This window comes from Alosa sapidissima, chromosome 10 (assembly GCF_018492685.1).
Source record: "Alosa sapidissima isolate fAloSap1 chromosome 10, fAloSap1.pri, whole genome shotgun sequence".
Taxonomy (NCBI): domain Eukaryota; kingdom Metazoa; phylum Chordata; class Actinopteri; order Clupeiformes; family Clupeidae; genus Alosa; species Alosa sapidissima.
The window spans coordinates 33,360,061-33,477,318 of NC_055966.1; the positions used below are offsets into that span (position 1 = coordinate 33,360,061).

The 117,258-nt window shown below is 41.7% G+C and overlaps 8 protein-coding genes and 1 long non-coding RNA gene across 16 annotated transcripts; 4 read left to right on the forward strand and 5 right to left on the reverse strand.

The window, feature by feature from the left end:
* Positions 1 to 6,716: 6,716 nt before the first annotated feature.
* trim35-28 (tripartite motif containing 35-28) lies at positions 6,717 to 12,927 on the forward strand. The gene is made up of 6 exons (XM_042106180.1): positions 6,717 to 7,376; positions 7,753 to 7,848; positions 8,087 to 8,317; positions 8,487 to 8,509; positions 8,929 to 9,047; positions 11,452 to 12,927. Exons 1-6 carry the CDS (start codon positions 6,969 to 6,971, stop codon positions 11,985 to 11,987), a joined length of 1,413 nt encoding a protein of 470 aa, XP_041962114.1. The 5' UTR covers positions 6,717 to 6,968; the 3' UTR covers positions 11,988 to 12,927.
* Positions 12,928 to 42,356: 29,429 nt separating this feature from the next.
* On the forward strand, positions 42,357 to 46,242 carry cxcr3.1 (chemokine (C-X-C motif) receptor 3, tandem duplicate 1). The gene is made up of 3 exons (XM_042106204.1): positions 42,357 to 42,472; positions 44,330 to 44,692; positions 44,840 to 46,242. Exons 1-3 carry the CDS (start codon positions 42,458 to 42,460, stop codon positions 45,563 to 45,565), a joined length of 1,104 nt encoding a protein of 367 aa, XP_041962138.1. The 5' UTR covers positions 42,357 to 42,457; the 3' UTR covers positions 45,566 to 46,242.
* LOC121720230 (C-X-C chemokine receptor type 3-like) lies at positions 42,422 to 61,577 on the forward strand. The gene is made up of 3 exons (XM_042106214.1): positions 42,422 to 42,472; positions 59,268 to 59,631; positions 60,836 to 61,577. The coding sequence occupies exons 1-3, from the start codon at positions 42,468 to 42,470 to the stop codon at positions 61,487 to 61,489; spliced, it is 1,023 nt and encodes a 340-aa protein (XP_041962148.1). The 5' UTR covers positions 42,422 to 42,467; the 3' UTR covers positions 61,490 to 61,577.
* Positions 61,578 to 66,811: 5,234 nt separating this feature from the next.
* On the reverse strand, positions 66,812 to 67,875 carry LOC121720302. 3 transcript variants are annotated; one of them, XR_006034492.1, is made up of 3 exons: positions 67,816 to 67,875; positions 67,555 to 67,628; positions 66,812 to 66,910 (listed from the first exon to the last, which is right to left on the reverse strand). It is a non-coding gene; the product is annotated as an uncharacterized LOC121720302 (long non-coding RNA). The 3 variants fall into 3 exon arrangements; XR_006034490.1 differs by lacking the exon at positions 67,816 to 67,875 and having other exon boundaries at positions 67,555 to 67,808; XR_006034491.1 differs by lacking the exon at positions 67,816 to 67,875 and having other exon boundaries at positions 67,245 to 67,808.
* A 1,187-nt stretch (positions 67,876 to 69,062) lies between these two features.
* LOC121720229 (C-X-C chemokine receptor type 3-like) lies at positions 69,063 to 73,475 on the reverse strand. Of its 2 annotated transcripts, XM_042106212.1 has the most exons (3): positions 72,989 to 73,475; positions 71,965 to 72,296; positions 69,063 to 71,778 (listed from the first exon to the last, which is right to left on the reverse strand). In XM_042106212.1, exons 2-3 carry the CDS (start codon positions 72,286 to 72,288, stop codon positions 71,077 to 71,079), a joined length of 1,026 nt encoding a protein of 341 aa, XP_041962146.1. In that variant the 5' UTR covers positions 72,289 to 72,296; positions 72,989 to 73,475; the 3' UTR covers positions 69,063 to 71,076. The 2 variants fall into 2 exon arrangements, with proteins under 2 accessions (XP_041962146.1, XP_041962147.1); XM_042106213.1 differs by lacking the exon at positions 72,989 to 73,475 and having other exon boundaries at positions 71,965 to 72,454.
* A 5,180-nt stretch (positions 73,476 to 78,655) lies between these two features.
* Positions 78,656 to 83,629, reverse strand: LOC121720043 (C-X-C chemokine receptor type 3-2-like). Its single transcript, XM_042105876.1, has 2 exons — positions 83,585 to 83,629; positions 78,656 to 80,998 (listed from the first exon to the last, which is right to left on the reverse strand). The coding sequence occupies exons 1-2, from the start codon at positions 83,627 to 83,629 to the stop codon at positions 79,910 to 79,912; spliced, it is 1,134 nt and encodes a 377-aa protein (XP_041961810.1). The 3' UTR covers positions 78,656 to 79,909.
* Positions 83,630 to 87,822: 4,193 nt separating this feature from the next.
* Positions 87,823 to 94,496, reverse strand: LOC121720044 (C-X-C chemokine receptor type 3-2-like). Its single transcript, XM_042105877.1, has 3 exons — positions 94,446 to 94,496; positions 94,147 to 94,287; positions 87,823 to 88,881 (listed from the first exon to the last, which is right to left on the reverse strand). Exons 1-3 carry the CDS (start codon positions 94,494 to 94,496, stop codon positions 87,823 to 87,825), a joined length of 1,251 nt encoding a protein of 416 aa, XP_041961811.1.
* A 6,161-nt stretch (positions 94,497 to 100,657) lies between these two features.
* On the reverse strand, positions 100,658 to 104,236 carry cxcr3.2 (chemokine (C-X-C motif) receptor 3, tandem duplicate 2). Of its 2 annotated transcripts, none has more exons than XM_042106203.1 (3): positions 104,147 to 104,236; positions 103,303 to 103,364; positions 100,658 to 103,069 (listed from the first exon to the last, which is right to left on the reverse strand). In XM_042106203.1, the coding sequence occupies exons 2-3, from the start codon at positions 103,321 to 103,323 to the stop codon at positions 101,987 to 101,989; spliced, it is 1,104 nt and encodes a 367-aa protein (XP_041962137.1). In that variant the 5' UTR covers positions 103,324 to 103,364; positions 104,147 to 104,236; the 3' UTR covers positions 100,658 to 101,986. The 2 variants fall into 2 exon arrangements, with proteins under 2 accessions (XP_041962137.1, XP_041962136.1); XM_042106202.1 differs by lacking the exon at positions 104,147 to 104,236 and adding an exon at positions 104,130 to 104,146.
* Positions 104,237 to 107,393: 3,157 nt separating this feature from the next.
* cnfn (cornifelin) lies at positions 107,394 to 112,201 on the forward strand. Of its 4 annotated transcripts, none has more exons than XM_042106280.1 (4): positions 107,394 to 107,575; positions 108,436 to 108,561; positions 109,537 to 109,673; positions 111,722 to 112,201. In XM_042106280.1, the coding sequence occupies exons 2-4, from the start codon at positions 108,438 to 108,440 to the stop codon at positions 111,809 to 111,811; spliced, it is 351 nt and encodes a 116-aa protein (XP_041962214.1). In that variant the 5' UTR covers positions 107,394 to 107,575; positions 108,436 to 108,437; the 3' UTR covers positions 111,812 to 112,201. The 4 variants fall into 4 exon arrangements, with proteins under 4 accessions (XP_041962214.1, XP_041962212.1, XP_041962211.1 ...); XM_042106278.1 differs by having other exon boundaries at positions 107,394 to 107,566; positions 108,434 to 108,561; XM_042106277.1 differs by having other exon boundaries at positions 107,396 to 107,571.
* Positions 112,202 to 117,258: the final 5,057 nt, after the last annotated feature.

A 117,258-nucleotide genomic window follows, 5' to 3' on the forward strand; every position in this document is an offset into this window, starting at 1 on the left:
AGGGCATGTGTTTTGTAATCTGAGTGGAATACATTTTAAAAGTAACCTTGCCAATACTGTACATAGCCTACCTGGAACTATGTCCTCGTTCAGGCAAAGCACTACTTCTGCAATCCTGAATAAGAATGCCTGAATGTAGCCTAGTTCCAAGTCCTGTCGAATGATTTTCTGGTGATAGCCTTGTTGTCAGTAGCCTGGCCCCGCCCATCCTAGATCTAATGCACTCCGTTTGCAAACTGCCAAAAAAACAACCAGAGCCCGTCTACGGAGAGCCTCCCCACTCTCTATTAATCCCATACAAACCGAATTTGGCTGCAGTTCACCAGAGTTCACCTAGATGGCGATCGCGGGCGAGTCCAAAATACATGGGGTCCTATGGAGCTACATGGCTACATTTATTGTTTTCACCTATTTAACAACTGAAACCCTCAGATTTTATTTTATTTTTCGCAAAATGGATATGGATTATCAATCAAAAGTGAAATAATTCGGGAGTCATGTCCTTTCGTTTTCTTACAGGTTGGGTCGTTGTTGCCCATAACACGCTAGCATTGATGCTATGCTATGATCATGCTAATGAATGACGTCATTGATACGTTTGAAAGGCTTTTTAGAACAATTAAGTGACTTTAAAAAATATAATACTCAACCAAGTGTATTGTCTTTCGAATACAATATTCAAATTACTTGAAAAAAAAATTATATCCCGAGAAAAGTGGATTTTGAGGGGTACAGCTCCATAGACCCAGAGCCCGTCTACGGAGAGCCTTGCCACTCCGTATTAAGTCCCATTGTACTGAATTTTGGATGCAGTTCCACCAGAGTTCCACTGGGGGCGATCGCCATGAGTGCAGAATGAATGGGAGTCAGTGGAGCTAGACAGCTAAATTGGTCTCTTTCACCTGATTGTCGTTGACAAATCTCAGATTTGATTGTAGTTTGTATAACTTCAACATGGGTTATAGGTCAAAAGTTGAATGAACGAGTACTTATGTCCTTTTGATTTCTTACAGGTTGGGTCGTTGTTGCACATAACACGCTAGCATTGTGCTAATGAATGACGTCATTGACACATTTGAAAGGCTTTTTAGAGCAATTAAGTGACTTTAAAAAATATAATACTCAACCAAGTGTATTTTCTTTGCCTCTCCTTTCGAATGCAATACTCAAATTACTTGAAAAAAAATTATATCCCAAGAAAAGTGGATTTTGATGGGTACAGCTCCATAGACCTCCATGCATTCTGCACTCGTGGACGAGCGCCCTCATGTGGAACCACAGAAGGAACTGCAACCAGTTCAGAAACCGGAAGTTTTCCGAGAGTGGCAGTTCTCCCCTTATTAGACATTCTCTGATAGACCTCCATTCATTGTGGACCCGCCCGCGAGCGCCCCTAGATGCAGTACCACACCGGAAGAGTTCCGAGAGTGAAGGTTCTCCCCTTATTAGACATTCTCTGAAACAACTCTGAAGAAGAAAGCCAGGCCAGTGAACCCTTCTTCTTTTTCGGTGAGCATTTTTTTGGCAGTTTGCAAACGGAGTGCATTACCACCACCATCTGCTGGACTGAGGTGTAATGGCAAGTGTACCCTTAGCCTCGTTCTGGCTGCCAGGTGAATAAGGCGAATAGATGTAGGCAGAGCCCGTTTACGGAGAGCCGGATCACTCCCTATTAACTCCATTGTACCTGCAATCTGTTGCAGTTCCGCTAGGGGCGATCACGAATAAGTGCAAAAACAATGGGGGTCTATGGAGCTAGACGGCTAAATTTGTCTCTTTCACCTGGTTGTCGTTGAGAAATTGAAGATTTGATTGTGGTTTCTGCAAGCTCAATATGGATTATAGGTCAAAAGTTGAATGAGCGAGTAGTCACGTCCTTTCGATTTCTTACAGGTTGGGTCGTTGTTGCCCACAACACACTAGCTTTCTGCTAATGAATGACGTCATTGACACATTTGAAAGCCTTTTTAGAACAAATAAGTGACTCAAAATATAATACCCAGCGGTTTGTATTTTCTCTGCCCCCTCTTTTGACTGCAACATTCGAATTTCTGGGCAAAAAATGATATCCCGAGAAAATAGATTTGAGGGGTACAGCTCCATAGGCCTCCATTCATTCTGCATATATTCGTGAGCGCCCTCATGTGGAACCAGAAAAGGAACTGCAACCAGTTCAGAAACCGGAAGTTTCCCGAGAGTGGCGGTTCTCCCCTTATTAGACATTCTCTGATGTAGGCTACTGTACTTGCATAGTTTGAGAAACGCCGTGACCCTGGCTGCAAAACTAAAATTGCATTTGCTGTCGCTAGGGTGCACATTCAATCTTTGGTCTAATCAGTGTAAAACCTGACAATACCGACAGGGGGCAAATGATCTCACATGCTCACGTCTGTGAATGAGGAAGTAAGTTCGGATCTGGGACTAGAATAGATGTGGCAAGGGGTACAGAGTCAGCAATAGATCTAACTATTGTCACAAAAACCATTGCAGATAGATGTGACTGGGAGGTAGTGAGGGAAAGCACAGTAGGAAGTGATCATTATCCTATTAGAATTCAGATAGGAGTGGAATTAAGAAATGAACATGACATAAGAGAAGAGAGATGGATTTTAGGAAAAGCAGATTGGGGTAAGTATAGAGAAGTAAGTGATGAATTGTTACTATCTATTGATAAAAATCAGGATATTGAGAAATTGTGTAATGAAATTGGCAGTGGAATAATTGTTGCAGCAGGAGTATCAATCCCAAAAACTAAGACGTTAACTAAAATAGTGCCATGGTGGTCTACAGAATGTAAGGAAGCAATTAAAGGTAGAAATAGAGCGTTTAAAGAGTTAAAAAGAACACATAATTTTCAGAATTTAGTTCAATATAAAAGATCTCAGGCAATAGTTAGGAAAACAATAAGACAAGCTAAAAAAGATCATTGGAAAAAGTTCTGTGACTCTATTGGTCGAACTACTCCAGTGGAGATTGTTTGGAATATGATTAAAAAAATGAAAGGGAATGGAAGGGAATATGGATACCCAGTGTTGGTTGAGGGGCAAAGAACGATCTCCAATAATAAGGAAAAAGCAGAGGTTATGGCTAAAACATTAGCCAAGGTGCACAGCTCAGGGAATTTAAATCAAGAAGAAAAAAGAGGTAGAGAAGTTACAATTGAAAAATATTGCAATGTGTTTGACATTAAGGATAGCGAAGAAGGGGTATTGGATGTGTTATTTACGAAATCTGAACTCAATAAGGCATTAAGTAAATTAGGTAAGTCATCTCCAGGGATGGATAAAATCTGCTATTCCATGTTGGAGAACTTAAGTGATAAGGGGAAGGAAGTTTTGTTAAGTCTATATAATAAAGTATGGATAGATGGCTGTATTCCTAGAACATGGAAGGAGTCTATAATTATTCCTATTAGGAAACCTGGGAAAGATCCTAAAATAGCAATTAACTATAGACCTATTGCATTAACATCCCAGATGGGAAAAACTATGGAAAGGATGATTAATGACAGGCTTACATATTGGGTTGAAACGAAAGGATTAATGAGTCATTATCAAAGTGGATTCAGGAAAGGTAGAGGCACCATGGATCCCATTGTATGCCTTGAAGATACAATAAGGAAGGCTCAAGTGAACAAAGAAAATGTAGTGGCAGTGTTTTTTGACATTGAGAAGGCATATGATATGTTGTGGAAAGAAGGTATACTGATAAAGGTTAAAATATTGGGAATAAAGGGACGGATGTTCCAATGGATTAAAGGGTTTTTGTCTAATAGAACAATTCAAATTAAAATAAATGGAGAATTAAGTGAGCAATACAGTGTGGAAAATGGTGTCCCACAAGGAAGTATTGTTAGTCCACTATTATTTTCAATAATGATTGATGATATTTTTAAAGACATACAAAATTCAGTTGGGGTGGCATTGTTTGCAGATGATGGAGCAATGTGGAAAAAAGGAAGAAATATAGATTTTGTGGTGGGTAAGATGCAACAGGCAGTGAACAGAGTCCAAGAATGGGCCCTTCAATGGGGGTTTAGGATCTCAATAGATAAAACAAAGACTTTATTCTTCTCTAGGAAGAAAATAAATGTAGATGTTAAAATCAAATTATCTGGGGCAGATTTAGAAAGAGTGGAATTCTTCAAATATTTAGGAATGTGGTTTGACAAACGATTAACTTGGACAATGCATATACAAAAAAATATTGAGAAATGCAAGAAAGTGTTGAATGTGATGAGGTGTCTGCGTGGAGTTGAATGGGGAGCAAGTAGACCTGCTTTAAAGGAGAATTCCGGTGTGATATTGACCTAAAGTGTATCGAAACATGATACCGAGTGTGAACGTATGTCTCATAGCCCATCTCGGCTTGTCCCCTGCACTCCAAAATCTGGCGCTAGTTAGCCGATGCTACCAACATCTTTTTCAATAGTGGTGCTTCGGCATCGGGCTAGCCATGCAAATAAATCACTGTTTTACACCCATTTACGAGGCTCAATGTATCTCCACACTTCATTGGTAGACTTCCGAGGGCCCTGACATTTAAAACGAGACATTGAGAACTTTGAAAAAGCACTGGTAGTTTACTTACAAGATGATTTATACAGACAGTATCTTCATGAAGTTTAGCGTTTGCAGCCATCTTGAATTTAGTCACGATAAGTCGAGCAACGAGTAAGAATGAACAGCTATGATAAGGAATCAGATTACAAAAATAATTCAGTGGAAATGCATGGATTCCAGTTTCTTCCAGTAGCAGCAACTGGAATCCATGCATTTCCACTGAATTATTTTTGGAATCTGATCCCTTATCATACCTGTTCATTCTTACTCGTTGCTCGACTTATCTTGACTAAATTCAAGATGGCTGCAAACGTTAAACTTCGTGAAGATACTGTCTGTATAAATCGTCTTGTAAGTAAACTACCAGTGCTTTTTCAAAGTTCTCAATGTCTCGTTTTAAATGTCAGGGCCCTAGGAAGTCTACCAATGAAGTGTGGAGATACATTGAGCCTCGTAAATGGGTGTAAAACAGTGATTTATTTGCATGGCTAGCCCGATGCCGAAGCACCACTACTGAAAAAGTTGTTGATAGCATCGGCTAACTAGCGCCAGATTTTGGAGTGCAGGGGACAAGTCGAGATGGGCTATGAGACATACGTTCACACTCGGTATCATGTTTCAATACACTTTAGGTCAATATCACACCGGAATTCTCCTTTAAAAGCCATTTATACAGGGCTGATGAGATCTGTATTTGACTATGGGTGTGTAGTGTATGGGTCTGCTGCTAAAACATCACTTAAGAAACTAGATGTAATTCAGAACCAAGGTTTGAAGCTATGCTGTGGGGCAATTAAGACCACGCCAGTGGCAGCAGTCCAGGTAGAGATGGGAGAGATGCCTCTCTATCTTAGAAGAGACCAGCTGTCTCTTGTGTATTGGACAAATCTAAGGGGTCAAAGTGAAAAACACATGAGTCAATCAGTCTTATGGCAGTGTCAAGAGAGAGAGAGTTACCTTATTAAAAGTTTTGGTTGGACAATAAAACAAAAGGTAATAAATATGGGAATCAGTGCTCTTAAAATAAGCCCTACAGTGGCATATCCTGTTGTTCCTCCTTGGCTGATGTCAGAGGTTCCAGTAGACTTGGGCTTATTAGAGGAAAAGAAGGATGTTGAAGTGGATCATTGCAGGGTCCAGAGTTACATTGCGAGCAAATATAAAGAAGCAGTCATTTTATATACTGATGCATCTAAGCAGACTGATAAGAAAATGGGAGTTGCTTATGTTATCCCTCAATTAAACATTGAATCTGGAAAGAGAATCAATGATGATTTAGCTGTATACACAGCAGAAATTATAGGAATATGGATGGCCTTATTGTGGGTAGAGAGCAATAGACCTAAGCAAGCTGTGATTGCGTCAGACTCTAGCTCAGCTTTAATAAGCCTTAAACGTTGTCACTCTGAGTCTAGACAGGACATAGTATATGAAGTAATGCAATTAGCCAACAATCTGCTTAAGTCTGGTATTAGTACTACATTTATATGGGTACCAGCTCATATAGGTGTAGGAGGTAATGAATTAGCAGATAAATGTGCAAAGAAAGCAGCAGGGAAGTCTGATATAGAGTTGAATATTAAATACAGCAAAGCTGAAGTCAAAAGTATAATCAAAGCTAAAATAAATGAAAAATGGCAATTTGTATGGGATAACGAACAGTCTGGAAGACACCTGCATAGTATTCAAGGAAAGGTGGGGAGGAGCAGGAATACATGCAGAAGCAAGCAAGAAGAAGATGTGGTGTCCAGAATGAGGCTAGGACATACAGGATTAAACAGAACATTAGTTACCATGAAAAAGCATGTTGATGGAATGTGTGAATATTGTAATAGTCAAGAGACCATAGAGCATGTAATTATGTTTTGTCCTGAGTACCATCAAGCCAGACAAAGATTTATCTCACAACTTGGTGAAATCCAGATGACATTAAATTTGAATGATATACTGCAAAGAGAATCAGGTGAAATTTGTTTTTCCTTTTTGTTTTCTTTTTTGAAGGTAACTGGGTTATTTAAAAGAATTTAGGAAAGTGTAGGATGACCATTTGATCCACACTCCAGTCCAGATGGTGGCGGTAATGCACCAAAAAGCTGGTTGCCAACCGCCATATAAAAAAGAAGAAGAAGAAGAAGGAAGTAAGTTCGCTGGGCTACCTGGAAGAAGGAAGTCAGACGTGAAGAGGCAGATTTTCGATGAACACTTCTAACGATAGGTTATATTGTATAATTTTATGCAAATCTGAATAGGCCAGTACAGGGTGTCTGAGTATTTGTAGGACGAAAACTAGTCGAAAACAGAACTAAAAAAAGTGGTTAGACTCGATCTAGTGAAAGCGAAAGTAAACTGGAGTGGATCACGTTACTGTCGAGACAAGTAGAATAAAAGTAGGCTACATTTATAACCATGGCTGATCCAGATGACATTACCGATAGACCGTCTGCGCTGGAAGAAGATTTGACCTGCCCTATATGTAGAAGTCTGTTCCAGAACCCAGTACTGTTGTCCTGTACGCATAGTTTCTGTAAAGACTGTTTGGACCAGGCCTGGAAGGGTAAAACGAGGAAGGAGTGTCCGGTATGTAGGACCAACTGTATTGCGGAGCCCATCATTAACCGCGCTTTGAAGGCTGCCTGCGAGAGCTTCCAGAAAGGATGTCGTGTGCCGGGGCTTGGGAAGCTGGTGTGTGGTATGCACAATCGCGAGTTTGTGCTCTTTTGCGTAAAAGACGAAGCACCTGTGTGCGTAGAGTGTCTAAACCTTCACCCGGGGCACGACCTTCTTCCGCTGGACCAGGGTGTCCCTGTTTGTAAGGTGAGGCAGTTGCAGCGAAAGTTGTTTACAATTTGCTTTATGTTTGTGTGTGTAGCTGTGTGGTGTGATTAGTGGCCATTCTTAGACGTGCATATACTTAGTTTCATAGTTCTAAAACTGAAATAATGGCTGCGTTGTCACGCATGCTTACTCGATATCTTCACTCGTTCTGAACTCTGAACCCAAATCTGTGCTTGGCTCAGCAAGCTGTTAACAATCTTTGCTGTTACATGTAGTGACATACACAGCAACGAATATACACACACACACACACACACACATGCATTGTTTAATTACATTTGATGCATATTATGTTTTTTTTTGTGGTCAAAGGCTAATAAGATCTTTGTCCTGTTCTAACTCCTTAATTCCTCAGGGCGAGTTGAACGTAAAAGTTAGCATCTTGGAGGAAAAGGTGGAATCTTTCAAAAGGATGAAAAAGCGATATTTGGATACAATTGCATTCATACAGGTAATATAAGTAGCCTACCTCAAGTTAATCTCATAAAAGGTGATTTACATAAGATAAACTAATTTACTTCAATGACACAGGCTGTTCACTGCAAGACCAATATGCAGAGGTCTAACAAAATTAATGCAAACAACTGAAAAATAAGCCCAATGCAAAGACTGCATTAGAAGGTATGATGATCTCTCACTATCAGCGTGTTCCACTCATAGCCTTTGACCTGTTTTCTCTGCCCTCTCAGAACCAATCAGAGACTGCTGAGAAGCTGATCAGGCAGGAGGTTGAGCGCCTTCGTGAGGTCCTGAAGAAGGACGAGGAGGCAAGAGTCCTGGCCCTGAAGAAGGAGGAGGAACAGAAGAAGCAAGCCATCAAAGAGAAGGTGGCGATCCTGGACAAAGACCTCAAGGACCTCAAGGACCTTATTGATGACACCAGAAAGGAAATGGGAGGAGAGGACCTGGACTTGCTCCTGGTAAGACAGACACACAAGACTACGAGTGACCAATTCTCTGTGACTTTCATGTCAGCAGACCAGGGGAGAGCTGTATATTCAACTTAATCTCTGTTTGTTCAGTGTTATTTAAAGTCTCAATCTTGAAATTGACACATTTTTATTAAATGGTTCTTCTGTTCATTTCCAGAACTTCAACAAACTGAAGCATAGGTATGTACCATCATATTTATACTGGCATACTGGTTTATGTAATAGCTTGAGTGATTTGTTCCAAATGAGGTTTAGCCAATTCAGGTCATCGCTAACCTGTCCTATCTAGTAAACCCTGTGAGACATGCTGCAAACAGTGAGTACTCCCTTATAAAAAGTAACTGCACTACTTCAAAACTGCAGTTTTGGAGGAATTATTTGCAACTCATGAAATGCAATATTTTCAGCATGGAAAATAGCATTGCACGATATACAGTAGTACTGCACTTAACTGCAGAAGTGCAATATTTTGGACACAAATATAATTGTGCTGTATTGTACTTCAGAAAAACTGCAGTATAACAATAACTTTTTGTCCCCCATAACTGTAGTTATTTTTGGTAAGGGCAGTGATTATATGCTCTAATTGTACGTCACAGTGCAAAATGGACAGACGAGGGCCCACAAAGGGACCAGGCTGAGCTCATTCACGTGGCCAAGCACACCGGATCTGTGGGCTACAAGATCTGGGAGAAGATGCTGTCCCAAGTGGAGTGCTGTGAGTAGCCCTGAGCGGTAGTGTTGGAGTAGACATAGAGTGTGTTTGTTGCTGCCATGCTATCTTAGGCTACGTTTATACGGTGACGATGAAAAGAGAAGACGCAGAAGTGGCGTCTCGTCTTCATTTTTTTTATTCGCGTTTAGACGAGCATTCTCAGGGGGAAATCTTTGTTTATATGAAGACGCAAGAGTATGTGATATTCGATTGGATATGCATTCCAGACCACTGGGTGGTGGTGTGATAGAACCCCGGTACGTCACGCGCAGACATTCTAATTTGACAGTTTAGCCAGAGAGGTAATCAAGGATCTTTGGTTTAGCCGTTTAGACGGAGACGCAACCCGGGTCGTCTTCAAAACTCCACACTCTGGAAGGAGTCTTCAGATTTTTGCGTCTTCAAGCCCCGATGGCGGGGTCGCCGTGTAAACGAAAGGCACTTATGATAAAATATTTTGTCGTCTTCCTTCGCAATCGTTCTCGTATAAACGGCCCCTTAGGTTAGTGAGCTCAGAGGGGTATTCCAAGTACATAGTTTACTGACAAACCTGGGTAAGTTAACTCCGAGTAAGTGGTAAACCTCCTAATAGAAGAGCTGCATGGCTTCATTCTCCAAACAAAACAATGCCATAGGGCTCTTGTTGTAAGAGGTTTACCACTTACTCTGGCTATTTAGCAGAAAGCAGTGGCATTACATTCATGATCTTACAAATGCCATATCATGGAAAAGTTAATTTTCCCCGTAATTTATTTAAAGTCACACTATGCAAGATTTTCACCTTTATGAAGCCAATTTGATGGTAAACAAACTTGTAATAGGCAAATCGTTCACCTAGCATAGCTATACAGCATAGACGCCCCTACCGAGAAAACCAGCCATACATCTTCCAAGAGTAGCGCCCCGCCAAAACTCGTGAGAATCTGAAACATTACCTTGTCAGTAGATATAACTATTCGGAGATAGTTTTTGCTTGTTGTTAATCCTTCACCTCCACAACAAAAGCATTTGCATTGTGTACAGGGGGGATAAGTCGCGAGAAGTTTGCTATTTACAATAGCAGAGTAACATATAAGTACATCGCGACTCTAAACAAGCTCTAAAGTCACCAAAAATCCCTAAACCTGCATAGTATACCTTTAAAACAGTAAAATCTTGATGATTACAGTTTACCGCTCAATGGAAATCAGAAATTCAAAATATTAGAATATAGAATTTATAATGCAGAAATGAGATGAGCTCTAATCAGCCAACTAAAGGTATACTTTGCAGGTTCAAGTATATTTGGTGATTGTAGATAGGGATGTAACTGTATAAAAATTTTGGTCACTATAAGAGTGAGGTTAAATTATCACGGATTTCGGTATCATCACGGTATAAAAAGACGCAGAGTGGCTAATTGACGGTAATTGTTATCGTCAACATTTTTATCGCAGTTTACCATTATACCGGTAATCGTTACATTTCCAATTGTAGATATCTCCCTAGAGTCGCCATATATTTATATTTTACTCTGCCGTTGTAAATAGCCTACTTTTCGTGGCTTGTTCCCCCTGTACACAATGAAAATGCTTTTGTTGTGAGGGATTAATAACAGGCAAAAAATATCTCCAAAATGCTTTATCTACTGACGAGGTAATGTTTCATGATTCTCGCAAAATGTATTCGAGCCACTGTTCTTGAAGTTGCATGGCTGGTTCTCTGGTTAGTGACTCGCTACATCTATGCAGTATGACTATGCTAGGTGAACGATTGCCCTATTACAAGTTTGTTGACCATCAAATTGGCTTCGTAAAGGTAATATTAAGTTGAAAATCTTGCATAGTGTACCTTTAAATCAAAAACACCGAAAATGGTTTCCTAAGAAGAAGAAACATTTGTCTAAAATGAAACCATTTTAGTTTGGGAACGTGCGCACATCCAAATTAGGGTGCAGGAGCCAAAAGTCCAGTGTAACAAGATCCAATGTAACAGAGATTGGTATTGTGGTATCGTAATTTCCCGCCTATTAGCTGAGGTTTATACATTGACTTTGCAAAATGTCTTCAGCTATGAGGTTCATAGAAAGTGCTGCGCTATATATGGGAATGCATTTCTTGTCTTCATTTCTCTTTTTGATTAAAGCACAATCTGATTGTGATTCATTGGGTGATTGGGCACTGGTTAATATAGGGATGCAATCAATACATGGTTTTGTCATTTTTTATTTGCAAAAGACACTGTCGTGAGGTTTATACAATACATTACTGTACTTTGCTCATTGCTTTCTCGAATGATGGTAAATAAGCAATGACCTGTCCTTCCATCTGGGTGTACTTTTGTTTCATTGTTATGTCCACTCTGCCTGTTACAAAACCATCACTAAATGTCATGTGTGTTTGATTGTTCATGTGTGGTTCACCATCAGTGCCCGTGATCATGGACCCTAACACCATCTCGCCCTGGCTGAGCATCACCCCTGAGTTCAACAGCGTGAAGGAGAACAAGGAGCGACAGGCCTTCCCGGACAACCTGGAGCGCTTCGACCCATGCGTGTTCGTGCTGGGCTCGGAGGGCTTTGGCGCCGGACGCCACCGCTGGGACGTGTACGTGGGCGACAACCCCAAGTGGATCCTGGGCGTCTGCAAGGAGTCGGTGGCACGCAAGCGCAAGTTCACCGTCACCACCAACAGCGGCGTGTGGACCATCGGCCTGAGTAAGGGCGTCTACAGCGCCCTGACCACGCCACGCACCGAGCTGAAGGTGGACCGCCGCCCCGAGACCATCCGGGTCAAGCTCAACATGGATAAGGGCCAGGTGTCCTTCTGGGATGCGGACAACGGCTGCCACCTCCTCACCTACACCGACAAGTTCCCCAACCGTGTATACCCTCTGTTCGGGCCCGGCTTGCACAGCACACCCATGGCCATCAAGCCCTCCAAGGTCACCATTCACCAGCAGTAGCCCATCGCTTCTGCAGCAGAAGCAGACCAACACACGATTGTCAATGATGAGTAAATGGAAATGTGTCTCTGGGTGGCTAATGAAACTGCTTTGTGCCTTAAATCACTTTCTTTGATATTTTAGTATTTTCATAGTTCATCTTGTCTTTTTTTTGGAGAAGGGTTTTTGTCTTAAAAAGCTGAAGGAATGGAGTGTTATTGCTGAAGATGGCACTCCAGTTCCTCTGGGCTGGATTGTACGTGCTTTACTGTTGATAATCTGTAAATTAGCCACTGGGGGTCAGAGTGGCTGCGCTGATATGAGCTAGTCACAGCATCTTTCTGTTTTAAACATTCATTTACAGAGAAATCACCTTTTTTTTTGTTGCTGATATGTGTCAGGCTGTCATTAAAGACTTGCACAGTGTCTCATAATGTGGCATACAGGCTTGTGATGGATATTACTGTGGAAGCATGGTATGCTATTGCAGAATTCATCATCAGCATCACCTTAAAAAAGTGAACAATGAATAAATATGAACGAATATTAATCAGAAAAATGATTATTGTAACAAGTTATTGCAGTACATGCAAGATGAAAGTGAGTTATTGTTATTATGTTATAGATTATTACAAATTCTAGATATTACCTTTTAGAATGTTTTGAAAGCATCTATTATATTAATGAATAATATTGATCATACATATGCTGTTTTAGCCTTATAAAAGCAAGGTAAACAAAAATCTATTTTGAGTATAGTAACCATGGTTTGTGCTACTCTAGGAAATTCCAAATAAGAAATGCGCTGCTGTGTGGCGGGTTGTTATGTCATATTGGGCTCGGTTGAGGTTGAAATTGAGTCATGTTCAGTAGATGTGTGAAACCCTGTAAATCTCGGGTTGCAGAAATGTAATGCTTGTGTTTGAAGTATATAGATAAGTTTATAAATAAGCTTTTGTTATTTTGTAAGCCTCATTAATCTATTGTAAGACAGGGACAATAACAGGGTGATGTATGTGGGATTGATGATGTACTAATATCATACTCCTGATGTAGTTATTTGACAGTTTTTTTTTTTTTTTACCAAATCACTTAATGTACACTGAGTAAATACAAACATAATAATCAGTCAAACGCGAAATCATCAGCTTTTATGTTCCATTATGATTCTGGCAAAGTCTTTAGTTAACAGCAGAAATTTCGCAAGCAATTGTAAGCTCCTTATACAAGGATACAAGGAAGTTTATTGCCACATGCATATAGTTACTGGAAGTAAGAAATGCAGTGAAATTATGTCTGGTGTCAGCCTATTTGTGCATTAATGGGGGGGGGGTAAAAAGTGCAGTAGAAGAGGGGTTTAGTAGATGGGGGAGGATTGGGATTGGGTGGGGGGCACCAACAAGGAGCACCCAAGAGCAACAGGGGCAAGGAAAAACTCCCTTACCAAGGAAGAAACCTTGGGCAGATCCACGGCTCAAGGGGCTAACCCAACTGCCAGGGGTCTTGGTGTGTGTGTTGGGGGGATGACCGGGGAGATGGGATAGTGTGCTGTGTATGTGGGGAGAGGGCAGTGTGCAATATGTGTGTTGGGGAAGCTTCCTCATGAGACAATGTGCTGTGTATTGGGGGGGGGGGGGGGGGCAGTGTGCTGTAAGTATGTTGGGGATGTGTGTTGGAGAAGCTTCCTGATGAAATAATGTGCTGTGTATGTATGGGGGGGGGGGGGGGATGTATGATGTATGTGAGTGATGACAGTGAAGATGTGTGTGTGTCCTTATGAACATCAATTAAAATGGCAGACATGTTAAGATTTTAAAGGGACACCAGGCAAGCCTGATGCTTTTTCTCTACGAAACTCCCCCTCGCTCGGTCTGAAGCTCTTTTCCTTTTCTTTGCATCTTCCGTCAAGGGTTTTCGCTGCTTCTTCGCCGGCTCTGCCATTATACACACGTTTGCAACAATCTCTAGCGTTTCGTTAGCCTCCCTCTGTGCTGTGGATGCAGGATGGAAACTGAAACTGCTTCGGTCGCCGGGTACGATACACTGAACTTGCAAGCGGGATATTCTTTCTACAGGCAGTAGGGGCGGGCGAGAGAGTCTTCATTCGCCCTGTAATGAGTCATTTAACCATATACCGACTTACGAAGATGAGTAATTAACACGAAAACGTTGCCTGGTCTCCCTTTAAGGAAGTAGCCATACATTCTGACACTGAGTCAAAAACTGGGGTGCGTTTGGGCTATGTGTGAAGTTTTGACTGTGTGACTAAACCCTGCACTTGCCTGGGCTCAATCCTTCTAATTTGCCCCCTAGAGGCTGGCATGCTAGCAAGGAGGCTAAAACCCTTGGATGCTAGCGTCTGTCAAGTCTCTTAAAAAACATATGCTGCCTTTTGGGAAATTAGCTATTTTGTCTTCTATCCTAGAGTTAGATAAATTAGTACATAACCCAGTCCAACACATCCTACTGTTAGTCTAATTCAATTGAGGTGGGTGGGGCCAATTAGCATATGCTAAAGGTTCTTTTAAGGCTTATAGTGATTGTTTGAAAAGGTCTATTTTGTTTTATTGTAGTTTAATATTTTGCATCCTATAAAATGATTATGCCTGTCAATGAAGCTAATTTAAATATGTAATACCTTATGAGTTTAGCTCTCTCCTGACACATTATGGCTCATGCTAGTCAGTGATCCAGCACTTTTAGGACACTGGCTCAGCTCCAAGTCTGGTGGAAACACCAAAAGCTGAAGACAGGTAAAGTTGAGTATCGTCCACATAGCAGTGATAATCAAATTGATGGGAGCGAATGGTCTCACCCAAGGAAGTGTGTAAATACAGAAAAGTAGGGGCCCTAATACTGATCCCTGAGGCACACATGTGGTGAGGTCATGTGCCCTTTAAGGTAGGATTTAAACCAGTCAAGGGCTTTCCTAGACATTCCAGTTCAGATAGCGTAGAAATGAGAATGTCATGGTTAACAGTATCTAAGGCTGCAGATAAGTCTAGTAGAATGAATACTAATGACTTAGCTACTGTCAATGCTTCGGTCACAGACAGAAAAGCAGTTTCAGTAGAATGACTCTTGAAAACAGACTGCATAGGGTCTAGCAGGTTGTTCTGATATAGTAAGTCCAAGACTTGCTTGAATACCATTTTCTCCAAAAACTTTGACAAGAAAGGAAGAAGGGAGATAGGTCTGTAAAAACAGGAATGTTAGAGGTGGTGGCAAATGATACATTTTCCATCTTTATCCTCCTTGACTGATTTTTCACTAGTTTCACATTTGGCTAGGGTCTGTGTCACTACTGGTAGCATAAGCCAGTACCTGGAGCCTACAAACGTTGCACAGGTAGTCCAACTCCTCCAGAATGGCACACCAATACGTTCCATTGCCAGAAGGATTGCTGTGTCTCCCAGCGCAGTCCCAAGAGTACTGTATGTAGGAGATTCCAGTAGACAGTTGCTCAAGGAGAGCTGGGCAGGATGGTAGAGGGTCCTTAACCCAGCAGCAGGACCAGTATCTGCTCCTTTGTGCAACAACAAACAGTAGGAGCCCTGCCAGAGCCCTACAAAATGACCTCCTCCAGGCCGCTGGTGTGAATGTCTCTGACCACACTGTCAGACTTCATGAAGGTGGCCTGAGGGCCCGATGGCCTCTGGAAGGACCTATGCTCACTGCCCAGCACTGTGCAGCTCAATTGGCATTTGCCATAGATTACAAAATTGGCAGGTTCGCCATTGACGCCCTGTGCTTTTCACAAATGAGACCAGGTTCACCCTGAGCTCATGTGACGTTTAAAGATGTCTTGGAGAATGTAATGCTGCCTGCAACATCATTCAGCATGACTGGTTTGGTGGTGGGCCAGTGATGGTCTGGGGAGGGATATCCTTGGAAGGACGCACACACCTCTACGGGCAAGACAACTGCACCCTCACTACTCTTAGGCATCAGGATGAAAACTTCAGACCCATTGTCTGACCCTGTATTGGTGCAGTGGGCCCTGGGTTCCTCCTGGTGCACAACAATGGCTGGACACATGTAGCGAGAATGTGCAGGCAGTTCCTTGAGGGTGAAGGCATTGATACCATTGACTGTCCCCCCCCACACTCCCCTGACTTAAATCCGATTGAACACCTCTGGGACATTATATTTTGGTCCATCCAACACCGCCAGGTTGCACCACCGACTGTCAAGGAGCTAAGTAATTCCCCAGGACACCATCCGCCATTTCATTAGGAGCATGCCCCGATGCCATCAAGCATGTCGGGGCCATACAAACTACTGAGTACCATCATGAGTTGCTGCGCTGAAATTCAAGCAAAATGGACTAGCTTGCCATGTCATTTTTTCCACTTAGATTTTCAGGGGGTCTTTTAATTCAGTCCTCTGTGGATTGATCATTTTCATTCCCAAATAACGAAGTCGCATCCTTTTGTTCCTAACATATTACCCAGTCCATATCAGTTTGAATCCTACCTCACAGGATGCTCGTTTAACGTATCATGGCTTGGGCAGCTGTCCGCACCTCACCATCCCACCACAGGGGTCCCCCAGGGCTCAGTACTGGGCCCCCTTCTCTTTGCTATCCACAACACTTCTTTGGGACAGATTATACATTCGCACAGCTTCTCATACCACTGCTATGCAGATGACACATAGCTTTATCTGTTCTTTCCACCTGATGACCCCTTGGTCTCGACACAGACCACGGATTGCCTCTCAGACATATCTTCATGGATGAAGGCACACCACCTCCAGCTAAACCTCTCAAAAAACAAACTGCTGGTCCTCCCAGCTAAACCTACTGCTCCAACCTACTCGAATGCCCTCATACAGGCATTATATGCTATCCCCCAACCGTTGCGCTCTTCAGACAAACATTGTCTAGCTCTGCCACCGGTACGCTCAGGTCAATCCAAACTTTTTTCATCTGTTGTTCCTCATTGGTAGAACGCGCTACCAGTTCCTACTAGAGCAGGGACACCCCTCTCCATCTTCAAAAAACTCCTGAAGACCCAGCTCTTCAGAGAATATCTTCTCTCGTAGCACTACTTACAACTAGCTAATTCTAGAACTTACCACCTGACTTGACTGTATAGAAACAGTACTCACTTATGCACTCTTCCCTATTGTACTCTACCTTTTTGAATTGTTTTAAATTGTTCTAGAATTGTTGAGAGAATTGTTTTAAAAGCATTAAACTGTTTACCCGGCGCTTTGGCTAAAAATGCGTCAGCCTAATGTAATGTAGATATCCAGCATGATGTTTCTTCCCCATTGAAATCTGATGTGTTTTATTTTTTAAAGTGTATATTTTTTTGAGCAGTGTATAGTAAGTAAGAGTTAAGGTTTGCTCAGAAAGAGAAGAAGGTAGAATAAGAATGTATTGATGATGTAGGTAGTTACTTCAATTAACCAAGATATATAATAATTGGCTTATTTTCTTACACATAGTGGCCATATTGGAATCTTACCAGATTATACTTGATGCCTTGTATATTATTGAGGTTGTCATGTGATAAAATGACTGTTCAAACTTTTAAATGGTTTTTGAATTATATTTCTATCATGAATAACAATAGAGATGGTCTATATTTTCACATTTGGTATCCTCCATATTGGATTTCAAAATGGCCAACATCAAGTTTGTTTGGAAATCCTGTCAAATAGCTTCCTTGACCCTAACAATTGAGTGTTAGAACTTAAAATACTTTTTTATCTTGTTTAATTTTGAAGTTGTATCAACAATTCTATAAAGAATGGTAGCCATATTTGAATTCAAGATGGCGGCCACTAGGGGGCGCTATGTGTTGGGGTCCATTTCAATTTTTGATCACTAGGGGTAGTAGTATAACTGTGCCAAGTTTCATGCTTTCTGCAAAAACTGAATGATTCCGGTGCTTAGCCGCTGTACTATTATGAATATGTGGTATCGTAATTTCCCGCCTATTAGGCGAGGTTTATACATTGACTTTGCAAAATGTCTTCAGCTATGAGGTTCATAGAAAGGGATGCGCTATATATGGGAATGCATTTCTTGTCTTTGAATGAAACTGCTTTGTGCCTTAAATATTTTAGGCTTTTGTGCCTTTGATATTTTAGCATTTTCATAGTTCTTCTTGTCTTTGTTTTGAAGAAAGGTGTTTGCCTTAAAAAGCTGAAGGCTGAAGGAATGGAGTGTTATTGCTGAGGACGGCACTCCAGTTCCTCTGGGCTGGATTGTATGTGCTTCGCTGTTAATTTGCCACTGGGGGGCAGAGTGGCTGCGCTGATATGAGCTAAAGTCACAGCATCGCCATTTCTGTTTTAAACATTCATTTACACAGAAATCACCCATTTTTTGTTGCTGATATGTGTCAGGCTGTCAGTCATTGAAGACTTGCACAGTGTCTCTCATAATGTGGCATACAGGCTTGTGATGGACATTTCTGTGGAACCATATGCTATTTCAGAATTATTTAAAAAAACGTGAACACTGAATAGATGTGAAAGAATATTAATCAGAAAAAGGATTCTTGTAACAAGTTATTGTGCAAGGTGAATGTGAATTATTATTATTATTATTATTAATATTATGTTATGGGTTATTACACATTCCAGATATTATCTTTTAGAATGTGTTTGATGATGCATCTGTGTTTTGAAAGCTGTTGTATGTATCTATCATATTAATGAATAATATTGATCATACATATATGCTGTTTTAGCCTCATAAAAGCAATGTAAACAAAAATCTATTTTGAGTATAGTAACCATGGTGCACAGCCTTAAACAGGAAGCATATTTTGTCATGGTTTGTGCTATTCTAGGGAATTCCAAATAAGAAATGAGCTACTGTGGGTTTTTATGTTGAGGCTGGGTTGAGGTTGAAATTGAGTCATGTTGAATAGATGTGTGAACCCCTGTAAATCTTGGGTAGCAGAAATATAATGCTTGCGTTTGAAGTAGATAAGCTTATAAATAAGCTTTCATTATTTTGTAAGCCTCATTAATCTATTGTAGGCTAAGACAGGGGCAATAACGGGGTGAGAGTATGTGGGGTTGATGATGTACTAATATCATACTCCTGATGTAGTTATTTGACAGTGTTTTTTTTCTTTCTACCAAATCACTTTATGTACACTGATTATTATGTTTGTATTTACTCAGTCAAATGCAAAATCATCAGCTTTATGTTCCATTTATGATTCTCACAAAGTCTTTAGTTGTTAACAGCAGAAATTTCGCAAGCCATTGTAAGCTCCCTATGATCATTTGCCTATTTTTTTTTAAATGAAAACATATGAATGCATAAGAACGAGAATAATACAGAAAAACTTTTTAATGAAGACCCTGTACGGATCACTGCCAAATCTAACGCCGCCATCTATAGGGATGCCACCATGAAACACGCTTGCTGCCTGAGCGCACATACAGTAGGCAGGTAACACAGGAAAACCACAAAACTGCACCGTACAAAGATAGGGTTTAAAAACAGACAAACACACACTTCTGCAAACGAAAAGGTCTTTATCCACAGGCACACAAGCACACACTCTGTTGAGGTTGGGTTAGGACACAAACGATGACCTATGTCTCACTCTCAAATGTTTCCATACACAGAGAAAGTTTTTTCATTTAATAGATAAACACACAGACGTGTATCCAGAGTGTGCGGCGCTTCTCTACCCTCTCCGAGTGATTCACCAGTGGGCAGCACATAGATAGATAGATAGATAGATAGATAGATAGATAGATAGATAGATACTTTATTGATCCCCAGGGGAAATTCAAGGCCTCAGCAGCATACATACAACACAAACACATTCTTTAACAGCAGAAGAGTAATTAAAGTATATAATATAAAAACACAACTAAGCAGTAGGGACAGTAGAAGATAAAGAATATGCTAAATATACTAAAATAATAAGGGGGGGGGGGGGGTTATGCATATGTGCTAATATAGCACGCAAACAGTGAGACATAAAGACAGTGGTACAAGTGGCTAGTGGACAGACAGTACCAAACATGGAGGGGATGAAGAGGCAGACAGACTATGCAGAGAAGTCTATCTCTCCTCTTCCCTGAAGTGAGGCATTGAACAGTTCAATGGCCCTGGGGACAAATGACTTTCTCAGTCTGTCAGTTGTGCAAGGCAGTGAGCGAAGTCTCCAGCTGATCAGGCTCTTCTGTTTAACAATAGTGCTGTGGAGTGGGTGACACTCATTGTCCAAGATGTTGATCAGTTTGTTCAGGGTCCTTTTGTCAGATAGTGAAGTGATACACTCCAGTTCAGCTCCCACTACAGAGCCAGCTTTCCTTACCAGCCTGTCAATTCGCCCCACATCCTTCTTCCTTGTGTTTCCACCCCAGCATACTACTGCATAGAAGAGGACGCTGGCAACAACAGACTGGTAGAACATCCTGAGGAGCTTACTGCACACATTGAAGGACCGCAGCCTCCTCAGGAAGTACAGCCTGCTCTGCCCTTTCTTGTAGATCCCGTATCTTGTAGATACATCGCCGCACCTTGCCGTTAGCTTGCCAATGCCTACCTAGACCACCTTGCCATTAACTTGGCCAATGCCATACCTACCTACAGTAGATCTCCTTTCAGACACTAGCCTGGCACACCATTATACCGGTCGTCAGATTATCTGCCCAATCAGCAAGGAGAGGGGATGACACTAGTTTCGAAATCAAAAGAAAACGGTAGTAGCAACACCTGCAAACATAAAAAAACTTGCAGTTGAACGAATGTGTACATTTATTTACAGCAAAGGTAGGCCCACATAGATTGTTTCCTGACTGCCAATACAGTTTAGTGACAGTTTATAAAGTAAAGGTAAGGTATACAAGTATTGTTATGAATCCCTGAATAATGTGATTTCAATGGACCAATGATTTCAAAGTTGCCGCCCGTTACAATGCAAGTGTTGGAAAGGAATCCCAATCGTAAGTGACCAGACTATTCACTTCCTGAATGAGTTTTGTTTACCAGGCTAGTGTCGAGTAGCCTAACAGGAAATTCAGTGTGTGGGTGAGAGAGAGAGCGACGACTGTGTTGCCTGTTTCAGCACTAACCATGACAACAGTTAACAGTACTCATACTGCCTGCCGTAATACAAACATGTCAGACATTCAGTGTGAAAGTCAGAGTTTACAAGGTCAGTTTGAGAAGACTACCCTGGCCCAGTAGGAATCAGAAAGAATCAATGGCCACCAGTGGCTTGTCCTGTTTGTGGGAATCAGCTCTGAAGATCACTAGGCCTTCTATTTGGACATTTTCTTCCATTGTCACAAGAGGCTGGACTTGACTCTTTCCTGTATTTTTATTTTTTTCATGCTCATTCGAAAAATCCTATCTCATCTGAGGTTAAGCTCCCCTTGTCACCATAAGAGGGGTTAATAGTTTTATGACTTCTTGTGTAGGCCTAATGTGCTATGGCTGCAGTTTCCCCTTGCTTAATGAGGGAAGGGGAGAAGTGAGAGGGAACCACAACGAAAGTCTCTTTCTGTGAGGGAGCTTTGAGAGGCCCTCACAGGGTGTCTTTACTGCTCACTGCTCCCCGAGCGCCGCTGTTGTTGCAGGCAGCTCACTGCGCCGGGATTAGTGTGTGCTTCACCTCACTATGTGTTCACTGTGTGCTGAGTGTGTTTCACTAATTCACGGATTGGGATAAATGCAGAGACCAAATTTCCTTCGCGGGATCAAAAGAGTATATGTACTATACTTATACTTTAGTGTGAAGCGTTTAGTTGTCAAAGCTTGAGGCTGAAGTTTTGAAGATGTGATGTTTTATTTTTGGGTCACTGAAACTAGTAGGTATTTCCTGGTGTTTGTAAAAGATCAGAGCAAAAATTGTGGTGTTGTAGCTGCTGCAGTGCAAGTCCTTAGTGACTGGTGTTGCAGTTCGCACAAAATGCTCCAGGAGCCAGAAGCTGCTTTCACAAAAATGTTTCAGACTAGTCTTTAGAGATTGGCAACATTTTGCTTTAAACTTCAAACATAACTTTAAACTTTAAACATAACTTTAGACTGACAAATCTTAAGACCAAAATATCTTTAAAAAGATGAGGATGTACAGACCAACCTGACAGCCAGTGCTACTGAGTGATGTTCCGGTCATGATTGCCAAGCAACATTGTTCAAAACATTGATACCTATTGATACCCAGTATCATCATCTAAAGACATAGTTACCATGGTAATAATTAGCAATACCTCCTCAGCAGTATTACCCAGCAACGTAAAAAGAGGTTGTTAATTCATGTTTTATAACCATTGTTATGGAGAGAGCAATGAGAAGGGAAATAGTTTTCTTGGCTTAATGTTTTTAATCATTATATTTTATCATTATCAAAATATAATCATGACATCATTACACACACACACACACACACACACACAGACACACAAACACACACATTCTCTGCATACATACCCACACAAACGCACAACATCTGCATATTCTCATCTCTTCACCTCAGACTCTCATGTATCTAAAGGGGGAAACTGTGTGTGGGTGTGAGTGTGTGTGAGTGTGAAGGAAATAGTTAAGTTTGGCCTCTGTGCCGAGTATGGGAAGCCTCAATGTTGTCAGTGTGTTAAACTGTAAACCAAACTAAAGAGTTAAAGAGTAACCCATGTCTCACTCTGAACCACATACACAGTCAAGTGAAGGAGGTAGAGCTGGTTTTCACACTGTCATGTGGCCTTCTGTTGCCATAATTTCCTACTTCAGTGTAGGTGCCGACAACAGCATAGAGCTGGTAAGTCCCGCCCTTTCCGCTATCCCCGCTGGACCTCTAGATTGAAAAATCGTTAATGCAAGTAAATGTGAGAAAATAATTATTTTCTGGTCCCGTTTGAATTTTGCCATGAATGTGAACATATGTTGTCTGTGAATTTTTAATATACATTTTCGTGTAAAGATTGCTACAATTGAGCGGGTAGAAGTTTGATGCGGTTAAACTTTGTGTGAGAGCAATTTGTGGACTACAACTTTCCGCTAGACGACAGCGAACTAGTTTCCCATAACAACCATCAGTTGGTCGAGATGTAGAGGGTTATTAAGATCGACTTTGAACACAGTGAACCATACAACTTTACAATCACACTGTATCATAGTGTTAATGTATTGAGTGAAGCTAGACATGTTTCGAATATTTTTGTTACCATGTGTGTTTATTCCTGCCGTTACAAAAACTAGCATCTCAGTTAATGTTAGCGATTAGAGCTAGCTCACGTCACAGGCGACAGGTCTCGTTATGTCTTTTCCACAACTGATAGCCGAAGAATCATATAATATACTGTCAAACTCGTAACATGAAAAATTATATTAAAAATTCACAGACAACATATGTTCACATTCATGGCACAATTCAAACGGGACCAGAAAATAATTATTTTTTCACATTCACTTGCATTGACGATTTTTCAATCTAGAGGTCCACTGGGGGTTTAGCGGATGGGCGGGACTTACCAGCTCTATTTTAACCAAAGATCCTTGATTACTAGCAAGATAGAGCAACGTAATTCGTTACTATGGGAGCAAAACGGGACAGTTCCGGTCTGCAGCGAGGGTTTACTCTGGTCTGCATAAAGGGGGATTTCCCCCCCTCCCCCTTGCAATAATCGAACGTGGAAATTGTCGAACGTTTGCGCCTCTCGCTCCGCTTTAACCCTCTCTGTTTTAACTTGACTGTATCAAAGAAATACACAATAAATGTAATGGGCGACAAAAGCTGACCTATACAGCTCAATTGTTACACTAACATTATAGCAAATGGTCTACTACTGTAGGCCTACACAAGCTACTCAGCCCTTTGGCTTGTAGGCTACTTGGTTCCTGTTTCTTCTAATTTCTCTGTAGACTGATATGTAGCCATGGAAACACTTTCATGAACCAGAAACAAAATAGGAATCATTGGTGTCTCCTGAGGACGAGAGTTGTTGCTCAAACAGGAGTCAGTCAGATGATTGATTCTCTGTTGACTACAGTACTTCTGTAGATGTACACACTCACACAGAATCAAGTGAATCTTCTAACTCTTCTTGTTTTAATTGAATACAATTGTGACACTTCTTACTTAATAACGGATATTTTAAATAAGGTATCAAACGACTCACATTTTGATCATACAACATTTGTCAAATAACTTTGTCACATGATAAGCCTACTATTAGAACTGATTTAAAATTTAATTTGATGTAGTCTTACAGACGTCATGGACTGTCATATTATTCACTTTGGACAAAAGCGTATCCATAACCATAACCATATTACAGTTGATAAGATAAAAAAGGTGAAAAGTATGCTGCTCAACTTAGATATGAGATTGGAGACTGGCAAATCATAACTTGGGAACTTCTGCTTTCTCGTAATACTGAAACTACCACCAGCATACACACACACATAGACCCATGTATGTGTGCACACACACACACACACACACACACACACAAACACACACATGCACACACACAACACACCTGTGTTGCTTCTCTGTCTCATCTGTCTCTAAGCTTTAGCATGTTGTGCTGCCCCACGGTTTCGTCTCCTCTCTGCCTCTTCTAGCAGTGCTTGGAACCCGTCACATTTACCTGACTCTGCCTGACCTCCTACTCACAGGTAACCGCAGTCACAGTGTGCATGTTCTTATAGCACACACGCACACACACGCACACGCACACACATATTCACACAGAGACACAAACACACGCACACACACACACAGACACAGAGACACACACACACACATATTCACACAGACGCAAATGGACACAGACACAAATGGACAGACAGACACACAAACACATGCACACACACACACACACAAACATATACGCACACAGACACAAATGGACACAGACAGATAGACACACAAACACATGCACACACACACGCACACACAAACATATATGCACACAGACACAAATGGACACAGACAGACAGACACACAAACACACACACACACACACACACAAACATATACGCACACAGACACAAATGGACACAGACAGATAGACACACAAACACATGCACACACACACACGCACACACAAACATATACGCACACAGACACAAATGGACACAGACAGACAGACACACAAACACACACACACGCACACACAAACATATACGCACACAGACACAAATGGACAGACAGACAGACACACAAACATATACGCACACAGACACAAATGGACACAGACAGACAGACACACAAACAGACACACAGACACACACACACACACACACACGCACACCCCATGCATATGCACACTTAATCACATTACCTCAGACCACAACTGCACAGGACGTAGAAAGGTGTGAAAAAAACATTCAGACAACAGCAAAACCCGAGAGATGTAGAAGAAGTGAAAAAGTCTGCTACACGATGCCACGTGTTTTTTAGGTTAAAACATTTTATGTCACTTACTGCAAGCATCACCTAACCAACTGCTAGCTGTCTGTGTCCTGAATACACTGTAAAAAAAACATGATCTTTGTGGACAGCCCAGGCTCCAAAAACGGCAACAAAAAAAAACCTGGGCAAACCTAGCACATAAAAACATAACAAACTGTTCCAGCAAATCACAGACGAGATGCGCGTTTAGGAGAGCTTCAATTGCACGGGAGCAGCACAGGAGGAAGGTGTTGGAAGTAGCGAATAATGTAAATATAAACCATAATCATGCTTATCCTGTGGTTTTGGTATTCAAAACAGCTTAAAGAAAACACATGCATCTCTCCCAGTTACACACGTCAAATGACCCTGTATCCCATTTTGGCAGATTGGTTAAGGAATCTCAGTGAAGAGCGAGACAACATGTTCATTCCTGGGTATTTTTGACTTCATAGACTGTCATATGCACCTTTAACCATACATCTTTAACATACAGGAATGCTGTGTTTACAATTACAGCAAGTGTTGTGCTTCGCATTGTATTTTGGAGTGTTGACTTACAGTAACTAGCAGGAGCATTGACGAAAAAAGTACCAGCTTGATATCAAGGTGTTTTGAAGGTGTAAACAGCACTGTGCTGTGTTTACACAGTCCCCTTGTCGTCTGGAGACAAAACCACCTCCATCAAAGTTTATGGCTGATGAAGTCTAATGGACTCTTTTTGGATAATGGCACTCTGACAAGTCAGTGGTAGTTGAGCATACAACATGTACACAACAAATGGTAAAAGCACAGGCAGGCATCTCTTATCCACAGTGTTGATATTGGGGTTGTGTATTAATGCACCTGCAACATCATGCATCAGAGAGCCTGTCTAGGTGATTGATGATGGTGGACTGAAAAAGTGTCGTTTTGCAGTCATTTTACAGCCGAGTCAGTTTTGTATGGCCTTTACTTTAACCACTCAGACCACAGCAGTTTCTCCTTGCACATTCACACTGAAAGCGAAAGTATTAATAAATGCAGACCACCTATATTTAATGTTTTGAGGGGAAAAAATGAAAAGCACATAACCCACATAGACGCACATGATCACAGAGTTATATCTATTTCTCTTTTATAGCTTTTTTTTGACATGGACTGCGCTCAAATGAAATTCTTCAGTTTTTCTTTCTTTGCATTGCAGCAAAATCACACCTTTCTGTTGCAGTTTAACATAGGAAATGCAGACCCCCTGAGACGCAGGAAGTAGGTGCATTCTCACGTTTGCTTCCAAAGGTGTGAAATCAGAAAGCGTGAAGGAAGAGAACAGGTGTTGTAAAGAACAAAATAAAACTCACAAAAAATGTCCATTGTTTCACACAAATATCTATTGCTTCACACAAAGCAAAAAATAGGATAAAGATCACAGAAAATCCTCGAAAAATCTTCAAGACAGTTTTAGTTCAGAGTAGGAAACCACAGTAACAGATTTAGTTGATATGCAGTAGCAATTGTACAATCTTCATCTCTGAAACATCACCTCTCAGTTACAGCACAGTACAACTTCATCACTTTGATCACGTCAGCACTTGTCAGGTTGACAAGAACTAGTTAAGTGGTATCACTGTTATAGGACCTCTTAACTCACTGAACTAGTTAAGTGGTATCACTGTCATAGGACCTCTTAATTCACTGTAGCTTGAGCGTTGTATCTATAGTGTGAGTTGCTTTACATAGAAGATAAGAAAAGTTAAGTTACTCCTTCATTTGTCCCACAGTGGGAAAAATTGCATTGTTACAGCAGCAAAAGAGATACCCTAACTTATGACAAAAACCGAATGTCACTTAATAACAGAAGCATTATGTCATAAACGTTTATGACTTGTTTATGAAACATTTATGACAGTTTCATGTCACTCTCATGTTGATACTGTCAAGTAAAGTGTAACCATACTAGTTACTACAGAAATCTGTAATTAATCGCATGGTTGAAGTGCATTAAAGTGAAGTCAGTAAAACAGAAATCAGTGAATATATAAATGCATGATTAGTTTTTCGGTTCCAAGCATCTTGGCATTTTGGAGAATGTAGCACTGTCATTTGGATCCTAACAGGTTTTCACAAAATTCCCCTGTATCTTTCATATCTCATCTTCGCTACAGTCATACACTGAGAACTACAGAGCTAAAAGTCACAAGGAAACTGATTAAAGTTAATTGCAGTGTTGCTTGGACAATGGTGATGTTAAAGCCTATATTGTCTAGGTGAGCATATTATACTCATAAGAAAAGAATAATGTCCAATTGATTAGTTAGTGTGTCATGAGTGGAACAATCAGAAAGAACAATGAGAAAGCATCGAGAGTATCAAGAGACCATGTGAGATCTCACAAGGGGAATGTGGGCGTTTAAAGCAAGTTATAAGGACTTCTCGGGAAATGATACGTATTCAACAACAAAAAAGTTAAACTAAAGTGACTTCAATGGAGACATCTGAGGCAGGGAAATGAAAACTGTCACATTTTCCTTCACAATACAGGAAATTCAGTCTCAATTGTGCCCTTTTTGCCGCATTAATCACATACATTTTCCATTCAATGTTTTGCATAATTTATATTTTGAATACTTGAATGGCTAGGACCTATTAGGGCCACATTAGGGCCTAGGAGTATTAGGGCCACACATGAAGAAAATAAAAAAATTTGCCATACCGATATTGAACTCAATATTTCAACTTTAAAGAAATATCATGTCAACTTTAATCTCGACATTTCATTATCTCACATGTCCATCAAAACTAATTGTGAGAGAGAGCAACTGCTCCAAAGTAGCTGCCACTGAATCCGGAGTCAGTCAGTCTCAGATTCAATCAGTTGGCAGACGGCTCAACAAAATGCATTGTGTAGCCTATATGATTTGGTGAAATTGTACTTCAGAATCGGGTTTAGCAACAACTACTGCATACTACCTAGTTTTGAATGTCGAGAATAAAGTCGACATGATATTTCAACTTTATTCTCGTCATGGCAAAAATATTTTTTTTTCTTCATATGTGGCTCTAATACTCCATTGTAAAGACCTATACATAAAAATGAGCTTGACAGGCTAAATCTTACATACTCATAATTTTAAAACCACTTTATATGCACTGTCCCAAAAAAAAGAAGAAATAAAAAATAAATATAGCCGCAAGCGGCAATTGCGGGCCCGAGCACCTGCGGGCCGCAACCCGTGACATGTCAGAATCCAACAAAGCACCGACGTGGTACGTTTGTGAAATGTACATATTTGATGCGTGTGCTTTTTTTTGTATTTGTTTTTGTATTTTATTTTCTGCCACATTTACTTGCTTGGCCAGGTGGGGGCGCAATACAAGGCAGGCCCATTGGGTGTCATTATAATCATTATATATATTATACATTTCAGATCATTAATTTTAAGCAAAGCACATTTCTGATAGACTTTTTGGTTGGCCAGATGGTGGCGCTATGTTAGGCATGGAAATTACCCATGTGAATATCATCACAATAATGATATCCAATATTTTAGAAACTTTCAGATCAATCACTTAAGGCATTGTCCATTTCTGGCACATTTCCTGCTTGACCAGGTGGTGGCGCTATGCCAGACAGGCCCATTGGGTGTCTAGATATCATCATAATCATAATATCGATTAACTCATTGAATGCCAAGCTGTTTTCGGAAGCTTTGTCCTAGAGTGCCAGCAATCTAGACCATTGTTGATGATTTTTGTACAGCCACAGCATATTCTGTGTTATAGCTATGAACACATACAATGGCTCGTTTAAAAGGTGAGACTTTAAGCTCTCAGTGGGTGCAAACCGTGTATTTCTACACGCCTCTGTTCCTGAGAAATCCCAAGCTAAACAGTGGTTAGTTTTCATCAAAATCACTGTTTTTTTCTAGAAATGGAGATATATCGTCTTTCGTGAAATATGAAGTGTTGCCTGTAAACTTTCCGGGAAGTGATCAGCGAGACCTGGCGAGACTGCCACCTAGTGACAGACCCACGAAAATGGCCTGGTTTTGAGCTGACGTGGATGCGTCACTGATTCAACCCAAAGCGTCAAACGAGCTATGATAAAATGTCCAGATAAAATGTCCAGATTGTGCGTTTTCATGAGTTTTCGATCGTCATATGTTTCATTTTTATTCATCACAGAGTTCCCAAAATCACATATAAGGTGCGTTAGAGTGTCTAGTTTCGTAATTTAAAAAAAAAGCTAAAAACGTAATATTACGTTTTTGGCACTCAACGCATGGAAAGGAAAAACATAATATTACGTTTTTGGCACTCAATGAGTTAACCTGAGAAGTTTCACACCATTTATTCAAAGCGTAGAGCATTTCTGGCACATTTCCTGCTTGGCCAGATGGTGGCGCTATGCTAGGCATGTGAATTAAGCATGTGAATATCATCACAATAATGATATCCAATATTTAATAAAGTTTCAGATCAATTACTTAAGGCATTGTCCATTTCTGGCACATTTCCTGCTTGGCCAGGTGGTGGCGCTATGCCAGGCAGGCCCATTGGGTGTCTGGATATCATCATAATCATGATATCTTTTAACCTGAGAAGTTTCAGACCATTCATTCAATGCACTGTGATATGACACATTTCCTGTTTATGTGGAGAGATATTAAAATCATATCAAATATATTACAACATATCAAAAATCCCTCCACAATTTAACATCAGCGACATCTTGGCATAATGTTTGCCAAATTTCAAATTAATCTGACAAACCGTCTAGGAGGAGTATGTTCAAATTGATCATGTGACATCAGTATAATTGGCATTCTTTCTGTTTCCAGTTGTGGCGCTATGCCAAACATGCATTATGGGCATGTGAATATTATCATTAACATGGTCTTCAATGACCTGTGAAATGTAAAAAAATTCAAACCATGCATGGTGAATTATGACACATTTATTGTTTATGTGGAAGGATATTAAAATTAATAATTTCACCATTTTGTCAAATTACAACATATCAAAAAAAAGCTTCACAATTTATAATCAGGACCTTCTCGGCGTCATGTATACCAACTTTGACATGAATCTGATCAACCGTCTAGGAGGAGTACGTTAAAATTGATCATGTCCACAACGCACAAAATCTCAATTACCTCACTTCCTGTGGGCGTGGCTAATGGCATGTTAATACAAAAGTTGTTTGTTTTTGGGAGTTACAAATTTGGTGTGTGTATCTAAAACTATATGCCAACCACAAGTCACAGTGACATAAGGGGGCGCTATGGAGTTCCTGGGCAACGCCCGGTGCCAAGCTTTTATCCCTGTCTATTCACTGTACCACTTGATGTGTGTGCCAAATTCCATGCATTTTCACCCATGGGAAGCACCTCTTTTGGCATCATGATTCATCACATATTTCATCACATATTAGTCTGCACAAAATCCCAAATATCCCACTTCCTGTTGGGCGTGGCTAATGCATTGTACATACGACAGTTGTTCATCTTGGGGAGATACAGACACGTACCAAATTTGGTGTGTGTAGCTGAAAGTATATGCCCACCACGGGATCAGTCACCTAAGGTGGCGTAAGGGGGCGCTAGCGAGTCTCTGGGCCATGCCCGGGCCAAGCTTTTTTACCTAGCTGCTTTGTGTGACACCTGATGTGTGTGCCAAATTTCAAGACTTTTCGATTATGTTAACCACCTCAAAATATTTGCCAACCACGGGATCAGTCACCTAAGGGGGCGCTAGCGAGTCACTGGGCCACGCCCGGGGTCAAGCTCTTGTACTTAACTGCGATGCGTGACACCTGACGTGTGTGCCAAATTTCAAGAGTTTTCGACCATGTTAACCACCTCAAAAACAGGAAAGCAAAAAAGTGGAATAACAATAATAGGGCCCCTTCGGTGCTCGGGCCCTAATACGTGGTGCAGTCACACACGCAGCTCACTTGATCACGCAGCAGAATTGATCATGGCAAACTGTGTTGATGATGGACAGAAACTGTGTTCTTTTGCCCTAATAATAAATGTTTTATTTTTTATATTATACAAATAATATAAAAAATGTCAGTTTGGGATTTGGGAATGCACATTTCAATGATAAACTACTGTACAGTACAGAGACTGCCCTTCTACGCATAGTTAACGTCCTCCTCTTGTCTGCTGACTCTGGTTCACTTAACATTCTCATCCTCCTTGACCTTAGTGCTGCTTTCGACACCATCAACCACAATGTTCTAATCTCCCATCTGTCTGCTATTGGTGTTTTTGCGGTTGATGCACATACTTTGGTTCACGCTTTCATTATGTCCTGTCTAGATTACTGCAACTCACTTTTTCTTGGTCTCCCTACCAAAACCCTTCAAAGACTACAATATATTCAAAACTCTGCAGCCAGGCTCCTCACCCATACCAGACAATCAGCACACATCACCCCCATTCTCCATCAACTCCATTGGCTACCAGTTCCGTCCCGGATCAAATACAAAGTACTACTACTCACCTTCAAAGCCCTCCACAACCTTGCTCCCCCCTACATCCGCGACCTCCTGACCCCTTACACTCCTTCCCGCTCACTCAGATCCTCTGACCAAAACCTCTTGGCTATCCCCCGCTCCAGACTCTCCACCCTGGGTGGCAAGTCCTTCAGTGCCTTAGCCCCCAAACTCTGGAACTCCCTCCCCCAACCTCTTCGTGCCTGTCCTTCTCTTCCTTTCTTCAAAGCACATCTCAAGACCTTTCTGTTTAATGATCACTTCCACACCCAATACATAGCTCTATACAGATAACTTGTCTTTGTTGTATTGATTTGTTTGTTTGTTATTGTGTTTCCTTGCCTTCCTACTATGTAAAGCGACCTTGGGTTTGAGAAGGGCGCTATATAAAATAAACATATTATTATTATTATTATTATTATTATTATTAATAATAAAGACAAAACAAAAAAAACAGGATTTCCGGGAATTGAGTTGTCTTTTCCCAGGATCTGATTTTCGGGAAAAATATTAAACCCTAGTGCGTACTGAGCCCTTTACACTGCTGATGCATGACTGCTCTGCCAGTTTTAACAGCAGTCATGTCATTAAGTGCGGACGATACAACTGTTTTCAGCCTTATTACCAACAACAATGATTTGGCATACAGAGAAGAAGAGGAGCAATTGCCAGCGTGGTGCGCAACACACAATCTTGCCCTCAACACCAACAAGGCCAAGGAGATGGTAATAGACTTTAGGAGGTCTGGTCACCCACCCCATCTCCTACTAACACGGCTATGGCTCTGAGGTGGAGAGGGTTTCGCAACACCAAATTTCTGGGGGTCCATTAGACGGTTGAGCTGACCTCCAAAGACAACACCATGGCTGTCGTCTTCAAGAAGGCCCAACAGAGCCTCCACTCTCTCCGTAGACTTAAGAAGGTGGACCTCCCTATCCCAGCTATGACCATGTTCTACAGAGTCACCATTGAGAGCTTTCTCACTTACCGCATCTCATCCTGGTATGGGAACAGCACAGCCGAGGAGAGACACAATCTCAGGATAGTGAGGATACAAACAGGATAGTGAGATCAGCGGAGAAAATCATTGGTGTCTCATTGCCTCATCTGGAACATTTACCCAGAGTGCTGTGTGGAGAGCAGAGGGTATACCAAAGGACTCCACCCATCCTTCTCATGGCCTGTTTACCCTCATGCCATCAGGGAACAGACTCAGATGCATGAGAGCAAGGACTACTTGGCTGCTAAACATCTTTTTCCTCACAGCGATCAAACTGCTGAACCAGAGAGTGTGAATTAAATTGTATGGACTTTTTATTTATCAAACAAACTTATTTATCTTTATAGTCATATTTCGTTTTTAATCAGTCCTAGTCCTGTTTTAACCCAATTCATACACACTTTGGCATAATGATAATTTTGTTTTATGTGAACCATAAGAATGACAAGAATAAACTATCTATCTATCTATCTATCTATATGGTTGAACTTCGACCAAAGAACGTGCAAGAGCGTGCCCCAGCCGTGGCACAACTGGCTGGGGCACCTGCACCATACACCGGTGACCCGGGTTCGATTCCCGCCTCGTGGTCCTTTCCGGATCCCACCCCGACTCTCTCCCACTCGCTTCCTGTCATTCTCCACTGTCCTATCAAATTAAAGGCATAAAAAGCCCCAAAAAATATATATATATAAAAAAAGAACGTGCAAGAGCGGCCGAGCATTATTCATCATACCCCTGGCAAATATTGTTTTAATGTTGATTTTCTCTTGACCAATATGTTTGTTCTGACTGAAAATGACACTGCCACATACCAAAAGGTTGTAAGACCATGTGGTAGAAACATGGTAACCTTCTCAAAGTAATTGGTAACACTAAAACAAGAGGCTACATTAAGATTTTTGAAGGAAAAGATCAAGCAGTCTGCCAAGAGACCTGGACCATTAAACCACACAATGTTCCAAAACATACAGTCAAACAAGGCAATAAATGGTTAACTGAGAACAATATTAACATTTTAGAGTGGCAGAGCCAGAGTCCAGACCTCAATCCGTCAAAAAAGAGCACAAGGCCAGGTGATGTCTAATAATCATTACTGACTCAAAATCCGGATTGCTGTTAAAAAGGGGCGGTCTAGAATCATTGTGGAGACATGAAGAGGCTTGGTAGGTATTATATGAACCATTCTGAGAGCTGTGAATGCAAATAAAGATGTTTTTATTGATTATGTATTTATTTTTTTATTATTGTTATTTTTTTTATTAAGTTTTTCCATAGGTGTTATACAAATATTAACAAAAACCCACAAACCTTACAAAACCCAACTAAGTGTAAAAGACATGAAACATACATTATATAAAGACTTTTTGAAATTATAGAAAGAGCTTGTGATCACAAACAACATGAAACAAAGACAGTATTTGACACTACGCTACAGGGGACAGATTACAATGGAGGTAAAGGAGGTGAGTGTGTGTGTGTGTGTGCATGAATAGACATGTCCGTGTGCGTAAGTGTGTGAGTGATGAATGTTTTTGTATTGAAATCAGCAGGATTGGCACAGTATGAAATGTTGTAAGTCGTAGTACTGTATCAGTTATAAGAGGGAGTGGGTATGAGGTTTTGAGTATGTTGGGTTGGGTCAGGCTCATCAGATTTTTCCTCTGACTGCTCCAGCCCTCATCACGGCCGAGGAGCAAGCTGACCCCGGGGGGAGAGGGCTTCCGGGTAGCCTGGGTGTTCCCATGCTGCCTTGCGCACGATTTGATTCACGCTGCTAAGGCAGCCTGGAGACCATGGAGCAAATTTTCGCCTGAGATAGGGAACCAATCTCAGAACAGGGGGGAAGCAAGACGATGAGGTTCTTCCGGGGGAGCATGCCCCCAGACCCCCCTAGTATTTGCCCCAAATATATTTTCTTTAAAGGAGAATTCCGGTGTGATATTGACCTAAAGTGTATTGAAACATGATACCGAGTGTGAACGTATGTCTCATAGCCCATCTGGACTTGTCCCCTGCACTCCAAAATCTGGCGCTAGTTAGCCGATGCTACCAACAACTTTTTCAGTAGTGGTGCTTCGGCATCGGGCTAGCCATGCAAATAAATCACTGTTTTACACCCATTTACGAGGCTCAATGTATCTCCACACTTCATTGGTAGACTTCCTAGGGCCCTGACATTTAAAACGAGACATTGAGAACTTTGAAAAAGCACTGGTAGTTTACTTACAAGACGATTTATACAGACAGTATCTTCACGAAGTTTAACGTTTGCAGCCATCTTGAATTTAGTCACGATAAGTCGAGCAACGAGTAAGAATGAACAGGTATGATAAGGGATCAGATTCCAAAAATAATTCAGTGGAAATGCATGGATTCCAGTTTCTTCCAGTAGCAGCAACTGGAATCCATGCACACTTATCGTGACTAAATTCAAGATGGCTGCAAACGCTAAACTTCGTGAAGATACTGTCTGTATAAATCGTCTTGTAAGTAAACTACCAGTGCTTTTTCAAAGTTCTCAATGTCTCGTTTTAAATGTCAGGGCCCTCGGAAGTCTACCAATGAAGTGTGGAGATACATTGAGCCTCGTAAATGGGTGTAAAACAGTGATTTATTTGCATGGCTAGCCCGATGCCGAAGCACCACTATTGAAAAAGATGTTGGTAGCATCGGCTAACTAGCGCCAGATTTTGGAGTGCAGGGGACAAGCCGAGATGGGCTATGAGACATACGTTCACACTCGGTATCATGTTTCGATACACTTTAGGTCAATATCACACCGGAATTCTCCTTTAAGGCCCTTTTCTAGTGCCACCCTTGCATAGGATTCGCCTCATGAATTTTATGAAGTGTAGGTGATGTAAATATATACGGTAGCCAACACTATAGTACACTAAAGTACTCGAACCATCGGGGGGGGGGGTCAGGTTTGCTAAGGTTGATAAGTGATTCTCAGGCAGAGGGGGCCAGCGGGGCTATGAATTTCGTGATTTGGAACCAAATGGAGAGGGAGTCTTTTGAGTTATTACCAGAAGGGTTATTTGATATTTCTAGTGAGATGTGATCCAAAAATAGTTTTATTGATTATTTAAAAAGGGTATGAATAATTTTGGACATGTCATTTATTTTAATAAATATTCTTTTTTTGATTGCATGTTTCTCCCACATTGTCTTGCAACCTTTTGGCATGTGACAGTGTCATTTTCAGTCAGAACAAACATATTGGTCAAGAGAAAGTCAACATTAAATTTGCCAGGGGTATGAATCATTTTGTTCTGAACTGTAAGTCATAAGTATCACACTGTTTAATGCTGTTGCCGTTTCTACTAGCACACCCTCCCCTAAACAGAAATTGGGGGTTGTCCTCATTTTGGCCAAGTTTTCCTCACTTTTAGACATAACTTGTCCTCCTTTTCAGAGTCTATATAATTCTTTATTTCAGACCCAGGGGGGATCCATATCACATTAAAAAAAACACACAGGGTAAAAATACAAAGATACAAAGAAGCCTCCCACACTATTCAATGTCTAGCATACAGACATTTTCGCCAATGGTTCCACAGTCTGGAGGAAAATCTGACAGAACTGAGTACAGGATTAGCCAACACAGCAATTAAGTCATTTTCTGACACAGATACCCTACACATAAATCTATACATCAGAATACGTAAAGCAGCAGAGCAGGTAGGTACCCCAACACTGACAAATAACTGGCTTGCACTGGAGCTTGTTGGAGCTCTCAGCAGCAGCTTCATGCTGTCATTACACACCACTGTGAGTTTTCTAATGCTGCCTTGTTTATAATTAAACCATAGGTGGGCAGTATACAAAGGTGTACAGTACGCTCTGAAGAGTGAGATCTTCACAGACACGGAGCACATGCTAAACTTACGACCCAACCTATTTTTTACAGTCTATGGACCCAACATGTTTGCTTGAGCATACAGCTTCCGTCGTTGCCAATAGACATCTTTGTTATCAGACAGGTAATTTGCAATAATATGGCCCACACTGAGTGCAGTGCCAGAGAGATAGAAGTCAGGGAAGGTTGACTGTCTGTTCTTTACTTCTGATAATCATGATCTTACTCTTTTAAGCATTGTATTTTATATCAAAATCAATATCATACTGTGTGCATATTCGCAGTAGCTGTTGTAGACCAGCACTATATGGGCTAAAAATGACCAAATCATCTAGTTGATGGTCACCTCATTTCTGTAATTTTGTAGTATACATGCAGCCTCCACTTCCCCTTTTAAACGCTAATTCTGTATTTATGTATAAACCTCACTCCCAACCTCAGGGTCATGGTACCAATGTAACCTGCTTTTTGTTGAATTGCGCGGCTCAGCCTTGAACTCTCCCGGACTCGAAACTGCAAACAGCAGCACCTTGGATCAGGAGTTGAGCGTGCTAACAATCAAGCTAAAAGCTCAGGCTCCTAGCTCTCTTACCAGCACGACTCTTAAGGCGACGGAAGGGAGCTGCATTCCAGCCAGCTACCGAGAGGGAGTTAAGTCATTTAGACACGAGTGACCGTTGCAGGAAGTGCACCATAACAGAGGGACACCAGACCCTCTTGTAACAGATGTGCTGTGGCTAGACTGCTGGCTCGGAAAGTTATTTAGAAAATAAGTTAGAAAAACTGCTTTTTAAGTTTTCTGTACTGCTTCCTTATGTTGAAATGTGCAAAAATTTTGCCTACAAAAAATCAAAAGGATGTGATTTCTGCAACAGTGGTGCTTAAAACGTGTTGTTAGGCTACTTGTTGATTTTTTGCTGTAGTGTAAACCAATATCACACAGTAACCTATCCTACAGACAGACAAAGCAGTATTTTAATTATATGTATTTTAAATATGTATTTAATTACTTTAGCATATTTTGTAATTTGCATTTTGCAGGATTGGAGCAAATCTAATGTAGTTTGTAACAAAATACTTTGAGGGATTGTATTTAGAGTATTTCAAATACTTAAATACCTCTGTAATTCTTTTCATTTTTTGTCTAATAAGCCAAAATTTCATCACTTAATGAAATATACCTATATCCATGACAACTAGATGTACCGCATAGTGGTACAAAATATGACCGCCGCTCAGTCCTGTACATCCGTTCCGCGATAATAAATCCCACTTTAATTTGTCTCCATCTTTTACTACATCCCCCACTCTTGAAACTTTTGTGTATGCTTGTTTGGCATGCCTGTGTGTGTGTGTGCGGCTGCACAGAAAGTAGCCTACTGGCGCTGAAAAGGTGAATAGACTGTAGAATAGCCAAAGAAGTTGTAGCATTGTTATAAAACCTTTAAAATCTCTAAACAATCACAAGTAGGGCAGTTCATCACAGTTCATCCATTGCAACTGGATTGATGAAAGGTCACTTACACCTGTAGGCTACATTGTATTTGGGAAAAGCAAAAGGTATCAGCATAATGTTATGTTTTTATTTATTTATTTATTTATTAATAAACAAAAACATCACTGTCAGTTCCATGCCGTTTTCAACAGCTATCAAAAACAAAGGTCATTTTTGGATGGATGGATTTTTTGTGAATGTTTCTTCTTCTACATAAGATTTTAGTCATCTTTAGTTCATGTGATACTTTATTGTCAATGCACAAATTAAGTAACAGTAGTCTGAAACGTTATTGTCAATGCACAAATTAAGTAACAGTAGTCTGAAACGAAATGCTGTTTTACATCTATCTAACCAGTGGTGCAAATAACTGACATGTCCAAATGGGCCTTGATGAAATGCGTCGCTAGACTGTTCATACACATTTTAACGGGCCAAAGTTGAAGAGCTGTTGCTCGTTATTGTTCGTGCAAATATAGGCTGATTCATGTTCCCTTGCATTGTGTAACTGAGGTCCATGGCTAGTCTGGCTTTCACCAGACCAAGCTCAATATTTTAAGAAATCAAAAAATAAATAGCGGGCAGATCAGGCTGGGTTCACCCAGCCTAGTCCATAGGTGCCCGATATTGTTTAATTTTCCGATTGAGATATCCACGCTCTGGCTATTCTAAATGCAAAAATGCATCAGGGAGTTGTGACAAAACTGGAACTAACAAACTAGATCCTAATAGAAAGCTGTTAGCTTCCCTAAGCTACAGGTAGGCCTATAAGGTAGGCCTATTTACAACATAAATTGTTAATAGGCTATGCTGGCGACACAAATAAAATCTCCTTTGGAAACCAATGGCTTACGCCTTACAGTATCAAGCGGACTTAAACTGCCATATCGTGGCGAAAAGTTGTAATAAAATTCACGCAGCTCCATGAGTCAAGGAAAGCGTGAATGAAGTAGCCACTTCTAAATGGGACCCACTACACAGTAGCTTAATGTGTGTTGCTAAAGCAGCCATAATGAAATGAAGGTGTCATTGTTTGGATACTTCACACACACGTGCTTTTTAATCTCACAGACTACAACTACCAAGCTGGAATCAAAGCACATCGATTCCCCTCTCACACCCTGCACGCACTTAAAACAAATAAACAGGCGTCTCAGTCTCACGCATGTATAAGCAAAATTGTATCAGACCGGTGTAACGTTGGTAAATCTTCCATTGCACAGAATGATTTTTGTAGCACGTGCAACAAATGACAGTCGAAAGATACAATTACAGTGCTGCTATCAATTTGCTTGGTATAACTGCATAGTTTTCTACAAATGCAATCAATCAAATAGGCCTCCATCACTCAACCAACGCTAACGGTAACATTATTGGACCTAGGTCCTTATTGATATTAATAAGATGAACGTACCTGCAGTAAAAACCAAGCATGTCCGATAAACATTCTCAGATTTATTTCGACTTCAAGAAGAAATGGGAATTACATTTCATGTGAACATCGTCCTATCCTTATTAGACATTCTCTGCGGTAAACTACAGTCCTTGTAGGAAGCGTCCATTGTTTTTCCAACCCACTTTTAACTTCCAACAAAATTACTTCTCACTGCAACGATGCGCCATCTAGTGGACAAACGACTACGTATCGCCAATACTGGAAATGCAGCCATGATGATGATGATGAATATTTGGCTTTCTTTTAATCCTACTGAATTTGTAATTATGTATCGGCCGTTTTAATACCGATAGTATGTGTGTGCCTGTGTGTGTGTGCACCCCCAGAGAATGCCAGGTCAATCATACACATAAAATTTGGTGCAGTTCTGAACATCTTAACTGAAGATAGGGGCGATTAAAGCAGAATGATATTGCATTTTCATTTGTTACCAGGGGGGTGCAAATCACAAATGAGTGATTATGGGCCAGGTTGATGTGGGCCCTTGAGACCAACATACCATAACAGATTCTTCATCCTCAGTGCTTTTGTTGCGGTTCGGGGGGCCCAGCATGGGGGGGGGGGGGGGGCGGAGTGGCCCCCAGGGACGAAACGAAATTTTTCCGTAAACGTCTAGTGGGGCTACATACCCACCAAATTTCATGTGCACCGGTGTTTCGGTGTCCCGGGTATCGTTGACCAAAAATTCAGGAAGCAGATGACGGGAAAAAAAAAAAACTTTGACAATCATTATATGACCGCCTCACTAGCGGCGGTCATAATAAGCTATGCTTATCATAGTATGGGAGCCAAAGGCCAGAATCTTGGTGAACCTGTTTTGTCGGTTAAAGTTTTTTTTTTCTTTGCTGTTTCTTGTTGCTTAGGGGTTATCCATAAGAATAGATGATGTCCCTTGGGCAATTCCCTATATTCAGCTCAAAAGAAAATCAAATGAGGGAGCCAAAATGGTCAACATGGATTGTAAACCCAATTTTTTTGTTTGTGCCGCCAATTTTATGTCACCCTGTAGACAGCTTAAAAGCATTATGTCTGTCTTTTCTGTTTCATCATCTCCTTAGACATTGAAAGTTGAAAAAAACTTCAGGAACTTGAATTGTCAGGTGTGTCAAATGCTACAAGACTAAAATTTGAAAACGATACAGATAAGATACTGAGGGAGAACATTATGACATGGACCCCATAACCCTGAGTACCTAATAGCTGTTCATTCTCACTACAGGACAGTATTAAAACCACTTACTAGATTTGACATGAGGATTTACTGTATGCCAGGGATAACATCCGCCGAGCTATGCAGAAATAATGGAGGAGACGGATGCAAAGACCTCCCAGATGTGAAAAGAGTTTTCTCCACCAAGTTCATTAATTCTGTATATCGGGACAGCTTACAGGATGTTATTCTGTTTGTCCCACATGTTGCCAGTAAGCAATAGGCATGCATTCATAGCACAAAAGGGAAATGCAGTTCAGTTTAAAAACAGACCTGTTAAATTTGTCGTACTTCATTCATTGGTTACGGAAATGATGGTGGGTAGTTATTCCACTGTTGGTATGTTACAGTTGATTCCACTGTTGCGAAGTCTGCTTCTTGTCAGTTCAATCATCTTTTACATTGATATGGGAGTGTGATTTGCTGGAACAGTTATGTTTTTACGGGCTAGGTTTGCCCAGGTTGTTTTTGTTGCCGTTTTGGGAGCCTGGGCTGTCCACAGAGATTGTGTTTTTTTACAATGTACTCAGGACATAGACAGCTAGCGGTTGGTTAGGTGATGTTTGCAGACATAAAATGTTTTAGCCTAAAAAACACGTGACATCGCTTAGAGCACCTTAAACTGCAAACACATAGTAGAGAGTTGATTTAGTAGGCCTAACTATTTAAGTAGGCCTAACTATTTGATCATGTATGTTTGGGTCATAGGCATGATGAACTTTTGTTCATTCATGGCTTCATAAAATATCAACATCCCATGTTGCTTTTAGAGTAGGCTATTCTACCATTGGCCCAAGTAGTGTGAAACACATCTAAAAAAAAAATATATATATATATTGCACATAGCAAAAAGCTGGTCTGAGGGCAGATCTGATGTTGTGCTCATCTCACAGTTTTGACCATTTTTATCAAAAAATATTTTGAAAACAATCAATGAAAAATATGATGGTCGAAAATGGGCCAGAGGTGGCGATTCAATAACTGGAAATCTGATCTCACTATGGGTTTGTGTTCAGTTTTGTCGCCCTCACTTTCAAAATATCTCCTGTGCCCCTGCACAGAAGCACACATATACACAAAAACAACCAAACACTCTACACACACTCAGTTACAAACACACAAAAAAGGAACAAAGTAGGAAATGAACACAATTTGACAAGCGCAACTTATTTTTGTGGAAAAAATGTGCTGGACTGGGTGGCAGTCATATTTTGTACCGCTCTGCGGTACATCTAGTTTTTTGGCACAATAGTTTTGAGCCCAACATTGTTATGGGCCTACTGTACCTGACTTCAAAGGGATAAACAAGACAACATGTTTTTTATACTGATGTCTTGCCAGAAAAATATAACTAAATATATCAATTATGTCATTCTGATATTTTTTCAGAAAGTGTGATAGACAATTGGAAGTCGGTAATGAATTGAATATGTGAATGAGCTGCTGATCTTATCATCTTTCATTTCCTCGATCTCAACAGGACTACTGTTCTGACGTTTTTTTTTTGTCTGCCTCTAAAGCACACTCAAGTTCCACATATACCACAACTACCGCTACCCTCTTTCGTGACACTGACAGTTTTTAAGAAGAACAATGGGGGAATATGCCGTAAGTGCCACTTTTTTAAAACTACTTTTCTGATTGGCTCCATTTCACTGTGTAACACCGATTTCTTTTTTTTTTTTTTTGCTAGTTTGGTTTGCTATTTTTCTTCTCTCTATCATATGCACAGATTATTCCAAGGGTTCATAAGCCTGTACTAAGCCAGATAGAATTGCATTACTATTTAAGTGCATACAACTTACACTTTTCTGCATGTATTTTACATGAGATATAGCCATATAGCCATAGGCACACATTCTAAAAAAACTTTTTATTTTATTATATTTTTTCTTAAAATGGCAAAACTTGATACTGTGCAAAACATACATATCAATTATGTCAATCACTAATCCTATGTAATAGTGTTGAAATCCTATGTAATAGTGTTGTAGTTATGATTTTAGATCATTATGTATCTAGTATATTATAGTGCATGGGTAACTCGTTTCAACGCCAGCATGCTGGTGACTGATAACCTGTCTTATATCAAGTGAAATTGATTCATGAGAGCATAGCCTTAATGGATGATACCATTTACATTTTTCACAAGGATTAAATATTTGACATGCTTGAATGTCTTCGATCTCTCTGTGATGTCTGAACACTGCTGCAGACAGGTGACAATTATCATCACTCCCAGCAATTTTGAATAGATGCATTCCAGAAATAAAATCAAATATTTTGTTCTGTTTTAAATGAAAGATGTCACTCACAGTGTTCGTACATAATTTCGTCACCTAATTTGCAACAACCCCATACATGTTGTATATGAGTGTACATGAGTGTATTTTTTTTTTTGCTGCCTGGAATGTTAGCATTTTGAGAGGCCTGTTAAAGACCATGTGGTTATTTACTGGGCATTTGGAGTGTCTCAAAGTAAGGTTGTGTGCTGTTGTGTGCTGAGCTGACACATTTTCACGAAATGTGGTGGAGTGGTTGAGAAGTTCTACTGTAGGTGCCGCGGAAGTCAGCCCCCACCTGAAATGAGTATCATGGCAGCTGTGGTTTGTAGAATTTTGCAGCTGTTGCTCTAGAGTAGTAGGCTAAATGTCAAAGTCGATTAAGATCTGGAACAAAGAGTTTCCAGGTGTTTTCCCTCAGGTTCAGTGAACTGATAGAGATATCAATTTTACAGTACCTGTGAGACTAATACTCCTGTATTGAGATGGTAATCGGCCAACTAAAAACAAAACATAGGCTTCTATCACTGCCATTTGATTGTGAGACACCACAGGTATAGCCTGGGTGTTCCCATGCTGCCTTGCGCGTGATTTGATTCACGCTGCTAAGGCAGCCTGGAGACCATGAAGCAAATTTTCGCCTGAGATAGGGAACCAATCACAGAACAGGTGGGAAAGCAAGACGACGATGAGCTATGCACAGACACATTTGATAGACATCCGTGGCACCCAATAAACGGATCTGGGCATTTTTTTCAAATACGAGAAAATGAACGTTTGGTTCCCAGACCACGTATTGCACACATGAGCTGATTTCTAAATATAACCAAATTAAAATAAGCCATGGAAATTCTAGAAAGTCATTCTATGGTTGCCGAGTGACATTCGAATGAGCTGATATTCAAAATTAAGAGACCACTGCAAATTTGAATATGGTCTCTTAATGTTTTCCAGAGCTGTAGGATTGAGACAGGTTGAGATCTAAACCTATTGTTCAGTGACCTCTTGTGGCTAAATGACAAAACAGCATCAGCAGTTTAACAGCATTCAGCAACGGTTTTGATACAATTTCACATTAGACAGATTATTTTTGTATGTTTGGTATTTTGGTATTCATGTAGCATTTTGTGACATTAAGATAATTCATGAGACATCGGTACATTCTGAAATTGGTCTTTTTCAGGGCTACGTTTTTACTGGAGATGACCTGTTTGATGACAATTACGACTACAACAGCAGTATTGGTTATGACGAGACCTGCTGCGCTGGCAACGTGTGCGATCAGGACCGCAGCATGGAGTTTGCGGCGGTCTTCATCCCGGTCCTGTACTCGGTGGCGCTGGTTCTGGGGCTGCTGGGAAACGGGCTGGTTCTAGCGGTGCTGTGGAAGAAGAAGCGGACTTGGAGTGTGACGGACACCTTCATCCTGCACCTGGCCCTGGCCGATGTCCTGTTGCTGTTCACACTGCCGTTCTGGGCTGTGGAGGCATCTAGGGGGTGGATATTTGGCACTGCCCTCTGTAAGATCACTGGAGCAGTGTTTAAGGTACATAATAAGACTCAGTATGCTCCATGATATCAGTTCATGTCAGTCCCTTTGTTTTGTCTGTAAGTTACAGATTACAATAATTGTGTACTACAACCAACTTCACTTTTGCTTGTTTCCTCTTACTCTGCTTCCTTGCACAAACAGATCAATTTCTACTGTGGGATATTCCTCCTTGCCTGCATCAGCGTGGACCGCTATGTGTCCATCATCCACGCCGTGCAGATGTACTCTCGCAAGAAGCCCTGGGTAGTTCAGGCCAGTTGCCTGGCCGTGTGGTTTATTTGCTGTCTGCTGTCCATTCCCGACTGGCTGTACCTTAGTCCTTCGTACGATCTTAGACGACATAAGACAGAGTGTGTGCCTCTCTACCCTGTGCCCCAGGGGAACTGGCGTTCAGGTTTCCGTTGGCTCTACCACATTCTAGGATTCCTCCTCCCAGCCGCGGTCATGGTGCTCTGCTACACCCGCATCTTGCTGCGTCTCTGCCGTGGCTCTCAGAACCTGCAGAAGCAGAGGGCCATGCGGGTGATTGTGGCCCTGGTGATTGCCTTCTTCATCAGCTGGACGCCCTACAACCTCACCCTGATGGCAGACACGCTGCAGACCAACAACAGTTCGGCCTCCGGCAACGCCTCTTGCGACACGTTGACCACCCTGGACATCTCCCTGACCATCACCTCCTCGCTGGGCTACCTGCACTGCTGCATCAACCCTGTGCTGTATGCCTTTGTGGGGGTGAAGTTCCGGCAGCAGCTAGTGGAGATGCTGAAGGTGCTGCACTGCCCGCTGAAGAGCAGGATGGCCACATTATCACGCAGGAGCTCCATGTGGTCAGAGACTGGGGACACCACCAACACCTCGGCCTTCTGAGGAGGCCAGATCTGAAGGGCTACTGTAGGACGGAGATATTGAGAGATTAAGAGACGCTGTATAAGTGTATAGGGGTCTCTAGCTGCCCAATACTTCCTCAACATCACTCTTCTAGTGACTTGCATGCATTTTTTACGGAAACTACTGAGCAGTTGTAAAAATCCAGCTTCAGAGAGTAAAAGTCCCTATTTTTGACATTATGTTCAAAGCATTTCTTGACATTCTGTTGCTGTTTATTTTTTTCTTTTCCAGTCATTTTTTTTTTAAATGCATAAAACTAAGAATCTTACAGCACATTTGAAGTATTGCAGATATGTATTTCAAAACAACTTACAAAAAATGTCATAAATGTTTCTAATTAAGTGTAAAATAATGATGGATGGAGCAGGGTTACCATTAGCCACTCGGTTTTTGGCCAGGTAGAGTATTCTTCCATCCTTTTTTCAGTGCTAGGAGACAAGTGGGCAGGATGTAGGAAGTAAAGAGGTATAGTTTTAAGATTTTAGATAAAACTAACAAACTATTTAGCTTCCAGCAACTTGCTAAGTGATGTATATAATATACATTGATGATATATTTTGAGATGTTGTACAATGTTATAAAATATGTTTATGTCCATACAGGTATGTTTAGCAATGCTGCACATGTTAAACATCAACATTGCTATAACATCTCTGTTTTTACATTTTTGTGAGACTATTGTGTATATATACTTTTTATTTTCTCAAACTTTTCTAAAATAGAGATATATTTTTCTATATTTGTCCCTTTTGTACTTTGCATTAAACAAGCAATAAAACACAACACAAACTCCAAACACAAACAAGTGGTCTTTAAATGTTACTTAGACCTCATGTTAATCATGTAAACAAACTGCATTCAGTCTCCCTCATGGAGTCAGCACATTTCAGCGCTATATGATGTGCAGTAAAACCAATAAAACTCAGGTTTTGTGCATCCAGCCTGAGACATTTCAGGTGCTCTCTCTGAAATACTGTATATCTGGGGCAGCCGTGGCCTACTGGTTAGCGCTTCGGACTTATAACCGGAGGTTTGCCGGTTCGAACCCCAACCAGTAGGCACGGCTGAAGTGCCCTTGAGCAAGGCACCTAACCCCTCACTGCTCCCCGGGCGCCGCTGTTGTTGCAGGCAGCTCACTGCACCGGGATTAGTGTGTGCTTCACCTCACTGTGTGTTCATTGTGTGCTAAGTATGTTTCACTAATTCACGGATTGGGATAAATGCAGAGACCAAATTTCCCTCACGGGATCAAAAGAGTATATACTTACACGTATATCTGATCCATATTCCCAGCTACCAGCATTGTGGCCTTGATCAAGGCACTTAAAGAAACCCTATGCAAGTCTGGTTATTCCTTCGCTGTTTCTGGGTTTTCGCCTGATTTGGGCTCGCATTTTTCACGACATAAAGTGACTGCTACGCTAAACCCCCACTAGCTAGCGAGCTAGCCATCAAGAAACCAAGATACAGGGCTCACAATAAAACGGTCGAGCAAACACATTGTTCAAGAGACTATCAAACCACATTACAAAAACTAAGTTCACCCAAGGGTAGTCTATTTACAATTTCAACAGCAACAAAGCCAAGTCGGAGTCCGTTTTGCAGTCTTCTTAGAAACTACAATCTGACTACCAGAGTACCAGAAAGTTGCATATTCGTTTTTTCGTTTGGGGAGATGAAGCACCCACCAAACGACCCAAAAAGTGTTGTAGAACCATCAGAACGACTCTCAAACCTGCATAATTAAGGTAATTTTTGATTAAATTGTTGCATAGGGCTTCTTTAACCCTGAATTGCTGCAGAGACACTGGCCTTGTATCTCTCTCTCAAATGAGCCTGCCCCATGCATGTTTAAAGACAACATTAACAATTGTGCAAAGATTGTTGTTGGCATAGAGGACGACTGGCTAAATTGGGATTTTTGCATCCTGTTAGTAAAACGCTAACCTCCGTAGTTGTACGCACCCCAGATCAGCTTGTAGGCCATTAGCAATCTGTTTATTTTATTTTATGAAGCCTACACAGTAGATCACATGCCACATTCTCACTTTCAATAGACAGATGCAATAGCCATTGATCAAGTACTGAGTATAAAGCAATTAAGATAGTACCCTATACAAAAAGTACTTCATACTATCATAAAAATTTGTTAAAACGAATAGCATTTTGCAACTTAACAAAACACTGGATTAAATATCGTAGGTCACAGGAGAAAACTTGTACATCCATTGGCCCGTGGGGAGATCACATGCCAGTTGCCTCTCCCTTCACTGCTATGACTAGTTCGGCTGTGAGCTTGTTTCGCCAAAAAAAAAACTATTGTAGATATCAATGCGTCTTTGTTCATGGGTTTGGCCTCACAGCAGAGGCTTAGAGACAACTATGACCCACGTTTTGGTTTCGTAATTTGCCCTACTTATTGACTGCAATGTAGTCAATTAACTGCTTGACAGGTTATTTTTATTTTTCTGTACAATAAACAAATACATCTGCTTTATGCCGCAGAATTACGCACTTGGCCAGCCTATAGAACGGGCACATTTTGGAGAGAATAGAGAATGTACGCACGTAAGAATCTGTAGGCTATTTGTGGCTGGTTACCAGCAAACAATGTTTAATGCATTAACTCAAGACGTCAAACATTTTCTAAACAATACAAACAGAAAGGATGCAGCAGGCAGAAAATGTAGAAGAGTCATTTCCAGTGGAAGAACAAAATGCTGAATGAAGCCCAAAGATATGAAGGCATATCTGGCAAGTTGTTATTTTTTGAAGACGTAAATGGTTGGGCTATAGGCCTAGTTTGCAAGTAGACATAAAGCGTGAGCATGCCACACTATCCACAGCTGTGGTAGCGGGGGGTAGGAGGATTACTGTTAGCGCAGGATTTATATAAAATTCTTCAACAGAAGGCCTGCCTCGAATACAGGCTTGCCCAAAAAAAAGGCCTGTGGTTTGTGCAGCCTACAGTAAGGTCTTAGTGAGTTAGGAGTCCTCTAGACTTCTTTTAAACTGTCTCAGAGGTGGAAAGTTGCGTTCGTTGGGGGCAGGGCCGGATTAACAATTCATAGACCCTTGGGAACAAATGTCTGATGGCCCCCCTGCCCCCTAGCCAACATGAATCGGGCGGTCAGTTAATAGGCCTATCGTGAAGATTTGTATTGCCATTTAAGGCACGAGCGCATCTGTGAGGCCAAGCCTCACCAAGTAGCCCGTTTGTTTACAACTAACATTACATTTAATTAAACTGCTTATAGGCTATGCCGAAATAGTTTCAACATTTTGAATATCAGTGTCGGGTGAATTAGGAAATGCCTTATGGCTGAAAGCTGCTTGGGATCCCCCCTGTCAAGCAATAACCATACAAAAAGTTAAAAACAGATGACATGATGCGCGTCACTGACATAATGCGCAAATAATATAGCCTAGATATTCCAATATATTCGAATACATGTGTTTATTTTAGAGGGGATATTCGAACGTCATTTTTGAGCAATTTTGACAGCCCTAGTCCACTGTAGGCTACGCCAATCGTCTATTAACACCTTCCACCTAACCCCGGTGAGTGGGGGTGGCTATAATGCGTGTGAAATAGCACCATTGAATTTCCGGTAAATTTCCGGAAACTTACCATGGGAAGTTAAGTTGGGGAATTTTGGAAATATTCCAAATTGGAAACTTTCATGGAATTAAAGGAAATTATGGGAATTAACTGGGAATTTTGGGTAATTCATACAAACTGTTTCATATACAAACATTAACATTTTGTTTCGTAATAAGCAATATGAATTGTATGTTGGTATTTTCGCTTATCTTAGCATACAAAGCTAGCTAGCATGCTAGTGGGAATCCCATTCTTTGCCTATGGTTTACTAGCGTGCTTATCTTAGCATACAAAGCTAGCTAGCATGCTAGTGGGAATCCCATTCTTTGCCTATGGTTTACTAGCGTGCTAAACTAGCAATACTGAACTGCCCAAGATACACCACACCACTCAACAACAAAATCCGATTGGTTGGAACATTTTTTCCCCATGCATATGAACGCACCATAGGTTTCCTCTATGTCTAGCAGCCTATGCCGATTGCTGTGTGCATATAGATAGATAGATAGATAGATACTTTATTGATCCCCAGGGGAAATTCAAGTTAATATGATTGACATATGTGCAGGGTAGAAATTCGACTGAAATTGTATTAAATCAGGTTGTTTTAACTAATATTAGACTGCAAGATGGGTTTTTGTCCACTACATTTAAGTTCCCTGTTATAGACTAACTTGCCATATTAAAAATTCCCAGTTGATTCCCATTAATTCCCGTTTATTCCTGTTAATTCCCATATATTCCCGTTAATTCCCATGGAAAGTTTCCAACTTTGAAAATTCCCGGAATTTTGCAACCCTATGCGAAATAGCCTTAAAATCGTTACGGTGTTGTGTGCCTTCTGGTTTCTCCACCTACTGGTTTCCTTGCGCGTGCATGCGCTGCAGCAGTTGTCAGACATTCACAAACAAGTTGTTTTAGGCGGTTTGAGGTCGCTTTTCATACGCCATGAGCGCTCGGCTACATTACAGCCACTCGGACAAAAGACATGTAAAAAAATATATGTTTTGAAAACTAGCATTAAACTGGATTCGATCCCGCAAAAGCAACACACGCGTGACTCTCTCCATCCTGATTCCCTACTCTTTGAGCCAACTAATATGTTACGCGAATCAATTAACTATTGTAGGCTACCATTAATTAATAACGTAGGTAACACCCAGGTAACATGTTGTCCAGGCTATAACATGTATCAGGCTATCATCTACAACAACTGGTTACCTTGGGCTGCTACAGTCGTCAGTGCACTGTGCACAGTAGGCCTATGCTACTCTTTGTGGTTGATCAACTAAAAATAAAAGATGTATTTGGTGATGACCTTATTGTAGGCCTAGTAGACCTAAATTCTGAGAAATTAAATGGTACGAGAAACGATCTACATAGTGCACCAGACCGCGATGTCTTCAAGGGTTGAATGAAGGGAGTTTGCAAAAATTAGTGTATTTTTCAAGTCAATAAACATTCTTAATTTTTGAATGTCTTTGTCAGGGAACATCTGACTTTTAAAAACCATAGGCCTGGTAGTCGCTCAGACAAGGAGTTATAAGATAAAGGCAATACCATTTGTGTCACCTAATGCAGTTCAGTGAATTAGCAAGATACCATCAGAAGCCAACAATCATAAAGCACAGTGCGCGCGCACGCTCTCTCCCCTGCACATGAAGCTGTCTGCGTGTTGTAGGCTAGATTTGCGTGAGTTCTTTCTATCTGCTTTACTTTTGTGAGTTGCGACCACCTAGGCTATGTTATAGACGTTCTATGAGGTACCAGTGTTTAGCTGTGTCACAAAACAATAAGCTTTGTCAGACTACTTTTAAAATGATATTCAGGGCTATATACATTTTAAACATTCGGGGCTGAAGACCCGACAAAGCCTTGCGTTAATTCTTCAGGTGGGAAGTGTCAGGAATTTTCATACGAGAGATGCTCTCATTGATCAATTGCTCAAATGAATGTAAATTTAGCCGGGACTGTAACCTGGAACACGTTGGTGCTCGATGTTTTCAGTGGCTGCCCGAGAGACGGAGCACCCACGGTATCGGCGCCTATGACAAGCGTATCTCGCGGTTGCATCCATTACAAACAAACATGCAATGTGAACGTCTGGGATTGGGGAGAGCACTAAATGCTCTTCTGAATAAGCACGAAGTCAAGCCTTTAAATGAAAAACACTCTCCGTGATAACAGGACGTAACAGGAAGGCATTTGGCTGAGCAACGGAGGTTTATATGCTCTATATTTTGTCCAAATGATGTCTGTCTATCATCGTTGCACTCGGAGAAAACCAGAATGTTTAATTTGTCCTGCGTTTCTTCTACGGCTGCAAACGGGATTCACTCGCCGTTAACCAAATATTTCTTTATTAGGGCAGGGCAGGCATATTTCTGGCTATTAAATTATTTCTAAACCAGTCTGCTAAAGTGTGAAGTCTGTGTAGGGTTTTCCAGCTCCATTTCTTTTTACGAGACACCCTGCTCACTTGAGACCTCTGCCGGTTGTTGCAGCGTCACTGGAAAAATACAAATTAAAGTCGCGTGATGCCGCGTGATCCCGCGCGCGGACCGCGAGGGAAGCTGGCCAAGTCGAAGCACTGCCCACTGTAGTTAGACTGATGATGCAAAGTTTGCTAGCAAGTTAGCTATGGCTAAGATGGAGAGTTTGTTTGGGGAATGTGTTGCGTTTGGGCGCATATCGCCATCTAGCGTGGCGGAGTAAAAGATTAATACTTGGGTCTATGACAGTGTTTTTCAAACTTTTTCAGACAAAGGACCACTTAACTAACCCTAGCTAAAAAAAAAAAAAAGATTAGACCTACTTCAACAGTATATTAGTCTACACAATAGGCCTACTCACTGAACCACCTTGCTTATTGTCTTTGCACTTTGCTTACTGTGTCAGAGGATTCATACTGTATGATTTAAACTGGCATATCTTACATAGACAGTGTTGCAGAACTGTTTGGATTTTTATATACAAGTTGGTTCAATATTGCAAACACCTCATTTATATTATATTTTACCACGTCTGCTCGCGGACCACTTGGGATAGCTTGCGGACCACACTTTGAGAAACACTGGTCTATGAATATCATGACAGTGGTCCAGTCAAATCTTTTACTATCTATGGTCAAATCCCAGCCGAGCTACAACTGTAGCTCGACTTTACCTGTGCATGTAAACATACTGACTGACAAAAAATCAGAATGAGTAATCATAACAGACGAGTAGCCCTGTGGACACGCAATATTGTTGGAAAATTGAGATGTGTGAAACACTATTTGACTCAAATGGTAATCAGAAATAATTTGTTATTAAAAAAAAGACTAAAATGTTTTGACTAAAAACTGACTAAGACTAAGATACCTTTAGTTTTCTTTTGACTAAAACTAGACTAAAATGACGAGACTTTTAGTTGACTAAAACTTGACTAACAAAATGATATTTGAATGACTAAATATGACAAAGACTAAAAAGGACATTGTATGTCTGTATGTTCCGGAACAGAATCGTTTATCTAAAATAATGGTAACCGGTTAATACCGTTATTTTTTTTGCGTTCTTTGACACGATTTCTGTGCAATATGACTCGGTGAGATACACTTCCGGCGGTTTACTCATCGGGAGAAATGTACTGTAATAGAGAAGCTTGCCGCCAGCTGTACGGCAGAATCTTTTTTCATTTCCCTCTGGGCCCTGACAAGGTTTTGGGCATTTGTTTATAAGTTTAATATTCACAATGGCAGCTATGTACACACCATTGTGGTTTTGTATTGTCTGATGACATAAGAGAGACAAAAATGCACTGATTGGGCCCTGACCAGGTTTGGCCAATTGATGTTCACAGTGGCAGCTATGTAGCCTACCATATTTTAGTTATTTGCACAGATTTAGCTATGTGAATTGCATAGGCTTTTGGATGAATGGAAGAACTACAGTGACGCTTCTGTAATGCTTTGTGGTTTTGTATTGTTTGATGACATAAGAGAAACAAATGCACTGATTGGGCCCTGACCAGGTTTGGTCAATTGAACTTATATGACATTGACAATTATGTAGCCTGCCCTATTTGTCATTTGCACCAATCGAGTACCGAGCATTAAATATTGGGAACATCGTTGACGATTTTGCACAACGAAAGGCTCGTAAGATGGCCTTCTTCTAATGGCCTAATTCACGCATATTGGGGATTGTATGCATATGAATGATTTTATTTGGTTTCTGGACGGTTAAATAAGTTAGGCTACATTAAGTTTTGTTTCTGCGCAGTGCGAGTTTATAAGCAAGCAATCTACGCTTGCAGTTTCAGCAGAGGTTTGAAGAGGCGCATTGAGTGTTCCCATAATTCCATGCGAGTTGATGTTAATGCAGTAATATTAGATTACCCTGGCCTGCAGGCTGTTAATAAAATAATTTTTTAATGTTTTCACATGTAATGGATATGTAGTCGTGTGTTTTTTATTTGAAATTGTAATCTGTAACTACTAAACTACTTCGGTCCCTCAGGCCCTTTGCATAAACAATTGAAGTCACCCTTAATGTGTATTGCATGTATCAGAGCTAATTCATCCTGGGCCGGTTTGTCGGTATGGGGCCTGCGCAGGGCTCTCGCACCTGGGCCCACCATTGGTTTGTTACGCCACTGATTACGACCTATGTGTACTGTCCTTCAACGCTGCAGCGCTGTCTTCATCAGTTAGCTGGTTCCCCGGAATGCAAGGGGAAAAAGTAACGTGCATCATTGCTCTTTGCCAGAGTGTCTCTGACAACTCTCTCGCGAGAACTCTGGATTACCAGGGTAGTTCAAAACACTACACACTATTATCTGCATTTGGCACAATTTTCATTAAGAAATAACACACAAACACCTCCCTTACATTAATGAGTGACAGGTCTGAGAATGCGTCTGCTACACAAGTTAATGATGGAAGATGATGAATAACTGAATAAAAAGGCCTAGCCTAAATCAATGAAGATTAAGGCGAAACAAATAGCCTATAGTAGCCTAATGAAACATACGGATTGATGCAGTATCTTTGCAACATTATTAAATTAATCTGTCACCATATGCCTATGCCTATACGTTTGCAAAGAATTTGATTCACAATGAGACGTATTTACATGATGAGAATGAGTATTTTTGGTTGTTGGTGGCATTATTGCATCCTTAGTTATGCCTACAATGCAAAATTGTTTCCCCTTGCGATTGGAAGCTCCTGTTTCAAAACATTGCGATACGAAATGCCACCAGAAGCTGTTTGTGAATAGGTCTTAGGGAGTTAGGAGTCCTCTCGACTTCTTTTAAGCTGTCCCAGACTTAGGTGCTACTTTTAGGTCTAACATGCTTTGTGAATTACTTTTAGTGAGAAAAATTAGTGTGACAGTGACATTTTTAGGAGTTGCTCCTAAATTTGCTAGTTTGGAGCAACTTTTAGCCTTAAAATTCTTTGTGAATATGGCCCCAGAGCTTTAGCATAATGCCTTTGATGTGGATGAGGTGCTGTGAAGTGTTTTCCATTGGGGAGGAGATGGTAGAGGTAGTATTTCCTGAAAGCCCTGATGACATTCCGCGGGTTATCAATGCAAAACTGCTGACAGAGCGTCTCAACTTCTCTCTCCCGAACAGTCACCCTTCTGTGGCCAATACTGTGGATAAAGCACTTTCAAATCCTCGATTAGCTTGTTGTATCCTGTTTGGTCTTTCCCCTATTTCTAAAGACTAATAAGAAAGATATTAACATTGAACACTACACACACAGTAATTTATTAATTTTTCGTTTAGGCTTTTTATTTTTTATATTGACGTTAGAGTTGACAGATCCAACGTCGGAGTTGCCGGAACATTTTAGACCTAAAAGTAGCACCTAAGTCTGGGACAGCTTAAAAGAAGTCGAGAGGACTCCTAACTCACTAATACCTATTCACAAACAGCTTTTTGTGGCATTTCACGTTGCAATGTTTTGAAATGCGTCGCCTATGCGGCAACAGGAGCTTATCGCGAGGGAACAATTTTGCATTCATAAAAGGGATGCAATTACGCCACCAACAACAACCAAAACTACTCATTGTTAACATGTAAATTAAATGTAACGTTTCATTGTGAATCAAATTAAAATGTTCTCCTCTTTGCAAACGTAGGCATAGCCTATGGTGACATATTAATTTAATAATGTTGCAAAGATAGCCTACTGCATCAATCCGTTTTGCCTTACTCTTTATTCATTTAGGCTAGGCCTTTTTATTCAGTTATTCATCATCTTCCGTCCTTCCAATAGCCTACTTGTGTAGCGCACGCATTCTCAGACCTGTCACCTGTCACTCATCATCGTAAGGGAGGTGTTTGGAATCATTCCCCCGTTACAATCATCAGCCAAACAAAGTGGTCACTTCAGGCAAGCTTGTGCATGAGTAATGATGATCCATAGCAACGAAGACTCACTCTTAGTTTAGGAGTTGTCATTTTTCCTTACTAAGAGTAGGTCTGAAAGGCTTTGTGAATAACTTTTACGAGAAAACTCCTAGCTAAAATCTTTTAGTGTGATTTAGGAGTACTCCTAGTGGTAAGATAAAAGGCTTTGTGAATACGGCCCCTGATCAATATTTCCAGCTGCCAGCATTGTGCCCCTGATCAAGGCACTTAACCCAGAATTGCTCCAGAAACACGCCCTGTATCAAAATTGGTATTTGTAAATCACTTTACATAAAATTATCTGCCAAATGTATGTTGGTGGTATGGTGGTAGCAGTGGCCACACAAACTGAAGCGTATTGTGTCATCAGCTCTAGTGTGCACTGTTTGCAAAAACCTCTCACAGGCCCGATGCACCTTGGTTCTCATGAAACTTTTTCAGGTGTCTGAGGTGGAAGAGGCGTTGTTCTTTTAGTTGGTGTACACATCCCAGATGGCACTTGTACCAAGACACTTGTAGTTGCAGGCATTCTGGACAGTTGAACTGTTGATGGTGATGGAGGTCCAGCAGCTTCTCTCTCTTTTTTTTTAAAGTATATTTTTGGGCTTTTTTGCCTTTATTCCGACAGGACAGTGAAGATAGACAGGAAGTGAATGGGAGAGAGAGAGATGGGGTGGGATTGGGACATGACCGCAGGAGAGAGAGATGGGGTGGGGTTGGGACATGACCGCAGGAGAGAGAGATGGGGTGGGATTGGGACATGACCGGAGGTCGGATTCGAACCTGGGTCCCCGCGGGCACTAGAACCCGAACATGGTACGGGCGCTGTAGCCTGTTGCGCCACAGCGCCCCCAGCTTCTCGCTTTTTCTCTTGTTGGGATTCAGAGGGGCAGAAGTGTTGGAGCCCATTCCCACCAATTGGTTTCAGGATCCAACTGCATGGGTGGGGATTGGGCCCTTTACAGGGACAGAGCAGAGAGCATCCTGACTGGTGCCATGTTGGTATTGGGGCAGCACTGCCAACAACCACAAAGCACTGCAGAGAGAGAGAGACCGACAGAGGCATACACACACACTCACACACATACACACTCACTTCATCAGACCACAGACAAACAGCTGCTGCTTCAGCACAGCATACTACAGTATTACCTTTATTCAGTACATACAGTCATACCACCTCAGTGACTCACTGACACACTGACTTTCGTGAGCGACAATGGAGGCATATGCTGTGAGTGTGACTTTCATTTTTTTTCTTGTCTATATTTGACTAGGTAGGATATATGGTGGGGTTTGTCCATTATCTGAGAAGTGGTTTCCTCCACTGTTCAATTTCCCATTTTTTAACTTTTTAAGTTTTACTCTCTTTCCCTTCCCTCCGATACATATACATTATGCATGCGTTTGACTGGACCATGGTTGCATTACTATTTAAGTATAGGCCTATATAAAACCACACATGTGGAAATATTGAAGCTTATGTACGGGCAAGGAAGAGGGACAACCTGAAACTTCTTATTGCTATAACTTGGTACACTTAGTTATAATTTAGTTTATTGTATAGTTTATTATACTGCGGATAAATTGTTGCCACACCAAACCCAGTGAGTAGGCCTATTCTGTATAGCTGTATAGCCTTCATCAGAGTGGATGAGGAAATATTTATTTTGTTATGTCTGAGTCTATTGTGATCTCTGAGAACCCAACTAGTATAGCCAGATGATACTCCGAAACTCATAAAATAATAAATTCCCAGCTTTAAAGTTATGCATTCAATAATAGTCAAATGAAATTAAATTGTTTGGTTTTAACTGAAAGACTTCTCACATATTTGATGTGTAGTTCTGTATATTCAAGTGGTAATAAACACCCATTCAGCCTATTCTGGATAATAATAATCCCACACATTGTTTGAGACAAAGTTCATGTTTTGTGCTGTTTTGACATGATACTGGTGGTAAACATTTTAACAAACAGGCAGCACAGGCAGGAGTGAAAAAGGTATCATTTTTAATCACAATCGGAGATCAAAATCATGACTGGGGATATGTTACCAGAAAGGCGCGTAGCAAGCGTGGGGGGTGTGGGTGTTATAACGTACACACTTTTGCTGGAACACGATTCTATCCCCCACACTTTTTGTCAGATTAAAATGAAAGTAAAACCTTAATGCTCAGCCTTCCAGCAGCAAATCCAAAGTTCTCTGGGGCGAGGCCCAATCTTATACAGATTCATCTTAAACAATTACATTGTTTCCAGGCAAAACCATTACATACAGACATATGACAAAAACCATGACCGTCATGCTGTAGTTTCAGCAGAGACACTAGATGACTCAAGATAATACCACATATGCATCTTTCTTGCTGTTGGAAGCCACATCACATGATATTAATTATATGTCAGCACTATACTCTGCAGTAGTATATAGGCAATGCATATCACATAGTCACTTGTCTGCCTCCATTCATGGAGAGAGCAAGTTGGATGTACAGAAATGTATATTGTAACAGTGAGAGACGCAAATACTGAATAACACCAATTCTTCCCAAACTTAATGCACTGTATGTAAACCTTATACATTATTATGGATTATAATGTTAAACACATTAAATTTAGGGACAGTCTAAAAAATTCTTCCACAATACACTGTTTTTTCTCTTTGTGTGGAAGATCCCACAGGGACCTTGGGTTTGACTTTGGAAAAGGCATGGAAATGAGGGTGGGGGTATACTGGTTTAAAATGTGATAATTGTGTTGAACTCATTCAGGCACCATGTTCATCTTCTCCGATTTACAATAAGTGTGCAGCTATGAAGTAAGTTAACAACAAAGAATGTTTTGATCACATGCATGATGCAAACTTCTACCCAGATTAACCACATGGAGAACCTTGCACTTCCCTTTTAAAAGGAAATCCCTGGACTTTTTGACCTGGGTCAAAAAAGCTTCAGAAAGTCAATGTCCGGCTAAGCAGGAGGACAAATGCATTAGAGTGTCTAGCTTCAAACAGACACTTCAGGACCTAAACTTGCAGTTTTGTTTAATAGTACCTGCAAAACACAGTATCGACACAATCTCAGATTGGCCAATAAAAAGACCACAGTCCATAGACAGAGGAACACTGGCTAGACAAATGAAGGTGTTCAGATTACAAAGAAGAACATTTGTGAAATGCAGACCAAATGCTAGAGGTGTGTTTGACTTCATCTGCCAAGCATAATGGAGGGTTGTGTGATGGTCTGGAGGTGCCTTGGTGGTAGTAAAGTTGAATATTTGTGTAAAATGAACCTTGTAGTAAGAAGCCTATCACTCCAGTTTTCGCAAATCCATACCTCTCCCTATGGACAGCGTTCGATTGAACCACATTTCCTCCAAACCGAACAGTGACCCCCCCCCCCAGATTAGGCAAGAACCATGTAGGGAAGAAGCATTAACCTGATAGCATAGCATTTTGTGACATTGAAAGAATTCATAGCGTATTCAGCAATAAACTCTATGTATTTTTTTCGGGGGTTCGTTTTTAGTGGAGATAACCTTGAGTTTGGTGACGATTACAACTACACCATCAACAGTAGTGATTATGACTACTGTATGCAATAGGGCCATTAAAATAATTAATGAGACATCAGTAAATTATCAGTAAATTATAAAATTGGTCTTTTTCAGGGCTACGTTTTTACTGGAGATGACCTGTTGTTTGATGACAATTACGACTACCAGCAGTATTGGTTATGACGAGACCTGCTGCGCTGGCAACGTGTGCGATCAGGACCGCAGCATGGAGTTTGCGGCGGTCTTCATCCCGGTCCTGTACTCGGTGGCGCTGGTTCTGGGGCTGCTGGGAAACGGGCTGGTTCTAGCGGTGCTGTGGAAGAAGAAGCGGACTTGGAGTGTGACGGACACCTTCATCCTGCACCTGGCCCTGGCCGATGTCCTGTTGCTGTTCACACTGCCGTTCTGGGCTGTGGAGGCATCTAGGGGGTGGATATTTGGCACTACCCTCTGTAAGATCACTGGAGCAGTGTTTAAGGTGAGCTACATAATGAGATCAAGTAAACGATAGGCCCATAGATATTAGTGTCTTAGTTTTCTGTCTATTTTTTAATATTGTAATTTCCTGTTTTTTTCCCATTCTATGCTTTTGTTCATGTAAAGCACATTGAATTGCTTCTGCATATGAAAAAGTCAAGTCAAGTTTATTTATATAGCGCATTTCATACACAGAGGTCATTCAATGTGCTTTACATAAACAAAAGCAAACAGTAATAGCAAATTAAAGCATAGAAGGCCAATATCAAAGAAAAGTTTAAAAGGTAAAGATCATAATAAAAAAGAAAACATAACACGCACATGGTAAAATCATTTAAAAATAAAGAATAATTAAAAAGACAAAATAAAAGACACAAGATAGAATAATTTTCAAGGCAGATTCAGAATTTGTAATTCAGTGCAGTTAGCAGAAAGCATCAGAGAACAGTTTGGTCTTAAAGCGTAACTTTCACCAAAATGCATCCTAGGGTGTTTTTGTGAATGTACCCGAGTCAAACTTTCGTTTAAAAAAGCATAATTACATCCGAAGCGCCACTTTTAAGCTTGTCCGTGTTGACGTTTTTGGATCAAATGGCCTTTTGAATGGGAATCGTAGGGGCACTAGTATTTTCATACAAGATCGTGTCAAAATCGCTATTTTTAAAACGCTAAGAAGGCTCGACACAACATGAAACCTTGATCGAAGTATCATCAGTGTCTCTACACATGAACTCTACTGATGACGTTAGAAAATAAAGACTGTCTTGATATTCCAGAGTTATTGTATAGGCCTATGTGCAGAGCATCTCTTTATGGATTTCATAGTGGATCTTGTCTGATCATTTATGATTCTCCGTTTTACCATCATAGATCTGACACATCCTAAGCTATGTAAAAGTAGGCTTATATATTTCCCTGTCAGTCATACATGATATTGAATGTCCATATTGAGTGCATAATGGTCAACATTTGGAAAGAAAAATATAAGAACATTCTACTGAGACAGCACTAAGTTATTATGTAAACAGCATGGACGTAGTAAGGTAGATTGCCTTGCCTTGCCTTTTGTTTCCATTTACACATGGCTTCAAACCCGGGGCAACATTCCTTTACATTTGTATTGAAGTGTAATTCCTTAGAGGTAATTTATCACATCAACTTCTCCTTTGCTTGTTTCCCCTTGCTCTGCTTCTTTGCACAAACAGATGAAGTACTACTGTGGGATCTTCCTCCTAGCCTGCATCAGTGTGGACCGCTATGTGTCCATCAATCACGGTGTACAAATGTACTCCCCCAAGAAGCCCTGGGTAGTTCAGGCCAGTTGCCTGGCCGTGTGGTTTATCTGCTGTCTGCTGTCCATTCCCGACTGGCTGTACCTTAGTCCTTCGTACGATCCTAGACGAGATAAGACAGAGTGTGTGCCTCTCTACCCTGTGCCCCAGGGGAACTGGCGTTCAGGTTTCCGTTGGCTCTACCACATTCTAGGATTCCTCCTCCCAGCCGCGGTCATGGTGCTCTGCTACACCCGCATCTTGCTGCGTCTCTGCTGTGGCTCTCAGAATCTACAGAAGCAGAAAGACATGCGGGTAATTGTGGCCCTGGTGATTGCCTTCTTCATCAGCTGGACGCCCTACAACCTCACCCTGATGGCAGACACGCTGCATGCCAACGACAGTTCGGCCTCCGGCAACGCCTCCTGCGACACGTTCACCACCCTGGACATCTCCCTGACCATCACCTCCTCGCTGGGCTACCTGCACTGCTGCATCAACCCTGTGCTGTATGCCTTCGTGTGGATGAAGTTCCGCCGCCACCTAGTGGAGATGCTGAAAAGAGGCTCTACGCTGCCTGCTGAATAGCAGGATGGCCAGAACATCACACAGGGCTCCATGTGGTCGGACACGGTGGACACCACCAACACCTCTGCCTCCTTGGGGGTGGGGGGTGGGGGACTTGGGAGGGAGGGCAGAAGAGACATCTGAAGAGGCCTTTTTCTTGACATTCTGATGCAGTTTCATTTTTCTGTTCTGGTCATTTTTTAAATGCATGAAACTAAAATATTGATGGATGGAGCAAAGTTTCCATTAGCCACTCGGTTTTTGCTAGGTAGAGTATTCTTCCATCTTTTTTCAGTGCTAGGAGACAAGTGGGCAGGATATAGGAAGTTGAGAGGTATAGTTTTAAGATTTTAGATAAAACTAACAAACTATTTAGCTTCCAGCAACTGTAGGTTTAGTTGAGAGGTAAAGTAAGTAAACTTTGATCTATGGTTTTGATCGACAAACGGTTTTAGTCTAAATAAAAGTATTTTTCAATGCAACTTATGCTAAAATTGAGTTGGAATTGAAATGTAATGTAAAAAAGCAGGCGATAATAAGACAGTGTATTGTGTGTGTGTTTTTTTTTTAATCCACCTTAAGTTGCCGAATGGTGGTCGTATTATTGATAAACCCTGCATCTGTCTGATATTCTTTTCTCAAGACAAGAATTTTATTTTAGGGTCTTATAAACCTAACAAACTATTTAGCCAGCAACTTGCTAACTGAAGTATACTGTATATTAATGTTATATTTTGATATCCAAACAAGTATGTTTGGCAGTCCTGCACATTTAAAACATTACCATCTTTATAAAATCTCTTAAAATGATATGTTTCTTATGTTCTTTTGTTTCTTTTTATTTTTTGTAATACTATGGCTTTTATAAACTTTTTTTGTTTTCTCGAACTGTTCTAAACTTGTAGAGATATATTTTGTATATTTCTCCCTTTTGTACTTTGCATTAAACAAGCAATAAAACACAGTGGTCTTTAAATGCTACTTTGATCTAAAGTTAATCATGTAAACAAACTGCATGAAGTCAGCACATTTTAGCACTATAAGGAGCACAATAAAACCAATAAAACTTTTTTTTTTGGTTTTGTGCATCCAGCCTGAGGCATGTCAGGGGCTCTCTCAGAAATACATCTCATCCCTATTCCCAGCTGCCAGCAGTGTGCCCTTGATCAAGGCACTTAAATAACACCAGAAACACTGGCCCTGTATCTAAATTGATATCAGTAAATCACTTTGGGTAAAAGCGTCAAATGCTTGAATAAAATAAATCAAATCCTTACCAGAGTTGACAGGATGGCTTTGCCTCATGGTTGGTGGATTGCTGTAAACAGGTAAAGCTTCCAGCTCACATGATTTTTTCATATCATTGCACTCACTCACATGGGTTTCGCTTTGTCTATATCACACTCAGCAGTTCCTCTCACCCCAGTCATTTGAAACAGGAGCCAACCACAGGGTGGCAGCAGTGGCCACACAAACTGAAGCGTATTTTGTCATAAGCTCCAGTAAGAAACACTGGTTGCAAAAACCTCTCACAGCCCCGATGGCATGAGAGGGGTAAATTCTACGTAAGGGTAAGTGTTTTATGGATGATCCGTGTGCCTTAGGTCTACACCCCATAGCATTTCATCTGGAGACATTAAGAGTTCTTAGCTGTGAAATAGCCTTGAACTTGTCTAAGCCGAAGTCCAATTAAAGAAAGCAATTCTAATTGATTTACAACGCGTAACACTTTTTTGTAACATACAGCAAACATCTCCTCACGATCTGCTTGCGCTCCCTTCTCTGTGTTCACTGTAAATAAAAACCTGGTCTTCGTACACAGCCCTGGCTCTGTATTCACTGTAAATAAAAACCTGGTCTTCGTACACAGCCCTGGCTCTGTGTTCACGGTAAATAAAAACCTGGTCTTCGTACACAGCCCTGGCTCTGTGAACTGCAAAGAAACAAAGTGAGGACAGCATGTCCCCAACAATAACAAAACACTGACTTGAAGGGAGGGGTGAGCTACCTCTCTGGTGTGTTTTCCTTGGTCTTTGGTTCGAATATATAAAATATGCTTACATAAATTGTTAAGATCATAGAAATATGATGCAATGTTTTTCTTCTCAATCTATTGTTATCTCATTTTATTTCTCTTAAGCGTCTCTTAAAGATGATATCTCATTTTAAATTTTGCTTTCCTAAGTGTTTGTAAACCTGTAGAGATTTTGTCACTTTTTATACTTTTTTGAAATTAAATAAAATTACACAAAAAACTCACTGGTCTTTGAATGCTTGCATGTCGATGTGAGTGCACCAGTTATATGAAAGGGAGTGCCTCTTACTCTAACCATTTCAGAGCAGCTACAACAGCCAACCACAGGGTAGCAGCAGTGGCCACACAAGCCCAGGCCTGTTGCATCATAAGCTCCTGTAAATGCTTGAATGTAAAACAAAAAAACCTTTCTCTTTAGAGAGATAGAATCTTTATGTTTTCAAAGGGATAATCATTTCCACACATCATCATTTCATGTTCCACATTGTATTTTTAATGAGAAAGCTATAAGATAATTATTAAAGCAAAACATATTTGTCCAAAGTGGCTTAGCTATACACTGGAGCCAATAAGGCTTCACTCCAATAGCAGTTCTGCTCCAGGTAAAAACCTGTTCTTGGCACCCTGTTCTACCAGTAGAGCCAGCAGTGGCATCTCAATCTCAAGACCAAAACATTTGAGAAACAAAAGAACACGCCTTTAGTTTATGACACACAGAGAGGCATGTGCTCAGAAGCCACCCAACCATGTGGTTCTTGAGACACTTAAGTGTCCCCGATTGCAGAGCAAAAGCAAGAAATGTTGCAATGTAGGCCTACTGCAGGAGGAGAAGTTCAGTTCCCTCATCACACAGCGCTTCCCCATATTCAGGAAATACTGTAGACCATGATTGTAAGTTTTGGTATTAGCAAGATCATGATTTACTTTGGGTCTTGGGAAAGTACACATAACTCTACTCTGTGGTATGCGAGTCCTCATGGGAACAGAATGGTTCTGCTCTGCCAATAACATTACGAGGTTGAGCAGAGCACAGTCTCGTGTCATGTGAATGGCAAAGAACAAAACACTGGTATGAACCAGAGATAAGAAAACATACAGTACATGGAAATATCAATATGGAACATTAGTCAATATACAGTATGACAACACATCACATCTTATCTTGCCTTTCATGTCTTGTCTTGTTTCTCATGAGACTTAGGTTGAGCTAATAGTTAACCTTTATTAATTCTTGGAAGTTCATTAACGATAGTCCTCATTGAGATTACAATCACAAAAAAACAACAACAAACAAAATAGTATACAATAGTTTAAGTGAAATGTATAAATAAACCAAAAATATAATATAAACAAATAAACAGTAAAAAGACAACAATTCAGAGGGGAAAGGGGAAGAACAAATGAAACGGTTACAAATTGAGTCAGGTTTGTGATAACAGATCTGAATTGACCACAGGAAAGTACAGAGTTCATTTTTAGAATGTGTTAAATATTAAGAGGTGTTATTACAAAAGGCTGATTTTCCTGGCTTGGAATGAGGAACCTTAAGCATCAGTCATTTCATTTGGGGGATATTCCAAGTACGTGGTTTAGTGACAAACCTGGGTAAGTTAACTCAGGGTAAGTGGTAAACCTCCTACAACAAGAGCCCTACATTGTTTTGTTAGGAGAATGAAGCCATATAGCTCTTCTATTAGGAGGTTTACACCTTACAGTACTCTGAGTTAACTTACCCAGGTTGGTCACTAAACCACATACTTGGAGCCTGCCAGCTGCTTCTATCTCCTAGACAAACTAGTATTTGCATATACATTTGCAAAGCTGCCATTTGAATGTCATGTTATCATTGGCTGAAAAGTTGAATCCCTCCCTGAACATTCAAGATGAAAATATGAACTTGAAGTCTTGAAAATGAACGATTTCAAAATTGAGATCAAGTTCACATCCGTTTTCAGTCAAACTATGAATTCCTCCTAAAAGAGATGAGCACAGTTCATGGCCATCCAGTAAGCTGTGGGATGACAATGTGTTAAAATGTGTCGGTCCTTGATCATTTGCTCCCTCCCACGTCAATGCCATAAACAAAAGTAATTTGTCAAAATGCATGGTTGGGACTATGTTTTCATTGAATACAAACCAAGCTCCGCTCTGAATTTACTTTTTGTTTCACACTAGAACAGGGGTCTCAAACACCCGGCCTGCGGGCCAAATCCGGCCCGCGTCCTGCCCAATTCCGGCCCGCGACGTATGACAAAATAATAATGTAATCCGGCCCTTGAGGCTATTAATTGCGACAAACAACGATACTGATTAAAATAGACGATAGATCCAGGTACGATGACATCTCATTTGTAGGCCTACTCTGCTCCACTATGTGCAAGACATCAGAAAACGTTCACGTGTGATTAAGTCTTAGGTAAGCTATGTTATTCACCTATTCTAATTCTGAAGGAGAATATCCTTTTGGAGATTATGATCGATCGTCTATGACAGTGATAGTCACGGTGCGTCTGTGAATGGAGGTGCGTGTATACAACGGTGTCCACTAAGCATACCATGCTTGTTTCGACCCTCTGCCCAACATAGATTGGAGGTTGCAGTGGTAATCGTGATAGTGTCCGTAATGGATGTGGTACAGACAGCAGGGCTAGTAGAAATAGGGCTCTAAAGAACTACAAAGTCACCCGCAATATGATGCGAACTTCTGGGTACTGCAGATTACCCGCGATAGGAACTGTTTGACCAGAATACTTTATTGTAGGCCTATATTGTAGTAATCTATTACTAAACCACAACATCTTAGGTGTTTTCCTGTTAATTTGTTATGTGGGTAATATGAAAAAAGGAAAGTAAACCTGCTTAAATATGTTCATCCAGTATTTACTGAAAGGTGCATAATTTGAGGTGCTTGCCATCCAGTGACAAATTACATGCACTCTAAAAAATAATACACTTACTCAACTTAAAAAAATTGAGGTAACAATTTGCATGGATCTTTTTAAGTAATTTCAACTCAAGCCGTTTTTGAGTAAATATTGTGAGACTTATATAGTTAGAACAACTGAATTATATTATATGATCAAATTAATATAATTAAGTTGGTTCAACTTAATTAAGCTTTTAGAGGACAAATCAGGTTGATTGTGCTAAACTAATTGAGTTCTTCTCACTATAAAAGTCTCACAATATTTACTCAAAAAACAACTTGAGTTGAAATGACTTAAAAAAAATTAAGGTAACAATTTGCATGGATCTTTTTAAGTTATAGTAACTTACTTCACTTCTGTCTGAATAAAAGCACACAGCAATTTAAATTTTCTGAAAGCATTGTTTATTTTTAAAGCAATGGCAACTGGTCCAGTTGTGCAATGAATGAATGTAGAGCTCCGTCTGAATTCGTCATTTATCTGTATAAAAGAAAGGCACAATGTTAGAAAATTTACCTCAAGACAAACAACAAAATGAACAAAATCTACATGGTTTGCAGGGATTGACACATAATATTTCTCAAACTTCAAAAATAAATAAATGTTGGCCTACCTATTAGGCCTATGTTCAGGTTAAGCTAAGAATGTCAAATGGCCCACAAACCTTCATAAATAGTGACAATGTTAGGCTTAACTAGGACGACCAAATATGATCCTCAAACACGTGCAGTGTTAGAACTAGCAATGCTAAAATGTTAAGTGCGGAATACAGCTGCCACGGTGAAATTTGAAGACACCAGACAGCTAAATTTACCTTTACTAACTCCAAATGATCAAAGGGCAGGCTGCAGGTAACTTTGAAGACGCCAGCTACCAAAGTCATCTTTTCAAATGGTTTAATTACCGTGCAAGCAGCAGCTAGCTTGGAAGACACGATAGCTACTGTCTGTAGATAGCTAAAATCCATCTTTTCAAATATTCAAATTAGCAAAAGGGCAAGCTGTAGCGTTAATTTCATTTGACTGTCACGTGACAAAGATTTTGACGCACTGTGTGCCGTTGTTTGATAGCTGTTGCTTTTAAAACAAACACAAAAATAGTAGGCTAGACTACTTTGCACGTACCTGTGATGTTCGATGCAGGCTACAGGATCCTGTGCCATAATTTCTGTTACTTCTCAGGCGTGGTCTGGAAGGTCCTGAACGTTCAATCGTGTTATTAGCTTTATAAGTTTGGTCACGAGATTTACAAGTTTCAGGAACTTAATACTTTCTATTGTTAGGTGAAAGCAAGACTGTGTGTTGAAAATCCATATATGAATAAGTTGAGACAGCTTTCTTTCTTTTTCAGTATTACAAACTCCTTAAAATAAATTGTCAACTCACCTATACATGTACAAGTAGCAAACTTAATTTTTTTATGTCGAAAATGTTCTTCATTTTAAGTTTTATCTACTAACCTCTGAATCATTTTTTAGAGTGTGGGTAAATTTACCCCCTTCATAAACTTTTGTTTTACTCAAAGATTTTTACATTTACAGTAGGACTTTATCTCTGACCACTTTCAAGCCATGGCCTTTTGACATTTTGATATAAAAATCCAATGGTGTTGGCAATGGCTTTCTTAACCCTGATGCCTAGTTTGCCAGGTTTAAAAAAGTTATGAGAGGAAATATTTTTATTTGGTGTGAAACACACACACATACCTGTTTTTATGTTTTTCATTTATTTTATAATTTGTATTAATATTTATTTTATCATTATTTTATTTATAAGCTAAGGTTGCTAGCACAGATGTCTAAAACTAGATAAAAACACTTGCACTTTCTGTTTGCAGTTTTGTGTGGTATTTGAAAAAAAGAACATTGCATTTTCAGAAATAGCCGGCCCTCCAATCAGATGACGTTGGCAGAATTGGCCCCCAGCTCATTTGAGTTTGAGACCCCTGCACTAGAATGACAAATCTTTAGGGTAGACCTGAGTTTCAAAGGTACCTTCCTCCCACAGAGATTGTACATTAAGTGAAGCAATGCCATAGTCAGTAACTTAATGTATCTTATTATTATCTTATTTATATTTTAACTATCTCTTGAGGCATTATATAACATTTAAATGTACAAGGGGACACTTTTGTAACAGTACTGTATAATCTGTCACAAGAAGAAGTGAACCAGTGGAGTTGAACAGGATCAGTGAAACAGTGTCTGTCGTTCCAGAAAAATGTTCATATACTTTCACAAGTAGTCACAATAAGTGGTTTCTTATAAGTCATTTCTTTTAAGCCAAAGTGACCTATGCTGTTTTGAACTTCAGTGGCTTTGAGACAGCAAAAAAAAAAAATCATCCTCAGACCTTGATGCATTTCACATTCACATGTAATGTAAAGGACCCTTGCTTTTGAATTCTTAATGCTAAACAAAACACAAAACAGTCACCTCCATACATCGTTACTCTGCTGTTTCATATAACTGCTATACATCGGGATATGACAACCTTTTAATTTTGAAAGACTTAAACTGTTTCATATATAAGATATAGTGTAAATATATATATATATATATATATATATATATATATAGAAACACTGGATATTCTAGACTGTTTCCTTTGTTCAGTGAAAGGACGTCAGTTTATACAGTACAAATAAAGTACTTTATTGTGATATTGTAAGCCTTTGAATACAATCATATGCTCATGTGAGACTGTAACAGTATTAGGTATGATTGACAGATATGAGGTATAGGAAAACAAATGGGTAAAAAGTATACGCCCACAATGGTTCCAAAAATTTTCTAAATTCCTATACAGTACACGTTACAGTATCGGACACCCTCATATCAGACATCCACAAGTAGTCAATGACCTCTAAATATATGGTGTACAAAAGCTGCTTTAAAAATAAAATGTATAGCTTCAGTGTAGCTTGAGGGTAAAGCCACCTACTCTTTAGCTCACTCTCTAGCTTTGTGTGAACAAACTGGCTTTGAGCCAGCCCTTGGCACAGTATTCAACACACTGATTGTCTCTGACCACCTATTTTGTAACAAGAATGACCACAACAACATGATGAAAGACTCAGAGATCAGGTGCCTGATGAGTCACACATCCTCTCATTCTTTCCCTCCCTCCTCTATTCTCTCCCTCTCAGGGCAACTCCACACAAAGAGGGCTTCAGTGCTCAAGTGACCAAACAAACACAGAGGGAGCATTTATAGCGAGGAATATTGGCAAGGCCTGAGAAGAGGATGCTTGGGAAATGGGAGTAAAGTCCGAGTCCTTCCCTGCACACTGTCTCCTTGGCTCCGGGGAGTCGCCTGCTGCGCTGGAGGTTAAATCATGACACCGCAAGAACAAAGAACAGAGCTGGGGGAGGGGGGCACTCTGCTCCTGTTAATTGACATCACTCAGCTGTCTTTGGTTAAAAAGTCCAGCTGGGATTTTTCCTGCGTGCAATGTCAGGTCCAAGGAGAGAGGAAATTCCAGATTCCAGCTATCTGTGAGATTGACTGGGAGTTTCCAACGGATCACACACTGCAAGTCAGCAGCATGTGATGGAAAGCAACAGGAAATTCACAAGCTCTCCACATTCAGAAAGTGAAACCAGTATTGCAATATACTGGCATCAAATTACAAAGTCATTGAGTTCAAACTTAAGACTTAAAATGTCCAATAAACAAACACAGTGTTGGACAAAGATCTTAAAATACATAACAAGAGGCCCCGGCCGTGACGGCACTGGCTGGGGCACCTGCACCATACGCTGGCGACCCGGGTTCGATTCCCGCCCCGTGGTCCTTTCCGGATCCCACCCCGACTCTCTCTGTCCCACTCACTTCCTGTCATTCAAGGCATAAAAAGGCCAAAAAATATAAAATAAAATAAAAAGATTACTGTCTAATCGAACAATTTCTAAACTGATAGAATCAGAAACACTTCATTTGACACAGAGGCGTAGTGTGTAACATTCAGTGGTGATTATTATATTTATATTTTATATTTATATAGATAAAGCGCTAAACAAGACAAACCAGCTGTGCAGTGTGGACGTCAACATTTCACACCAGCAGCCACTTAGAATAGTCCAGAAGAAAACAATGTGCAGCAACGTTAACTTTACCACAGTATCCACTGACCCATTAACATCAATTGTAACGACAACTGATCCCACTCAGCTTGCCGTAGGCATCTGGGGTGAAAAGCCGCAGTTCAGCAGGGGCATACTACAAGCAGCACAGCAGTGGCAGACCACACAGAACACTGTGCCAGACTTGACATACTTCCTCACATTCCCAGGCTGTGCTACATTTGTTTACACAATAGCTTAAACACGGAAAAGGTCATCTGCCAGAGGGCTGTTCTCAAACATGCAACAAGGAACTAATGGGACAGGATATTTCTACTAATTACCTTTACGCTACCTATTTTAACACTCAGTGGTTTATAAGTACCTTATTTTCCCAAGTGGCAAAATTACCTGCAAGTAATGCAGCTGCATAACGTACCCGGATATAAGTTGATGTTTCAATGCTAATTTTCAGCGACAGTCCTTTGCTAATTTATTTTGCTCTAGTCCTTTTTGAATAATGCACTAGGTGTCCATGTAGACTGGGCTCCGACTACCTTTGTAAAGTGTAAAGGTCCTGGGGTCTAACATTTGCTCTGAGACAATGAGATCTTTGCAGGAGAGTCATCTTCCTCTTCCTCACCAGAGTCCCACACTGAAATCTTGTGATTGCTCTGTGAGTTGGCGGTGATGCACCTCGCCACCTCCAGTGCGCGCGTGCGGAACACACTGGCCAGGCCGAGGTAGAGCAAGGGCTTGAGGAAACACTGCAGGCAGCCAATGGCAGCTGTGGCCATCAGGGTCATCTCTGTGGCCGTCCGGTGGCCCTCGCCGCACTCTTCGGCCCCAGCTCCCACGGGGTCAACCACCAGGGCAATGTTGTAGGGCAACCAAGTGAGGAAGAAGGCTCCCGTCAGGCCCAGGATGAACCGGAGGGCCCTTCGCTTCTTGTGCTCCTCGGGCTTCTTCAGGGGCCGCCGGACGAGGACCACGGAGTAGCCGAGTGCCAGGACAACGGTCGCCACCAGGAAGACAGCACCGCCCACACGACACTGGGACACAGGCACGGGACACCAGTGCCTTTCCAGGTAAGCATGATCCTTGGAGGACTTCAGATTCAACCAGTCCCCGATGGAGAGGAGAACAGAGGCCACCCATGCGGCTAGACAGGTGGCGTGTGGCACCCAGAGCCTCTGGCGAGAGTACACCTGATAGGTGTCCGTCACAAGCAGCAAGTGATGTGAACTGATGCAGGCTAGCACTAACATCCCAAAATAGATGTTCATCTGAAGAAAAAAAGATCAGGACAATTCTGATGATAAATGCTTGTGAAAGCCTGCTCAACCCAAATTTATTCATCAAGCTTAACAATACATTAGTCGTCGAGAATAACTGTAAATGTGAGCAACTGAGACCACATAAACGACTTAATATGTCAACCAAACTTTCGATTTTAATGATGTATCTCTTACCTTAAAGATGGCAGCAACAGTCTTACAAAGGCCAGTGCCAAATGTCCATCCGTTCGCTGCATTCACAGCCCAAAACGGCAGAGTGATCAGCAGCAGAATATCAGCCACGGCGAGATTAAGCACAAAGGTGTCCGTCACACTCCAGCTGCGTCTCTTCAGCCACAGAACCACCAGCACCAACCCGTTTCCAAATAGTCCCAGCACCAAAGCCACGTAAAGCAGGACAGGGATGAAGACCGCTTCATGCGCTGGTAAACAGTTCACACCACTGTAGTCCTCGTAATCATGAGATGAGTTCATTTGGAAGTTGACGTCGATATCCATTCTTGACTCTGAAAAGTAAGTAATTCTCACTGTTGAATGTCGCAGCAGACTGGACAGCTCCTAACTGCAATGCTCCTAACTTAAATGCTTAATCCTGCAGTGTTGATCAGGATTCATGATCAAGTTTACACCCACCAAGTAGCCTAGTCTCATGATTGCGTGAACTGTCATGTGGAAAGTGGTTTCCCTTCATGAGTGGCACACACGCACCCCCACCCCCTCGACAAGTCATGATGACACACCATCAATCCAGCCACATGCTGCGCTGACCAGGCACAATTCCCACGCAAGTAAATGGGAACACTCTTTCAAATTGTGATCCCCGTTATCTTGAAGCCTGACAGCCAATATTAAGATAGTCATGCAATGGGCTTCGGTGTGCAACCAATTTCATGTCTGGACAGCAAACTCGTCTCTCGCGAGCCCACGCTGCAGATTCCTCTGACTCTGAGAATAATATCGCAATAATGTAGGCTACACTTCATAATAAAATAACTCAAATTAATTAAAGTAGACTAACTAATGTAATCATTTACAAGAACAAAGAGGCATAGCCTATTAGTCAGAGCGCCTCAATATTATCGAGTCAAATTTTAGATTGTTCAGGTCAAGCAGTTGGACCGGCTTTTTCTGCTAAGATTAGTTAAATTAAGCGCTGAAAAATAAGACTTAAAGGAGCCATAAGGCAAGCGTTACTTACCAAAACAATGACCGCTACTCTCGGTCCAAGAAAGAAAGTCAGGTTAACTGGTGTAAAGCAAATCAACAAAGTTTGGCTGCATGAGACAAAGGCTACGTGCAGAGCGGAGTTTCACATGGCATGTAAACCGTAGCAGTCCATTTGTGTAGGTTCCTGCATAAATATTATTAAACTAATTTAACAAAACATGATCAGAGATAACGTTTGCGATGTTCGTCCGAACTATCTGCTCTATGGAGCCGTGCCAAACCTCAACCAGCTGCTGCGATCGGTCTGTTGCAGTCTCGTGCTAGCTCAATCTCTTCCTTGTCTTGTGCAGTGACACGACGGCGGTCAGTGACACCCATATATATGTTCTTCCTCTCGATACAAAATAATTTGGCAAGTCGATCATTGAGTCGATCGTAACGAGACACCTAGTGAATAGGATAGCATACTGAAGAAGGAAACATATTGGCACCACTATCCCACGTTCAGTCGTCTTTGTTCCATAAGTAGCCTACTGCACTGTAATGTTGGTAGCCTAGTAGCCTAGTCTTGTTTCAACAAGCTCCATTTGTTTCGCTCTGGCGCTATCTGTCGGCTGATCATGTTAAGCACCTTCTTAGACGCACCATTAGATGTAGACAAGGCCAAGGGCCATTTCAATAGACACCCAATACGGTGTGGACTTCATCTCGCTATGTAATGATATGACACTGTGCATTGGCCAGTATAAAACAGCCTATGTTCCAATTAATTGTCATATTAGCCTTAATTGGTACTCCTAATCTCTTTAAATTAGACATTATTTATTATAGAATGAAATTATTGTATTTGTTAAAACATAAACCTGCAGTTAATCAGCATTGCTTAACAGGAAAACGTGAAAACTAGATTAAGACTTTTTTGACATGCAGAAAACCAGAATGCAACATGTTAGTGGTTACAAAAGGGAAACGCGGCCCCCTGTGTTTGAAAACGAAAATGTCATTGTCAGAAAGATGTTGACCTTAGGACCTTAGGAGTTGTTGCTTGTATACTATACATATAGAAGTGGTTTTGATTGATATTTTGCAATACAAATTTGTGGTACATCTGCTGGTTAATGACAATGACAATTTTATTAATAGGGCAATTCCACTCAAAACTGCCACGTCCATAACGTCAACACAATGTCATGAATGGTATGATGAACATGATGATTACTTGCAATTTGAGCGTTCACTTTTCTTGGTTGTAGAACTTACATGAAAAACTTTTCAAATAATCATTTGCATCATACAAATACCATGGCATTTAGTTGGCGTTATGGACGTGACAGTTCTGCGTAGAATTGCCCAATATCAATTATACACTACTGGTCAAAAGTTTGGGGTCAAATTAGACAGAATACCAGCTGAGATTAGTTGCATTGTTTTTTTTGTTTTTTTTAAATCATGGCAGCAGTTTTCAGATTACATTATGTGCTTACATAATTGCAAAAGGGTTCTCGACTTTTACTGGAATATCTACTTTACCCATTATCAGCAATCATTCATCCAATGTTCCAAAGGCACATTCTGTTTACTAATCGGATATCATTTTGAAAGGCTAACTGAGACAACATTGGAGAACCCTTTTGCAATTAAGCAATAATGTCATCAGAAAACTGCTGCCCTGATTAAATAGCTGATCTAGTATAGCTGATTGTTTGTAAATGGTATGAAATGCATCAATTAGCCACTCAGTAAAACAGCTGTATTGCAAATTTAAAATAAAATAACTATCACACAGGAACTCAAACACTAGCTGGGGAATACCCATACGAACCTTTGGCCAAGAGACCATTGATGCCAAATTTCCAATGTTCCTAAAACTTACAATCACTAATCCTGCATGGGTGTGTATTTTCTTTGAAATTGAGTAAACATCTGCTTTTAAAACCTTTGTTTACGGCATTGCTGCACATCTGAAACGATTTGGTAAGAGTTTAATGTACCAATGTAAGTTTAATTTCACTGCTAGTTATGCCCCTGCTGGAAGTCGTAAGTTAAGGAACCCTTTCCAGACCCACTCTCAATCTTTCCAGACCCACTCCCGATCTTTCCAGACCCACTCTCGATCTTTCCAGACCCACTCTGAATCTTTCCAGACCCACTCTCGATCTTTCCAGACCCACTCTCGATCTTGAAAAGGGTCTGGTGTCCACAAGTCTACTCAAACACAGAAATGTAGAGAAAAAAAAGCATTTCATCTAAAGAAAAATACAATGACCCATTTGAAACTGCTTTGAGAAAAATCAGTTGAAATGTATCACTTTCACTACCAGTGTTGGGAGTAATGCATTAAAAAAGTAATGTAATTACAGTAATGCATTGCTTTTTGCTGTAATGCAGTAATGTAAGGCATTACCAATACAATTTCAGTAATATTTTACTCGGTACAATTCTCAGTAACTGAAGTTACTTTGCTTTTTAATCCAAAATTGAGAAATGCTGCTTTTACAGACAAAGATCGTAGCCATTATTCTCAAACTATTTGCATTAAGTCTACACCACTGTAAGTGCAAGGAAAGGCAACCAGCAATGATGAGAACCATTTAAAGTCAACATACAATTTCAATATGGCTATATTTTACTATATTAAGTTGTGAGTGACCTTTGGCCTTTGGGGCCTACATTGTCCCATGAGCCATAACTGCAACCATTATATTGTTCTTTTATTAGCCTTAAGCCTAGCTCAGTCATTATGCCATACCACATCACCTCCTGCCGTGTAATGAGCTGCATTGAACACATGAAGATCTATTGAGAACACCAAATCCATATTTCCTGTTATTTTGGTGAAAGTAATGTAAACGTAGTGTAATGCCTTACAATTCAAAGACAGTAATATTGTAATGTAACAAATTACTTTGAGATGACAGTAACAAGTAATAAATAATACATTACGTTTTTGAAGTAACTTGCCCAACACTGTTCACTACACTACAGTCCACATTCCACCAAAGCCTTTCTTCCAAACCTCCCCAAAATCCTCCAGCGTCATGGTTTTAAGACAGAGAGTGTATCTACAAGTAAGATCCAAGATTCAAGTCTAATAGTCATTTAATAACAAGGATTACAAATGTTAAAAGATGAGATATAAGACATGTCATACTACTGCGCTGCAATACTGATATTTTTATGTGAGATCAAAACCTTATGTGGTTAGGCGTAAGCCTAAAGAGGTTATATTGGCCACATGAATGTGATATCGTCTTGTAACAGAGGGTGCTATTATGAGAGTATAACAGAGGTATAGGGATAGTTAACAGGTGCTATGGCAGGAGGGGTGAAGCTACCATCTGGACAAAGGCTGCCACCAGTGAGAGGCTACATGGACGACATCACCACCATCCTCCAGACAGCAGCATGCACAGTGAGACTGCTGAAGAGGATTGACGAGCTTGTGACCTGGGCAAGGATGAGAATTAAACCTGCAAAGTCACGCAGCCTGTCCCTTAGGAAAGGGGTCAGGAGCGACCACACCACCTTCATTGCAGGTGGTGAGGAGATTCCGTTGCTGGCTAGTCAAGCCGTCCGTAGCCTCGGTCGGACCTACACGGCAGACCTCTCCGCCATAAGCAGATGGGGGAAGCAGTGAGGAAGCAGCTTGCAGAAGGCTTGGCAAGGATCAGCGAGAGCCAGCTCCCTGGCAAGTACAAAGTATGGACTTACCAATTCATACTGTACCCAAGGGTGATGTGGCCACTGAAAATGTGCGAGGTCCCCTCCTCAGTGGCAGATAAGATGGACAGGTTAGCAAACGGGTTCATCAAGAAGTGGCTGGGACTGCCAAGATGCCTGTCAGATGTGGGGCTATTCGGGAGGAACATTCTCCAACTGCCATTGCAGTCCGTCAGCCAGGGATACAGGCAGGAAAAGGCTCGAATGGTGCTTGAGCTGAGGGAATCCACTGACCAGCTAGTGAGAGCAGCTGGCGCCCAAGTAAGAACAGGGAGGAAGTGGAAAGCCCAGGAGGAGGTTGACATGGCCATCAGCAGGTTAAAACACCAGGAGGTCACTGGAAGAGTCCAGGAGGGTTGAGCAGGGTTGGGGAGGGGCGAGACCCCCCTCTTCTGGTCCAAGGCCTCCAAGGAACAGAGAAGAGCCATGGTGGTGGCAGAAGTGGCAAGGACGGAACAAGACCGTCTACGTGTCAAAGCGGTGTCTCAAAGCCGGCAGGGAGGCTGGATGTCTTGGGAAGGCGTCACAGGCAGGCCCATGTCATGGGCAGATCTGTGGAAGACCCCCCAAGCCAGACTCAGCTTCTTAATCAAGTCCACCTATGACACTCTGCTTTGCCCCCGAAACCTCAACCTATGGTTTGGCGCGGAAGAAAGCTGTCCCCTGTGCAACACCATCAACGCAAGCCTCCAGCACATCCTCTCTGGATGCAAGACGGCACTGTCACAAGGCCGCTACAGGTGGCGGCATGACCTGGTGCTGAAAAAGCTGGCAGAGGTGGCAGAGGCGGCAGAGGCAGGCAGACAACAGGCCAACAGCCAACCTCCTGCCCCAGTGAGACGGCACATCTCCTTTGCTAGAGCTGGGGAAGATCCCAAACCCACCCACCAGACAGCAACACCAAGACTCCTCTCACCCGGTGGCGAGTGGACCATGAGGGTTGACCTGGGGAGACAGCTCCATTTTCCAAGGGAGATGGTGGAAACATCGCTCCGGCCAGATCTGATCTTGTGGTCAGTTCCAGACAAGACCATCCTGATGGTGGAACTTACTGTCCCGTGGGAACAAGGCATGGAGGCTGCCAATGAACGCAAACGTTCCAAGTATGCAGACCTGGCAGCAGAGTGTCAGGAGGCTGGCTGGAAAGCCATTACACGCCCTGTTGAGGTGGGGTGTAGGGGCTTTGTGGGCGCCTCAACAGTTCGCCTGCTGCGAGACATTGGCTGCACAGGAGCAGGGAGCCGGAAAGCCATCAAGGAACTGGCGGAGGAGGCAGAGAGGGGCAGCTTCTGGCTGTGGCTGAGGAGGAGAGATAGAGGGTGGGGGCAGAACACCTAGGGCATCAGCAGGGGGTGGCAGGTAGAGATACCAGCCATCGCTCCGCCACCAAGAGATGTACTGGGGTTAAAGGAGCGAAACATCAGTGACTGGTGGTCCCCAGCTGATGACCCGTTCCTGCCCATAGGTGTATAGGGGAACACACTTGCATAGAGTGCACTGGTGGAGGTGCGTCAGGCAGCAATGCCCAGCAGGTATACCAACAGCCTGTATCTTCAAAGCTATTATGAGAGTAGAGTTACCTTTCCAGCACCATATGAAATCTAATGATATATTGAATTATACTGTAGGCATGTGAAACGCATGTTTATTCTCTCTGACTGAGAGCAAAATAGGAGAAGCATAAGTGTGACTAAGTCTGTGGGAAGCCACTATGATGCAGATGATAAAATCTGTTTAAAATGTGACACGTCTGGTCAGGATTTCATGTCTTGTTTTTCTGCATGCATCTCACAAATGAGCACAATTCTGTGACACACAAGACATAAAGGAAGATACATCATTTTTAAATGTGCAGGTTCACATCTATAAAAATATACATTGGAATTTGCAGTTTGCCCATTCCATTTGTGAACAGTAAAACAAGTGTAATGTGAATTAACAATAAAATAACTGTCACACAGAAACTCAAACACAGGAATAAAGAGTAAAAAACATTTAATGTAAAGAAAAATACAAATGACAAATTTGAAACTGTTTTGAGAAAAATTAGCTGAAATGTATCACTTTCACTGCACCATGGTTCACATTTTGCCAAAGCCTTCCTCCTCCAAACCTCCCCACATTCCTCCAGCACCATGCTTTTGAGACACAGTGTATCTACAAATTAGACTATTTACATGCTTAACTAAGTTTTGACATACAGCACACACTTGACAAATGGACAGTGTCCTGTGGAAGACATACAGCACACACTTGCCAAATGGACAGTGTCCTGTGGAAGACGTCCTAATGCTCTGTAATATCACCTCTAATCTTCAAGATTCAAGGAGGATGAGGTATAAGACATGCCATACTGCTACATAGTGCAATACTGTTGCTCTGCAGTACTGAGCTCGGCTGAATAGGGAACACCACATGTTGAACAGAATATAACGTAGATAAGAGCTTCCATCTCATCACCACTGATAGGTTTCAAGGCTTTGACAAGGCTAAGACAATTATTTTTGTGTAACACCAAAACCTTATGTGGTTAGGCGCAAGCCTATAGGTGTTATGTTGGCCGCATGATTGTGATAATCTTCCTGTAGCAGAGGTGTTATGGATGGTGCTATGATGAGATTATAACAGCAGTGCAGGGACAGTTAACAGGTGCTATTATGAGAATATAACAGAGCAACTTGGCCATGAAATCTAATGAAATGCAAAGTTACGGGCACGTGAAACACATGTTTATTCTGTCTGGCTGAAAGCAAAATAGGAGAAGCATAAGTGTGACTAAGTCTGTGGGAAGCCACTATAATACTGATGATAAAATCTGTTTAAAATGTGACAAGTCTGGTCAGGTTTTCATGTCTTGTTTTTCTGCATATATCTCACAAATGAGCAGAATTCTGGACACACAACAGACATAAAGCAAGATACATCATTTTTAAATGCGCAAGTTCACATCTATAAAAATATACATTGGAATTTGCAATTTGCCCATTCCATTTGTGAACATCGGACACTATGTTCCTTCCTCTTATTTATTTACAGAAATGGTCCTTTGTGGATGCTCTGTCATTTTCCACTCTCATATGTAGAATACAACAGATCGCACGCAAAACATTTAATTTTCTTTCTTACGTCTCACACTTCATCCCACCACTATTTCTCTTTCATCACCTCTCACACACATCCTCTTTTCTCACCACCATCTCTTTTGTTGCTTTTGATCCCTTGGTGTCCAAGGTCAGACCATGACCGAGAAGTAGGACGTGTTCTCGCTCTCGACAGAGCTGAAGGAGCCGGCCGTGCGACGCCTGGACCCTCGCCACCAGCTGCCCAGCTCCTGCCTGCCACCACGGGGGCCCATGGCCGCCTTGAACATCTGGGCCAGCTCGCGGCGGAACTTGATGCCCACGAAGCCGTAGAGGAGTGGATTGAGGGCGCAGTGCGCCAGCCCCATGCTCTCGGCCACCACCGTGCCCATGTCGATGGCGTGCATCACGTCGCAGTCCTTCTCCACGACGTCCAGCATGATCAGGCTGTCGATGAGCCGCAGGCCGCTGTAGGGCGCCCAGGAGACGACGAACACCACCACCAGCGACACGATCAGCCTCATCGACTTGCGCTTCTGCCGGCGAGAGGCGTGGCAGAGGGCGCGGAAGATGCACACGTAGCAGTAGAGCATGACCAGCAGGGGCAGCGCGAACGCCAGCGCCAGGTTCATCAGCTGGAGGCCCACCTGGATCTGCTTGTACGACTCGTGGGCGAACTGCATCTTGCACACTTGCACGTTGGCCACGGGGAGCACCTGGCGGAACTGGACGTCCACGGCGGCCAGTCCGAGACATGCCGCCCAGATGACGGCGCAGGCCACCCGCGCGTGGCAGCCGTTGCGGCGCCAGCCGGCGCTGACCGCGTGCACGATGGCCAGGTAGCGGTCGAAGCTGATGCACGCCAGGAAGAGCACGCCGCAGTAGATGTTGAGCGAGAACATGGCGCCCACCATCTTGCAGGGCACCGTGCCGAAGATCCACGAGTCGGCCGACTGCACGGAGAAGAAGGGCAGCGAGAAGGCCAGCAGGAGGTCGGACACGGCCAGGTGCAGCAGGAAGGTGTCGGTCAGCGAGAAGGAGCTGGGCCCGCGCTGGGCCTGCCGGTAGCGACGCACCACGCACAGCACCAGGACGTTGCCCACCACTGCCAGCACAAACACCAGGCTGTACGCCACAGGCGCGAAACTGCGGATGAACTTCCAGGTCTTGACAACATCGCATGGTGCATACTGACTGAAGTCCTCGTCTGGATAGGATGCATTTTCATCATTATAATCATGCTGGAAGGGAAAAAAAGAAATATAGACTTCAGAGATGAGACCATGGGAGTGTGAGCATCAAGCATAGAAGTACAACCCCAAAACAGAAAAAGTTGGGACGTTTTTGTAAAATGCAAATTAAAAACAGAAAGTGATGATATGTAAGTCTCGTAAACCCATATTTAGCAGCAAAAAAGACATAGACAACATATCAAATGTTGAACGTTATCATATGAAAATGAAAATTTGGACTATTTCATGGAAAATATATGTTAATTTTGAATTTGATGCCAGCAACATGTTTCAAAAAAAGTTGCGACGGGAGCATGTTTACCACTGTGCTGCTTCACCTCTTCATTTAACAAAATTCTGTGAATGTTTAGGAACTGAGGAGACCATTTGCTAGAGTTTTGAGAATGAAATGTTACTTTACTCCTTCATACAGGATTTCAGTTGCTCAGCAGTACGGGGTTTTCTTAGTCATGCTTTTCATTCCGTTATGCACCTAATTTGAGGAAATCTGCACTGTAGACAGGCAGTATATGTTGCTCAAAACCTGTATACATCATTCAGAATTGACTGTGCTTTGCCAAACAATATGCCCATGCTGTAGGCACAAAGCTCCTCCACACCATCGTAGATGTTGGGTTTGGAACTGAGCACTAAAACAAGTTGGAAAGTTTGGATACTTGGATAGGGCCTCTCCTCTTTAGCCCAGATGAGTCCGTGATTTCCAAAAAGAATGGCAAATTTTGATTGGTTTAACCACAGGACCTTTTTCCATGTTATCTCAATCCAATTTAAACAAGCTCAGGCCCAAACAAGACGGTGGTATTTTATGTATCATGTCTTAATAGAATTTTGGCTGTTTTGACTGCAGTTTGAATTGTGTATCAAACTGTGCACACAGACAATGGTTATCAGAGGTTGTCCTGAGCCCATACAATGACAGGTCTGGAAACAGGTCTGGTGTTGATGCAGTGCCATCTGAAGTCCAAAAGACCACAGCCATCCAATTTATTTTCCAACTCTTTCCCTTATTTGCAAAGATTTCTCTGGATTCTCTGAATGCTTTAATGATATTATGTCCTGTAGATGATGAACTCCCCAAATACTTCCCAATTTTATGTTAAGAAGCATTAAAACACATTGTTTCATCATTTGTGCACACAGGTTTACTCAGAGTGATGAACACCCCTACATCTTTACGTCTAAGAGACCCTGCCTCTCTGGGATGCTCTTTTTCATACCTAATAGTGTTGCCAGTTACCCTAATTAGTTGTCGAACATTCCTCCTTTTGTTTTTTTATCATTACACAACTTTTCCAGCATTTTGTTACCCCTGTAAACTATAAAACTATAAAATTCAAAATTAGCATATATTTTCCATGAAATAGTCAACTCAGCCATTTGATATGTTGTCTGTGTCATTTTTGCAACTAAATATGAGATTTGCAGATTATTGCATTCTGTTTTTATTCACATTTTACAAAACGTCCCAACTTTTTCTGTTTTCGGGTTGTAGTAATGGGCGAAGAAGGAAATGGATAAAGCATTATAATTTCAAGGTGACCTTTATATTTTACATCATGATATGATGGAAGAGATGATGATACGACTGGAGAGAACACATCAAACACACCACGCAGAATATGAGGTAAAGTCAAATAAGGTATGACTTTATGATGGTATTACTTACATAGTAGTCTGGTGTTGTCATCTTCTCAGTAGGTAACCAGCACACAGACAAGCTCAACACTCTCTAGCCAAAACGTTTAACAGACAGATAGCAAAAGGAGAAGTTAAGCTTTCAGGAACAGGAGTCAATGTGTTAAAAAAATATCACGAACACTGAATTACAATGAAACCAGATATTTCTTAAGCGCTGCTTAACAAAAACGTGTGAAAAGCTAGAATATGCCTTTTAATTTTTTTCACATGCAGAAGACCATCATGGAACATGTTAGTGGTTGCAAAAAGGGAAACACTGCCCCCTGTGTTTGAAAACGAGCAATTTCATTGTCAGGAAGATGGATCTTAGGGGGACCTTAGAAGTTCTTGTTGTATCCTTTTTAAGCGGGTTTGATTTCTATTTTGATATATAACATCTGCTGGTTATTGTTTATGTAAATGTATGTGCTCTGAAGTGACACATAGGAACTCAATTTACCAAAGAGTTTAATAACAGCCTGATCATTTTATAATATAAATTATACGTATAAACAGGAGCTATACCAGTAAGCATAATCCATTTAGGAAGAAGATTAGCAGAAAATATGATGCAAATAAAAGAGTGTAAAGTAAATCACAAATTGCATGTTCAAATGCTCACCTAGTTATTCTTTGTTTTGGTCTATGACAGTCTACTATTAAGCTGAGTATAGCTGATTTTTTTGTAAAGTTTATGAAATGCATGGATTGTCCACTCAGTAAAACAACTGTAATGTGAATTAACAATAAAATAACTGTCACACAGAAACTCAAACACAGGAATAAAGAGTAAAACATATTTAATGTAAAGAAAAATACAAATGACAAATTTGAAACTGTTTTAAGAAAAATCAGCTGAAATGAATCACTTTCACTGCACCATGGTTCACAGTCTACCAAAGCCTTCCTCCTCCAAACCTCCCCGCATTCCTCCAGCGCCATGCTTTTGAGACACAGTGTATCTACAAATTAGACTATTTACATGCTTAACTAAGTTTTGACATACAGCACACACTTGCCAAATGGACAGTGTCCTGTGGAAGACGTACAGCACACACTTGCCAAATGGACAGTGTCCTGTGGAAGACGTACAGCACACACTTGCCAAATGGACAGTGTCCTGTGGAAGACGTACAGCACACACTTGCCAAATGGACAGTGTCCTGTGGAAGACGTACAGCACACACTTGCCAAATGGACAGTGTCCTGTGGAAGACGTACAGCACACACTTGCCAAATGGACAGTGTCCTGTGGAAGACGTACAGCACACACTTGCCAAATGGACAGTGTCCTGTGGAAGACGTACAGCACACACTTGCCAAATGGACAGTGTCCTGTGGAAGACGTACAGCACACACTTGCCAAATGGACAGTGTCCTGTGGAAGACGTACAGCACACACTTGCCAAATGGACAGTGTCCTGTGGAAGACGTACAGTACACACTTGCCAAATGGACAGTGCTCTGTGGAAGACATACAGCACACACTTGCCAAATGGACAGTGTCCTGTGGAAGACGTCCTAATGCTCTGTAATATCACCTCTAATCTTCAAGATTCAAGGAGAATGAGGTATAAGACATGTCATACTGCTACATACTGCAATACTGTTGCTCTGCAATACTGAGCTCGGCTGAATAGGGAACACCACATGTTGAACAGAATATAACGTAGATAAGAGCTTCCATCTCATCACCACTGATAGGTTTCAAGGCTTTGACAAGGCTAAGACAAATATTTTTGTGTAACATCAAAACCTTATGTGGTTAGGCGCAAGCCTAAAGGTGTTATGTTGGCGGCATGCAGAGGTGGGCAGAAATACATCAAAAACTATTTTGTTACAAATTACAAATACTGACTCATGAAATGTAACAGAATAAAATACAAAATACTGAAGTGAAAAATGTATTTAATGAAAATGCAAGTACTGAATAATTTGGAAATACAAAAATACCCACACAATAATCATGGTATACTAACAAGGCATATTATTGGCAGGGGGCTATTAATTCTGTACATTGGGGCACCTATGAAGTAGATCTGGAAGATGGCTTGTAAAAAATGTAATCACCATCCCATATCAATGTAAACAATGATTGAACTGACAAGCAGGCTTCGCAACAGTGGAATCAACTGTAACAAAGCAAACTACCCACCATCATTTTCCATAAAATGAAAGTAGTACAACATTGAACAGGTTGGCCTCTTTTTAAACTGAACTACATTTCCCTTGTTGCGCTATAAATGCATGCCTACTGGCAACATGAGGGATGAACAGAATAACAACCTATAAGGTGTCCCAATATACGGACTGATTTAACTTGGGAGAGAATTCCACTCCGGGAGGTCTTTGTCTCCGTCTCCTCTGTTATTTCTGCATATCAGGACACCTCAGCGGATGTTACTCCTTTTACATAAATCCTCACTTCAAATCCAAGTTTTAATACTGTCCTGTAGTGAATGCGGATGTTACTCCTTACATAAATCCTCATGCCAAATCCAAGTTTTAATACTGTCCTGTAGTGAATGCGGATGTTACTCCTTTTACATAAATCCTCATGCCAAATCCAAGTTTTAATACTGTCCTGTAGTAAATGCGGATGTTACTCCTTTTACATAAACCCTCACGTCAAATCCAAGTTTTAATACTGTCCTGTAGTAAATGCGGATGTTACTCCTTACATAAATCCTCATGGCAAATCCAAGTTTTAATACTGTCCTGTAGTAAGAATGAACATCAGCTATTAGGTACTCAAGGTCATGGGGTCAAAGGCCGTGGTCCTAATATTTTCCCTCAGTATCTTATCTGTATCATTTTCAAATTGTAGTCTTGTAGCACTTAACACACCTGACAATTCAAGCTCCTAGTTACTTTTTTAATTTCTTTCAACTTCCTGACATGTTCTAAGGGGTTCTAAGGGGTTCTAAGGGGGGCAGCTGTGGCCCACTGGTTAGCACTCTGGACTTGTAACTGGAGGGTTGCCGGTTCGAGCCCCGACCAGTGGGCCGCGGCTGAAGTGGGCAGGCACCTAACCCCTCACTGCTTCCCGAGCGCCGCCGTTGTAGCAGGCAGCTCACTGCGCCGGGATTAGTGTGTGCTTCACCTCACTGTGTGTTCACTGTGTGCTGTTTGTGTTTCACTAATTCACCGATTGGGTTAAATGCAGAGACCAAATTTCCCTCACGGGATCAAAAAAGTATATATACTTATACTTATACTAAGGGGCTTTAAGTTGTCTACAGGGTGACAAAAATTGACATAAACAAACAAATTGGGTTTACACCCCATGTTGTCCTTACAGAAGGGTGATAAAGTTGACCATTTGCTCCCACAATTGACTTTTCTTTTCATTTTTTTTTCAAATTTACACATGTTCAGAGGGGATCGTAATAGAAGAAAGTTGGATCTAACACTTTTAAGTTGCTCACAATGTGGCATACCACAGCAAGAAAAATGAAAAATGGGTAAACATTTCATGCTTTTCTTCCAAAAAGGTAATGAAATGTTTAGGTCAACTTTACAGTTGAATATAGGGAATTGCCCAAAGGATATCTCCAGGCACCCAGCCTATTCTTAAAACCAGATTCACCAAGATTCTGGCCTTTGGTTTTATGATAAGCATTGCCTGTTGTCATGGTTATAGCGGGTAGTATATTTGATTGAGTGATGACATTTTGGCTTATTTGAGAAGTATTGAAGTAGTTGAAATACTCAAATACAATCCCTCAAAGTATTTTGTTACAAACTACTTTTGAGTTTTTCCAATCCAAAATACAAATTACAAAATACACTAAAGTAATGTATTTTAAATACATATAATTGAAATACTGCCCATGTCTGACCGCATGAATGTGATATCTTCCTGTAGCAGAGTTGTTATGGATGGTGCTATGATGAGTATATATACCTTTTTGATCCCGTGAGGGAAATTTGGTCTCTACATTTAACCCAATCGGTGAATTAGTGAAACACAAACAGCACACAGTGTACACACAGTGAGGTGAAGCACACACTAATCCCAGCGCAGTGAGCTGCCTGCTACAACGGCGGCACTCGGGGAGCAGTGAGGGGTTCAGCCGCGGCCCACTGGTCGGGGCTCGAACCGGCAACCCTCCGGTTACAAGTCCAGAGTGCTAACCAGTGGGCCATGGCTTTATAACGAGATTATAACAGCAGTGCAGGAACAGGTAACAGGTGCAATTATGAGAATATAACAGAGCAACTTGGCCATGAAATCTAATGAAATGCAAAGTTACAGGCATGTGAAACACATGTTTATTCTCTCTGGCTGAAAGCAAAATAGGAGAAACATAAGTGTGACTAAGTCTGTGGGAAGCCACTATAATACTGATGGTAAAATTTGTTTAAAATGTGACTGGTCTGGTCAGGTTTTCATGTCTTGTTTTTCTGCATATATCTCACAAATGAGCAGAATTCTGGACACACAACAGACATAAAGGAAGATACATCAGTTTGCAGTTTGCCCATTCCATTTGTGAACATCGGACACTATGTTCCTTCCTCTTATTTATTTACAAAAATGGTCCTTTGTGGAGGCTCTGTCGTTTTTCACTCCCATATGTAGAATACAACAGATTGCACGCAAAACATTTATAGGAACGTCACATATTACCAACCGTCACATATGTCCAACCTCTTACATGTATGTGTCACTTAATATTCACTTCTGTACAAACCAAGACGGCGGATTCCTAAAGAAACGCAAGCACCCACACCATAAGTTTATCTAAATTAGCTATGTACCAACAATTACATTTTATGGTGACTTGAAGAGCTGTAAACAGTGTTGTAAGGCTGCGTGTACAAATCTGCTTGGAGCTCCAGTGGAATTTTGAATTGCTGAAAAAAAAATTCTCGGGATAACCGTTGATGTGCTGTGAGAAAGGTTGGGAATAAGCACCCACCAGTCCAGCACTAAACTCTGAGCTCTGATTTCAGGCAGTAAAAGCCCCGGTAACAACCAAACTATTTTGTTCAAATCTACACACCTATGGCTACTGAAAAATGTAAGGTTCATTTAGCAAATGTTATTTTGAAGTATTAAAAAACATTGTTGTTTTAGAATTTTCGAACAAAATGGTTGTATTTTAGCACATTTTCGATAATTTTATTTCTTACGTCTCGACAGAGCTGAAGGAGCCGGCCGTGCGACGCCTGGACCCTCGCCACCAGCTGCCCAGCTCCTGCCTGCCACCACGGGGGCCCATGGCCGCCTTGAACATCTGGGCCAGCTCGCGGCGGAACTTAATGCCCACGAAGCCGTAGAGGAGTGGATTGAGGGCGCAGTGCGCCAGCCCCATGCTCTCGGCCACCACCGTGCCCATGTCGATGGCGTGCATCACGTCGCAGTCCTTCGCCACGACGTCCAGCATGATCAGGCTGTCGATGAGCCGCAGGCCGTTGTAGGGCGCCCAGGAGACGACGAACACCACCACCAGCGACACGATCAGCCTCAGCGACTTGCGCTTCTGCCGGCGCGAGGCGTGGCAGAGGGCGCGGAAGATGCGCACGTAGCAGTAGAGCATGACCAGCAGGGGCAGCGCGAACGCCAGCGCCAGGTTCATCAGCTGGAGGCCCACCTGGATCTGCTTGTACGACTCGTGGGCGAACTGCATCTTGCACACTTGCACGTTGGCCACGGGGAGCACCTGGCGGAACTGGATGTCCACGGCGGCCAGTCCGAGACACGCCGCCCAGATGACGGCGCAGGCCACCCGCGCGTGGCAGCCGTTGCGGCGCCAGCCGGCGCTGACCGCGTGCACGATGGCCAGGTAGCGGTCGAAGCTGATGCACGCCAGGAAGAGCATGCCGCAGTAGATGTTGAGCGAGAACATGGCGCCCACCATCTTGCAGGGCACCGTGCCGAAGATCCACGAGTCGGCCGACTGCACGGAGAAGAAGGGCAGCGAGAAGGCCAGCAGGAGGTCGGACACGGCCAGGTGCAGGAGGAAGGTGTCGGTCAGCGAGAAGGAGCAGGGACCGCGCTGGGCCTGCCGGTAGCGACGCACCACGCACAGCACCAGGACGTTGCCCACTAGTGCCATCACAAACACCAGGCTGTACGCCACAGGCGCGAAACTGCGGATGAACTTCCAGGTCTCGCCCACGTCGCATGGGGCATACTGACCGAAGTCCTCGTCTAGATAGGATGTGTTTTCATCATTATAATCATACTGGAAGGGAAAAAAAGAAATATAGACTTCAGAGATGAGACCATGGGAGTGTGAGCATCAAGCATCAAGTACAACCCCAAAACAGAAAAAGTTGGGACGTTTTTGTAAAATGCAAATTAAAAACAGAAAGTGATAATATGTAAGTCTCGTAAACCCATATTTAGCAGCAAAAAAGACATAGACAACATATCAAATGTTGATATGTTGTCTATCATATGAAAATGAAAATTTGGACTATTTCATGGAAAATGTTCATTTTGAATTTGATGCCAGCAACATGTTTCAAAAAAAGTTGCGACGGGAACATGTTTACCACTGTGCTGCTTTACCTCTTCATTTAACAAAATTCTGTGAATGTTTAGGAACTGAGGAGACGACTAGAGTTTTGAGAATGAAATGTTGTCCCATTACTTCTTAATCATGTTCCGTTATGCACCTAATTTGAGGAAATTTGGACTGTAGACAGGCCATTTTAGCACCTGGACTCTTCCTCTATGGAGAGATACCATTTAAATATGTGCAGAATTTATTTTTGCCATTGTTTTCCTGACATTTTCAAGGTCTTCCCTAGAATAAACATTGTCTCGATGGCAGTATATGTTGCTCAAAACCTGTATACAGTACATCATTCAGAATTGACTGTGCTTTGCCAAATGTACAATATGCCCATGCTGTAGGCACAAAGCTCTTCCACACCATCGTAGATGTTGGGTTTGGAACTGAGCACTAAAACAAGTTGGATAGATTGGAAACTTGGATAGGCCCTCTCCTCTTTAGCCCAGATGAGTCCGTGATTTCCAAAAAGAATGGCAAATTTTGATTGGTTTAACCACAGGATCTTTATCCATGTTATCTCAATCCAATTTAAACAAGCTCAGGCCCAAACAAGACGGTGGTATTTTATGTATCATGTCTTAATAGAATTTTGGCTGTTTTGACTGCAGTTTGAATTGTGTATCAAACTGTGCACACAGACAATGGTTATCAGAGGTTGTCCTGAGCCCATACAATGACAGGTCTGGAAACAGGTCTGGGGTGGATGCAGTGCCATCTGAAGTCCAAAAGACCACAGCCATCCAATTTATTTTCCAACTCTTTCCCTTATTTGCAAAGATTTCTCTGGATTCTCTGAATGTTTTAATGATATTATGTCCTGTAGATGATGAACTCCCCAAATACATCCCAATTTCGTATTAAGAAGCATTAAAACACATTGTTTCATCATTTGTGCACACAGGTTTACGCAGAGTGATGAATACCCCTACATCTTTACGTCTAAGAGACCCTGCCTCTCTGGGATGCTCTTTTTCATACCTAATAGTGTTGCCAGTTACCCTAATTAGTTGTCGAACATTCCTCCTTTTGTTTTTTTATCATTACACAACTTTTCCAGCATTTTGTTACCCCCGTCCCAACTTTTTTTGCAACTTGTTGCTGGTATAAAATTGAAAATTAGCATATTTTTTCCATGAAATAGTCAACTTTGCCATTTTCAACATTTGATATGTTGTCTGTGTCCTTTTTGCAACTAAATATGAGTTTAAGAGATTTGCAGATTATTGCATTCTGTTTTTATTCACATTTTACAAAACATCCCAACTTTTTCTGTTTTGGGGTTGTAGTAATGGGCGAAGAAGGAAATGGATAAAGCATTATAATTTCAAGGTGACCTTTATATTTGACATCATGATATGATGGAAGAGATGATGACATGACTGGAGAGAACACATCAAACACGCCACACAGAATATCTATGAGGTAAAGTCAAATAAGGTATGACTTTATGATGGTATTACTTATGATGGTATTAATTACTTACATAGTTTGGTGTTGTCATCTTCTCAGTAGGTAACCAGCACACAGACAAGCTCTACACTCTCTAGCCAAAACGTTTAACAGACAGAAAGCAAAAGGAGAAGTTAAGCTTTCAGGAACAGAGTCACTGTGTTAAACCACTTAACCACTGCTCTTAACCACTGCTTAACTAGAACGTGTGAAAAGCTGGAATATGCCTTTCATTTTTTCCCATGCAGAAGACCAGCAGGTAACATGTTAGATAGATAGATAGATAGATAGATAGATAGATAGATACTTTATCGATCCCCAGGGGAAATTCAAGGTCACAGTATACAGACAACACACACACACACATTCACTAACAGCAGAAAGTAAGTATATAGTATAATATACAAAAACACAACTAAGCAATAAGGACAGTAGAAGATAAATATATACTAAATACTAAATATACTAAAATACAAATTATACTAAATAACACTTAATCTAAATCAATTCTAAAAAAACAGTATCCACATAGTGGGTGATTAATCAATCAAGATGCGCTTGCAATGACTGAGGCAGGGACTGAGCCTGTGATTCTCTGTAAGGTAAGGTAAGGTGCTCTGTGTGAATGAGTGTCATGGTGATGGTGCAAATGAGTAAGTCAAATAGTCAAACAGTGCAACAGTGAATAAAGTCTATATATCTATATATAACTATATTAAGGAAGGTATAAGTGTGGTCACAGTTCGGCTGTGGCATAAAGGGAGGGGTTGTGCATATGTGCTAATATAGCACGCATCTTTCTTCTTTATGCTTCCTCCCCAACATACCACTGCATAGAAGAGGACGCTGGCAACAACAGACTGGTAGAACATCCTGAGGAGCTTGCTGCACACATTGAAGGAGCGCAGCCTCCTCAGGAAGTACAGCCTGTTCTGCCCTTTCTTGTAGAGTGCGTCAGTGTTGGCTGACCAGTCCAGTTTATTGTCCAGGTACTTGTAGGTACTTACCACCTCGACATTGACCCCATCAATGGAGACTGGTAGCAGAGTGGGCTTAGACCTGCGGAAATCCACCACCATCTCTTTGGTCTTTGAAGTGTTGAGTTGGAGATGATTGAGTTTGCACCATTGCACAAGGTCCTCCACCAGGCTCCTGTACTCCTCCTCCTGCCCGTTCCGGATACACCCCACAATTGCAGTATTGTCAGAAAACTTCTGCATGTGGCATGACTCAGAAGTCAGATGTGTACAGGGTGAACAGGACTGGAGGGAGCACAGTTCCCTGTGGCGCTCCGGTGCTGCTGATCACAGTGTCAGAGAGACAGTTCTTCAGTCTGACGAACTGTGGTCGCTCAGTCAGGTAATCTGTAATCCAGGTTACCAGGTTGCAAAAGGGAAACACTGCCCCCTGTGTTTGAAAACGAGCAATTTCATTGATAGGAAGATGGTGGACCTTAGGAGGACCTTAGAAGTTCTTGTTGTATCCTTTTTACGTGGGTTTGATTTATATTTTGATATATAACATCTTCTGGCTATTGTATATGTACATATATGTGCTCTGAAGTGACACATATGAACTCAATTTACCAAGAGTTTAATAAAAGCCTGATAATTTTATAATATAAATGATACGTATAATCAGGAGGTATACCAGTAAGCATAATCCATTTAGGAAGAAGATTAGCAGAAAATAACAGAAATCTCAAGAGGAAATAAAAGAATGTAAAGTAAACTAGGCTCACCTAGTTATTCTTTGTTTTGGTCTATGACATAGTCTACTATTAAGTTGAGTAGAGTAAAGTAAATTTTATGTAATGCATGGATTGTCCATTCAGTAAAACAACTGTAATGTGAGTTAACAATAAAATAACCGTCACAACGAAACTCAAACACAGGAATAAAGAGTAAAAAACATTTAATGTAAAGAAAAATACAAATGACAAATTTGAAACTGTTGAGAAAAATCAGCTGAAATGAATCACTTTCACTGCACCATGGTTCACATTCTACCAAAGCCTTCCTCCTGTATCTACACATTAGACTATTTACATGCTTAACTAAGTTTTGACATACAGCACACACTTGACAAATGGACAGTGTCCTGTGGAAGACGTCCTAATATCACCTCTAATCTTCAAGATTCAAGGAGGATGAGATATAAAACATGCAATACTGCTACTCTGCAATACTGTTGCTATTATTACACAACTTTTCCAGCATTTTGGTACCCCCATCCCAACTTTTTTTGCAACTTGTTGCTGGTATAAAATTCAAAATTTTTCCATGAAATAGTCAACTTTGCCATTTTCAACATTTGATGTTTGATGAGATGATAATACGACTGGAGAGAACACATCAAACACACCACGCAGAATATCTATGAGGTAAAGTCAAATGTATGACTTTATGATGGTATTACTTACATAGTAGTCTGGTGTTGTCATCTTCTCAGTAGGTAACCTAGCCTGGCGGGCCATCCTATATCATTGAAATGTATAGTCTGGAATCGAAATATTCACCTCGCTTAATCCAAGGAACGGGCAGAGAATTGTCTTTCAAACTGCCTAGGCATGCAATAGGCCAGCGCTACGACCATATCCGTATCCGGTCGGCAAAACAGCAAATACATCCTTCTTCGAAAGGAATGACTTAAGTGCATTGTGTTGCTCAACTTTCAAAGAAAAGCACAAGTCCAACTCCTCCAAAGTTGACGCCAACGCCGATTCAAACAACTGCTCTTCGTTCGCCATAGCCACCTTCCTTGTTGTGATTGCAGAGCGCTGTGATTGGATGACGTCCACGGCGTCAGCCAATAGAAATCCCTATGGTTTGATACTAGACGTACAGGCTGAGCAAATTAATTTGCCGCCGCTAGGGTGCGACTAGATTTCTAGGCTATAGGTAACCAGCACACAGACAAGTTCTACACTCTCTAGCCTAAACGTTTAACAGACAGAATTATCTCTTTAATGGATAAGGTTAAACAAACTTCCCCTGAATCAGTGCCCCAATCTGACTTGCTGCTGGGTGATCAGTTTGTAGAGCATGTCATCGACTCTGAAGTAGAGAATTAAAGCGGTTGGTACATTAGACTCCAGGGCTGCCCATATTGGAGGTGTGGGCTGCAGTCGGGAGCGTGATGGTACCCAGTGACTTCCCCCGAGGTAGAAGTTATTCAATCCCTTCCCTCTGTGCTATGCAGACCTCTAGAGGCCAGTATATTCCCCCTCCCCCGGTGAACCCAGCTAGTTCAGAAATGGCAGAATTGAGAGCGATGTTGCTGAAACAACAGGAACAGATTAATCTGTTAACTAGCAGTTTGACTGCTTTGCAGGGGCCTGCACGCAATATCCGGTCCAGTCGCCCTTCCCCAGTCATCTGTAGGCGATGTCAAAAACCTGGTCACTATGCAAGGGACTGTGACAATGAGCGAGTGGTTCCAGCACAGCTCTTAGCCCCTCAAACCCATCGTCAGGCTGACTCCGTTCCCACTCAGCTGACGGAAAACTAGCTCCCTCCAATGTGCAGAGCCACACGTTTTGTGGGGGCAGTATGGGCTCTCAGGGTCACAACCCGACACGCCATACTGTGTCGTTTCTTGTTGGACAGTGTCCCAAGGTAGCTGTCAGGGTAGGGGGAGTAATTGTTAACTGTTTATTGGATACAGGGTCCATGGTGTCCACTATGGTGGAAAGATTCTTTGTTGATAATTTTCAAGACCAGCTCCAGCATTGTCATTGGTTGCAGCTTCGTGCTGCAAATGGTCTAGAAATACCCTACACAGGCTATGCAGAGTTCACTGTTGAGTTGTTGGGGAGGGTAATCCCTCATCGTGGCTGGTTAGTAGTCAAAGACCCACCAGGTCAGTCTCTTTCATCTGCAGTGCCTGGTGTGCTGGGAATGAATGTCATTTGAGAATGTTATGATGAACTATTTGGTCAGCATGGCCCCGCCCTGTTTGATCTCCCACCAGTGATTCACGCTTCACTTCCATGGCAGAGAGCCCTGCAGCATTGTCACCAAGCCCAGTTGAACTTCCCTGGAACTAAAACAGGGATAGTTAAAGTTAGGGGTCGGAGGCCCATCCATATACCTGGCGGTACTGTCAAGTTGGTGCCCGCCACCTGCTCTCCCCAGTTCTGTAACGCCTCTGCCGTTCTTATTGAACCAGCTACCAATTCGTTACCTGATGGCCTTCTTGTTTCACCTGCCCTAGTTCACGTAGAGCGAGGTACAGCTTTTATTCCTATTGTTAATGTTGGGTTTACTCGTGCTACACTTTACCCCCGTAGTTCAATAGGTGTGGTGGTCCATGCTACAGTTGAAAGCCTCCCTACAGGGATTACTGAGGTTGTTCAGGGAACTAATACTGTTACGGCCACCTTTAAGGCCCACATTGGACAGGTTAACTGTGTGACGGAGCAGATCCAGGCCATTGGCTTTTCCTTGCTCTCAGAGTCTGAACAAGAACACGTGAGGGCCTTCCTGCTGAAGCATGAGTCAGTTTTCTCAGCTTTTGAGGGTGATCTTGGCTGTACCAACCTGCTGTCACACAACATTCCCCTGTTAGATGACAAGCCTATTAGGCAGAGGTATAGGCGTCTCCCCCCTTCTGACTATGATGCTGTGAAGGCCCACTTACGGCAGCTTTTAGACAGTCAGGTCATCCGGGAAAGTAGTAGCCCCTATGCCTCTCCTATTGTTCTGGTGAGGAAAAAGGATGGCAGCCTTCGCATGTGTGTGGATTACCGACAACTCAATCACAAGACACGGCGGGATGCCTTTCCACTTCCCCGCATTGAGGAGTCCTTAGATGCGTTGTCTGGGGCACAGTGGTTTTCCACGCTAGATCTGACTAGTGGCTATAACCAGGTACCAGTAACGGAGAAAGACCGCCCAAAGACTGCCTTTTGCACGCCCTTTGGGCTATTTGAGTTCAATCGAATGCCCTTTGGGCTGTGCAATGCTCCAGGCACCTTCCAGCGCTTAATGGAGAGGATGTTTGGAGCTCAAAACTGTCAGTCACTCCTGCTGTACCTGGACAACATCATTGTTTTTTCGTCTAGCGTAAATTACCACCTGTCCCGCCTTTATCTGGTGTTGAGCCGACTGTATCTGGGCCATTTAATCTCCCAAAACGGTGTGTCTACGGATCCAGCCAAGGTGTCTGCCATTGCCAACTGGCTTCATCCTACCAATGTCTCAGAGCTGAGGTCTTTCCTTGGATTTGCAAGCTAATATAGGCGGTTTGTTGAGGGGTTCTCAAAACCAGTGGCTCCATTACATCGTCTGGTAGCTGAGCTGGCAGGGACTAAGACGAGGAAGGGCCACGGACCACGGCTAGAGGGAACCTGGACAGACTCCTCCGAGCAGAGTTTCCAGGAGTTGAAGAGGAGGTTAGTGAATGCACCTACCCTGGCTTTTGCTAACTTCACTCTCCCTTTCATCTTTGAGGTGGACGCCAGCCATATCGGACTTGGAGCAGTCCTGTGAGCGACCGGGCGGTCAACCCACGCGTTGGATTGTGAGTTTAGGTGGAAATGGAGAAAAAGGCACTTGCAGGAGAGGTTGGATGTAGCTTCTGTTAACCCTTTAGGCGCCAGAGTTTTTTTTCGAAACGTTCGATTTTGACATCTTCATTTCAAAAGGTTATATCTTAAAAGTGATAAGAGATAGAGACTTTCTGTAAATTAGAGAAATATTAAGGATGACCCAAAGTATATGAAGGGATTAAATGTTTATATCTAATTTGCATATTATGACGTCACATGGTGGCGGCCATCTTGGATTATAGAATATTCATGAAAAGTCGCATGTTTGAATGATAAAATGCACCACTTCTTTCCCCCCAAAATGTCCCTCACCTTCTGTATGCTATATTGCACAATACTGAATGCTCAGGTAAATACTAAGTAGTAAACAAACATTACAACATTAATAAATGGCAGAAACAAACCAAATGCATGTAGCGGTAGGCTGGCCTTTTGCTGTAGAGATTTTCCATTTACTACATACAGTAGGCACTCTGATTCCATGTATGGGGCACATATATATTATTCAGATGACACACAAACACAAGTAGACAAGACCTGTTTAGTTCAAAAGCTCACTTGCCACGGCAAGGCGCGGATCAGGAGTGAGATGACGAGACAAGACAAGAGACAATGTTAGTATTTGTTTTCTTTTTGTTGTTTTTGTTTATGTTTTTTTTTTGTTTTTTTCTTAGCTGACAAAGACACACACATCACAAGGACATGAACACACATAAAAGAATACATAGTGTATGTCCTAAATGGTCAGGGAAATAGATAGCAAATCAACAGTGTAAATCATTACTAATAAATGGCTGACAATTTTTTTTTTATGTAGCAGGCCTTTTGCTGTAGATAATGACTATCCATATCCATATCCTATCCATACAGGGCCGGCGTTCCCATCATCTTGTGATAGACTATGCATGGCCTATTGGCTCTCCTGCCCCGTGTCACCACCTCTGCTCCTGCTGAAAGCAACACAGCCAGATCTGCCTCGCGCTCGCGTCGAGTGGAGAGAATTTGCGCAGCTCGGACTAGGCCTACTGTCATTCTCATTGCGACTCCCCACACTGCCTCTACGTTCCCCCCTAACTGTTCTATGAGCACTTCGACCTCGTCTAACATACCCAGTGGCATTAGACAAAGGCTCCACCACGTTGCTGTTGCCGCGATTGCGGAGAGGTACACGGTCAGAAGACAGAAGCTAGCGCTACATGGACATTAGGCTACCTCCAGCCTCGTTCGCCACACCACTAACAAGTCATTTTCTGAAGGCAGATATTCCCCTTCAGAATCAGGGTCCGCGAATAGAAGACCCAACACTTCATTTCAGGTAAACTTTTTTGATGCCATTAGACGATAATCTAATGCAAATACTCGCTGACGTTGACAATATGGCTCACACGCACACTAGCTCCGGTATTGCACGCACTGATTCAATGCGCTGTAACTCAAAGGTTTTGTTTAAAGGTGCCATGTGTAATGTCCGCCAAAAATCAATTCATACTCCACATTCCATAAAAGATGGGGGCAGTATACCTCCAGAAAGTGAGCTGGTTTACCCTAGAGTAACAACCGAGACTCGTGTATTGCAGTTTGGCTAGCGGTTATGTTGTCCGCACACTGCCTCCCATGGCCGAAACTGGTATTATGACACCTGTCGGGCTGTGGCTAGTAATTTAGCATGCTAATTCAGGTTGATATCTCTGCAGCACTATACCTTGTTATTTTTTTAATGACATCATCGCCCATATTTCTACTCATTCTTTTGATGCGTGTAGCTCATCTTTTGGATATTTTTACCTCAAATCTTACACATGGCACCTTTAAAGCATGCCCTTTTTTGGACTCGGGGATGACGTATGACATGTCTGCCATCTAGTGGAGTGGAGGTCGAACAAAATATGACACCCTATTTGACTAAATCGGCCGTTTTATTCAGTACCGCATCTTGTCGAAAAAAGTCGACCGTGGCGCCTAGAGGGTTAATTCCAATGATTTATTTTTCACCATATTCAAAAATAGCAACACTAATAAACAAAATACTTTTCCCTACCAAAAACAAACGAAAATAGCACAAATAATGCACAGTCCAAAGTATCAGCATACTTCACTTACTCTGCCTCACAACAGGAGAGTCCTTCACCTACTACGCACACTTTGGGAACTGAGCTACCCCCTTAAATAGCCCCAGATATTACTCTCAAATGGCCCGTATGGGAATAATTGAGGCACACCATTGAACTAGGGAAACATCAAAATATGGCTCAATAATACATAGCATAAATCAACATAACAATGATATAGAAAACAACAGAAAAGTATATAATGAACAAAACATATGTCCGTTATAAATACGTACCTAACCACCAGACATAAAGAAACAAAACAACCAAAAGAATATCCTAAACACCCCTGTAGCATAATGCCCTGCTCCCTACCCCTGCAGAATGTTTAAAATAACCTATCCCGGCACGGAGCACGCTTCCGCAATGGGACAGTGACGGAGCGTCAGGAAGTGTGGTGAGTAGATGTATGCGTTAACCAGAATATGGGCACTATACAGACGATATAACATGGCAAATGGAAGACAAGCTAGTGGGTACCACACTATGTAATTGTTATTGACAAGAATGAAGTTGGTAATGACGTTGTAATGAGTGAATGAATGAATGAGCGAAATCGCGGCAAACCAAACAATTGGTTTGCGTGTGTGTGTGTGTGTGCGAACAAATGAGTCTCTTTCTCTCGTGTCTGCGCTTGCAGGGCAACGCGAAAGAAGTAGTGAGAACGATAAAGTTCAGTTTCTCACAAGTCCTCTCACAAGAGCAGGAATGCAAAGTTTGCCCAATTGCCTACGCCAGCCGGAGTCTTAGCCCTGCTGAGAAAAACTACTGTTCCATGAAGCTGGAATTCCTGGGCATGAAATGGGCAATGACTGAGAAGTTCCGGGAGTACTTGTGGGGCCAACAGTGTACAGTCTGGACTGATAACAACCCTCTAAGCCATCTGGATACAGCCAAATTGGGCGCGACCGAGCAGCGATGGGGAGCTGAGTTATCTGCCTACAACTACACCATTAGATACTGTTCTGGTCGATCCAATAAGAATGACTCTCTGTCCAGACAGCCCCCTGCAGAAGGCCCCAACCCTGTTTCAGGGCTATCAGCGGTTGGAACTGCTCTACCTGTGGCCGTGCAACAAGCTGCTCGGCGAGAGGGATGTCTTCAGGTGACCCAGGCGGCTACAAGGGGCAGACCCGACTATCAGTGCCTTCCTCCCATTCTGGCGAGTGCAGAAACCACCTAACGCTACAGCCCGGTAAAGTCTACCTGGACCAACCAAGGTACTGGTCCGCCACTGGGATCGCATGGTGGAAACTGCTGGTCTGCTTTACCGCCGGATTCACCGGCCTGACGGGGGTGAGGAAGTTTATCAACTCCTGCTGCCAGGATGCTTAAAGGGTGAAGTGTTGAAGCAGCTGCACAATGATCACGGCCATCAGGGCATCAAACAGAGCAGAGGTGCTATTGGCGGGAATGAGGGAAGACATCAGACAGTGGTGTCTAGACTGCGTGCGATGTACCCTCGCCAAATCCGCTCACCCTAAGCCCCATGCGCCCATGGGACACTTGCTAGCGTCCTGTCCAAACCGGATCCTTAGTGTGACAGTTTGTTTGTTTGTTTTATTAGTTGTTTGTTTGATTTACTTTGTTACACTTTATATGTGAGTCGTCTGTAATCCTTGTCCGCCCCTTCTGTTTAGGTGCTGAGAGCCGAAAGTGGGAGCAGTTCCTGGTGGTGATGGGTTCCCATCTTTGTGTGCTGTGACATGTGTCTCTCACTGTGTATATCATTGCCGTGTGTGTGTGTGACCAAGCATGTGTGATTGGGGTGCCTCCTTTGGATACTCATTATTAGCCACTGCTCTCCCACCGGTAAGCCTCGGCCCTCTTCCTGTTCTATTTGTATGTGAATTACAGTGTAAAAATAAATATTTTTTTTATGGAACCATGTCTCTGTTAGTTCGACGAACCTGAGTGCCTTACTGGGTTAAGGATACTGATCTCTGAATTATACAATGCAAGTCCCATCATGGCGTAGTCAGCTATTGTATAAAATCTATAACACTTGCCACACAAGAAAGTGTGAGAAGCTTGAATATAATTTCAAGTCCTGTGGAATAAACAGGAGCTATACCAGTAAGCATAATCCATTTAGGAAGAAGATTAGCAGAAAATATGAAGCAAATAAAAGAGTGTAAAGTAAATCACAAATTGCATGTTCAAATGCTCACCTAGTTATTCTTTGTTTTGGTCTATGACAGTCTACTATTAAGCTGAGTATAGCTGATTTTTTTGTAAAGTTTATGAAATGCATGGATTGTCCACTCAGTAAAACAACTGTAATGTGAATTAACAATGAAATAACTGTCACACAGAAACTCAAACACAGGAATAAAGAGTAAAAAACATTTAATGTAAAGAAAAATACAAATGACAAATTTGAAACCGTTTTGAGAAAAATCAGCTGAAATGTATCACTTTCACTGCACCATGGTTCACATTTTACCAAAGCCTTCCTCCTCCAAACCTCCCCGCATTCCTCCAGCGCCATGCTTTTGAGACACAGTGTATCTACAAATTAGACTATTTACATGCTTAACTAAGTTTTGACATACAGCACACACTTGACAAATGGACAGTGTCCTGTGGAAGACATACAGCACACACTTGCCAAATGGACAGTGTCCTGTGGAAGACGTACAGCACACACTTGCCAAATGGACAGTGTCCTGTGGAAGACGTACAGCACACACTTGCCAAATGGACAGTGTCCTGTGGAAGACGTCCTAATGCTCTGTAATATCACCTCTAATCTTCAAGATTCAAGGAGGATGAGGTATAAGACATGCCATACTGCTACATACTGCAATACTGTTGCTCTGCAATACTGAGCTCGGCTGAATAGGGAACACCACATGTTGAACAGAATATAACGTAGGTAAGAGCTTCCATCTCATCACCACTGATAGGTTTCAAGGGGCTTTGACAAGGCTAAGACAATTATTTTTGTGTAACACCAAAACCTTATGTGGTTAGGTGCAAGCCTATAGGTGTTATGTTGGTCGCATGAATGTGATAATCTTCCTGTAGCAGAGGTGTTATGGATGGTGCTATGATGAGATTATAACAGCAGTGCAGGGACAGTTAACAGGTGCTATTATGAGAATATAACAGAGCAACTTGGCCATGAAATCTAATGAAATGCAAAGTTACGGGCACGTGAAACACATGTTTATTCTGTCTGGCTGAAAGCAAAATAGGAGAAGCATAAGTGTGACTAAGTCTGTGGGAAGCCACTATGATACTGATGATAAAATCTGTTTAAAATGTGACAAGTCTGGTCAGGTTTTCATGTCTTGTTTTTCTGCATATATCTCACAAATGAGCAGAATTCTGGACACACAACAGACATAAAGGAAGATACATCATTTTTAAATGAGCAAATTCACATCTATAAAAATATACATTGGAATTTGCCCATTCCATTTGTGAACATCGGACACTATGTTCCTTCCTCTTATTTATTTACAGAAATGGTCCTTTGTGGATGCTCTGTCATTTTCCACTCTCATATGTAGAATACAACAGATCGCACGCAAAACATTTAATTTTCTTTCTTACGTCTCACACTTCATCCCACTTCTCTTTCATCACCTCTCACACACATCTTTTTTTCTCACCACCTTCTCTCTTGTTGCTTTTGATCCCTTGGTGTCCAAGTTCAGACCACGACCGAGAAATAGGACGTGTTCTCACTCTCGACAGAGCTGAAGGAGCCGGCCGTGCGACGCCTGGACCCTCGCCACCAGCTGCCAAGCTCCTGGCAGCCACCACGGGGGCCCATGGCCGCCTTGAACATCTGGGCCAGCTCGCGGCGGAACTTGATGCCCACGAAGCCGTAGAGGAGTGGATTGAGGGCGCAGTGCGCCAGCCCCATGCTCTCGGCCACCACCGTGCCCATGTCGATGGCGTGCATCACGTCGCAGTCCTTCGCCACGACGTCCAGCATGATCAGGCTGTCGATGAGCCGCAGGCCGTTGTAGGGCGCCCAGGAGACGACGAACACCACCACCAGCGAGACGATCAGCCTCAGCGACTTGCGCTTCTGCCGGCGAGAGGCGTGGCAGAGGGCGCGGAAGATGCGCACGTAGCAGTAGAGCATGACCAGCAGGGGCAGCGCGAACGCCAGCACGAGGTTCATCAGCTGGAGGCCCACCTGGATCTGCTTGGACGACTCGTGGGCGAACTGCATCTTGCACACTTGCACGTTGGCCACGGGGAGCACCTGGCGGAACTGTACGTCCACGGCGGCCAGTCCGAGACACGCCGCCCAGATGATGGCGCAGGCCACCTGCGCGTGGCAGCCGTTGCGCCGCCAGCCGGCGCTGACCGCGTGCACGATGGCCAGGTAGCGGTCGAAGCTGATGCACGCCAGGAAGAGCACGCCGCAGTAGATGTTGAGCGAGAACATGGCGCCCACCATCTTGCAGGGCACCGTGCCGAAGATCCACGAGTCGGCCGACTGCACGGAGAAGAAGGGCAGCGAGAAGGCCAGCAGGAGGTCGGACACGGCCAGGTGCAGCAGGAAGGTGTCGGTCAGCGAGAAGGAGCAGGGCCCGCGCTGGGCCTGCCGGTAGCGACGCACCACGCACAGCACCAGGACGTTGCCCACCACTGCCAGCACAAACACCAGGCTGTACGCCACAGGCGCGAAACTGCGGATGAACTTCCAGGTCTCGCCCACGTCGCATGGGGCATACTTACTTAGGTCCTCGTCTGAGTACGATGTATTGTTATAATCATCCTGGAGATAAAAAATAAATTTAGACTTAAGAGATGAAACCATGGGAGTGTGAGCATAGAAGTATTAATGGGCGAAGAAGGAAATGGATAAAACATTACAATTTCAAGGTGACCTTTACATTAATACACACGATTAGATGTTATAATCCCTTGTGCCAAAATGAAACGAGAGAACACATCAAGCATTGTGAGGTAAAGTCAAATAAGGTATGACTTTATGATGGTATTACTTACATAGTAGTCTGTCGTTGTCATCTTCTCAGTGGTCGACCCGCAGACACTACACTCTACACTCACTAGCCAAACAGACAGAAAGGAAAAAGGAGAAGTTATAACTAAGATTTCAGGAACTGAGTACATGGATTAGAAAATATCCTGAACACTGAAATTAAAACTGAACTCGACATCTCTTAAGGGGAGCTCAACATTTAGGCAAAATAATGCTTTATGCCCAACAAAATGCTTGCAAAATGCCCATGCAGTGGAAACTTAATGACATGTGTAACAGCCTAAGCAACATTAGCAAACAAAGGTGATGCTGGCAGAGAGGAGTTAGTGGTCAGGGCAGAGGAAAAACATTGCACAGTTCCACATACAGGAACCGAATGTGCTGAGTACAAAGGGAAGACGGGAATTGCATTTTTGGGGGGTTTCACTTGTTAATGCAGCCAGAATTTATGTGAAATAAAGATAGACACATTTGAATTTCCTGGACCTATACATTTTGTTAGACTAAAAAGATGTATTTAATTATGCTTGTAAAAACATTGTTTTACATTCTGATTTACAGTGAATTCATTGTTTTTCCCCCCACAGATTTACTGACGTGAGAGTAATTTCTAGTCTAGAATTTAATAATAATGTCTTACATTATTTTGTTAGTTGAATTAGCATGCAATTCATTAATGTCAAAAACAAACACTACCACGAATCATTACATTATCCTCATAATTGGTTGTGGTGGTAGTAATATTTTAAAAAAGTGAAGAAAAAAAAATATATATAGCAACTTCAAAGCATCAAAGTAATTTGCCAAATTACAGCCACTCAACATCTCTTACTTTGAAGGTTTTCTTACCAAGTTTTTCTGTCGTTGCAGAGGAAGAATGTAGCTGCTCTCACACACTCATCACTGCTTTCTACAACAGAACAGGAAACAAGACTCATATCAAAGCTTCCTGATTCAAGCTTGCCTTACATTATTCAAAACGAAGTCTCTGACAACCATCCAGATTCATGGATGGACCATGCTGGACTGGAAATGCTCTAACCAGTAGCTCAAATGTCATGGCATCATAGCTGACTTATTTATGCTATGTATGTTTGTCTATTCAAGCAGTTAGGCCTATGTGATTATAGAATTCACAGCAATGTTACATTAACATCTCTCTCTCTCTCTCTCTCTCTCTCTCTCTCTCTCTCTGACATACACACACACACACACACACAAACAGAGAGAGAGGGAAGGGAAAGAGAGAGAGTTGTGAGAATTCACTGATAAGAGACGTTTCTTAGAGCTATATCTCCCACTATCATGTTGCCATGGCGACAGCTCACATTATCTTTTGACAGAGCAGCTGAAAGTATGGTGCAAGTTGTAACAGATCCAAACTCAGGTCTGTTCTCTACATTGAAATGTCAACTTAGCTTTCTATTTCCAAGGTCTCTTATTTAGTGGTGCAAAGTCTTGCACTTTCATTTTGCCATTTTAAAAATAAATTACACCATATGTTGACTAAACCAAACCTGAGTAGCCTACTGAAGATCTGATGGTATTGTCATAAACAAGGCCAATACAACCCAGCTAGACCTCAGCAGCAACTCTGGGCAGCACGTCTTCTCTGTGACGAGTAGTCACAACAACAACTTTGTTATCTGTTGGACACAGCGTCACATTATGTACAGTAAAAACCTGCAATGGAATTACTGTTTGGATTAAGGTTATATGAGAAAGGTTGGTTTAATATAAATAGATGTGTGTAGAAACACTTTTCCTAGCGGAAATTGCCCTCTCTGTGAAGCTGTGAACTGAAGTGTGAGAAACACATTATACATTTCGCAATACAGTGTGGAAGTCCACCGAAATCAATGTGTGAGGAAAAAGATTTATTTATTTTTTTTTAAAGAAAAGAATTTCGAGAAATCAGTATAGATCTGTGTTTCAAGAACTCCATTTCACTCTGAAGGAAGTTCAAATGTTATGGGCAGTCCTCTCTCTTGCAAATGTAGGCTACTGTTGCTCTGTTCATGAACGTGTGGCAGGAGGAAAGTGTGCACATCATTCAGATGTGCTTCTGGCTCAGTAAACCTGATATACTGTATGTGTTCTCTTTTCATGGAAAATACACACTTTCCACTGCTGTATCTAGCAGCAGAATTTTTATACAGAATTATTAACCAGCATGTTAACAAGCCTGAGTCAACTATAGTGGCGGTCTGTCTTTACCTAGGGTGGGCCAGGTTGTGCACTTTAAAAAATTGAATGGGACTCTGCCTTTGTGTATTTATGTGTTTGTGTGAGAGAGAGAGAGAGAGAGTGAGTGTGTATGTGAGTGAGTGAGTGTAGCTATTCTGGGTAACATGGTGTTTGTACACATCCACCCTCTTGCTGACAATCAACTAGCATGTCTGACAGAATGGGGGCAATCTGAAACTGAAGCCCTGGTTGTCATCATACAAGCTTAAAATTCTACAAATTAAAAATGACAATCCACCTGTTTTTACTGGCAGGCCCTTTTCACCAAGGAATTTGTCTGGCATGGTGATTTTCGGGTTCGGTGGGATGTGGTTTAATGTGGTACCTCCTTCATTTGATCTAGGCCATATCTGAGGGGCCCTTTTTTGGTGTCTGCCGGGCCCTTCGCAGCGGATACTTTGGCAGGGCCATTCAGTACTCTGTCTGACATGCCTGTTCATATCAGATTGGTTTGAGATGGTACTTTTGAATGTTTGATCGAACACATTTTTTCAGCCCTTATTGAGGCCCCCAGGGGCCAAACGCACCAGTGGGACTCCGGCAGACATCCGTATCTGCATACGAGAGGCCATCCCCATGCTCAAATGTTGGTACTCTTTTCGTTTGGTCAAAAGGCTCTGGGCTGCCGGACTATGATGTGATGTGCTACCTTTGGACTAGGGAGATTCACCAAAGTCCTTTTAAGCAAGTCTCTCCACTCGGCGGCCATATTGCAACGCTTTTTGGGCACTTATCGGGCATCTATTTCGGGTAGAACTGGGGGTGCGCAATGCTTCACGAATCACGACACCAACCTCGCTCCAGCTGGGAGATCACACCACATGATTGGCACAATGTATTCACTATGTCAACTATTCGCGGCGGAAGAGGCGGAATATGTGTAGACGACTGCCATGTTTGCGTTACAAACTAACCCCATACATTTCTATGGGAGATTCTATGAGTGCTGTGTCTTCTCATTAGAAAGTCTCTGGATTCACTTCATACATCCATGTTGAAATATGTCTGAAACGGGTTTGTCCCTCTGTCTGGCATGGGCCACATACCAGTGACAGGAAAATCACATCGGAAGGTCGGTGCACTAATTGATGACAGGTGGTAATATGCAATGTGAGCCTAAACTCACAATCCTATCAGGGTTGTAAATTCCTTGTACTTAAACGTATTGTTTTTGAGTGAATTGCTAAGAAAAGGAACACTTAACTGCTGGTAATATAATTGAGGAAACCACTGACACACCTTGCTGAGCAAAGACAGCAGGCAATCACCCATTCCTGTCAGGTATTTACAGGATATACCTCAAACATCACCTTAGCAGTTATATATATATATATGAAATCTACATAGTATGAAAAAACATGGCTATCATCAAGCTTTAAATATATGCTGATAATGATAATGGCAGGGCCCAATAGACTACAATTACAGTGTTATTTTTGAATATATTGCATGGCTTTCAGAGTGTTACTGGTGGAACATGGTCCTACCCACATGCCTTGCCTGCCTTTCCCACTGCCCTATTCACCCTTGCACTCTGGACATGGCCTCAGTTAGAGAGGCCAGGCACTCTGCATCTCACACACACACACACACACACACACACACACACACACACACACACACACACACACACACACACACACACACACACACAGACACATACACATATCACACACACACACACACACAGACACACACACAGACACATACACATATCACACACACACACACACACACACACACACACACACACACACACACACACACACAGAGCAGGTTACTTTTCAAGCACAAGATAAGAGCTCATGTGATGTTAAGGTGTGGACACATTCATTCTGACGAAAACCTCTACACCCCAAAACCAAACACTCTTTGTTCTGTCCTACTGATGGAGTGCCAAGGGCATTGCCCAAATGGACTGGACCACTCTGACGACATGATAGCTATAAGAGTGTTGGCGTCCTGCCTCATTTACTTTGTGTGAGTTTTTGTACAGTTGGACTGACTAACCCAGAGAGAAGAAGAAGGTAGGTGGGTTGAGTTGTATTGGGTTAGGGTTGGTTAGGGATAGGGTCATTATGATAAAGCATACATATTTATATATATCGTAACAACTCCGATTATCACCCATTTCGTTCGAAATTTTAAAACAACAATGTTTTTTAATACTTCAAAATAACATTTGATAGATAGATAGATACTTTATTGATCCCCAAGGGGAAATTCAATAATTTAATAAATGAACCTTACATTTTTCAGTAGCCATAGGTGTGTAGATTTGAACAAAATCTTGTTTGGTTCTTACCACTTTTACTGCCTGAAATATTCGATTTTGTTTACCACGCTTGGAGGTTAGTGCTGGCCTGGTGGGTCGTCTACTTCCACCCTTTCACACGGCACATGAACAGTTAGCCTGAGAATTCTTGTCGCTGTTTACAGCTCTTCGAGTCACGATAAAATGTCATTTTTGGTACATAGCTAATTTAGGTACACTAATGGCGTGGGTGCTTGCATTTCTTTAGGAATCCGCCGTCTTGGTTTGTATAGAAATGAATATTAAGTGACTATACACGCAAGAGGACGGAAACGCGGGACTGGTGGTAATGGGGGGCGTTCCGATATATATGTATATATATATAGTTATTAAATATATTTTTTGTCATTTTATGAGTAATGTTATATTCAATATACCACTTAAAATTATATTAAAGTTGGCAGCACATTTCATGCCACCTTCCTCTGTCTTTTCTAATGACAGTTCTAATGAGAGTTTTTTTTCACTACTAAGAATATAGATTTTAGATCTAAATCTGAAGTTGTAAGTTGTCATGCTTCATCTTGCCTTAGTACTGATTTTGTCTTAACACATGAACTTCCCCGGTCCTCTCTAGTCATGTCGTACCAGACTGAGGTGATCAGCTCCCAGCCTCAGGTGACCGTCACAAGCTACAAAATCACCACCGGCTCCTCATCATGGAACTCCAACGTGTGCGACTGTTGTGAGGACTGTGGCATCTGTAAGTAGTGTAAGAGGGAGAGAGAGTGTGTGTGTGTGTGTGAGATAGAGTTCATGTTTTCATGGCTCAGGGTGTATGTTTGTGTGTGTGTATGTGTGTGGGTGTATGAGCTCAACTTTTCATGTCTCAGGGTATGTATTCATGTGTGTGTGTGTCTGTCAGTGTGCATGTGTGTGTTTCTGTTGGGCTAATGCAATGATGTACTGTATGGCATCAGGTGTGTCAGTACATGTATGCTATCATCTATCATTAAAACATGATCAGGACAGATGAATACAAACTGTATCAATATATGACATGGCCAATATTTTACTAACTTTATAGTGTTGACAGGAGATGTAAACTGAATGTATGAAATACATTTCACAGTTATGATTATATCAATAAAATATTGTACATAAATAATAGCTATACTCTTTTCTCCTTCAGAGATACAGTAACATTCATTCTCTATTACTGGCACTCTACCAACTTCGTTTTACAATGAATACAGTGAGGAAAAATCCAATGCCAAAGGGACATTGAGAAGAAACAAAATCCTCATAAAAATATTTTATAGAGAATGTTATTTGGCCAATGGCCGAATCACTGCCACGGCAATATGCTTCTAACACCACTCTCACTCTTGACGTGCTACTTGACTGAACTAAAAAAACCGCCAGTTTTGAGCTATGTTCTTACACAAAGTGTATTTTATCCATAGCAGGGTTTAAGCATTACAGTTGTGCTCTCTTTGTTTGTAGTACATGTATGCCATCATCTTATCAAAATATGATATGATCAGGACATTTGAATACAAACTGTATCAATAGACATAGCCAATATTTTAACACACTGAATTTTACATCTTACATGAGACCTTTTTCTCCAGTTGTAGATGGTTCTTGTTTCTTAATAGTATCCCTTGGTCAATCACACCATCCTCAGCATGTCTCCTCCTCCTCCTCCTCCTCCTCCTCTTCCTCATTTCTGCAGGTCTGTGTGGGGCGTTCCTCCCCTGCATCCTGGCCTGTAAGGTGGCCCAGGACCATGGCGACAGCTGCTGCCTCCCCTTCCTGCCCGGTGCCATGATCGCGCTCAGGACCAGCATCCGCAACCAATACGGCATCAGCGTAAGAGCCCGGCACCCGCCAGCACCACACGCACAGCATAGGAAACCAACAGGGCTTTGTTTTTTTTTGTTTCTTGACAACCATTTACTGTAATGACAGCTGTGTGTGCGCGCAGAGAGGGGGTTGCCATGATTAGAAGCGGTTAGGGGAAAAAGTCAGCAATGGCAGGGGCTTCTCACCACATCAGCAAAAAAAAAAAAAAAGGTTTTGTGACATGGCGTTGCTGAGTCGGATGTGTCAGCTACACAGTGCTGATTAAATAATTCCTTAAAAGGTTTTGACTGCTTCAACACCCACTCTGCAAGCAATCTAACAAGCTCCTATTGTTGGTTTAAAACAAAGACCATACATGTCACTTGGTGTTTACTTGGTATTTGTCACTTGACTCCAAGATATAATTGCTATATGATGATTACTGTGAAGTGACGTCTCAGTGCTGAGCTCAGGGACCGTAGAGGAGGAGAAGAATGACAGAGGAGCTGCCTCATGGACAGAGCTTACGGTCATATACACTTTAGCTGTGACACACCATGTCACATTATACTTGTACAGTATAAGTATAAGTATAAATACTCTTTTGATCCCGTGAGGTAAATTTGCTCTCTGCATTTATCCCAATCCGTGAATTAGTGAAACACACTCAGCACACAGTGAACACACAGTGAGGTGAAGCACACACTAATCCCGGCGCAGTGAGCTGCTTGCAACAACAGCGGCACTCGGGGAGCAGTGAGGGGTTAGGTGCCTTGCTCAAGGGCACTTCAGCCATGGCCTACTGGTCGGGGTTCGAACCGGCAACCCTCCAGTTACAAGTCCGAAGTGCTAACTAGTAGGCCACGGCTGCCCAAACTTGTACCGGTACTTGTAGAATGAAGCAAATTGAGTACTTCCCTGATTATCCAGCAGTCACATCAGAGCAATCAGGGCCAAGATAGACATCAACATTAACATCTTTAAAATGATTTCGTAAATCATACAGAGTCAATTTTAATGGCAGTCTGTATGATGGGGGCCACATGATAAAGGGAGAGCTATTGGGAAATGTAGGCCTACTGAATGATTAATCTCCCACCTGTACACATGCTGGAAAGCTTTTCACAATATTTGTTTTTGGACGCTCATGGCTTTCAGTAGTATTTGATGCTCAGACACACTACATATTGTTTTCCTATTAAAACTACAAGTGTATGGAAGCATTCTTTCTCAACCCTGAACTGAAGCGGTAATGTGTAGGATCTGAGTTGTCTTGAATGCACCTTTAGGTACGCGATACTTCGTGCTATTGACTCTTTGATGGAAAAAGTCATATTATGAGTGAGGTTCAAAGCTGCCTCATTTGTGACATTAAAGATGCTCTAATCGATGTTGGGTAACATCACTTTTGTTAACATTCAAACAAACAAAACAGAAAGCTAGCTTGCTACTCCCTCCCCCTCCCTCCCGTGCAACTCTCCTAAATGCGGATCTCGTTGGTGATGGTCATAATTATGTTATTATGGTCCAGGCTGGAACAAGTTGTTTTCGTTTTTGGAGCCTGTGCTGTTTACACAGACTGCGTTGTTTTACAGTGTATTCAGGGCACTGGCAGCTTGCGGATGGTGAGGTGACGTTTGCTGTATGTGACTAAAAATATTTTAGCTTAGAAACCGTGTAACATCGCTTAGAGCACCTTTAAGTCTAATGGGTATTTTTTTTTCTCTCATTCTAATGCTATTTACAGGTAATTTTTAGTCGTTTAAAATATAACTCATACACACAGCAACTTTTAAATAACTGCAAGTTATACTGCAGGTATTTTCCGGTTTCAACAGGATTTCTCTTGTTAAGGACCTTAACTTGTTCAATTAGCCATTCAAAAAAATGAGGTTCAGGTGGTCCTGAGAGCTGAATAAAAAATGACTGAGAAGCAAAATATACACACAAAAAATACATTTGCTAGATTTAGACCTAGTCAGAATCCTAAACAGTGGTGTTGTAGCAGCTCTGTTGGCCTAGGCACCTCTGAGTTCTGTCAGCTGTTGAACTTCGCTCTCTGTCTCCCCCTACAGGGCTCCATCTGTGATGACTGGATAATCATGGCCTGCCTTCCCCTTTGTGGGCTCTGCCAAATGGCCAGGGAGCAGAAGGCAAGAGGCTGAGCAGAATCGGGGTGCTGGAAGATTCTCAAACCTCACAACAAGACAAAAGAAGCACAACAAGTCATGACACCATTGAAATTGTGGATTAATCTTACATCATCCTAAATGAAGGTATAATTTGCAATTTTGTTTCTTGGAAACAAAAACAAAAGTAAAAAGAGATGAGAGAAAAATAATCTCATGCAATACTATTTTCTGTGTTTATTTCTAATTGTTATTAAGGCTGATAGCCTTGTTATGATATACTCAGTCATGTTTATGAATAGTTCAAATAAATAGGATATTCCTGTCATAGAGTAGCATGATGTTATTGTGTATAGAGAAAGTATTAATTTAAAATGATCTATTCTGCCCTGTTATTTGTTTTATGTCCACCAACACATACTGTCTTTAGTTATGTCCACCAACACATACTGTCTTTAGTTATGATTATATCAATAAAATATTGTAAATAAATAATAGCTATAATCTTTTCTCATTGAAAGATGCAAAAAAAAAATAATATTTTGACACTCTACCTACTTCGTTTTACAATGAATACAGTGAGGAAAAATGAAATCCCAAAGGGACATTTATTCTGAGAAGAAACTAAATCCTCACAAAATCCTCATAAAAATAAAGTCCGGCTTCAGAAAGTAAAAGTCCTGCCATGTATTGGTTCTACCTGCTTAACACAGGCGATTTCACTAATTACCTGATCTACCTGGCTTAAGACAAAGATGGTTGATTACGAAGATACATGAGAGGCTATTTCCTGTCCCTGGAAATTTATGCAAATAGGGTAGCAGTACACGCCCCCGCACATTTATGCAGTGATCGGGCTCTCTTTTTAACGTTGAGGTCTATGGCAGAATCCAAGAATTTCCCAGAATTTGTCAAAGCCTTATTTTTCTGAGCAATGGATGCACATTTCGGACATGGTATCATGATCTCCAAACCCTCCTCCCTATTTCAGTAGAATGTCGTGATAGTATGACCCTCCAGTCGGGAGAAAATCAACATTAATGAAGGTGTACACCAAGTTTATTTTGTACTCCGGCTTGTCTGGCGTGGAACCGAGGCGTTCAAACGTAAGTCATACGTCAGTGACACGCCCCTGTGCAGGCGGGAACTGAACCAGAGCCCGGCTCTGACTGAACTCCACTTTGCCCTCATAGACATGAACTAGGACGACCCATCTTGCTACGCATTCATTATCTTTGCTTAAGAGCTGTGCTAATTAGAATCAGCTGATTAAATGAATGGTTGGAACAGAAATGTGGCAGGACTTTTACTTTCTGAAGCCGGACTTTTACACCTCTAATCACTGCCATGGCATCATGCTTCCAACATCACTCTCACTCTTGGCATGTCGCTTAACTGAACCAAACACAGTTCTTACACAAAATGTATTTTATCCATTGCAGGGGCATTAAAGTTGTGCTGTCTTTGTTTCAGTGAGAAGTTATGGTTAAAGTAACCGATTTGACAGAAGCATGTGTCCAAACCAAGAAGAGAATGGAAGGGTGAAATTGCTAACAATTTAATTGGTAACACTTTATAACAACTATATGTAGGTACCCACAAATACATAATGCAAGTACAATGATAGTACCTGATAGTACATGTTGTTACACAGGTTGTACCACTGTACCTAATTAGGTAGGTACACTGTAACAGCGACACATTTAATTAAATTAAGGATATGCCCTTCATAACCACCCATTGAAACAGGAACACACCAACACAAAGAGATCATTCTAATATTTCCTTCAACGTGTTGTACATTTTGACATTGCCCGTTTACAGTTCTAATATGACCGAAAAATGACCCATTTAAGTCTGGATCTTTCATTACCATTTATAGAAGCTCATCAGAAATCAAAGCAAAACATTGTAAGCATGCATAGAAAGCAACAGTACACCATTTATTGCAAGGTATAAGCCCATGCCACAGTGTCCAGGTGTCCTGGAAGTATTTTCTGAGAGGGGGTGGACCGATAGGCTGGTCAGTGGGCTCCTGGGGTCTCTCCTGGGAATTTCTGAAATTCTGGCTGTTTAACACCATTTGGGAGAACCAGACATACCTTAACAGAGCAAGTATAAGATATTGAATCAATGCATGATTCAGCATCGATGCGGCAACGTGCCATAATCGATTATGTCACTGTTTATTTTCTGGCCTTGAGTGGATAATAAAGTTGTGAAGTTTCAATTACTTCTGGGGGCATTTCCGGAGCAACGTTGTAATGACATGCGCAGCCTGTAGCTACATGCTAAGCAGCAGCACTAGCTAGCATAACAACAACACTAAAGAATCAAGATGATAGAGGGATATGAGCGCGATAGACAGGTAATTAAAAACGCACCCAAAAGTTTGGAAAGCGGACATCTGGGCACATTTCAGATTCTACGAAGTTAATGGGAAACTAGACAAGACGAACGCGGTGTGTAAAACCTGCCACACTAAAATCAAGCATGTTGGCAATACAACTAACTTCAACTGTCGATCGTTGGCATCCTGAGTTGGCTTTGTTACTGTGTGTGCAGTATGTGCAGGGTAGGAATTTCACGATGGCCATGGCCATCGTTGCCCCTTGAGGTGGCCGTGATGTCCCATTGAAAATCAGAGGTTTACAGGCCACAGTGGCCTTGGTGTCCCCTTCTTTCGATATTCTGTTTTGCGTCCGACTAATAACAATTTTTATTTAGCCTATGGCCTGTCAAAATAAGCATTCACAGCGCAAATTAATTTAGTCTTTTTAGAAAGTGACAGCGCACGGCAAGAAAGAAAGTGCATCCAAATTCACCCATTCTTCTCAGTTGAACTACTCGCGAACGAGCCTACTCATCACACAGACATCACAAGTAGCCTATCACATCACATGAAAGAGCTTTTTCTCAGCTTTTAAACGTTACGTTAACGTTAGCCGTTAATTGCTGTGGTGAACGGTTCATGAGAAAAGTAAATAATATAATTCAATTTAATCATAAATTCTACTGAAGGTTCTGCGCCCATCTCCCTACCCATTCATATCGGTGGGATACTTCACGAACCCTTCGTTCAACACATAACAATCCATATATCAGAATAAACAGCTGACCTTACCGAACAGAAAGGTGTAAAGCAGTCCCCTGTACAGTTAGATGTTCCAGAGTAATCCAGTTTTGAATTTGCAGCAAATTTCGACATGCATGGATGTCTTCAAATTTGGGCTTTAAGTTTTACAATGTGTTTAAATTATTAAACTTATTAAAATGCCATATCCAATACCCTGTACCATTTAATTTAATTTTATTTAATGATATTTATGTCAAAGAGAGTGTACAGGAGAGTGATAATACAGCAGCCAATAAAATCTGTTGTTCAATATCTGACTGCTTGTATTGCCTCATGACCTCAAAATTTGCCTTGTTGTGTGCAGTAGAATTTTGATGCATCGCAATGCATCGTAGAATCAAATTGAATTGAATCGTTACCTGGTGAATCGTAATCGAATCAAATTGTGAGGGCAGTGCCAATGCACACCCCTATCAATCACCCCCATAATGAAAATGCACTGTAGTTCTTCCTAGGCTTCTTATTCTTACTCTTCTAACGCACTTAATGCAGCTTCAACCGCTTAACCTGGAAAGTTCATTCAAACTGCGTTGCGTAGGTCTTACGTAGGCCATGTGTCCTTTGTATTTTTCCTCTTTTAACTTTTATAAATGTTAAGCTATTAATTAAAAACTATTCAAAATTTCCCCATAGACTTAACATTGGGCTGGGGGCAGCCGTGGTCTACTGGTTAGGGCTTCGGGCTTGTAACCGAAGGGTTGCTGGTTCGATCCCTGACCCAGTAGGAAAATGTGGGCGGGGGAAGTGGTTGAGCACTGCTCTCCCATGTCCACATCCACGGCTGAAGTGCCCTTGAGTGCACCTAACCCCTCACTGTAGCAGGCAGCTCACTGCTCTGGGTTAGTGTGTGCTTCACCTAACTTTGTGTACAGTCGGTACTACATTCAATTGGCCGGCTTCACGCGTGAATCACTCGGCTTTTATTTATATTTCCCCAGTGAAGCTGCAATGACTCAAACAACCACCAGATGGCACTTGTGAGCAGGGTTAGGAACATTGGCTATTGACATGACTGCTGATGAGTGAATGAGTTACATGAGTTACATGAGTGCTGATGAGTGAATGAGTCCAAAGTCAGTATAGTGTGAGTTCAGAGTTGGGAAATGTTTGAGAGTGCTGAGTAGTGAATGTGTGCAAAGTCAGTATAGTGTGAGTTCAGAGTTCGGATGGCCTGGGGATAAAAACTTCTCCTGAGTCTCTCAGTTCTGGCTTTGTGACTACATAGGCGTCTTCTTGATTTCAGCGGTAGGAATAATCCATTGTTAGAATGAGAAGAGTCCTTCAGAATCTTTTGGGCTCTTAGGAGTACTCTTCTGGAATAGATATCTTGTAGAGCAGGGAGTTGAGTTCTTATAGTACGTTCAGCGTTAAAGACACGCACCATCACTTATAATGCTGGGCTTATTTCAAGGGATATGACGGATGCGCACACTGAATGAGCGCCTTACACCACTACCCCTAATTGCATGTCTCTTTATTTGATAACACTAAATTAAGAAATATTTTCTAATCAGGAAAATGTTTAGTTTCTTTTTCTTTCGGTCCGTGGTTCCATAATAGGCTACCATTCAGTTGTGCCACAAATTATCCACGGACTAGCAATCTCCTCGTCGAGGAGGCCCTAAGCCTGCAGATCATAGACAGAGAAAGCATGCTCTGGGAACAGAACACAGTTGCCTGTCTAGTGTAGCAATGGTCTACAAGGAAAATGACAAGTGTCTTAGTGTGCTTCAGGGGTGGGGGTCCAACGACAGACTAGACCTGTCATCATGTCATTCAATCTGATTCTGCCAGTGTGTGTGTGTGTGTGTGTGTGTGTGAGAGAGAGAGCTTTTGCCCCCAAGTTTCAACCAAAAATAGGCTAGCATTAGCTCTCCGTCTGGTTCGACACCGGAGCTGTGCTGATTTGCAAAGCGTCTTTCATGTTGAGGTTGTAACACTTCGTAATTTAGCTTTAGTTAGTCCCGGTATGCATTAATGAATTTCAATTGAAAGTTAGTTGCTGCGTTTGTTTTGATTTTAAACAATAGCCTATGGTTAAAACAGTAGGCCTACAGTATAGCCTTCTCTTGCTGGTGTTTTGAATAATAACATGACGGGATATGCCCATTGAAAATGGTTTAGTTAGGCTAGTTTATTGTTTATTATTCATTATGAGAAAACGTGAAAGTACTAGGTATAACCCGGTATATATATAGGCTACAGCTGATTCATAGCAGTAACACAAAGGAGGAGGATATAGCTATCGCCGATGCTGGGATGAGGTGAGTAGGACTACAATGGAATACACGCAGAAGGTATGATGAATGTATATGATCATAGAATGACTGTCACATTTGATATGTGT

Excerpts from the sequence above, each read along its gene's own strand:
- LOC121720043 (XM_042105876.1), bottom strand. The coding sequence starts at position 83,629 with ATGGCGCTGGAGGAATGCGGGGAGGTTTGGAGGAGGAAGGCTTTG. Across the intron at positions 80,999-83,584 it reads TTTGGAGGAGGAAGGCTTTG|CATGATTATAATGATGAAAA; the intron begins GTAGACTGTGAA and ends TTTCCCTTCCAG.
- trim35-28 (XM_042106180.1), top strand. The coding sequence starts at position 6,969 with ATGGCTGATCCAGATGACATTACCGATAGACCGTCTGCGCTGGAAGAA. Across the intron at positions 7,849-8,086 it reads ATACAATTGCATTCATACAG|AACCAATCAGAGACTGCTGA; the intron begins GTAATATAAGTA and ends CTGCCCTCTCAG. Across the intron at positions 8,318-8,486 it reads AGGACCTGGACTTGCTCCTG|AACTTCAACAAACTGAAGCA; the intron begins GTAAGACAGACA and ends GTTCATTTCCAG.
- cnfn (XM_042106280.1), top strand. The coding sequence starts at position 108,438 with ATGTCGTACCAGACTGAGGTGATCAGCTCCCAGCCTCAGGTGACCGTC. Across the intron at positions 108,562-109,536 it reads TTGTGAGGACTGTGGCATCT|GTCTGTGTGGGGCGTTCCTC; the intron begins GTAAGTAGTGTA and ends TCATTTCTGCAG. Across the intron at positions 109,674-111,721 it reads GCAACCAATACGGCATCAGC|GGCTCCATCTGTGATGACTG; the intron begins GTAAGAGCCCGG and ends CTCCCCCTACAG.
- cxcr3.2 (XM_042106202.1), bottom strand. Across the intron at positions 103,070-103,302 it reads TGACAACGACAGACTACTAT|GATGATTATAACAATACATC; the intron begins GTAAGTAATACC and ends TTTTATCTCCAG.
- LOC121720230 (XM_042106214.1), top strand. Across the intron at positions 59,632-60,835 it reads TCACTGGAGCAGTGTTTAAG|ATGAAGTACTACTGTGGGAT; the intron begins GTGAGCTACATA and ends TTGCACAAACAG.
- LOC121720044 (XM_042105877.1), bottom strand. The coding sequence starts at position 94,496 with ATGAGGGATTACCCTCCCCAACAACTCAACAGTGAACTCTGCATAGCC. Across the intron at positions 94,288-94,445 it reads GTGAACTCTGCATAGCCTGT|CTACCTTGGGACACTGTCCA; the intron begins GTAGGGTATTTC and ends CTACCCTGACAG. Across the intron at positions 88,882-94,146 it reads GTCAGCTGAGTGGGAACGGA|TATGATTATAATGATGAAAA; the intron begins GTCAGCCTGACG and ends TTTCCCTTCCAG.
- cxcr3.1 (XM_042106204.1), top strand. Across the intron at positions 44,693-44,839 it reads TCACTGGAGCAGTGTTTAAG|ATCAATTTCTACTGTGGGAT; the intron begins GTACATAATAAG and ends TTGCACAAACAG.
- LOC121720229 (XM_042106212.1), bottom strand. The coding sequence starts at position 72,288 with ATGGATATCGACGTCAACTTCCAAATGAACTCATCTCATGATTACGAG. Across the intron at positions 71,779-71,964 it reads CTGTTGCTGCCATCTTTAAG|ATGAACATCTATTTTGGGAT; the intron begins GTAAGAGATACA and ends TTTTTTCTTCAG.